The following is a 109,708-nucleotide window of genomic DNA, read 5'->3' on the forward strand; positions in this document are numbered from 1 at the left end:
GTGAAACACACAGAACATATTACTGTAGGACAAGTATTAAGTAAAAAATACATAAAAGAAACAGACATATATGATCTCATCCAAGGCTATTATTGTAGCATGGCCAGGTCCTGTTGTAGGTGAGTACTCAGGGTCTGGAAAGTATGGGGATGATTGCTGAGAATACAATGGAGATTAAAATGGCCAGGTCAAGTACATCATTAGTAGTAGTCGTGCATGTTACATAAAAAAAAATATGAGGGGTATTTTCGCCCGTATTGTGCATTGTTTGACTTAGACCTTTTTATATAATTTCTTTCATAGCACAGTTTTTATTATATCACTTTTTATAACATCATCCCTTTTTTAGGGCTCTACAGCAGTTATCACATAGTGTAATATTTCTTAATGCTTCTCATTTAAGGTTTAATTTAAGTGTTGTATTACAATACATGACTGAGTGATACATGCAGAGGATACAACGCTTTCAGTATTTTCAGCTTCCTTGTTTATGGTGAATTGGTTATAATTGATCAGGTATTTAAGGCTTATTTTGTATTCATAAATTTATCGTGTACCGATATGTATACATTTTAAAAGTATTTATTCATTGGCACTCAAATTGTCTCCATTTGTTTAAATGTTTACACCCGGCTGTGCATACGAGTACCTGCACTTGTTTGTTGAGAATTTCACCCCTGCCGGAGCCAATACATTTGGTTCAAAAGTCTAAACAGAAAAACAATGTATAGGGTCTGGAACTCCTGATTTATCAACAACACACAATGCCAAGAAAAATACACTTTATTATATGACTCATAGAATAAATGAAACATATAACACTGAAGAAATGTGAATTCACGACGCAGAATCAACTGTTGTTTGTACCAGGACATTTTTTTTGTGATTGAGGTATCTTGCCATTACATTTTGTGACCAGAAGCAGTTACACAGTTCTTATGGATAACACATAGATAACCTTTACATATATTCACTTTATAATTATAATACTAATTATAACAATAACACAAATCAAATATAACAAACTTCAACAACAAAAGACAAAATGCTATCTCCAAAAGAATGTAGCAGCAAAGAGAGCAGCTAATACACATTTAACAACATAAACAAAATCATGCTTTGAAAGAGAACGTCTCAACTTGTTCACTTTTACAATCTATTCTATAAGATTTGTAGTGTTTTTTATTTTTTATTTTAAGTATTGCATACATATGGAGAAAGGCATTGATGGATATTGTTAATTGTTACATTACTTGTCAGAAACAGCAAAAGTTGGTGTGAAAATACTGGATAGTTGTTTAAGCCACTTTAAGTACTGTATACACTTTAAATACACCCTTCCTCCCACAAACAAAAGCATCAACCCGTTCCCCTAGAAGTCTGCTTCCACACATTTCAGGATTTAAACAATCCAGATTGGAGCTCTCTTTGTGCTCCTCAGTACACACAACAATAGACTTGTTACATGTAAATTTGCCACAGATTTTGATAGAATCAATGTAAAAAATTCACCTTTACCTGCTGAAGTCAAATGCTCTCAATGAACTGTTACATCCAGGATAGGTTAATGTGTAATATCAATTGATTTTCACTAGACCACTGTACATTTACATATTACGTTTTGATTCATCAAACATTTCCAGAATGTTTTTCATGTTGCAGAACAGTTGATTCAGTTATGAGTTTAACCATCATACAATTCTGACATAACTAAGGTCTAAAAAGAGACTATACAATGAAACCAGCAAATAATCAAATAAGAGCTTTTAACACTTCCCAAACATTACATTCTGAAGCCCGTCTACCCCGGTCACAATCCCGTGTAGTGTGAAACCACATACCTGGGTCGTACCCGGGTTTACCCAAGTCTCAGTGACCCACCTCAGGATGTGGGTCGACACACTTTGACGTGGGTTGAGCAAGACAAAATGCATGGCCGTTCGTGAGCCGACGCAATAACAAACAGCCGCGCCTGCGTGAAGGTTTCACTTCCACAAGGAACATTTCTATTTAGGCTTATTTTTATTGCTTGAGACACACCATGAGCCTGATTTCAGCAGAGATTATGAAACATTTGCTGTATTCGACATATGAGCAGACAGTTCAATCCAGAGAAGCTTGGATGGAAGCGTCAGTAACAAGCTGCTTCCGGAGCATCGATATGCGCATTGTTTACTTGCATCTGTCACCCAGGTCAACCCTGCTTTATCAAAAGCAGTGTGAATTTGCGTAGCCGACCCACATGACACCAGGTCCTGACCCGGGTAGGTTCCAACCCGGGTAGAGCATGCCAGTGTGAAAGGGGCTTAAGATTGTTCAAGCATGCGCCGACTTAAAATGTATAATAAAGACACAGCAGCATAGATAGACAGATATTCAATAAGGCAGAACTTCTCCTTTTTATAATGCAAGTACTTGGAGCATATTTACTTGCCATCCCAGCTTCTTTGCAATTCTCATCAATTTTAACTATATTATCACATAACATATATGTCAAAGGTAGTACAATTGTATCTGTTATAGATAAATACCAGAATCTGGACAAAGTCTGAAATATTAAAGGATTATATATATATATATATATATATACACACACACACACACACACACAGATCAGAGAATCATTTAACAATACCGCTCAAACATTGGACTTAGCTTTTTATGCAACGATTAGCACAAAAGGAAGTAAAGAAAAAAAAAAAACATGAGATATGTACTGTTGGAATACTGTCAGATAGCGAATCTTAAAAGGAGTAACTTATTGTTGAAAAGTTATAGGACATTAAAAATGTACTGCTTTCAAGTGCAGACTATAGTCAAATCATTCAAGACAGGTCCACTGAATATCAGTGGTTCAACCCCTCCATCCCACATCCCTTAAAAGTGCTACCATAAGGATCTGGGTGTGGTGTTCTAGAAGAGTCAGAGAACCAAGGGCTATATTTATAAGACATTGACATGCTGGTGATTGCATACCAGTACTATGCATCGATCGCCATGCCGATGCTTTATGAATAGTGTCCCTATTACACACTTCTGACTTCCTCCACCTTGGCACGGTTTCATAGTCGCACTGCACTAATGTAAGATTTCTAATACAAAGTTTTTTTGCAACACTTGCTATCTTTTTGATGCTTCAGGCAGACATTACCTTACAATGCAGCATATTGGCACATGTTGGCTAGCTAATACATTAATACATTATTGCATGCTAGAGCTCAAGGTAACTGTTGCAGTATATATTTTACATATAATATAAATAGAAGATCAGAGAATCATTTAACAATACCGCTCAAACACTGGATTTAGTTTTTTATGCAACCATTAGCTTATGCCTTTAAAAAAATGCTTCAGCACAGAAGTAAAAAAAAAAAAAAAATCCATGATATATGTATTGTTGTAATACTGTCCGATAGCGAATCTTAAAAGGAGTAACTTATTGTTGAAAAGTTATAGGACATTAAAAACATACTGCTTTTGGGTTCTCGGTTATACAAATGCCTAGCGATTCCCCTACCCCCACCACCCCGATCCCCCTCCCCAATCACTGAAACAGACAGGATACCAGAGACCAAATAGGTGTACTTCAGTACAGACCACATTTCTAATGGCAACTTTCCCATGTGCTGTTTGTTTTTTGCATATTGTAGTTTCCTTAAGGCAGACATAGTAAAGTGTTTTCTTTAAAAATGCAAAGCTGTAATAAAGCAGAACAGCAAGTTTGCACCATTATACATACAAAAAATAACGACTAAACCCTATTCCAAGCAAGTTCCTTGTGTCTGGAGACGAACAGTAAGCCAGTAGAAGAGCTGGAATTAGGGAATCTGAAGATGATTTATTCTGGACCAGAGGTCTCTACCGACCAAAGGTTTATACACTGTTAAACAGGAAGCGTCATGCAGTGAGGTGTTCAGACACGGTTCCTTTGAATGGCTGTTGAAGTTGTTGATACGTTTGTCTACTACAATAAGTAATAATGATATCATTTCGTAAACTCTTGTTAAAGGGCTGTAATGAATGTCCTGATTCTACAGGGACAATTAAAAAAGGGAAATATATTAACCAAGGTAGCCCAAATTACACTGGCATTATCACCCCTGCTCTTCTTAGAATAATAGTGTGGGATCTTTATACTGTGGTTAATTTGTGCCGGATCGCATCGCACCAGATCCCAGATCCAGTATCTTTTTGTCTGCCAGGCAAGAATTGTACAATTTGCAAATGTATGAAAAAAAAAATGCTGCAAAAAAAATAACTCTATATGCATAACATGTACAATAAAAACATGCTCTCCTGTACTGTACTGTAATTATATATTTTACAATTCGACATTTATGAGGAAAGAAATGACTAGTTTTTTTTTAGTTTTTTTTTTTTTTATACACCCCAAGTTGAGAAACGCCAAAAAACTAGTGCTCTTAACAACAACAGTGTCCTGTTCATCAGATTAGTCGGCCCGCCACAGGTACTGTTCAAACCTGAAGACTACTTTAAAATATGACTAGGCAAAGACAGGCACGCAGCTACTGACACCAACAATAAGGCATGAAACCTACAAACAGATGAGAGCTTGAAGTATATATATCGTTGCTTCTGTAAATCAAGGTCAGTACATTAGGTCTATAAACAAAAATGCTGTCCCTCTTCCTTAATAATAAGATCTAGTACCATTTTGTTCACAAATTAACCCCTGGTAGTCCATAGACAAGACAGGAGCCTTTAATCTCCAAAAAAAAACCCATTTCATCAAGAATACTACAAGCTGTTTACAGTAGTGATTTCATCTTAACTCTCAATTGAGGTTTGTTCAGCTGTAATCCATCCCATCCTACCCACTAGCTTCCCCACCCCGTCCTCATCACCACATTGATCTCCCAGCCACCCTAATGCAGCACACTGTCATGTTCTACCTCTCCCCTTACTCTCCCAGGTACTCGAACCTCTCCTCCCACCCTCACCCCCTCCCCAGGTTACACCTGCACTGTCCTGGCTCCCCATAACAACAACAAAAAAAAAAAAAAATCACACCCTGAGATCTAATATCAAACTTACAAGAGAGTACTGCAATCCACAACCAAAAAACAATGGGGCTCTTTTTGAGACAACTGCAATATTACACTACTAAAAAAAAAATCGTTGCAATCGTTTTTCTACAAACCTCGAGCAAAAAAGTGCAGGAGCAAAAGGCTTGGTACTGGAAATTGCATTGTTTTTATTTTCCCCTTAAGAGGAATCTAACTACTATACTCATGCTCTTGTCTGTTTCAAAACTGAAAATTAAGACATTTTTGCGAGGTAACAAGTACGTACAGAATAATTGTTTGATATATATTTACATTTTTAAAAAATAATTTTAAGAATCATATGGCTCATTGACCTCCGAACGAGGGCCATTTCATTTAAAGATGAAGTGTCACATTTAAGGCTGGTTAAAAGACAAACCAAGTAGTTAACCCTAGTAAAACTTGTCTGTTTTATTTATTGGCTGCTGTTTAGTAAGCTTTAAGCTGGTGTTTTAATGAGTATCACGTGAGCCCCTGTGGAAGTTATTTTGACTGGAGCTGTGTTTGGTGAGTGCTCTCCAGTTACGAGCTGCATCATATTTTAGTTCAAATGTTGCAAACTCATGCATAACCTGTTTCCCCCCCACCCCCTGCCCTCAGTTCTCTGGGTACCGGCACTTTTGTTTCTATTTCAAGCACTGGTAAGGATAGTTATGTTTTATACACTAAAACTAAACTTCAGGTTGTCAACTGTGTCGAACAGAACCAAATCACAGAATTAGGGGAAAAATAATCTAAACACCAAAAAACAAGCACATTAGCTTTCTAATTCTATACAGCTAGAAGAAAAAAATGCTTCAGATGAAAATCAGCAGAAGTTTAAAAGTACATTCTGTTTTTTTTTTTTAAACCATCCTCCAACCCTTTTAAGATCTTATGTTTAATTACATATTTATTTGTATTCATTTTAAGTAACACTTGTGTGAATAGTGCCATAATCATGTTGCCTCTGATCTGGCAATGGGTGCTTACTGAACTATTCTCCATTTTCTGATACATAGAACCAAAATTCCAGTCCAAAATTCCAGTCCAGAATGATAAACAAGCTATTGTAGGAATCCTGCTTCAAAGGGTAGAGTGTTTTTTTTATTTTTTATTATTATTTTAGCCATCAAACCTTACGTCAATTGCAAGGAAACCAACGCTGCTGCACCACATCGCCCTCTACCGCCACACTACAGTCATCCGCCTGTGTGTCTCCTGCATGATGTTTTGGTTTAAAAGCATAAAAGTTAATAGCACGCTTGCATCTGTGGTTTTGAATCACTTAGGGCATAATGCTGTTCAACTGCTCTGGGGTCAGATATCCAGCTGGCATAGGAGTGCCCTTGGTGGGCAACGTTGAGGGATTCAAAAGCAGGCTCTGCTGGGAATCTACTGCTTGCACAGTGGTGTAGTCCGAGACTGGTGGAACTGAGCTGGCTGGGGCTTCACTCACAGTGTAGGGGCTCACTGTAACCTTTGGCTCGTTTCCATTAAGGGAAGGTGTGGCACTGATGTTTTTCGCATCCATCTCTGAGGTGTAGGCACTGTCCGTGGTCATGGCAAGTTGGCACTTTTGGGTTTTGGGGGAGCTGTGTGCTTCTGCGGTTTTCTCAATCTTGCTTTGCTGGCCGGGCGATAGCAGAACCCCCCCTGCTGGAGTGATGTTGCTCACCTGGGCATAGAAATCCAGGTTTACCCAACTCTGACTGCTCAGCTGGGACTGGATCTGGGGATGACTTCTGCTTGCTCCTTCAGCAGTGGCTCCAGGGTGGCTCCTGCCAGGTGGGCTGGGATCCGCGGTACTCGAATGGGCCGCCTTGCCCTCAGAGTCCAGGAGGCTTGCCTTCTCTTCTCTGGCTTCGGCCTGGCTTCGATCGAGCGTGTCAGAGTCAGGGAGTTCTGGCTCGTAACAGCTTGCGCGTCCCGAGTCGTCGTCCTTGATGTTCAGGCAGTTGCCATTCAGGTTCTCTGAGCCAAGCAGTTTGTGAGTGTCAGAGTGGTTGGACCTTCCATCTTGGTCGTCAATATCCAGCTCTATGAACTCCACCCACAGGTCATCGTTGTAGAGTTCAGGCTTAAAGGTGTGATGGCCGCTGAGAATAGAGTTCAATTCATCCAGTTTGCCTTTCTGTATATTTACAAAAATATTGAAAGAGGTTTTAATAGACAATTGTTGCAAATGAAATGCTTATATGCACTAGGTGTCTTGTGATATACTGAGTACATCTAACTCTTGGGCAGATGCTAATATACAAACAATCTAGCGGGATGGACACAAGGTCCACATCGTTGGCTGTGCCGCAGGTGAAATTCTTTCGGTCAAGATAAAAGACCAATTGCTGGTCTGCAAGGACAATGATCCAATGCTTTTTCAAAATATTTAGCATTAAAGATCTTAAACCAAGCATGGGAACAAAACAATCAAAGAGAATAAATTGCAGGTGAAGTTACAACTAGCAGGACGTAAAAATGGTCTAAATTAGCACTGCATTTTATTATGATTTATTATATATTAGTGTTCTGATTGTAACATTACCTTCAGCAGTTCTGGGTCAATTCCCATAATTTTTGGGACTGGTACAGGTGGCAGGAAATACACCATCAACCTTGGAACCAGAAATGTGGAAATTACTAGATGTCACTGAAGTCAAGGAAAAAGCCATACATGAAATATTCCTGAGGGTTGTATTACAGTTACAGAATGTGGATTGGCTGTCTTAAATTGATTGTTGATCTTCATAACTACAATCTGTCCGACTCAGGTACTGCAGTTTAACCATAAAAGGAAAGCAATGTGAAGATGCAGCAGAATTATTACACTGTGCCATGCCAGGAGCATGACATGCCTGGGCCTCAACATTCCTCAGTGCAGTACATTGTTTGTTACTAACTCTACATATAAGGAATACTTCATACACTGTAATGATATATACTGTATTGTGCCTCTGTTTATTTTCTGATTATGTGTTCTTAAATCATGCTTTATTACTGCTTCTGCACTCATGAACATTTGACCTGTCACCAGCATATTTGTCCTTTTTTAGGCAGTCACTTTTTTAAGGGGGATTACCTGTGCAAACCCCTTGTGGTCATTTTTTACACTGGCCTCCCTCGTTACAGGAATTCCACGTTGCTCAGGCTTTTTCAGAGACTGCCCCAAAGGTAAAATATACGGGGGACTTTATTAAACATGCCAAATATCCATCCGCTGTAGAAATAGTAATATATGTCACATGATAATCACCAAATGGGTAATTGGATGATGGCTCAATCCCTCTCAATAGGATATAGTTATCCATTACCAAGGGTAGAAACATTCTTTAAAGTGCAGTGTGAGTCCTGAATGAAATACATTTTATGAAACGTCATTGAACTTATTGAAAGAATTCAAAATCCTTGGCATAATACTGCAATGGATAATGTAGAGGGGTTTAGAGGGGATGTTTGATCTTAATTTGCAATAATGACAGAATTCAGGAAGAGGGTAATCAGCCTTGAGGTTAGCTCATGTTTGAAGTGGTCGAAAAACCTGAGGCTTTAAGTAAAGAACAAGTGGATAATTGTTGAATTGAACGATTGAAAATAATATTTACCTCTGTTGTTGGGAGAAAATAATTAACATCAGGACTATAATCACTCCCACTGCTCCGAAGATTAAGATCATTGTAAATGGAAACAGGGTTTCTGAAAAAAAAAAACAACAATGATATACCTATAAAGTGACTAATGCTGGTACATACACAAGCATGGACTACTCCACAAATAAAGAGCCAATTTGTCTCGGACAACGCAGCTTAATACAAGCTTGAGAAAAAGGCGCACAAGAGGACATGACGTGACTTGCCTCAAATGGATTTAAAACTGAAATATTTGACACAAAGACCCAGGCACAACTAATCTTTCTAAATATTCATAGGATTAGTCTCACCTTTGGTAGGCACCTTAGGAATGTACACATAAAGGTGGTCGCTGAATTCACTGAATTTTTCAGAAGCAGTCTGTTTGCACCGCACCCTGATTTCATACTCCATGCCAGTCTTCAGCCCATAAACAGACTGGTAGCGTGCTCTCTCAACTTCCAGCTGGGGATAGAAGAAATATTACAAAGATCAGGTTCATGCTTTTATTAAACAAAGACAGGTCATTCAGAGATGATTATACAACATTACTAAAACATGCACCATCGAGGTTCACTTTCCACTGTGGTTTTTTTTTTGTTGTATGTAGGAATACTAATGAAATCACGCTCAGCTGGAAACACAGCAGAGGGATTAATAACAGGAGCAGCAGCATTTAATCCTGTGCTTTTCAGATTATTAAAATGGACCACCTTGTGTTACTTTAACTCTTTCAAAACTAAGTGAGTTAACAGCAAGATAACTCCTGTAAGATAAAATTTAAATTAAAATTAGTAGACAAAAACATTGTCTACACATATTTATATGGTCTGCTGTTCTGAGTGTGACTATCTCACAGGTAATGCAATAGCAGTGTGTTGCTCTGAGTGGAGTTAGATTACAGGTAATGCAATAGTGGTGTTCTGTTCTGAGTGGAGTTAGATTACAGGTAATGCAATAGTGGTGTGTTGCTCTGAGTGGAGTTAGATTGCCTTGGTCTGCAGTGTTAAGTGTTAGGAGGCTGTGTGGTCCAGTGATTAAAGAACAGGGCTTGTAACCAGGAGGTCCCCAGTTCAATGGAATTTCAGGCTCACTGTGTGACCCTGAGCAAGTCACTTAACCTCCTTGTGCTCCGTCTTACGGGTGAGACGTTGTTGTAAGTGACTCCCTAGTCTCTGTAAGCTGCCTTGGATAAAGGCGTCTGCTAAATAAACAAATAATAATAATAATGAGGACAGTTTCAGGACTCAACCTTCTAGTGATTTATGAATTAAAAAGCTATGAAAGGAAAAACGCATTATTATGCATAGTTACAATGTACATAATACTGTAAATCCCTCTCGTCACATCAGCTCACCGGCTTCCAATCAGACATGTTGATAGCTCTGTACTGTGGCTCATAGACTAGACTTATCCAGCCTTTCTTGACATCTGCTGAAGGAGGGGGCTCCCATTGTATCAGGATATCAAAGTGTTGCCCCGTCTGGCTAATGTTCAATAACGTCCAGTTCAGACCAACAGGGGGGTCAGGGACCACTGAACAATACAAAAAGGTCAACAGTACATTTACCTCCTTTTTCAGATCTGCTTGGACACTACAAAAAAAGTACAAACTAAAATTTTAATTTTTAAATTTACACATTAAAACTACGCTCAATAACATCTAACACCCAAATAATAGATTCATACATGTTGCCAAAAAATTATTCAAAATGTATTATTAAACCTTCATCTACTATAACCTGGCAAGTCTGATCACCCCCAAAAGCAAAATTGTGATATACCTGCTTGAATCAATTGGACAGTGTTATTAAGGATTATGAACCGGTGATTGGCTGTTTGAAAGTGCAGCTTCAAGAGTTTTCTGGCTGAGCCAAACTTGTGATTTTATACCTGACAAATATGTATTTACCTATTTCGTCCACAGTGAAGCACATCTGATGATAAACAATGTCCTGGATTTGTGATCTTAGCTGGACACAGTATGGAATCCAAATAGATGTGTAGGTACTATTAAAATAACAGTGATTTTCACCAGCCGTGCTGTAGTCTGGGCACTCCCTCCAAACATCTCTACTGTTCAAATACAAACAAACAAACAAACAAACAAGAACATTCAGGATTTTTGAAACAGTTTGGGCAAAATGTAAAAATACAGAAACACACACAAACAAAGAGGTACACGTGTGTTTTATATATGTATCCATAGTTTGAGCTCCGACGTTCCTCATTTGAACGCTGACTTTCCTTATTTGCGTCAGTCATTCTTGTGGGGTGGAAGTGGACAATCCTATGGATGCGTTAGGTTGAGAGAGCTGTGGAACGATGGATACATCTACATTTTGCTAGTTAAAGGTATCGAATCTGTGATTATTTTAAGCAGATGCAACGTTAGAATTAGTATACTCAAACCAAGTGGCTGTACATCTTATTAATTTAAAGTAACCTCTTTCCTCCCTTGTTATCTGTCTTACGGCAAGAAAATACATCCGTTCTCAGATTTTACAAAAATATAAAAATGTACCGTACTATGATTCTCACAATAAAGTTCCAATGTTAAATTGGAACTTTATTGAGAGAATCATAGAATACAATTGTGTCAGAGGTCAATCTCATTGGTCAGCAACACATTTAGCACAAATACATTTATATAACCCTGCAAATTTTAAGTCACTCCGTCAAAAGGTTATTGGAGATACTGTGTTTTGACACTGGTGACGGCATCTACTGCAACAGAAAGGGCACACAGTACTGGGAAAGTGACATTTTAAAGGGGTTATGTTTGGATTCTCAAGAACGATCCAAGTGCATTCTTGACAAGCAGTGAATATGGAAGTATGCACCTGGTCAGCAATTCTTTAAATATTGTAATATTTAAATAAAATTAAAATGGAAACAACAAAATGTGGCGAAATCTGTTACTATTTTAATATTGACCAGAATTATTTTAAAATAGCCATTGGTTTTCACAAAAAAAAAACAACAACAAAAAAATCCCTTACTTTTTCTGAAAGAAGACACTCAGTGCACCAGGGCCTGTTAGATTCTGGTAATCCCCAGCACTCCACCAACAACTAAATGTCTCCTGTTCTGGGGAACGGCAGTCGACGAAGTAAGGACGCTTTGGCGGAACTAAAAAACAAAAAGAGACAGAGACAGGGACAGAGAGAGAGAGTCAGTAGAAAATAAAAGCCTAAGTGTGCAGAATATTAAGGAAACAATAGTTAGGAAAAAACAATCGCTGTCTAATTGTGGAACTGCAGTACTGCTGTGAACAAATCCTGAATGTAATTGTGAAATAATTTGATACCAGCACCCAAAATGTGAATTCACAAACACAACCCCAAAATAAATTACAAATAAATCCACACTGATCTTGTACTTGTTTTATTGGACAATGTACTCACATTAAAGTCGTTTTTTTTGTGTTTAATAGATTGTGCCAATGTTGAGTTAGTAATGCTGTGTTCACCAAGACTGTCTCATGAGCAGTTAGACTGGATATGAACAGGAATAGTTTTCATTAAGATTTCAAGTGCTTGTCAAACCTGACTAACATCCAACGTTCAATACCACAAACCCTGTAAAACGACCTTCACAATACTACACACTGGATAATATAAAACACCACAATTACATATTTCTTCTTTTTAATTGCTTTCATTTCTGTTGTGTAAGTAACAGAGACGCCACCACAGGCATTTATTTCTCAGTTATTAATTATTTGTCAAATAAGATGGCCGGCGTTCTCCTACTAAGACCTTGAATGTTGCTGCGAACAAAATGGTCTTGTTATTGTTTTTCATTTTTTATAACTGTATTTACTCAGAGTGAGGCTGCCTAGAAGATGTCATAAATCCAATTGGATTCAATTGTATAACCTTGAAGGGATAGAGCTAGTGTTCTAGTGGAACAGGGCCTGCTGGCAACAACTACAGTAGACGGGTGGGGCTGGAAATGCTGTGCAGAGGCCAAGAAATAAGAAAACATGATTACAAAAAGGACCAAGACTTTTACCATCCACATTTGTTACACAGAGTACAGTATATAATGAAAATTCAGCTTTTCACCACACAGTTACATTGTCTGCAGCGCCACATCCACCAAGACAGGTATAGTATATTTGTAGAGCACCCTATTGCCAGAATGTTTAGGCTAGGGTGCTTCCATGGGGACTTAAAAGCAAACATGCCATGTTAAATTGTATCTGAAAAAATAAAAATAAAAAAACACCTTACAGGTGATTGAGTGAAAATAAATAACTTATATAGATCTTAAATAGACTGTGAAATGTTACTTACCAATAAACTCTGTATTCAGTATTATTTTTGGTTTATACAACATAACACATTTTTCATCTTTATAAAGTCGGAAGTACCATACACTGCTTCCACTAATTACTTCTGCTAAATTAACAAGCTAAAACCTTATTTTTTTTAACATTTGCAGTTTCTATTAAAAACATACACATCTCACTTCGGCAAATTATGCTTCAGGCGATCCACACGTTTTAAACATGCATGATGCATGCACTTCTGACAGCTCGCTAAATAGGTTAATCTCTGAAACATTGCAATTGAATTGCCTTTATTAAAAACAACAAGCAAGAAAGTTAGTCTAACTGATCCAGCAGTTTCCATCTGTCTATACAATAAACAAACAAACATGGAGATGCAAGGTTTGCTGCTGCTAATTGAGGTACGGTGTTACAGGCTTGCCTGCTGTTAGAAATCAAAAGCAGTAACTGCAGATTGACACTCAGCTTCTCTGGTTTCACATCACTATGATAAGAGCCCCCAGTAGAGAGCAGTAGCTGTCAAGCACACAGTACTAATGTTTTTTTTTTTTTTTCTACTGGTCATGTTTATGGCTCACTCTTGCAGTGTAACATCACACGTGTACATAGTTAAAGTAACTGAAGCCACTGCAGAAGAAACTGCTTGTGCCACGGTTTCAAAAGTGCTGTCCTTCAGCCAAACATTGCAACACTTAAAGCAAAGCTGAAAGGAGTGAGTGACAGCAAGAGCCTGTTTTTTAATTTTTTTTATTTACAGAATTTATTAAGTTATTAAATCAATCAAGTATGTGTAATTTCCCATTAATTACTGTTATTAATGGCAAGGTTTAAGTTGGAATTGGAGTCACGTTTAGGGTAGGAAAACAAACCACTGCTCAATATGAAACGTTACCAGAAAAACAGATTACAAATCTTCATATACTGGAGACCAGGGGAGGCCAAAGTTACCCCTTCCACTCCTAGTCTTTGCTCCAACCCTGTTCTAAATTATTTAATTGAACCAATTAAACCTCCATCCTGATCCTGAAGTAGTTCATGATAGGGTTATGTGTAAAACCTGGAGTGGAACAACTCTCCAGGACAGTGACTGGACATTGTAGGTGCATGTAGGAACTCTTAATTCACATTCAAAGTTGTTAAAGTCTGGAAGAAAACTAAAGTACAACCTCACTTTGCAATCACCTCTGACTAGCCAGTACATCATTAACATGATTTTTGTAACACAATAAATGACAGGGTCTCACTGAATAAAGAGGAACACTGTTCAGTCCTTTGCAGGTTTATATGTAGTGCAAATCTTACACTCGCTCAAAAGCTGTTTGGCCCCTTTGTGTTTTCTGACGCATATCAGTGTCGCACAAGCTTCAGCGCACAATCCCTACTGATCACAACAGGGCAGCATTTATTTTATTCTTAAAAAAGTCTATTCTTAAAATTAAGTACCAGTTATTTTTATGTAAAGAAAAATGTTTGCATGCGATTATTTTTTACTGAATAGATCTGCTGTTCTATACTGGTGTGAAGCAGGATTATGCATTTTTATTAAGTGATATGTAATGTATGGGAAGTCTGTCTTGTGACTAAAAAAAAACATGCAGTTTCCATCAAGTCACACAAAAATAAGATGGCAATACATAATAAAAACGATGTAGTTGAGAGACAACACAAACAACGTAGAGTAAGTAAGAGTAGCAATCACTTCACATACTTCGTATTTCCTTTGGGAAGTCAGGTTTTCGTAGAAATGTTATTTTGATTTTTTGTTATGCTTACCCAATAATGCTAATTGAGCAAGTCTCAGTTTCTCAATAGTAGATGATCCAATATAGCTGAGAAACTACTCATTTATATCACCATTTTTTACTCTTTTTTTGGGATGGCTCCTTTTATTTTGGTCTGAACGGAAACTGGAATATACTGCTTTCTGATTGGATAAGTTGTTACAATAAATGTTAACTACAAAGTAAACTGTCCGTTGACTTTCTTTTCTGTTCATGTTTCAGTGGAGAAAGTCCATTCTATAATGTTGTTGTTTTCTCAGTTGGTTTTCAATGGCTTTGTGATTAGCACTGGGGTGCCAGTTCAGAAGCTGCTTTTTATATCAACCAAAGCCAGGGATTTCTCTAGACACAATGGTGCACAGCATACCTGTCTATGCCATGTGGGGCAGGCTGGCTATTTATACGTCCTGGTAAGAAAGACACCCTTCTGCCAGGCACCTGGAGAGCAGGTGGATCCTCACAGCAGCAAGAAGGCATTTAAAAGTAATACAGTATGTTGCAACATGGAAGTATGCAAAAAATGGACTCACCGATTAATTCTTTCTCTGGGGCTATCAGTCTTTTCTAGCACTTGGATCATTTTACCACCAGAGAGAACGGACTCAAGCTCCCTCGACTGTGGTGTTCACTTAGAATCGGACAAACGCTTTTGTTCTTGGACAACCAACAGCAGTGCAGTTTAACTATGCAAAAGGGCATGTATTTAAAAGAACTGTGGCACTTCATATTTTAACGGTAGTTTAGCTGCAGGAGACCTTTCTTGGGAGTGCAGATTCATTCTCAGTAATGTGCATCTGCAGTTGCAGAGCAGCGGCTGATTAACTCCACTCCACAGTGATTTGCTCCCTATGAAATCTGTTTCCTTTACTGCTAACATGAGCACACAGGAATCAATCTTTCCTGCTGTGCCTCAGCTCTTCTCAACAGAAAGAAACAGCAAGATCAATGACAGCATTCAAATCCACTTGTTTACTCTCGCTGAATCATTCAGCACATTTGCCTAACCAGAAGCAGAAGAGACAATGAAGCAGGAGATGACAGATGAAAAGTAAAGCTCCTGCAGAGCAATATAAAGCAACACTGACAGCATTCCTAGGTTACATTAATGTGACCCCCCACCCCCTTTGGAAACTAAAGCTGCTGCAGAATCATACAAATCAACACACACACACACACACACACACACACAATGCAACAAGGGCGTTTGCAGATACTGTATATGTACAGCTATGGCAAAAGTTTACCATCATCTAGAATTTTAGGATTGAGACATTCATTTAAAAAACAAAGAAACATAAAACAAAAACAACATGAACATAATTTAGATATTTTATTTAACATCATGTAATCAAGGAAACTATAAAGTGATCTCGCAAAAGTCTACCGGAAGCCATAATAGTAGTACAGTATTTCATGTTAGATTTTGAAATGTCACAGTTTTCAATTTGTCAGTTTTTCGTTTAAGTACATTGAAACCTACTAAGCGGTATGTAATTCAATATGTTAACGCAACATTATCCAGCAGGTTTCATTCGACGTTACGAAGCAAAAGGAGTTAATTCTATAGGGTGATGCAAAACATTTGGCCATAGCTGTATGCGCTCTGTAATACATGGCACAATAGAAAGGCTTCTTCAATAGCATTTATATCATTAGTGTTTTAAAAATAGAACAGCGGACAGCAGATACGGGCCTGGCTTTGCTAACCACAGCACCGCTGTAGGGGATTTGTATTTCGCAACACCTGGACATACTCAGCTGTCTGATCTATGGATCAGGTATCCAAGCCCGTAGACCACTGTTCAAGGCTGGGTCTTCCTTCAAGACATACACAATAGCAAGGGGTAATCCCTCCCCTAAAACAAGTTTTATATAGACCAGGACTTTCAACATCATGTTTAGATCCTCTATCATGACTTAATATCACTGCGTGAACCGATGAAAGCACTGGTACACTGAAGTAGATCCCTGTAAGCAATCTGCAGGGAAGACCAGCATTGAGTTTATAGGTTTAAAACTCAGTGTAGGAAACTCCAGACAAGAGCATGACTGTGTTCGGTGTGATTCTGGGCATCCAGGCAGTATAATCACCAGCTACACCAGTCCTACAATAGTTAAAGTTAACAAATCGGACCTAGTGTATATTTACAGTCATGATGAATGCATTTTGGCAAATCACAATAATTTCTTTATCATAGAGAAAATACCAGACGTGTGTTGCTTTTTAACTGCAAATATATTTTTTGTAAGTATCATTGTGTATGTTATCGAAATCTTTGTATTGTACACACAACTACAGAATAAATATAAATACAATTCATGTTTATTGTGTAGAATTATTGGTATGTGTACAGTAGCTCATACATGTTTTTTTTTTTTTTTTGAAAATGGACATAATGATACAAATGTGATACAGTACACTCAATTAAAAAAAAAAGATTTGATCAGATAGGTCAGATACAGACAGCAACTACTGAAGAATGGTCATGCTCAAAAAATGCTTAAAAACTGCCATATTAAATCTGTGTTTCAGATTTAAGTCCAACCGCCGTACAGACTTCACCTATTTAAAACAGAATAATTGATTATAATAGAATTGGGCTCCAAGATAAAAATGCTAACTTATTAAAACACTCACAAGTTGAATACAATTTAGTTCAGTATCCAAAAGAAAATGAAATATGTATAACTACATTAAGCAGAATCGGGCACACATTAATCTTAAAAGTTGAAAAGTCAACAAAGCAACAAAATTTGGCCAGTAATGGCCTCAGACAGGACTTGTACAAACAAACCCACCACTACCCAAATGTTTCAATTAAAAAAAAACAAAAAAACCATCAAGCTACAGTGCTTCTGCAATGGAAATTCAAACAGACCCATATGGCACTGTGCTACAGGTGAAAAGAGTATGTTTGCACAGTATCTGCCAAGAACATAAAAAATACTGCAGGTACTGGGTTACTTTGAAACGCTAAAGTGTTTGTCATATCGTACGTTTGCTTTTTGCTTAAAAAAGCAAATCGCAAAAACCTTTGAAGCCCTGATGTTTGTGTATTTTTCAAAGTGCAGCAGAGGGACCTGCTGTGGCTGTACCACAATTACCTCCAATGACAGAAATGAATGATAAGAGAAGCCTGCCTTTTGAACTATATTCCCATACCATTTGACTGCTATCAAACCATAAAAAGTTAGATGCTGGAAACATGTCACTTTATGTTAGGGATGTAATTCACAAACAGTACAAAACGTATGCCAATATGAAGGGCCAGGTTAACACACAGGGCTTTAGGGGCTGCAGACCTGGGCCTCGGATTTTGAGGGGCCCCCAAAAGTATATATAATTTAAAATACATTATATAAATTAAATAAAGTAGTGTGTGACTGTATGAATCTGAACAACATGGCTGTTTTACCAGGCCGTATATTCAGTTGGAGCAGCGACTGCCTGATCACATGACTGGACCTGCGATCAAGTCACATGACAGTTTTATCAGGGGTGCGTTCAATAAGCAGAGAGCTCACTCGTGGCGCCCCGTAACATATGATATGTTAGGAGCGAGCAGTTTAAGCGAGTTTTGCAATTTTTGTATACAGCTTTTTAAATGTAATTTCTAATAGTGTATTTGTGTACTAAAGTTACTGATACTTATTTGGGATACAAAACAACATGAGGAAACAACTGCTGCTGACGGATAAAAGTGTGAATTACTGGCAAGTCCTACCTTTTTAATTTAGAGAGATTGTAAGAGAACTGCATTCCCAATGGAACTGACCACATCTCCTAAAGTATACTGTTATCAGGCAAATATTAAATAACATGACCTGCTCACATTACACAATGCTCAATAATACCACACACAAAACGTTATCCCCCTACCGCTTCACCATCATAGCGTATTGATTCTGTCTGAAATTCCCCCAAGACAATGCATAAAAAAGCCAGGCAGTCACTGTTTAGTATTGCAGCAGAAATGACGGTTGATTAAAAAGAGCGTGGGTCAGAGGATTTGCAGAAGGCTCAGGATAAGCTTGGTTAAAAATGGTTACTTCTTCAGGGTAGATTTTTTGGCTGGAATGCAAAAGGTTTTTCAGAAAAACTTTGAATACCCCAACAAATCAACTAATTAACCCAGTTAAAATAATTTTCACTTAAATAGTAAAAAATAAAAAAATAAGACAGTCCGCTTTTTAATACTTGTAATTACACAGTACAGGTTACCACAGTAATTCACTAATTCCTTAAAACATTAATTTTTTTTAAACTTTAAAAAACTAAAGTAATTCCCCCCCATTCAGGAATCTATGCTGCTCGTGAATCCTGCATTCAATACATCCAGGTCAAAGGTGAAAGTAGCTTTAATTTCTTACCAGTACTGTTGTTGAGGCGTCGATTTATTTATTTATTTATTTTCAAATTAACGGAAGCCGTACCAACTCTGACGCCATTAAAATAACAGTATAAAATAAAACAATAATAGTTAAAAAATTAAACATCAAGTGTATCTATTGCAGATGATAATAACTCATTATTTGCTTTATATTGTCATCTCAAAAAATGTTAAATGTGCAAAAAGACAGATTTTAAAAAGAGATCAGCTTAATATTACCATTTAAACATGATAAACACATAATCAGAATAATTAAAATCCATATGATTGTTATATTTTGAATGGCGCTAACATAGCCCAAAACATTGGCCTATTCTGCTAGTATAATCTTGCCAAGCACACCGAGGCAGTTTTGTACTTTAAAAAAAGTTGATAAGTAACGGCAGCAAATGTTTTCCCAGTACACAGTACCAGGCCGTAACGGCTGACTTTCACTTCTGATCCAGGTGTGACGTCACAATAGACCACCTACCTACATTCGACTTGCCGTCTCCAGTGTGAACAGGGATCAGCGGCAACACAAACAGACACGCAAGGAGGCGGCATGTGCGCAACGTCTGCAGTGAATGTCCCTTGAGCAGCACGGCACAGCTAGTGGGGAGCGGCGAGGGGCGATACCGCTTGAAACAGCGTATGCGACGGAGGTTTCCAAAGTAAACCATGGCCCTACCAATACAGCCAAACTGGCCACAAATGAAGAACACACAACCTTCCCAGACATACGATGAACCTCGACTTTGTGGAATTTCCTATTGTTTGCAGATATGTGCTTCAATGGCAATAAAACCTGTGCTGTTTTAATTGTATTTCTAAAATGAGGCTTGAATTAACAAATCATGTAATGTAAGCGATAAATACCGGCCATCCCTACAGCCTGTGCAACTGTAGCACAGATGTTGTTTTTCCTCTCAGTGTCCTTGTAGTACCTGTTCTTTGGATCAAACAACTCTGGGAGATGTGAAGCTTCGATTATAAGTGGTTCATCCATGTTGATGGATATTCTGAAGTTTTCATCCAGATAGGACGTGTCATGCAATCCCAAATCACCCACCTGATTGGTTAGAGCGTGCCGCTGCGGGAAAATGTCAACGCCTGAGCTGCAAAATATCGCTCGCCTAGCCGTTCAACAATTCTGCAGCTGCGATACTTCCAAATACTTTTCTCAACACTTTGATCTGAGGCTCTATCTGGTCTGTTTCCCTCTGGATTAACCTGTCCCTTTTTACATCATCTGAAACCACTTTGTTTTGTAGAATCTTCTTGGGGGAAAAAAACAGACTGCATTGCAATTACTCATGACTCATGAGTGAACTCTTTTTCAGATTTTTCCCATTCATAAAGGCAGTTCTACATGACATCCTCAATCTAAAAGCATTAGTGTGCTGGTGAAGGCATAGTAAGGCATGCTGCACAGTAATGCTTCATAAATACTGGCTCCATATTTTAATTAAAACACTGATCTGTATTTGCTTGTTACCAGATTTACTTCAAACAGCTCAACACGAGCATCTAATACCAAGGATGCCGGGGTGGGGTAGATTTCTTAAAATGTGCAATATCATTGCCTAAGCTGTAATGAAACCGTAACTATGTGTTTTTAATCTTCTTTTAATATATACAGTGCTCCCCCTTTATAAGGTGGCCTGTTATACTGTTATAAGGCGGTACGGTCATGGCTCCCATTTTTTCTGGGTATTACTAAGAGCAGGGGATCACATACATAACATACTCTACATCATTTGATTCCACATCAGCTGGAATACTTGTAATGACACTGACCACACTAAAACAACACATTTGTAAGTACAGTACTCTCCAGCTAAGAACACCCCTTGAGAAGCAAGCAAAGTGTTCTTATAGCCAAAGTGTTCTCTGAGACGGAGTTAGCCACCAGACACAATATGAATCAATAAATTAATAAATACATAAGTATTACTGGTCACGACGCACATGCATCAACATATGAAATGAACTGAATAAGTAAAAGCAAAACAATAGGGAAGCGTATGTTAATAAACTATAATAATAATAATAAAGTAACAGACAAACTAACGTTAATAAAACTAAAGCAAAACAACACGGTCAAAAAGCTTAAATCACCATGTACTATGAAATTAGCAGCCGGGTGTGTTCTGGTCTCTCACGATGGCACAGGCAAAAATAATGGCCGTTACTGAGGGTTAACTTAATGTTAATGAATTAAATAAATGAACACAGCGCCCCTACACACGTTACAAAATGCAGCGGCAATATACAAGACATGCACATTATTTAACTGAATGGTGAAACAACTCACCAGAACGGGAAACGGGAACCCCACATTGTTTGGCGACTTGTGTCCGATTCAGGTTTTTTTTCAGGAGCTCGAACAATTTCTAACTTTGTGTAGCTAGAGAAACAGCGGCGCGTTCTAACCGTTTCTTTACATGCCATTTTGTAGCGATGAGGTGCGAAATCAGAATACAAAACCAGCCAATATAGGACGGTGGTTCTGGAAAGATTTAATAAACCCTGTCCCTCAAGACACTCTCACAATGACAAGTCACTTTTTTACAAACCACTACTAAGAAGAAACCAAGCATACTGTTATGCTATTGCGTCTCTGTACAATGAAAGCCTGAATGGAAACCTGCCATTACTGTAAACTTCACATGTTTCAAAAGCACTAAGTGGCATTTCAAAAAGTGCACAGATTTATCATTTATAACCCTTCACAAAGCAGTGTGTAACATGATAAGTGTAGAGCCCATTGACAGATTGCCAGGGCTTTGACATTATGAAGGAATTTTGTTCCCTCTGGTGCTTCACAATAGAGCCCACATGTGCAAGCTGCAGATAACATCGTTAGTAATTCAAAGTAAACATTTCCTTTGCCACTGCTGTAAAGGAAGATGCCCCCCAAACATATTAGCCGTGTGAAGAAAGTTTGCTTTTAAAATAAACTTCATTTTCACAGGTACTCCCATGAAATCACAGCTACTTTATTCATTCGGGTCCTTATTGAAAATGTGGACTCTTGTGCACTGATTCCATCTGTCTTCTGTCACAATCTACGAAGGCGAACACAATAACTGCCTTGGATTTCCACAGATCTTCAAACTAATACAATGATCTTCTGTCGGAATTAATCTCGGTCGGATATGGGAGACACACCATAGCCTGGATTAATGCAGTCTGATATTAGATTAGGAATATCTTCCTTGGTTGGTAATGTACTAAATCTCCAAAGAGTATTGGGACAGAGTTACATATTGGAGGGCAAGAGTTACTGAACACGGAAACAATTCAAGTCAAGTGTAAAGGACCAGCTGCTGGATAATTTTCGGTGATGATAACCGTGACAACAAGAACCATCATCTAGCACAGAGGTTTCCAAAATATGGCCAGTGAGTATAACCCAAGATACCCCAAATTAGGCTGCCAGATTGACCTATTCACTCATACCCAAACCATCAATCTGATACACAACAGCTAACCCTGCATCTCAGAAAACAAGCTCTTTATCACAGAACAACATCCTGGCTGTTCATGCTACCCAACAAATATCAAACATTTCCCATTTTGGGAATATCAACTGCTAAAGCAATTACATCGTTCAAAACGTCTCCAGATTTGTCAGCCCTATTGTAACAAAGCATATAAGATTACAGTGCAGTATAAGGATTCAGTGGGTTACTGTGTATCCTTTTTAATGGACGTACATATTTGCACACTACTGACCACGTGTTACTAAGAATGCAAGCATAATCGAGATTACTCCCGTGTCAATATTTCTGACCAGTGTGTCTTAGCCATCTCAATGGGTCTATTTTAACAAATCTAAAACAGTAGTGGATCTTAATTCTGATGCACTAAAATGTATGAACCTGTTTGAGTTGTGGTCCTCATTCCACTGTTTAGTTATTGTATGTAGTGATGTTACAAAGTGAATCAAAAAATCACTTCTAGTGGGAAAGACAACAGCAGGTATTTAGTGGCCACTGTTTAGATCACTGAACTCTGAACAATGCGAATGGTGCCTGTGGTACGTCACATTTCATTGTAAACTGTGTGAAGACTCCTTACAGCTGGATATGCCACTTTGATTGTTCTGGAGCAAGCAGAATACAACATGGAAAAGCTACAGTGGAAAGTAACTGTCCTCTCCAATAAATGTGCAGGATTGAATAAACCAGCTAATGTCTACAAGACTAGCCTGTGTAAAAATACAGTCCTGCTGTGTGAGCACTGAGAGGAAGAACGGTGGAAGCGAGAACAACTTGATTCTGTCATGAGTACTCCGTGTTTTATAACACCAGTGGACAAGCAGAAGCGTGCCTGTGACCCCCGCGGGGCTTGTACCGCCCGTGGCTGCACTGCATGGAAGAATAAGCTGCTGCTTTATTCTGGTTTACCATCATAGCTAAGCTTGCTAAACTGTTCATATATAAATGACGTTGAAAAACATCAACAGAGATAATAACTAGTGATTTTTATGCCTTCAAAACCAGTGGCTCTACACAAACCATCAATATAAAAAGTTTAGAATAACGTGTGTCTGGGCAAAGTGCCAAAAATAAACCCTGTCAACACTGCCTGTTATACAGCGGCTTGCATTCTATTTCCAAATGGCAAGTCTATTTTATACTGTGCTGCTGTGCACTGGCAGCCAAGAATCTCATATCTGGCCTTAATGGAGTGAATAAAAATAATTTCATAGATCTTAACTGTTGTACACTTCCAATGTGCAGTTTTACAAGAAGCAAAAGTTTCATCAAATATGCATTTTCATGACTGATTTGGTACTACAGAACATTCTCAGTTTTATTATTATTATTTCCAGGTAGTTTCAGTTCTCCAGGTGAAATATCAAGAACATATAGACAACCTGAAAGCAAGATTTGCAAACAAAAAGAGCCAGACAAACTTGCTTTAGCCAGAACACTGTAATTAAAGCAATAATAACTGGTCAAACCAGTCTGGCAACGCGTTCAGGTTTTTTTTTTCCTTCTACTCTCAAACAAGCATATTTACTAACACCTCTCCCAGCTATGGCCAAAAGCTTCGCATCCCCCTATAGAATGAACTAATTATGCTTCATAAAGTTGAATGAAACCTGCTGAATAATGTTACGTTAACATAATGAATTACATACCGCTTTGTAGTTTTCAACATTTCGAAATCTAACATGAAATACTGTACTACTATTATGGCTTCTGGTAGACTTTTGCGGTATCATTTTGTAGTTTCTTTGATTACATGATGTTAAATCAAAGGTCTAAATTATGTTCATATAGTTAAGTCTCAATCCTAGAATTCTATGCGATGCAAAACTTTTGTAGCTGACAAGAATACAGCTGGTTTACTGTAATATTCATTTTTAGGGGTTAGATTTGAAACCAAATGCCTGTTTTTTTGTATTTTTTTCCTTTGTTGCCTGGAATGCTCTAGATGGGTAATATCTCTGTATCCTCTTTACTTTCTGCAGTAAGCCTCTTTGAGACAGTAGCATAGGGTTAGGGTCTACATTCCTTGCGCCTCCAGAGGATGCATTGAGTTATGAATGCTTTAAACAAAGCCAGGTTATTGCTGTAAGTCAATGGACCTACCATGATGATGAGGTCAAAGTGATCAAGACCAAATATCCAATGTGGGAGAGAATAGCAAGAAACCTTCATGTTTCAATTCAGACAAATATATACAAATAAATCATATTTATTTAAAGTAGGCTGATATTTAAAACATGTTCGTTGGTCTTGAACGAGTTCCAACACATCGTTATTTTTGTATTTGCTTAACCAAGTGTAGCCGTGCCAACAGCTTTATTGTAGCGGTCTTGTTTTTTGAAGTTTTGAGGTTCACAGCATTCAGATGCTGGCTGCCGGTCAGGGGCAGGCCCAACAAGCTGACTGGAAATTGAAGGGTGACCCGAATGATAGGTGTCAGTAATTCAAATGTAATCCATGAGCTTTCACACAAATCCCTACTGGATTACTTTTGCAAGCATGTGGCGTTATTAGTTCATGACACATTCGACACACATACTTATTAAAAGTATGCAATCACAGACAGGATGGACTGTATCTGCCTGCTCCATGCTGACTGAAGCTATCTGCATGTTTCACTGAACCCCTGCTGCACCTGACACAGCCAGCACAGCACTGAGAAAACAAGCTGCACACAACCAATCAATGTACAGATAGTACAGTTCTTCATCTTGGACTAATTGATGTCAGGCTTGTGCTGATTGCAATGCAATGCCCTATTTCAGAATTGGAAGTGCATTTACCAGCTAAGTAAAATGTACAGTTGTTACTTTGCAACCAGCTTCTTGAAGACTCTGCAAGGTCCTTCTTGAGAACAAACTTTGATGCAGATTTCAATTCCAAGCGTCCCTGAAGGAATCAGGCAGGAATCATTGAGGAATGATCATGCATGCCTCCAGAATTGCAACACCTTGCAGACATCTTGTAGAATCAGTTTTGTCCTGGCTACTCATGTTAGCTCATACACAGAACTAACAGTGTTGTGGCAGGTATTTGAAATGAATTTATTTTTTCTTTTTCTGTCAATTTCAAATGAAACACAGCTATTTTACCCTCGGCTCCGTCACGCCACTTACCCACAAGTGTGTTTGTTGATTATACAGTGCAGACATTATCTAGATCCTTCTGGGAAATTGTAACCAGCAGGTTTCCTGCTGTACATACTTTGAAGAGATACACTATGAAGTTCAGCACCACATTGTCTACCAGTACGTATTTGATTTTAAGGAATCTAAGTGGTCCTCAGTCGAAAGCAAACCCTTTTTCTGTGTTTTGCTACGATATACACAGCCTTATGAACTCTTTTACCCACCAACCACATAGACGTGAAAGCCATCAGCTGAAAAGCTCTTTTGTGTTGACAGCTGACTGTGAAGACTATCACATTAACAGCCCATTGATGTTAACAGTCCAGTGGCCTGTTTAAAAGGTAGTGCATTATGAAGAAAGGGGGCGGAGCTTAATGTGCTCACTCGAATGCACTTTCACTGTGATGAAGCAGAAAAAAAAGGGGAAGAAGAACCCAGTGTAAGTATATACCAGTTAAGAGTCATTTTCTTTATATCCTTCATTACCAGTTGCTGTGCAGAGGTTATTTTGCACTCTAGTTCCTGGAGTCATGCCCTGACCATGGTCTTAAAGAGTAAAGAGCACAACAAGCATATTGTTTGGTCCTCCTCCTTCCCTGCCTCCACCTTGCAGCACGCCTTGTCTAGGGAGAAGGTGGCACAGGGTGCCACTTGTCCTGCCCCCTGGCATTAGTTATCATTCAATCAATATACATTACATCATAGTTCGGCCAGCGTACAGGGGCGGCTATCAAGCTCCAATGAGCAAGGCCATGGGCCAAATTATACTATGGGCCAGACCAAATCAAACCCCGATCTCTCTTGTGAAAGAGTGTTTATGCGATAATATCGCTAGTTTCCATATCGCATTTTCTTTATCCTGAAACCAAAACTAGCCATTTCCAATCCGTGAAAGGGGCGGAGAGAAGTTTTGAAGGAGTAGGAGGGACCACTGAAAGCAACATAAAAACAGCTGTTGACCAATCCCCAGCCGGTATTTGTGACCTTTTGAAGGGGCGGAAACAAGGCGGTAACATACGAAAAGGCAGGCAGCCAGGGTAGAAAAATAAAATAAAAGTCTGTGTTATACTACTGTTTATTTTGAATATCAGTGAATGAATGCTATTACATACAACTACTACTAGTAATAATAATAATAAAAATATGTTTATTATTAATAATAATAATAATAATAATAATAATAATAATAATAATCTGCTTGTATTTTTATTGTGTAAAATATGGAAAAATACGGATGCGAGTTTGAAAAAACACACACACGCACGCACGCACGCACGCACACACACGCACACACACTTGGCAATTACCTTGTTTCCACGATGTCTGCAGCATCGTGCTGCATTGTTCTGTCACTGTTATGAAAACGTGCCACATTGTTTTCATGATTTTTGTAAAAATCCATACCGTGCCCTGGCTGGTGCCCTGTTGTGCACAAGGCTGTGTAGGAGGCTATAACTGCACAAGAAAAAAGATTTTTTTTTTTTAAAAAGTTGATTTACAAAGAAACTGATAAAAAAAAAAAAAAAAAAAACCCCACTTGGGGTGAATAGAACATCCAAAACCCAACGTAACACTGTCGCCAGGATCAATACCGGCACATATTATACAATAAGAAGTCGAATGAAATGCTATCCAGTGCCGTGACAAAATAAAAAGTTGATTGCAGATTTTTAATTTTTTTTTTTAAAACGGACATTATTATTTTTATTATTATTTCTTCTGTCGAAAACCCAAAGCAAATTTAAAAACTTCATCTTGATGTTTCTGAGATTACAGTTAGGCTACCATTCTAGGTATTATGTAATTTTGTTATCTACACGGATTTATACGTTTCGAGGGGACCGCTTGGCATGCTGACACGGTACAGCCAAAATAAAAAGTGTGCTCCCTTGCACTGGAACAGTGGGCTTGTTCTTACATGCTGAGAATTTGGGCTTCACCTAATGTTTCTGTGTAGGCCTACATGTTGAAGTACTTTACGAGAGTAACCAAATGTTAAAAACTAAAAGTTAATATCTTTAAAGTGCTTAAAACATTTCTACGTTCTTTATTAGTATTCTAGTTTGTTTGCATTTGCTAGCTTCGACTTTGATCGAAGTTCAATGTAATGGAGCACTGTGCCTTTAAGAAATGAATAATTTGAATAGAAGTAGGTGACGTCACAGATGACGTGCGAGTATGTCCATGGACTTAAAAATAAAAAAAGTACCATAGTTGTAGCTTACTACAAAGATAATAAATAAAAGAAAATATATCTAAAAAGCTTTACCATCACTGAAAGAGACACTGCTCCACGCAAAGCTCTCTGTGAGTAGAAAAGAGTTTATTGTTTGTACGTATTAAAGAAAGGCAGCAAGTAGTAAACCAGGCTTTCTACATGGAAGAAGGTATTAGCTGGTGCTGATGTTTGTCTGCTGCACCAACAGGAAGTGTTTTCCTCAAAGCTAGCTATATCCTTTCATTACCTTGAAGGTGACACCCATTAAAACATAGACTGAATTCCGCAGACGTGCACGGATAGCATCATCATAAAAGAAAACTGTGTTACCTTTATCTTCACAGAGGTTCGAATGATCATGAATGACCAGGTACAGACTCTAAAATGTTTAAAGTTTGGAGAACTATTATTTAAATTTGAAACTATATCTGATTCAATTGATAATGTAAACACAGTAATAGCGTTTGGTCCGGTATCTTTTGCAGTATCAATAATCTACCAGTTATGTTTGCAAAGAAATATGGTTCCCCCTTATCAGCCTTGGTAGTCGGTGTGTTATTGATGTCAGTAAAGTCTGACTAAGGTCATTTGGCAGCAAACACTGGCACATACTTGAGTGCTTTATAACCGCATAGACCTGTTGCCCTGAACTATTCATTGGGAGGAACAGGGACGTGTTTTCAGTGTTGCCAGGGGGAAAAAATGTGATTATGCACGATATAATAACCAGAGCAAGAGAAAAGGTTCGTTCAATACCGTGCATACCAGAGGCTTGAAGGGAGGCAGTTAAAATTGTTAACAGTTCATGCCCCCCTCAAGTGGATGCATCGAAATAGGGAGAAAAACACTAGGGTGACCAGATGGTTTTTAGGCCTCCAGCCGTAACATTTTAGAATTGAGCACAGAGCTGGTGCAAGATTGGGATACGCTGATGGCCACTCTAGGGTTCACTGTTTGTTTCCCACAAGGTCACTCATGGATCTGAGCTGGGGGGGGATAATGTATGGTAAGGTTGTGGAAGGAAGCTACATAGGGATCAGAATAATATGTAGTTGGTATCCACTGATGTGACGGTGGTATTATGTGCTGAATGGAAAACTACATGTCCAGAGTGCAATTGGTGACATAAGCGCTGATGCGGTGGAGAATCGCTGTTCAGGTGCACTCAGTACATTAATTGGGACTGATTTAAAAGATGTGGAAAAAACACTTTAGAGTCTAGGTGGAGACCAAGATGGAGAGATAGACAAGATAGCAAGAGAGAGAGAGAGAGAGAAAGAGAGAGAGAGACAGACAGAGGGTAAGGAAAACAAAAGAAAAGAAAAAGAATGAAACTTGAAATCCTGTGCTGTTAAAATTCATTTGAAAAGAGTTTTTGTGAAGCCAGTAAGTGGCTTAGCTGCCCGGGATTGGGAAGTCACCTTGAACTTTAGTTACCACCGTGTGACGTGGTGCCCGCCCCCTTTTTTGTATTTGTATTATTATTATTATTATTATTATTATTATTATTATTATTATTATTATTATTATTATTATTATTATTATTATTATTATATTGTGTTTGTGTGTGGGCGGATGAAAGCATCCAACATTATTATTTATTATTTGAGTATAATGTGTAGTCTCCGTGGATGGGGTTAAATCCCCATCCCTATAGATCTCATGGGAATGTGGCTGGAGCCTTAATAAAGTAATTATTAGATTAATGGGTAATTAAGGCTCCAGCCACAGAGAATAAAAGGACCCACTCTGGGCTCATTAGGAGAGTGTCGAGGAGTAGAGAACAGGAGCAACTAGTAGAAACTAAACAAATGCTACAAGTGCTGGCTCAAAACCAGCACGACACTTGTTTTGCTGTTTTGTTTCATTATTGTTTGTTTGTTTGGCCAACGTGCCCTTTTGTTTGAGTTTTGTTTTGTTTACAACCTTTTGATTTATTTATTTAATAAAAGCACTGAACGCCATAGCGACTCAGTTTCGCCCGTAGTACTGTCTTGTTTTATGTTTTGAATGGTTTATTTTGCTTTCTGTTATTTGTCAAAAAGGAATAAGCGCACAGGTTTTGAACTCTTACCACGGTGTGCTGTGTCCAGAGAATGTCAGTGTGGAGAACACGAAACTGCACAAAGTTGTCAATGACAGGGACACTTTGTCACACGTTTAAAATCTCACTGAACATCTCAGCCAATCAGGTTCCAAGTAGAATGCTCATTATCTCAAAGATGCCCTCTAAAAACTAACAAGTAAATCAGCGACATGAATCGTAAGCAACCTAAAGCGATTCAAAATACTACCAAAAAACACATTTAAAAACCCTCCTCATACACAACACTAATATCCTCGGCAGTAGATTCTTGAAATGTATTTTTGTTTATGACTGTAAGTCGCCCTGGATAAGGGTATGTGCTAATAAATAATAATAATAACAATAATAATGAAAATAATAATAATAATAATAATAATAATAATAATAATAATAATAATAATAGATAACTGACCTTGTCTTTAAGGGCCCTTGCCTTCAGCTTGGGTCATTTAACTGTCGCCGTGGATAATTATCTAGCAGGTACTGTAATGATCACTTTGCAAAAACAAAAGCATTCCCAGCATAATATCTCTGGCATCTCTGGTTTTGTTATGAATGTATCTTCTGTTTTACTTTGCTACAAATTAGTAGCATTTCTCTAGAATTTCTCCTTTTTTGTACTCGTAGAACATCCTTTCCAACATGCAGTCAAATTGTAACCTGTGTTCCTGCTGTGCACGGAACAATTTGTAGCAATGCAGATTTCAGGAGTCACAATCACATTTCAAACCTGTCATGATTTTCTTTAAAACTGACATTATAAAGAGAGGACAGGAACTGAATTTAGCAAGCTTTACAAATTGTAAGGTTGTTTTGCGCTGACTCCCAGGGTCACTGAATTTCATGCAGGTCTTGATTCCTTGTCAGTTCCAGGACTAAAAGCTCCATGACCTGTGCTCTTATATAAAATTGACTGACCGCTTCCTTCAGTCACACTCCCTTGTTCATTTATGCAAGGTTTTGTATAGGGTCAAGGCAATTCAAAGGCCAATTTTTTCCAGGAGCTGAGGGTGAACAGTGCATATCCATTAGCGCTGTTATGCACTGATGACTGCAGTTTCAGCAAAACAAAACAAAAAAAGATTTAAAACAGTTTATATCTGATGGCCTCAGAACGTCTGTGCAATCCAATTCTTTTCAGGGCTGATCAAGATAGATATTTTTTTCCCAAGACTGCTTGCTACCCAAGCAGCTCAGTGGAGAAGGTGCAGGGTTTTATTGCAGCACTCGCCACACAGAAGGGTTTCTAGACTGTAAAAATCAAGTGAATATACAGCGCTCCCTTGTTCTGTCACGATTTGATCATTCACATTCTTGTATTTGTAAGGTATACAGTGAAATACTGAGGTAGCTCTGTATAAAGCCTCTCCTGTTTTTTTAATGATACAGGTACTTGTGCTCTAATGAGTGACGACTCAAAACACATTTCACGTCACACCTTCTTTGTTTCAGATTACCACCATAACCAATTAATTCACACTACAGTATATCTAGCCTTTTAGAGGCCTATTACCTGAATAACTCTTCACTATGCTCGATTCTACTACAGCACCAAATATAAAAGTGTTACTTACTACTAATTTAAAAACTTTCCCAACCCCTTGGCAGTTTTTATTTTAATTAGGCACGGAACATCAGTGATGTTGTTTGTGGAGACAGTGATGATCACAGCAAGCACATGTGAAACGCATCACCTTTTTAAGGCTTCCTGGGGGATACAGCCATGTTGCAATACAATTTTCTGTACATTGCGAGTTAAGTAAAGCACTTACGCAAGAGTAGACAGAAAATCTCCCTGTATTTTACCTTCAAGCTCAACTATAAAAGATCCTTGAACAATACTATGTCTATATAGAGGACACTTGAAATTGTATGGCAGACATTCAAGATCAGGTTTTACTGTGGCAAGGACAGCTTTGCCACGTTACTGAACAAACAGTTAATTTTTATTGTACTTTACCCAAAGTGATGCTTGACTTACGAGAATCATAAAATACATATGAGCAACCTGTTTCACGCCAATATCTTAAGAGAGCCAGGTCTCTTTCAGGCAAAAAGTCACATGATCACACAACACTGCAGCTACAAGGTTAAAGTCACTGGCACATTTCACCAAGGTGTTTATATAAGCTTTCAAATTTCAGATCGGGCCAGAGTCAAATCAAAGGATTTCACAAAGTGACTCATGTATTGTTTAAAGACATTCCCTAATGCCCATGCTCTGCTCTGCTCTGCTCTGTTCCCCTATATATGGTCTACATTTGTGAGCTAGGATCTTTGAAGCAAACACAGGATGACTGGACCTCACCTTGAATCAAGTCTGTGTGTAACGGAGATATCAAAAGAAGGTCCTTTTCACAAAATCACACTGCAGTCTCAGCAGCCGCTTGCTGAGTAGGCAGAATATGTACCTGAAGCTAACAATCAAAAGAAAACTGAGGGCAGTTGTCAGCAACTGTAGTAACTGAATATGGCTCTATTTAAAAAGTCCAAACGGTTAACTGTACAGTAGCTGCATTCCTGAGCGCACAGCTCTCACAAAGGCAGTTAACTTCATGCATTCCATGAGTTTCATATCTCAAACTTGTGTTTCTTATTACTGAATGGGAAACTTAACAAGCCCAGCCTACACAGAAACCACATTAACCTGACAAACTTCTGCTGTAATCACTGACCTGTTGCTTTTCAAAGAAAAAAAACTGCCTTCCAGCTCATTAATAGCATTAAAAACTAATAAAGACAAATCCCTTAATACTTTGTAATCAGTGGTGTTGCTATTTCAAAGTGTGGTTTCTTTGTTTCTAAAATAAGAACAAGCTGGCATAAAAACGCATTAAAAATGTCAGCAGTTCAGTCATCAATCAGACTTTACACTGAAAGTATTCCAATAACTGACCTGTTACCATTATTTTAATAACCAAATGCTTTCAGCGTATTAACAGCTAGACATTTTACCATAGAAACTTGAATTAACTTTGCACCACACACACACAGTTAGGTCTTACCTTAATTAAATGTGTTATTATTCAACTTAGATGTATGGTTTATGGTGAAATTGGGAAACGTGGTGGTCTCAGCTTTATTTGTCTGCATCGTAGAGCTTTGAGAGGGAAGCATGCCTGACTGTAGCATGTGCAATACTGCTATCCCTCGCATTCCAGGAGTACTAAACACCACACACAAGATATACTGCATGCAAATACACTATTAAAAAAATACTTTAACTTCACAAACTCACCCTCTGATGTAGTCAGATGCTCTCCCACAGACACAGACATAGCCCCGAATACCAAAGACAGAAAAACTAGCCTTGTAGCCATGATGCCAGCTCCTGCAATTGACAGACAGAAAAATGTTAACTTCACCAAGCATACTGTACACATACATGATTCACCCCATATATGAAACATGAAGTAAAGTTCATAACACAAAAAAACGAAACATTATTACACTGTATTATGGATTGTAATCTTTCTTTTAAAATGCTATTTATAAAATCCCAGTTTTGCAACAGAATTATTACAGCATTCAGTACCAAGGGTTTCTAAGGCTTGAGTAATTACCCTAAAAATTACCTACCTTCAAATTACCATTTTTTAAATGAGTTATACAGATAATTAGAACAGAACCATAAGCTTTTGCATAACAAATCAAAACAAAAAATTGATTTTAGTAAATGCATATCCCTTGCAAAAGATAATATAACATAGTGACCAGGAGCTCTATACTACATTCCTATTTATGTATATTAAAATGATCGTGTTTAATAATTTAATTTATGTATTATTAATTGATCCATGTAACTGAATGATGTTACTCTACATTTGTACATGTAGGGGCTCCTTTACCCAGATGAGATGTACCTTCAGTAAAACTGGAAAACCAGACTGGACATGACCCTTCATCAAGGAATATTCGTATGAATAAATCAGGACTTGAGCATGAATGGAAGATTAGGCTGCTGGTGCTTCATTGTAATTCAATAGGAAATATTTGATTCATGTGCTGGGTTAAAATATGTAGTCCTCTGGTCCTCATGATTATAAAACATGATTGCTGCTATAGTAGATCCCTTCCTGTACATAGGGGTTATTATCTTAATACAACGATGGCCAAACAATTTGCATCACCCTGTAGAATGAACTCATTTTGCTTCATAAAGTCGAATGAAATCTGATGAATAATGTTATGCTAACATATTGAATTACATACCGTTTTGTAGTTTTCCATATACTTCACGAAAAACTGATAAAAACCAGAAAATGTCTATAGGTATCTCAAAGTGAAAAATAAACTTACGCTATTCAAAAATATGTGTTTTGTATCGCTCTTTTTAATACCATATATTATGAGATTCCAAAACTATTTCATGTCTCACTTAAGTATTGGTTTGCTGATGGGCCACGTTTATTTTAAGCAGTTATTTATTTTATATATATAATTACAATGATTTCTCTCCAGTTGGCTACAGCAGATGCCAGACTGCCAGCCTTCTAATGTACTTCAAATTAAAAGGACACAGTGTACATTTCAATACCAGACTTCAAAAGAATATAAAACCCTGGTTCCAAGTATTACTAAACTGCAATAGACAATCACCATACCGATGGTATGCAAGCTATGAAACCCATAACATAAAGCCAAATAGATGATTAGACAAAATGCATGCAGGACACAGATTATATGAAGACCTCAAACAAATAATAATAAGAGCCTCTCTATACAGCACTATAATTATGATATTCTGGACTGGGAAAGCTGTAGAAGTTTCCTTTTGTCCCAGGATGGAAACTATCTTCTTACCATCAGATATAATCTTGACATCTGCCTGGACTCATACCACAGAGGATACAGCCAGGAAGCACATTGAAAGGACAGCCGGACTTCGCAAGCTCAACCTTAATAACTTGTGTTGAACAATACACTAACCGAGCTTCACAACTGGATAAGCAGGTCTTCTGTACTGTTAAACCAGAACCTCCACTATATCCCTCTAGCCCCCTACAGAGGAAAATCCTCTATACCGAACCAAGAGCCAAAACAGTGGACCGCATTATCCTGGAGAATTCCAGTTCAAGTTATTCTTTCAACTTGTAAGGGTGTCTACATATACCGACATACCACTCCTTTGCTTGTTTTATTTTGATACTAAAGGAATATGAACAACATTTACCTTCAGAACGAGTTGCTTTTTTTTGTTTTACTTTAGAGACAGAGGATACCATGGGTAGGCCATCATCTCTTGAGGATCTGAAGAGCAATATTGGATTTCTGTGAAGGCCCATTCATATGACACGAAAAAAAATGTAACATTTAGTTTTGATACGAACCATTCACACTGCCTGCGATGCGACGGGACGACACTGAAGCGAAATAGGTTTGATGTCTATTTTTGTGATTTTGTCATGCGGCAGCAAGGGCCAGTCAATCAGAGGAGAGCTACCTATCAATCACGCATGCCTGTCACTGGTGTGAAAGGTAGTGTCGCAGCTATAGTTTTAATCACAGGACAAATCACATCACGTCCAGTGTGAATAGGCCTTGACTGGGGAGTAACTGCCTCATATGGGATCATGTGCTGTCCTATTTAAATTTAGACCAGCTAGTCACTGATATGTAAATAGTTTAAACAATCAGACATTTTTATAAGTTTTCTCACATAAAAAAAACAAACAAAAAAAACCAACACCAGTTTCATGTCATATCTTGTCCTAAGCAGGAAAGGACACATTGTTATGGCACTGGTAATAGATGAAGACATTGTAAATAACAGGTGCAGTTCTCTCTCTTCCTCTCAAAACCCACTAATGAAAATAAAATGTATTATAACAGAAGCTTTAGAGAAAATATTTTCTGTGGTGTATTATAGTAAAGTATACTGGGCATAATAATATACAAGGGAGGGATTTTATAGATACTTTGAATACACTCATAAGCTGAAGGCACAACTTGTGTTGTAGTCACACAGTACAGTATATAGCGAGAAAACAATTTAGGATCCTTTAACATTTAGAAATCTAAACTGATATCCCTTTGAATTAGAGGTGTTTTAATTAAACACGTCTCGTGCAAGTGCTATTTGGTCAGGAATCAAATACCTAATATTACTGTATATAGGCAGTTCTAAAAGTCAGAGCCATTATTTCATGAACTGGACAGTACAGCAGCTTAACTACATTCTTCAAAGAGGGTCCATCCTCCAAGGCACATTCGTAACAGATTTGACAAAATAATATTAAATAATATCACAGTCACTGCCTCTGGCGTTGCAGGTCAGGAGCTGAAAATGCAAGCAACCCAGTACAAGTTGTTCCAGTCTAGCATACATTGCGAAAGTCGTGCGACACTGTTCAAATAAATAGCAGGAGTTGAGTTGTGGTTTGCTGCAGCCGAGGGTGTCTGAAGGATAACGTCTATGCATGCAAGGGTGCAAGAATCAAAATAACATTACTTTTGTTAAATGTAAACGTCATCTGTACAATGCATTCTGCTCCGTATATATATATATATAAAATGAAAGGCAGTTTAATCCCATCAGATCCCAACCTTCACTCCCAAAAAGCTTTTCATAATCATACAGTAGCCCCTCGCTAAACCGGACATGTTTGTCTGACATAAGGAGGTGTCGGGTTTAAAAACAATACAATAAAATCGCACACACATACATTTACAGTTCTCGATGTATTTTAAATATAAATCATTGCACTGAAATAACACTAATGTGTTTTGGGTAGGCTACACATTAAATTATGTAAAAATATAAATCTGCACAGTAGGCCTATACAGTATACAGTACAGTAGTAAAATCAAATGAATATCTAGCACACTTTTTTTGTACTTTAGCCTACTGGTAACACAAAATAAATCATGCTGCTGCATTGTATACATTGGTGTACAATGCGAATAAAAGATTATTTTAAATTGAAATTAAATGATTTTAGGGTTTTTCTTATTTTATTTTAATTATTATTTTAAACTTGGCCTACTTAGTAGCCTAGACAGTGTGGAGTAGTGGTTAGGGCTCTGGACTCTTGACCGGAGGGTCATGGGTTCAATCCCAGATAGGGGACACTGCTGCTGTACCTTTGAGCAAGGTACTTTACCTAGATTGCTCCAGTAAAAACCCAACTGTATAAACAGGTAATTGTATGTAAAAATAATGTGATATCTTGTAACAATTGTAAGTCGCCCTGGATAAGGGCATCTGCTAAAAAATAAATAATAATAATAATAATAATAATAATTAACACACAATAGATCCTGGTCCTATACAGATGCTCAGAATGAGCTGGAGGGGTTAGTGGCACATGTGTGCAGTCTATTGCTCCCAACATGCTGGGAAAACCAGAAATGTCACAGAAATTTGTTTTCAAGGCTTGTAAGGACACCCTGACTTTAGTGAAAATTAGGTACTTGGGTGTTAGCCTCAAAAATGCATTGAGCACAACTGGCAACGGATGAGAAAAAGCGGACTGGGAAATGCCAGCAACAATTGCGACTGTTTAAAATGTGCTTTCAAAAGTTCTTAACAAATTGATGCAATTGTAAGTGTCGCAATTGTCAGCAGCTTTAGTACATCCCATTATAATACTTGTGAACCCTAATTTGCACTATCTCTGCCCCATTTTTGCGAATTTATGCAGGAATGCCCATAATTCCATATTCATCTAAGGTTGAACCACAAAGAAAAACTGCTGCCACAAAGCATTCCCTAAAAAGTCGCTAACAGCATGTATAGCAGGGCAATTGCCCTGCACATGGGGAAATTAGTTGGTGTAAATTATATGTGGAAACGGGTTTGTTTTGTGTGTTTTTTGAAGTTGTTCATTTTGATTAAATTATTGTTTACAGACAGGCGCTCTGTTGAGACTTGCTGCCTGCTAGGTTTGGTTGACAGAAAGGGCAGCAAGTGATTGGGCGGGTCTCGAGTGCGTGTCCGTCAGCATAAAAACATCCGGTGGGGATCGTTCTGGGCGACTGCAACGCCATGCTACACAGAGGACCGCTGCATATACTCAGGAGGAGTGTGTCCGCTCTGCAGGAACTACAGCTACGCAACCCTTAAACTGCAACACAATGCTTGTGAAGGCAATGCCCAGCCAAGCCGTATGAAGAAGCAGGAGTTGTCATAAGAATACCAGCTCATAAGTAGGTTAGTTTAGGGGATATTGATCCCAAGTAATGTATAGCGAGGGTTACGTAGTGGAGCAGGTTCCTGGAGCGGGACGCCTTGTTCAGTAAGGCTAGCGCGCTCGCCCTGTGTGGCACCTTTTACTTGTAGTTTTTGTACAGTCTCCTGTATGTGTCCTCTGTGCGCTACCATCGTTGGTAGCGGCACATGACCCATTTGTTTACTTTTTGTGTGTGAATAAATCCTGCACGCCTGAGCGGTGTTTCAACTCCAACTCTCATGTCTCTCTGTCTTGCATATCAGCGGTTACCCACACGCATGACACGAGTGCCCGACTATTGCGACAGGGGCACCACTTTAGTACATCTTCTGCTTAGTTTGCTATTATGGGTATTATTATTATTCGTTTATTTGGCAGACACCTTTATCCAACTGGCCCTTACACATTGGTAAATCCTGTGTCCACTTGAAATCATACCCTTAAGAGTGCTGATTGACATAATAAGCAGTGGGGGGGTTGGAAACAGGGCACGCACGAGTGAGAAGGTCACACATTGATCATTGAGGGTTCTTTGTCATCTTGCTGACAAGTCTGCTGTGGCTTTGAAGAACTTTAGAACACATGTCCAGTTCAAGTGTTATTTACTTCACTGTGTCACTCCTCATTATGCTGGCTCTGGTTATACGCGCGCACGCACGCACGCACGCACGCACGCACGCACGCACACACCAAGTAGAGAGTTATAATGCACAGTATCCACAGATTAAACGTATTCCATTATCTTTTAATCAAAGTCCCACCTACTGTTTAGTATGTCTCCTGGTGATAATGACATGCTCTTCTACACTCGTATGGCTTGAAGAGAGGTTGACTTATTGCTCCAATTAGAAGGCAAATCCAGTAAAGCTGCTTCCACTCTCTGGGAGCAAAGTTTATTGTTCAAGTCTTTGCAGATCTTGATTGACAGTTTCATTTTTGTTTCTGGGATTTGCTTTTCTGCCATGAATATCTATTTCATACATCACTGATGTTCTGCTAAACGCCCAGGTGTAAGAATGCTTTCTAGCCTGCTCAGAACCTTCTCAGTTTTCCAATAATGAAGAAAAACTAGAATTAGCTAGCGCTAGCAGAGGGTTAAAAGATGGCCACTTTCGCCACTGGATTTGACTGTCATCTGTACCAGTACCAAAAACTGAAGGGAACTGACCCACAATTGCTCAAGGCAATTAAACTGTTGGATCATTTCAATAGTTCAGTATTTAAGATACTGTGTGAAGCAAAACAAATGTGAACCATTGTTTGATTTAATCAAGTCTAAAAATGTGTCTGAAGATACATTTGATACATTAGATATACAGTAGTAATGCAAGACTCTGACCAACTATTGTTTAAAACCTTCGACATGTGCAGTAGCCTATCAGTTCCCGGGAATCATTATAATCTCTTATTTTTGTTTACCCATGATAAGAAAAACAAACAACAACAAAACAAAAACTACAGTCTAAAAAAAAGAGAGTCTCGCCTGTGTACAATAACCCTGGCTTGTTTATACAGAAATTGGCAACCATCAATCCCTGGAGTAAGCAGAACCGTCAAAAACATGCACTGGGTTAAAGGTATACTCTTCCTGGTGCACACAGTAATTGGATACTCTAGTTGGATGCAACCATGCATAGCACTCTGGGATTAGATTTTCAACATGTAGTGCGATTCAATGCACTCCCCCCCCCCCCCCCCCCCCAATACAAAACGGCTGTAACCTGTAACTAAAGTGGATCCTACAATTTAAGACAACTGGCTGTTACAGATGGGGACGGGCATAATAAGGCAGCATTTTTTGGGGCGATTTGTTTTTAAATCAAGTCAGAAGTCTGTCCACTACCAGCCCAAAGAATAGATAATCGCTGCATATACTACATGAGGGTGGATTGTTATGTGTACTCTGGGGCCTCAATTTCCTGTTCAGTAAAGAGCCTCATCATGTGCTTCTATGGAAAAACAATGTAGCCTTCAATGGCTCTACCAATCAGATTCCAGTACTGTACAACGTAGACCACTGTGATCTATTTCTACAGTATGTAGAACTGCACCTCATACCAAAAGACCATGTGGTTCCCAAAATATAGTTTTTGACAGCCCAACCAATTAAATATCAGTAGTCTGAAAAAGTCAAGAACTTTATTAATCACCTGGTTTTGTAAATCACGCACAAGTACTAAGCCGGCAAAGCACAGTTTCACCATCCATAGAATATAAATCTTAAATATGCTTGTTGGACTGGTTACCAGCTTGCAGTACAGTTTGAAAAAGATCTCTCATTAGACAACATGGAGAAACTGTACTGTTCTGTCAACAACAGTCATTTAGGCCTATACACAATACATGCAATACATTTTAAGGAAACTACATTAAAATAAATGTATTTTTCTCTATACATTTTCTCAACAGTATGACATCAAAATCAACTCTTGCTGAAGACCAGCAATGGATTGCAATTGATTTGTAGCAGTCCCGTTGAAGACTGTGACAGCTCTATATTGGATAGGTGATTGTGCTCTTGCAGGTTCACAAAGCTTTCAGAACACGCCACTCCCTAGTTATGGAAAGAAAATGAAGTACAGTTTTATACACTCATGAGGAATATCCTTTTATAACTTCCCTTGACGCTGCACATCTCTAGAAGTAATTTGGTCATTCCTCATTTGTGGCATAGTTACTCACAGCATTTCATTTTGGACGCTTAACAGCTGTGCTCTGTCCAGAGGCAGACAAACCTGCCTATTTATCATTGCACTTGGGGTGGAGTGCTCAGTTTTGATTTCTGATTGGCTAAAAACTGGCTTCACAGCTTTTCCAGCAGAAAGATCTTCAAGGGAAACATTGCCTGGCAACATGGATGCTAATCAATAATAGGTAAACATGTTTCAGACCTCATCCTGCTGATTTACGCATAACACACCCTCTCCACATCCCATTCTGGCAGCTTTCACTGTTACAGAGCTCATGCAGATTTTGAAATTGTGCAGGTCAACCTGCGACTTTAACAACTCCTGAGTGGTTTAATTCCTGGATTTACCAAGCTGCTTGGGGGGGGGGGGGGGGGGGGTTACCAATTGAATTCAGGAGTGCAGAGAAAATGACGCTTCACGTTGACATGGTTTGAGATTTTGTGCTTCAAAAACAGGGTAAATTCATCACAAAGCGGTTTGTTTTTCCTTCTTTGTATCCTGTCTATTTGTATGGTTTCTTTAAAGCAAGTACTTATATGGATTGGCAGCAGGCGGTCACATGTAATGGATGCTCCAATCAGAGGCCTGAACAGAACTCTCAAATTCCAAAGCAGAGGGCGTCAGTTGAGACTTATATTGAACTTAAGCTCTGTAGAGTCGAGGAGCGGTATCATAATTTTAGCCGTGGTATAACCGTGTAATAGTTTAAACCTGTTATTTAAAGGCTCTATCGCCTGTCTGTACTGAACATGTGAATTAAGTGTATTAAATACGTTGCATTGAGAAACTGGGGCAGATACTAGTTGAAATGAGCACTGCAGTTTTGCAATGCAAGCACCCCAAACTGATCCCCATATACGAAATGCAAATCCTCCAATATTCTGACTGCTGTCCTGAATGGTATATTTTGCTTATGAGTAGAACAACAACATGTTCAGAAGCAGCTTTTGCAATAGCTGGATATCTAAAGCATTCCCACTGAAACAAAACAAAATAGCAAATTCAAGGGTGAATAATAAAACAAAAAGACATTTAAATACGACTAATGCTTGCACAAGGAACAATCTTTACATTTCAACAGGAAATATCAATCTTTACATTCCTGTGATGGAAGCCTTACCATAATAAAGTCTGCTTCCAGATGTAATATTATCTTATAATATTATCTTGTTATCCAATTCTAGTTCCCATCCACACTAATTAGCATGAGGATAACATCTGACATAATACAGTATAACTTTACTTGTTTCTTGTGATTCACAATACAGCCAGAGAAACCCAGAATAAATCTCCCCCTTGGAACAAGACATTAGAGCCAAACTTTACACATTATGTCTCAATATGTAATGTTAAGCTCTCAGAGGCACAGATACAGTTATAAATATGTCAACACAGAAATTATAAAACCTGTGGCTTCTGTTTATAAGGCATCCTTATTAGTTTTAACTCCTTAATGACCAAGCAGGTAGTGAGTACACTCCCTAAGAAGTGATTCATTGAAGTTGAGTTTATTTCTAGGCCAAGTCAGTGACTGAAGCCTGTTCAACTTTTATGTTTTGGGTTTAACCAGAATTGTATTTATATTATATATATATATATATATATATATATATATATATATATATATATATATATATATATATATATATATATATATATATATATATATATATATATATATATATATATATATATATATATATATATATATATATATATACACTCCTTTTGTTGGTGGCTGAGGGAAAGGGTTCAGCTTCCAGAAAGATAAACTCTAACCCCTGTTTTGAGACCGTACTACACTGTACAGTCGCACTGTTAAATGATATAATTTGATGACCCACATACCAGTCTATTCTACATTTGGATTCTGGTTAAGGTGTATGCTGTATAAATTAGGTTTTTACACTACAGTGATGCACAAAAGTGTGTTGGAGAGATACGGTCATCAAGACTTGCCTAGTTCAGATAATGGTCAGCCACAAACACCTTTCACAGGGAATCATGCTGTGAAAAACTGCATTGAGCAAAAAGAAACTGTATATTAAATAAATCTGACTGGTCCTTGTGGGAACTGATACATCTTGACTTTAACCACAAGAACATTAGCCTTAACATGATCTCAAAATAGTACTGACTAGCAGCTAACAAAACCAATGCTGAGAAATAAATCAGGCCAGCAATCTTATTTTAGTGTAAAAAAGATCCCTGGTGATTTTTTTGTGATCCCTAGACAAAATAAATACATTCTGACAAGCAATGTTAGCACACCTAATAATGAGAAGCTTGCTCTTGTAAAAGTATATTTTCATATTGAAAAAACATTACAGAAACTTTATTGGCATGTAAACATGAGTTAATTAGGACCTTTCAAACTTGATTGGTCTCAGACCATCTCTATGTTTTTTGAAGAGCCGGTCCGTAAGAAGTAAGTAAAAAAGTAAACACCTTTCATTTGAAAAAGTTGAAACATCACATGATGTATACCAAACCAACCCATGGGACCACCTGTTTATTGCAATGCAACTGAAAGCAGGAACTATATTTAAGTACTCTATAATGTTTGCCCTTTAACGTGACCTCCACAGATTTATGTCACAATAATTTGCTTGTAATTTGTTTTATATTTTTCGGTTGAATGGCTTTTGAGAACATAAAACCAAATTAAAAAAATAACAGTAATTAGAAAAATAAACTGACTGGTTCCCTTAAATAAGGGAATATATTTTGCATTTAGACTGAGAACAAAGTTGGTAAATCTTGGTGCTGAGATCTGAATAGTAGCAGTAAGAATTTACTTTGACTGGTCCCCCTGGCAACCAAGACAACTTTTTTTTGGAAAGTGACACTGAGGTCATTCTCTTTTTTTTTTTTTTTTTTTTTTTTTTTATAAATTTAGTCGTCGCCAATTATTTTACCCCGATTTTCACCCCAATTTAGCATGCCCAATTATTATCTGTATCCCCGGCTCACGGCTCACCGCTCACAACCCCCGCGGCGACTCGGGAAACGGAGGCTGGAACACGCGTCCTCCGAAACGTGCTCCTGCCAAGCCGTCATTTTTCGCACTGCAGATCCACAGCAATGCCACCAGACCTATAGTGCCGGAAGGACAACACAGATCTGGCGGCTCCGCTGCAGAGCCACAGGCGCCCTATCGGCCACAGGGGTCGCTGATGCGCGGTGAGCCGCGGATTCCCCTGCCGACCTAAGCCCTCCCTACCAATTGTGCGCCGCCCCCTAGGAACTCCCGGTCACGGTCAGCTGTGACTTAGCCTAGATTCGAACCTGCAATCTCCAGGCTATAGGGCACATCCTGCGCGGAGCGCCTTTACTGGATGCGCCACTCGGGAGCCCCCTCTGAGGTAATTCTCAACTCCTGTAGCGTTGCTTTCATGTTTCTATATAAATGATTATCTGGAGAACTACGGCAGTGATACTTAATCACCTAATTAGTGAGACAGTTGATTGGACACTGGATTAGGAGTGATTTCAGCTGTTGAAAGCTATAAAGAAAATCACAGAAAAAAAACAATATGCCACATCTGTCGAGAGCAGCGCCTTCGTGCAATCGGCATGTTGGAGGCTGGACTAGAGCAGCGTAATGGTGTGGCTCATCGTCTTGGGTGCTCACAGCCAGCAATTTCAAACCTGGCAAGATGGTATAACCAGAAACACTCTGTCAATGACAGGCCACAAACTGGGAGACCAAGAATCACAACACCTGGTCAACATCGACAGATCATTTTTCGATCACATCTAGTGAATTTTATCCAAATATAAGTGATACGTTTCTTTTGATACACAAATATACGTGAAAAGTTTATTTTATATATATATATATATATATATATATATATATATATATATATTTTTTTTTTTTTCACGGTAAATAAGAAGTTACTGGTTCTGTTTTCCACAAACGTGTACTTTGCATTTATTGTGCTTTTTAATTCCTACAGTACAGTAACTGTTCTTTACTACACTTTGCTCTGCTTTTACCACAGTAAAGTTTTATTAGAGTAACTTTGTTCCACCAACAGAACCTTATTCCCGTTTGTAATTATACAAAATATACTGTCATGCTGTAATCACAATAAATAAAATCAAATAATCATAGATGTGCTTTTCTGGTGGTTTAGACTTTGCACAGTAGTCAAACATTAACTTTCATTCTGTTGCTTTTCAGGTATGAAGCAGGATACTTTAAATCAAATCTCAGCATTTAGTGAACTTTAAATCAAATAAAATCACTCAGCATTTAGTGAAATGATACATGTGAAGGAGGCAAGCAACCCTGTAGCAAGTTTTAAGAACTTTGTTAAAAAATGGTTTAATAAACTAAATAAATAACCATTCAGTCTTACTTCAAAAGGCCACAAACACTCATGCATGGTACACTACAGTATGTGCCAAGTTTCAATGAGTCATGAGTCCAAACAAAGTACAAGAAACGCTTGAAATAATAAATGTGATCTTTGATCTGCCTGCAACAGTAATACGGTGCTCTTTAAATGTAACACTAGTATAGGGTAGCAGGTCTTACAGGTACTTAAAAAGGACTCTTGATCGGCAGGACCTGATAACTTTAACCTGTCAGCACAGAAACACAGAGGTGGTGAATAAGAAAGGGGACCACATTTAGATAATAAACCACGTGTTAATTGTTAAAATGTTAAATAGTGATAGAGAATTGTACGACAGACCTGTGACAGGTGCAGTAGTCAATCCCTGAATTCGCAGAGCACAGTCCACGCAGTATTGTTCATATAACTAACTCAGCGTAGGTATTTTAAAGGGGACATCACACGTTGGCAAGTCATTATGATCTATCTCCCCACCCGATCAAAAGACTGGGACTAAAGCAATGTTCATGCCCGGGTAACAGTGGTTACTAAAGCAAAAAATGATTTTGTTGGGCTCCAGTCAATTCAATTCCGGTTCATGCCCCACTGTCCTTATGACTACTTAACAGTGCCGATGCAAAGCAAAAGCCAAAGCAAAAGCCACTTGTTTGTCCGCAACACTTCTGATGGGATGTTACTGATGATCATTTGCTTTGCAAGCTGCATTTTATTAGATCTCACGTGTGTGATTGTGAAAAGGCTAATACAACCCTTGTCTGCTTCAAGACAGGCACGGGTTAAAAAATAAAAAAATATCAACTTCAACGCCCAGAAATGCCCCAGCTGCTGCATCTCTGCTTATTATTTATTCATTGAAAAGGCCCAATTCATGTTTAGACACAACATTGACTTTCATTTCCATAGCTTTTGTACCAGCTTCATTAGTTACAATACTTTTTTTTTTTTTTTTTTTAAATACACATTTCATAAAATAAAAACCACACAAAGCAGTCAGTGTCGTGCAAACCCAACTGACCCTTGCCATATCTCTGGCTTGTTATCACAATCTGATGCAACAAGGACTATTCACACGTTTTATCTTGCACTTTATTTAAAGATGTTATTTTAAGTGTTCTGTAAACTCACTCTAAGATTAGAGAGTGTGTTGAAACACAAGACAGACGCCAAACCCCTTTTAGAAAACAGACAATACAAACAAAAAAAAAAAGTAATTTACACTTTGTAATAAAAAGTTTTGAAATTCACACCTGTTGGGTTTTTTTTGTTGGTGTTTTTTTAGGTTTTCTTTCAAGTTTTCGACAAAATTCTGTTCACAGATTGTCATAAATACAAAGCAGCAACAATTATCTGGCTGACAATCAAAAACACTCAAGAGCTTTGCTGTTTTGATGTCACTGTTGCCGAAAGTCAAAAGAGACACTGTTTGGGAGGGAGAACACATGTTTTATTGTAGCATATGGTAAGTATATTGTAATTATTTTTTTATTTCTTAGCAGACGCCCTTATCCATGGCAATTTACAATTGTTACAAGATATCACACTATTTTTACATTCAATTACACATTTATACAGGTGGGTTTATACTGAAGCAATCTAGGTAAAGTACCTTGCCCAAGTGTCCCCACCTGGGATTGAACCCGCAACCCTCTGGTTAAGAGTTCAGAGCCCTAACCACTACCCCATACTGCTGCAATAACAACTGAAAGTTTACATGAGGGTATAGCACAACACAGAAAACAGGTGTACAAAATGTGGAACAGCATTCAATGGTGAGTAACAAGCATAATGTATTCTTTCCTTTTATCAGTAACTGCTAAATGGTCAAATGGCATAGTAATGGCAGCTGGCTATATTTTTAACCATTGCTTAAAATGTTTGATTAGACTGTTCATTATGATTTTTTTTTTTTAATCAGTTTATATAGCATTTCTATAAAAGGAAGGGCAGTACGGATAACTTTTCTGGTCAGAAGAGTAGTAAACTGTTTTTTAATTGCTATTTCGAACTTGTTTCTTGAAAGGAGATGAATGTTGGGGCAAAATACAGTAGCAAAAAAAAAATTGTATTTGTTATTGTTTTACTGTGATACGAATAGTGTTTCAACTTTATAAAATATACAGGACACTAAACATAAATAACTAGAGACAAATTCATAATCATACTGTTTTGTTTTTTCGAATTGTACAATGCAGTAAGACGTCAAATTAAATCAAGCCTCCAGGAGGATATTCAAACAAGCTACGATGTACTCTGTGTGGTTTTATATAGAAACGTAATAAATTATCAACAGGTTTTACAACAAACCAAGACTGAATGATTTACAGGCTCACTAAAACCAGTCAATTTGTGTTTTATTCCAGACTTTTCAACAACCTTGCAATTGTGCTAAGTACTCTTAATTGATAAGAAACGCAACGTTTGTATAGGAAGTATCTTAGAAGCATACTGCCTCTGGCACTCCCATGGGTTACGGAGGCAAAACTGTCACCCTGCTGGCCAGGGGACACCTGCAGGGCTGCACTACCTCTAGAGACCGGGAGCTCACTGACATCCGCTCTCGAGTTCCTGGGTGTAAAAGAGGAAGCTGGCTTGGTCGTGGGATCTGAGGACGCCCACTGAACCCTCAGGTCTCCTGAGCTGTGTGGGGATTTGCTACGGTGAGGGGAAAAAGTGACTGGACATTCCAAACTGGGGAGAAAAATCTGGGGTAAAAAAATTGGGCACACTAATAAAATTTAGAAAAGCATACTGCAGTTCCTTAATATAGACTACACTACTCTCCAAACAGTATTGTAAGACAGGGTGTGCAAATGAATTTGGTCTTTAAAAACACACCACATACAGTACATCGAGAGGAGAGTCCTGTTCAGAACTCTGAAGAAAGTTTTATTGGAACATTAGAGCACCTAAACTGAGTTTCTTTTACAGAGGTTCAAAGAAGGACTTAAAGAAGCCCTTATGCATCCAACATGTTAATCAAGGAACAGGGAGAGCTGTATATGTGGTGGTACTTGATCTACAGTACCTGCCCAGTGCCTCTTCATCAAAGCTTTTCACAAAAAGTACTTTTCTGCCTTTACATGTTAAATTCAATGATTCCTGGAGGAGTGTTTACTAGATTATTGGATACATTATGTTGTCTTTTTTGCCAACAAATCTGTTTCAGCTCTTCCATCCTATTTACACAAAAAATAAACAAAACTATTTTTAACCCATCACAGGACATAATGTTACAACACTGAGAAACAAACAACTGCAAAGTGCTGAAGAGACCTTGAGTCACAACACATATTGGTAAGACCTCTGTAAAGTTTGTTTTTGTACTGTTCTTCTACCAACGTAATGAGTTTATTAAAGGCTGTAGGTAATGATTTGAAAATATGCCCCAACAAATTAAATGATCTAAGAGATAGAGCGCTGAGAAATTCAAGATTCCAATCTTTAATATGCAGTGGAACTGGATTTTTAAATGTTATTCAATGTTTTAACTGCAACACATTTTTTTCTGAACTAATGTGCTATAAAATAAATATTGTTCCTGAACATACCGTTCTCCTCACAGATATTTTCACTTCCCAGTTTGCATACTATAACATGATATTTAAGTAAAATATAGATTTGCCTGACACTGTCATTTTGTTTCTTCTTCTAATTATTATTATTTGTATTATTATTAGTAGTAGTAATAGTATTAATAGACAGAATTTGTGTGTTTGAAACCCATTGTGTTTTTACCCATTTCCCATCCTCATCATCTTTATCCTGCTTGAATGGTGTTCTGATAATCTGGATGTGTCTCCCTCTCTCCCCTTCTGAAAGGAGTTTCACACCTCTGGATCAAAGAACTAAAAACAGGTTACAACTTGTATGAAGAACATACAATTTGAGAGTGACACAAGACTAAAAATACTGCCATTAAAGATGTATACAGACATTTCTTTTTAAATGTTTCAACCTGACCTCGCTCCTCCTTTTAATTAATCAGAGCACTTTGCTAAATACATTACCATGGGTCAATTGCAGTGTAGCAAATCTAGTCCACTTGATGCTCCCAACAGAGGGATTATGTGAGTTTGATCTGATTGCTTGGACTACTGTTGGTGCCACTGATACTAACAATTGCCACATACCAAGAGCTGATCAGCTCATTGGGATCATTAGTAAACTAGATCCAGTTTAGTACGAATTGCATCATACTAAACCAGACCTTTGTGGTCGCAAAAAAGATCCACATGAAGCTTGTCCCTGTGAAGTTAGAGACTAGTCTGCTTGTTCTGATTTGTCCCTTTCTCAATATTTGCTTGAAAATCTGGTAAATAGAAGTTACACACATGCAACTGTGTTCTGTATGTCCTTTATGTCTGTATTAGGGCAGCAGTGTGGAGTAGTGGTTAGGGCTCTGGACTCTTGACCGGAGGGTTGTGGGTGCAATCCCCAGTGGGGGACACTGCTGTTGTACCTTTGAGCAAGGTACTTTACCTAGATTGCTCCAGTAAAAAGCCAACTGTATAAATGGGTAATTGTATGTAAAATAATGTGATATATGTATAATGTGATATCTTGTAACAATTGTAAGTCGCCCTGGATAAGGGCGTCTGCTAATAAATAATAATAATTACACGAGTCAGGATCTAACATCACTCTTAAGTATATTTTATAATACAACCCTTATAGAAATGGACCTTGGAAACCTTCCATTATAACTGTACACTTTAAAAAGGTTTCCCATTGCTATTACTGCTCATTTAGTGTTTCTACTCAGTGATTACTCTGCTTACCACACCTACTTGTACATTATGATTAACAATACTGTAACTATGACATATTATACTTAGGGCTTTTGTTTTTCTGTGTTTATTAATTTCATTTTTCTGTGTTTATTTTGAGCTATTTTTGAGGTTGATGTAATACCCTGATTTTTTTTTTTTTTTTTTTTCTGGGCTTTCGCTTTTTATATACTGTATGAAATTATTTTTTCAGTTACTTCCCATAATTCTTAAGTGTTTTTTCCTGGCACAGTATGTATAGTAACTTGACTGTACTTGCACACTAGAACTTTCTTTCCTTTGCTGTCTTCCACAACTAAATTCTTATGGTCACGGGCATATTCTTCTGGGGTTTTTGTGTGTGTTTTTTTTTTTTTTTAGTCCACAATTTATAATCCAGTTTTAAATCCTGTCAGTGTGTACAATACTCCCTAACTGTAACGTAGCTTTAATTCCTGTGAGAAAGAACAATCCTCAATATCTAATTGCAATCTCCATTTTAAACCTTGCAAGCACGTACGATTCTCCCTGTCTGCTGACTCTCTTATAAAAATGTAGGAATTTGCTGGCACTCAGTAGTTTGGGTGGGTTTAAAGTATTCAGAACGAATCCATCCTGGATATAAGCCAGGAAGGAGGGACACTGCATAACTAACTGCATGGGGAAAGGGGGAAAGTCAATGTGAACCGAGTCACCATTTCCAGTGTTTTTCCGGTATTCATTGGATATACACCGATTTCATTTTATTTTTATTTATTGTTTGTATTGGGGGTGTTTTATCTGTGTTTACCTGTTAAAACCGAAAATCAGAAGCCCTACATTATACTGTTCTATGATGTTTATTTATTTTTTACTTTTATTTTCGATCCTTGTGTTTTTCTTGGTTGAATGTGGGGGGGGGGGGGGGGGTTGTTTCACGTTGGCTCTCTTTTATAACACTATACTGTGTGAGTCTACAGATAAAGACTCTATTTTCTATTTTCGCCTTGTTAAAATGAGAGGCTAAAGCCAGCCCTGATGCACAGAAATCAAGCAGGCTGTAAAGCATTAACATGGATGCAGAGGACAATGGTGGGGTGTAGATCAATGCAATGTGTTTGATGGCAGATTCCACTTACATTTTAAAACGACAGATCATATTAGTCCTGTCGATGTTAAAAAGCAGAGTTATATTTAAAATGATTCTTCAAATTGTCTAAGATCCTGGTTTATATTTCTACCTACAGTATATACTGGTCTGTGGATTGGCTCCCATCATCAGATCAGTTAAACTAACTAACTTCAAGGCATCTGTCAATGCAGCTTCCCACTGAGAACAGCGCTCAGAATTCTAGATAGTCATGTGTAGCAGGGTAGCGTTGCGGTCAAGGCTGGTCAGTGGCAGGAAAGCAAACCCAGAGACAGAAGCTGCAGTTTAATTCAACACGAATAAACAAAGGCACAGGGGCCAAAATAAAAAGTTAAAAGGCTGGGCACTCACCTACACTACAACATTCAACAGCACAGTTAAAAACTCACCCCCAACAAAGGATTTTGCTTCCTTTACATACCTGTGGCCATTCCCCATATCACTCAATTACCTAATTATGGAATGGCCACATCTGTGATTCACTTTTCCCCCTCACCGTAGCAAATCCCCACATAGCTCAGGAGACCTGAGGGTTCAGTGGGCCTCCCCCATCTCTGCCACACCTTGTCCGACAACCTGTTTTTTAACTTGACATGCTTTTTACATAGCAATCCAGAAAGGAAAACAAATATTAACTGAGGCGGCCTGAGTCGACATACAGCACAAACACTGTGCACTATCACCCTGAGCAGAAATCATCAAGTACATGTAGATAAATGATCCAGAACAGATGTCTAAAACAGAGAGTTTAAAATGAGTTTAATAAGACACACCTGAGCTTTTTATATATCCACAGGGGCTAATCAAGCACACATTAAAACCTGCAGTGGGTGAAACTGCTATACCATAGGAGTCTATGCTAACTGGACCCTGGTGTATTTCACACCTCCAAACCAAGCAGACAATGCTCAAGGCAGAGCAGGGCAGCGTCTGTGAGCTAGCTTGCTGAGTAATGCTTTTGGTTTAGCTGAGGTATTTGGGGAGGGAAACTGATAAAATTGGGATTAAGCAAAGTCACAGAGAGATTTTTTTCTTGCTCTTAGAAAACTATGTTTCTTCAGCGCAAAATCCAAACGACTTTACAACAGTAATAATTCAAATATTGCTCACCATCAGTAGGTGATATAACCATTACAACTTGTAGTAAGGGTGGACAGGCTTGGTTTTCGTGGTACGAGTTCTGTTACAAAAAATCTGATCGACACACAGCTTGTCTTTTTGTATTTACTGAGGCAGTCTCTCTCTAGTCTTTTTTGTTGCGGGCACGGTTTTGTTTTGGGATTCCCACCCAGAGAAAGAAGGTGCATTTGTGACAAAACCAACTTCTTCACAGGCCTGGATGCATACAAACGATCACTTTCAGGAAAACATTTTTCAAAATACAAACCAATATTTCCCCTTTTTCTGTTTTTTTTTTACCAACATTTATTTTTCTGGGCATAAACCAACCAAATCTAAAATAAAGTATAAATAATATTACAGCATTATGTTAATAACGTGTTGTGGCATAAAAGACTAAAGCCAAAGTCATTGTGGTTTTGAGTAATTGTGGGTTGATTCATAACTTTCTAAATATTTCACTATATGACTGTTTGCCAAAAAAAAACCAGTGAAGCCAGCTTATAAACCAAAAAATTAAATACAAGTTGGATCAAGTTTTCTAATTAACCTGAATATTAGAACCGAAGTAAAATTCCGCAGCATTTGTTCCCACTCCAGCCATTTCCCGCTGGGTTATATCTCAATAGCAATAAAACAAAAAAGGTTGTCTTAATAAAAACAATAAAAATACAACAATACAAAAAATCATGACCATCTGAATGATACGATAGTGAGATCCTAAGGATGCCAGATTCTGATGTACGCTGGTCTGAGTTGATGTAGAAATCCTGAAAACTGTTTCAGAAAAAAAAAATATATACAATTGCAAACTTTTTTAAAATGTAACAAGTGATTCTGCTTTGCACTGTCCGTAGAGTGCAGACCACCACCAGAAAAACACATTCAAGCGACTCCCACTGTGCACAAGAACTGACGTGTACTATCAAATTACACCGAAAACAAAACAAAAATAAATACAATCTTACTGCAATAAACGTGATTTGGAAACACATGCACCATACAACATTTGTCTTACCTTTTTTTTCACAAGAGTTGTCTTATCCAAAAAATTCTATGCAATAATCTTTCGCTACGGGACAAACAGGGATACTATAACCCCTGAACATAAAGCCCCCCTTACGAGGCGGCGACCGAAAAATATGTTTTATTTCCAACCTAAATGTCATTTGCAAAGAATATTCATTACAGCTGAGATACAAACGAACCTTCGGCAGCTTTCATAGTTCTTGAATCTGGCAGTTGCAATGTATTTTAGCCAGCTTTCACAGCTTGAACTGAAAAATACATACTCAACAAATTCCTCTATGCTTTTCACTCTGCGTGTGTTTCACAGTAAGAAAATTCGAGGCGCTCTCTCTCTGTCGAAAGACACACTGCACCGCATGAAAGAAAGAAAATCTTACACGGACAAAGTGGGCGTGTAGCATACGTGTTGGGGAGAGCGTCGGTGGCACCGTCTTTTATTTCGCATGTCCAGTTAACCTACGGGCGGATAACTTGTTGTTGTCGCTGTGCCCAGCGTATACATTAAAAAACTTAGAGCCGCATTATAACTAAAAAAGTGAGATTTCACAGATCCACTCACAAAATCTGCATTTTGTTCCTCTGAAGCTCAGCTTTCTGATTTAACTCTGGGCTTGCAGCACCACAGTGTTTGTCCAGACCAGTGTTTCTTTTCTAAAAGCACACGTTATGTATAAATTATTTTTATTGTACATACTGGCGAACATTGGCACTATCCTTCATATAGCACTTTGAGATTTATATGGGCTGCATTAATCTACAAGTTGTTAACAAATCATGAAACACGTCTACAGCTTTTTTTAATGACGTGAGAGTATAGGGTCTGATTTTCAGAAGGGGCATTTTAATAGAGAAAATAGAGTTCACTGCGAGTTGTTTTGGCACCTCGTCTTTATTTTCAACACGGGCAGGTTACTTTCTCTTACTCGCAAATGATTTTCCGTTTCATTAACAAGCCAATTAGTTACATTTAGTCTTCATTTTAACTGGAAAACAACGAAGTAGCGCATATGTCGTCACTCAACAGTGGGGGGAAAAAAGGAAAAAACACATTCTTAGCCACCCAAGTTGAGCTTTTGCTCGATGATATTTTAGCACATAAAACTGTTATTTTTGGCAAAAGGTCCGGAGACACTGCTCAATTTAAAATACGGAATGATATGACCGAAAAAATAATCACAACCTCTTCCATAAAAAGATCAAATACTGTAAAGTCGTCCCAGATCGATTCTGGGCCCTAAGCGCGGAACAGCAGTTGTGATGCTGTCCCTAGTCTTTGTAAATCACATTAGTTAAAATAATAATAATAATAATAATAATAATAATAATAATAATAATAATAATAATAATAATAATCAGGCGCGTAGCGTCCATTGAGGTTATATACAGTACTGTGCAAAAGTTTTAGGCAGGTGTTTAAAAATGCTGTAAAGTAAGAATGCTTTCAAAAATAGACATGTTAATAGATTATATTTATCAATTAACTAAATGCAAAGTGAGTGAACAGAAGAAAAATCTAAATCAAATCCATATTTGGTGTGACCACCCTTTGCCTTCAAAACAGCATCAATTCTTCTAGGTACACTTGCACAAAGTCAGGGATTTTGTAGGCACATAGTCAGGTGTATGATTAAACAATTATACCAAACAGGTGCTAATGATCATCAATTCAATATGTAGGTTGAAACACAATCATTAACTGAAACAGAAACAGCTGTGTAAGAGGAATAAAACTGGGTGAGGAACAGCCAAACTCAGCTAACAAGGTGAGGTTGCTGAAGACAGTTTACTGTCAAAAGTCATACACCATGGCAAGACTGAGCACAGCAACAAGACACAAGGTATTTATACTGCATCAGCAAGGTCTCTCCCAGGCAGAAATTTCAAGGCAGACAGGGGTTTCCAGATGTGCTGTCCAAGCTCTTTTGAAGAAGCACAAAGAAACGGGCAACGTTGAGGACCATAGACGCAGTGGTCGGCCAAGGAAACTTACTGCAGCAGATGAAAGACACATCATGCTTACTTCCCTTCGCAATCGGAAGATGTCCAGCAGTGCCATCAGCTCAGAATTGGCAGAAAACAGTGGGACCCTGGTACACCCATCTACTGTCCGGAGAAGTCTGGTCAGAAGTGGCCTTCATGGAAGACTTGCGGCCAAAAAGCCATACCTCTGACGTGGAAACAAGGCCAAGCGACTCAATTATGCACGAAAACACAGAAACTGGGGTGCAGAAAAATGGCAGCAGGTGCTCTGGACTGATGAGTCAAAATTTGAAATATTTGGCTGTAGCAGAAGGCAGTTTGTTTGCCGAAGGGCTGGAGAGCGGTACACGAATGAGTGTCTGCAGGCAACAGTGAAGCATGGTGGAGGTTCCTTGCAAGTTTGGGGCTGCATTTCTGCAAATGGAGTTGGGGATTTGGTCAGAATTAATGGCTTCCTCAATGCTGAGAAGTACAGGCAGATACTTATCCATCATGCAATACCATCAAGGAGGCATCTGATTGGCCCCAAATTTATTCTGCAGCATGACAACGACCCCAAACATACAGTGAAAGTCATTAAGAACTATCTTCAGTGTAAAGAAGAACAAGGAGTCCTGGAAGTGATGGTATGGCCCCCACAGAGCCCTGATCTCAACATCATCGAGTCTGTCTGGGATTACATGAAGAGAGAGAAGCAACTGAGGCTGCCTAAATCCACAGAAGAACTGTGGTTAGTTCTCCAAGATGTTTGGGCCAACCTACCTGCCGAGTTCCTTCAAAAACTGTGTGCAAGTGTACCTAGAAGAATTGATGCTGTTTTGAAGGCAAAGGGTGGTCACACCAAATATTGAATTGATGTAGATTTTTCTTCTGTTCACTCACTTTGCATTTTGTTAATTGATAAATATAAACTATTAACATGTCTATTTTTGAAAGCATTCTTACTTTACAGCATTTTTTCACACCTGCCTAAAACTTTTGCACAGTACTGTATATATATACAGTGCCTTGCGAAAGTATTCGGCCCCCTTGAACTTTGCGACCTTTTGCCACATTTCAGGCTTCAAACATAAAGATATGAAACTGTAATTTTTTGTGAAGAATCAACAACAAGTGGGACACAATCATGAAGTGGAACGAAATTTATTGGATATTTCAAACCTTTTTAACAAATAAAAAACTGAAAAATTGGGCGTGCAAAATTATTCAGCCCCCTTAAGTTAATACTTTGTAGCTCCACCTTTTGCTGCGATTACAGCTGTAAGTCGCTTGGGGTATGTCTCTATCAGTTTTGCACATCGAGAGACTGAAATTTTTGCCCATTCCTCCTTGCAAAACAGCTCGAGCTCAGTGAGGTTGGATGGAGAGCATTTGTGAACAGCAGTTTTCAGTTCTTTCCACAGATTCTCGATTGGATTCAGGTCTGGACTTTGACTTGGCCATTCTAACACCTGGATATGTTTATTTGTGAACCATTCCATTGTAGATTTTGCTTTATGTTTTGGATCATTGTCTTGTTGGAAGACAAATCTCCGTCCCAGTCTCAGGTCTTTTGCAGACTCCATCAGGTTTTCTTCCAGAATGGTCCTGTATTTGGCTCCATCCATCTTCCCATCAATTTTAACCATCTTCCCTGTCCCTGCTGAAGAAAAGCAGGCCCAAACCATGATGCTGCCACCACCATGTTTGACAGTGGGGATGGTGTGTTCAGGGTGATGAGCTGTGTTGCTTTTACGCCAAACATAACGTTTTGCATTGTTGCCAAAAAGTTCGATTTTGGTTTCATCTGACCAGAGCACCTTCTTCCACATGTTTGGTGTGTCTCCCAGGTGGCTTGTGGCAAACTGTAAACGACACTTTTTATGGATATCTTTAAGAAATGGCTTTCTTCTTGCCACTCTTCCATAAAGGCCAGATTTGTGCAGTATACGACTGATTGTTGTCCTATGGACAGAGTCTCCCACCTCAGCTGTAGATCTCTGCAGTTCATCCAGAGTGATCATGGGCCTCTTGGCTGCATCTCTGATCAGTCTTCTCCTTGTATGAGCTGAAAGTTTAGAGGGACGGCCAGGTCTTGGTAGATTTGCAGTGGTCTGATACTCCTTCCATTTCAATATTATCGCTTACACAGTGCTCCTTGGGATGTTTAAAGCTTGGGAAATCTTTTTGTATCCAAATCCGGCTTTAAACTTCTCCACAACAGTATCTCGGACCTGCCTGGTGTGTTCCTTGTTCTTCATGATGCTCTCTGCGCTTTAAACGGACCTCTGAGACTATCACAGTGCAGGTGCATTTATACGGAGACTTGATTACACACAGGTGGATTCTATTTATCATCATTCGTCATTTAGGTCAACATTGGATCATTCAGAGATCCTCACTGAACTTCTGGAGAGAGTTTGCTGCACTGAAAGTAAAGGGGCTGAATAATTTTGCACGCCCAATTTTTCAGTTTTTTATTTGTTAAAAAAGTTTGAAATATCCAATAAATTTCGTTCCACTTCATGATTGTGTCCCACTTGTTGTTGATTCTTCACAAAAAATTACAGTTTCATATCTTTATGTTTGAAGCCTGAAATGTGGCAAAAGGTCGCAAAGTTCAAGGGGGCCGAATACTTTCGCAAGGCACTGTATATGTGTATATATATATATATATATATATATATATATATATATATATATATATATATATACACATTACTGTGATCTCGAGCTGTACAGACACTGCGGTATGTCAAATTCGCGCCACAAAGACGTTTCTCATTAGTCAGTTTCCCAAGTTACTCTGTACTCTGGTTTACAGTGCAGCACTAACATGAAAGGGACAAAAAAACAACCAATTACACATTTCTTTCTAAAGAAGCCAACTCTTGGTAAGAATCAATGTTAAGTGAATTTATCACTTATATTGTTGTTTTTGTCCTGTGCAATGTGATGTTTAGCTGCAATACGTTTTGATATTTTTTTTTTTCCATGTAGAATGTTTTAACGCCAGCACAGCAAAAAGCCAAGTACCTGTTTTTATGATGACATTAAATATGTAGCTTAACCGGGATAGCTGGCTGTATGGTTTTTTTCCTCGTCACTTTAACTGGACAGTCAGCTCGTCCAGGTGTCAGCCTACCTGCCATAGCATAGGGTTTTTATTAGCATAGTGGCTGTGTATTTGAATCTATAGCGACCTGGCCTGTGCGCTAGGCAGCACCTCTGCGACCTGTTTCCCCCGCCTGAAGTACTGTACTACTTCCTATCGTCGATTTATACTGACAAAAGAATATTAAAATTGAGTGAGAAACTGTGTAAACGTTCAAAGGAGATCTAGCGTTCAGAGGTTGGGACGTCACATTATTATTATTATTATTATTATTATTATTATTATTATTATTATTATTATTATTATTATTATTGGTGAATACCTTGTCAAAGTACTATAGAGTCATACAAATATTGTACACGAACAGCACCAGTCAGTGTCAGCACCAGTCCCAGCAGTGTCAGCACCAGTCCCAGCAGTGTCAGCACCAGTCCCAGTGTCAGCACCAGTAACAGTGTCAGCACCAGTCCCAGTGTCAGCACCAGTCCCAGTGTCAGCACTAGTAACAGTGTCAGCACCAGTCCCAGTGTCAGCACCAGTCACAGTGTCAGCACCAATCACAGTGTCAGCACCAGTAACAGTGTCAGCACCAGTCCCAGTGTCAGCAGTGTCAGCACCAGTTACAGTGTCATCACCAGTCAGTGTCAGCACCAGTGTCAGCAGGGTCAGCACCAGTCCCAGCAGGGTCAGCACCAGTCCTACCAGTCAACAGCAGTTACCGGTCCCAGCAGTGTAAGGTAACTTAAGTAGCAGTGAACCAAATGCAAGTCAATAAAGGTATGAACCCATCTATCTTTGAAATAATATGGCTCATCAAATTGTAACATTAACATCATCATCCAAGGGACTTAATATTGCTTTGCAGTTTGCATGAACAGTCTCCAGGCTTTATAAGATGATAACTTTTACCTTTGTAACATGAACAGGATCTGCAAGAGGTTTGTTCAACAACTTTTTTTTTTTTACCTCAGTAAAAATCTAATCCTAGCTACGCACCTGATAATAATAATAATAATAATAATAATAATAATAATAATAATAATAATAATAATAATACAGCGTGCCTATAGAAATTGATTTCAATATCACAATCTATTCTCTGATGCAATATTAATATTCATATAATTTACATGCAATATCTGAATGTTTATGTATGTTTGTGAAAAATCATAATAAAAATGTTAAACATTAATATGCGTTCGTTACATATGTTTTCGAATGGTCATATCTTAATTATGTATTATATATTTTCTAAAATTAGCCAGCCTCCACTTATAAGCCCCTGTTTGAATCTCTGAACAAGGCACAGTTCTCCACGAAAAATGAGTCGTGGCATGAGCCAGGGTAATTAGCTACATCCATGATAATACATTGAGCATCACATAAAACTTCCACAGTTAAAGAATGATGATGTTTTTACTCCTTGAATATGGGGATATTGCAACATGTGTTTGATTCTATTTTGTTCCTCAACTGGAAAAAGTACATATTCCCTTGACCTGTAGAAAAGTCTATCTGTGCCATCTGTCAGTATCTTTGACATAGAAGACTGTCTGGATGGCACCCACATGAAAATGAAGGGCTGCTGTAACCTTTACAGGTACAGGTGTGACTGCGGGTTGTTTGTGATTCTAAATCAGACTTATGCAGATCACACAGCTATATCCAATCTGTTTAGAGTTACATCTAGAAATGTCTGACAGGGACGAAATATTCTGGGTTTAGGGTTGGGTTGTTTTTTCTTCCTCCCTTCCCTCTCGTGCTGCAATTGAAGAATTGGAAGTGCTTCGATATCATTCATTGTCGATACAGCTCAGTAGCCCTGTCAGCGGTAGCAGTTTAAATAAATAAGACACGTGTCTGAATTAGCGAGTGTATTTTGTTGTATAAAGTGGGCACATCAGTGTTTTGCACCTTTTGAAAATAAGGCGTTATTTACAAAATAGAACTAATTACAGACTTCAATTGCTTAACAAGCTGAAATGCCATTGCACAACTGACTTATAGTATAGGCCTTTCGAAAATACAGTTTGCCACCTATCAGGTGTTGCAAAGGTGTTTTGCGACCTGTTTTTCACTTTGCCCCTTCTGAAAATCAGACTGAAAGTGTTCACTTTAGTGAGCCATTCATTCATTCTGAACGTTCATTTTCAAGCGCTGTTGCAGAATATTGGGGTTCTAAATGAAAAGCATTGTCACACAACACATACGGTATTGCAAAACTTCTGCGATGCAACTTTCCAATGTCCATGCTTCCTTGTTGCTAACTGGCATAGTTTAAAAGCCTACACACAAAGTAAGACAACATTCTCTACCTGGAACATCACCCTTCAGTGCAACAGCTTGAGCAAAAGAAGAGGGGAGACGTGTTTCTCATTGGAATAGCCCCAGCTGTAGTCTGTTACACCTCCTGGATTTTCTCTTAGTTGTTAGGTTTGTATGCATGTTCCTTGTTTCTCCTGAGGTTCACTATCTGTTGTTAAATTCTGGTTAAGCCATTATGCTCTTTTCCTATTCACATACATCTTGACTAACAATGGAGAAAGAGCTGTTGATACCTTACTGGACCAGTTTGCAGAAGACTGCATAGACACAGATACTGGACAGAAAAATATTTTTTTGTTGAATCAAGGCTGGGTGTCAACACTTGTCTTGTCTGCCTTGAATGTATTGCAGCAGTGTGGAGTAGTGGTTAGGGCTCTGGACTCTTGACCAGAGGGTTGTGGGTTCAATCCCCAGTGGGGGATACTGCTGTTGTACCCTTGAGCAAGGTACTTTACCTAGATTGCTCCAGTAAAAACCCAACTGTATAAATGGGTAATTGTATGTAAAAATAATGTGATATCTGTATAATGTGAAATAATGTATAATGTGATATCTTGTAACAATTGTAAGTTGCCCTGGATAAGGGCGTCTGCTAAGAAATAAATAAATAAAATAAATAAATAAATTGCCGTTCCTAAAGAATACAATTTCCGTTGTTAGTATGAGATAAACCATGCAAAATACAAAGACTTGCTGGGAGAATTGAGAGCTAAAAAAATAGAAAATCTCAGAATGTAGTTATTAGGACAGCAAGGTGTTTTTGAACATAAACACAAGGAATTTGAATCTGCTATGATAGCAGGTTTCAAAGTCGCTCAGCTCATTGCATCTCTGTATGACAGAACCACTGGCTCTGACATTTTTAATGCATTTAAAATAGCAGTAGAACAATTCCGTTTGCCCTGGGATAAGCTGGTGGGGGCACTGCCGATGGTGCACCAGCTATGACAGGTGCGAGTACAGGGTTCACTGGATGTGTAAAGAAGCAGATTGGTGAAGAGCTGAGCTGCTGAAGCAGTACCATTGCATAATACACCAGGAGGCCTTATGTGCTCAATATTTGAAATTTAAAGAGGTCATGGACTTTGTTGTGTCGACATTGACAATTAACTACATTCATGCATGTTCTTTAAATCATCATGAATTTCAGTCATTTGTGGAAAATATAAGTATATAAGTGCCATTTATGATGAAGTTGTGTATCACATGGATGGCAGATGGCTTTTTAATGGCAACATCTTAAAGTGGTTCTTTGTGCTGAGAAATGAAATAAAAACATTTCTGCAAAAGAAGGGATGGGACACCTCCATTATGGAAGACAGAGACTAGATTGCTGATCTTGCTTTTTTACATGATATTACAGGTTATCTTAATGACTTATGCATGAAGTTACAAAGCAATCAGCATCCTATTTCTGATGTGTTTGAGGTTGTTTGTGCTTTTTGAAATTAAGTTAAAGCTGTTCACAAACCAGCTTGAGAAAGGGCAGCTGACACACTTTGAAGCATGTCAAGCCTTTCCACAGGACACAACATACAAATGGAATCGCCATGTAAGTGTACTGAAACAACTGCAGGAAGTGTTTGGCAGCAGATTTGAGCAGTTCAAGAGTGAGCAAGCCTTGCTTAAACTCTTTTCAGACCCTTTCTCTGCTGATGCTGAAAGTGTCCCTGACGAACTCCAAATGGGGGTCAGTGTCAATGTGCTGAAGAACAAGCATAGGGAAGTGCCACTGTTGGAATTCTATCAATCTTTGGATCATGATCAGTTTCCCAATCTCTGAAGAGAAGCTTTAAAGTTGGTCTTTTTGTTTGGCAGTTCCAATTAATTAATTTAGGGTACAGTTGGAAGAAAAACCAGGAGGGACACTGGCCCTCCAGGACCAGGATTGGACACCCTGGCTTATACCACTTCACTGGAGCCCAACATCCAAAAACTGGTGTCCCAGAAACGCTGCAACATTCCCCACTGAAATGTTTACCAATCAGAGAGGGTGAGTATTGTGTTTAGCTACCAGGGTTTAAAACAAATGCATATGGCAGTGGTACTCAACTCTGGCCCTCAAGATCCATTCCAGTCCTGGTCTTTATTCAAAGCAGGTCCTAAATGAGTTAATTGCCTCTTAACAGCTTCAATTAACTACATTAGAACATGCTTGGAGTAAAAACCTGGACTGGATTGGAGTCAAGAGTTGAGGGCAAGAGTTGAGTACCACTGGCATATGGTATGCAATACATGGGAATAATTTAAAATGTCTTGGTAATATTCTTTACCTCATGAATTTCGGCCCTTGGTGGCTTGGCTTTCTCTGTATCTGGCCCCTCACAAAATATAGTTGTGCACTCCTGCTCTAATTCCTCCTTATATCTGAAACCTCTCTAATTATACCCAGCTGACTTAAAAAAAAAAAAAAGATTTGGTGGCTTTGACATAACATAAAAGTGAAGTCTTAATTTAAACAGCTGTCCCACCTAAAGTACACTAACAAGCCAGTGTCTTAAATATGATCTAAAGTTACACCAGATGGCGTGTGTTAACATGTATTTGTCCTGATAGTTTCAATAGCGAAAAACCTGTTACAAATTATCTCAATTTATCTTGTCCAGTCAATCAAAGTTCTTCAGCAAGATAAGATCCAATTTGTCTTCTGGTCCAAAACACACATCTTTAACACATGCTTTATTCTTCTTGTTGGCATTCAAACAGTGACACAAACTAATTTCCCATTCATGGTACAAACTGAATTTCAAGCACTAAATGGACTGAAGTGTGTAAAGCAGTTCATGGATTAAGACTTTAAACAAGAAATTACGTGTTTTTTGACTGAGGATCAATGCTGTGTTTATTTCATGAATTAATGATGCAAGAAAGGTCCTCCATTAAAGGTCTTTGCTAAACAATGTCTCCCCTACTACCTTGATTGGAAGTTTGAGTTAATTTGAACTGATGCATCGTTGATTGATTTTTGAGTGTCTCGGGTTCATAGAAAATCAGCTGCCATTGACATTCTTGGGTTCTTATGAAGTTTCCAGGAATAAGCAGAATGATACAAATACATGTCACATTTCGTGCCTGCTTTGAAGAATGTGAAAGACAAAAGGTAGTACTGTTCAGGAGATTTTACAAACAGGAAGACTACAGCAATTACCTGAGGCTACAAATCAAATCTGCCAGTATGCAGCAACACGGTACACAATATCTGTTTTCACACAAGGAACATGAAAGGGTTATCAGTAAGAAATACAGCAGACTAAGGAGGTATTTCTTCTATTCACTAGGCGCAGTGTGTTGCAGGGGGACTGGTTAATGGTTGCACCTGGTGGACCTTTTGTACTTGGAGTTTAGTTGCTATCTGTGAAAAAAATGTAATGTCATAAAACAAAAAAAAATCTAATTATTTTTTAAGCTATTTGCTCATAAAGCAACAAACCATAGGAGATGGCGCCGTCAGCATTAATGTTTTTATAATAAATGTTAAATAAAATATGCAAATAAAACTAAGTAAATACAGTAAATTATAATGGGCTTTTAATTGCTTTGTGTTTTCCCCGCAAAAAGAGCCTGCCTGTTCAAATTGAGAATGCTCATCTGATATTGTGCATTTATTTGAGAAACAATTTTTTTTATTTACTGCTTCTACCCACAATTATCTGCAGGGGCTTTTCTCATCTTTCAAACCCTATTGCCAGAACATCAGGAACTCCTACAAGACAAGGGCTTTCTATTCGGCATGGTCTATAATACAATTGATAAGGGCTGCATCCTACCACAAGTCAATGAAGCAAGCCAGGTCTTCCACTGCAGTGTACCACTGCACAATGGTCTAACTATGGTGGATCTAAATACTGGTGCCATAAAATGTATAAGCCTGATCTTTCACTGTATCTTTATTGTATGTTGTAATTTTAAAACCATGTGTCTTTTTGCTGCCTTAGATTTGAATTATTACTTGATTGATTTCAGAGTGTACCAATTTGATCTACCTGTTATGTTTTCTACATGCATTTGCAATACAAATTTAACGTCCATTGCACTGTATGAACAAAGACTTGTAGAAACAACAGTGACATTGGTTATAGGTCTTTGTCATGTTGCTAAGCACACCTGATTGGGGGGCTGGCAGGGCCAAGTTTGCCCAGTGACTATGAAGATTCCATCATTACCTCAGGGGTCAGATAGTTTTTAAATCGTACATTCTGCAGTTTTTGTCCAGACAATACATTTGTTCTTGCAGCGAGTACATGTGTTAGAAAAAGCTCTCTGACAGAGTTTCATAGCACACTGTGGAGTCTATTCAATTGATTTAAAAAGCTGAGAATCTGTATTCCTCCACTGAGATAATTACACATTGAACTAGGGTTATGCAAATCAAACATCAATGCATGTGAGTCTCTGTAGTGCATTTCTGTCTGTAAAAAATGTCAAATGCCAGAGAGGGTCATACTTAGTGATTTAAAGGACAGGGTATTTAAATTCAGCAATGTTTCGTTCAATTGAATACACTCCAGTGATCTCCAGTCTCAAGACTGTGCTTGAAATCTGTTGTTCCAAATCTGTTGGTATTGTATATTTTGTTTAAGTAACCTTCACTAATACAATCGAAAAATCTTCAAGAAATATACTCATATGACCAAGCACACTTGACCGTACAGATAGCTGTGCTGCCACTTAGATGAAACATTGATAACATTGGAACAACAGAACTCAGAATGGCATAAAAAAATGATTAAAAACATCATAAAAAGTTAAAAGATGAATAAAACAAAACTATAAAAATGACATGTGAAGTAAGACTAGCAAAGAATAAAAATATTGGCCCAACTAGGGGCCCAGTAATAAAGCTCCAGATACCTGATAAGGTTATCACATTTAACCATTAGGAAACGATTCATTTTGTTTCTGTAAATAGTAAAACACCCACCTTCTCATCAACTTGCTGTCCTGTGTTCTGATGTAGTCAACATCATGTTGTTAGAGACATGTTCTGTTGCCCTAATTCTCTCGGGGAAAGAGCTTCATGAATGTTATTATTCTGCATTTATGTATGTGCCAAGGTGGGTGAGTGTGTGTGGCTGGGTTTGTTTGTACTGTATGTCAGCATGGTAACAGAAGACTTTCACAATGTACCTTCAAGTGAGCCAGACAATACATTTAACAGCCAGTGGTAGTAGAAATCGTGAGGGTGAATGAAAATGCAAAGTTTGCAATAAATTAACAGCCATAACTGATTGCTCTCTATTTGATTACCTTAATGGCGTAGCTCACATTTAAGTTTTGTAGCATAATTACAATTTGCACCTTTTTGAAATGAAATACTTATTTCGAAGTAACTACAAAAGCTTTTTTTCTTTCTAAAGGGAAAACAAATAATTAATTAGTTTCAGACTTAAGCAGTACTTGCTAGTTTTATAATATTAAAATGAATGTATTCCTTTAAAATCTCCTACAGTACACTCACCAGTAGCCCCACAGAGATGAACTTTTGGAGAGTATATACTTGCTCCACTTAGTCCCTCTCTTGCACAATAAGCCCTGTTAGCTCAAATAAGTGTAACTCCAACACATTCTGGAAGAGGTAAAGCTGCAAACCTCTTACAGAAGTGCTAACTAAGGCTTGAAAATCCTCCTCCAGAGATGCACATTGTTTAATCAGTTTTTGATTGCCATGGCCTTTATCTTGCAAATCTCAAGTAAACACCCATTAAAAATGTTTGTGTTTGTTTTGTGAGCAGAAATGATTGTTGATTATTACCTGTCCTATATTGGATTGGGGAATTGCTGCTTGCACCTCTACTCCTCTCCCCTTTCTTCTGTTGAAGATCTTTTGGCTCTTGTGTTTTATACATCAATTTGGAATGTGCAGATATAACAGAAACAGAGCTACTGTTTCATGGCAAATAAACACCACATTTTACAACCAACACAACCAATCATTCCACAGCATGGCTCAGTTCAAGATTCCTGACACTTTAATAATTTGGAACATGCTATGACTTAAAATAAAGAATGTTGTATTTCTTTAAAACAAAGTCATTATTTGCTGTGACTTCCTTTTACATTCTATCTGTGGTATAGTGATTGTGCTGGTGGTTTTTTTTCAGACAGCTGAAAAGCAATGTTACATAAATATATACCACGCTCCACTGAGTAATTTCCTTAACCTGTCTGATTTAGTTGTGTTTGGCAAACTGTATGTTTATTTACTCAAAAATGTGTGGCTGTAAGTGGTCTAAATATGTTTATACCTGTGTGAATCATCAAAGTGAAAAGTACAGGTGATGGTTCAACTTTGTTACTCTTTAGTATTCTTAGATCAAGGTGGGTAAGATTTTTATACAGCCATGGAACACCAGGCAACAGTTTTGTGACAGCTGTTAAAAGAGCTATAAATATGACATTTTCAAGTGTCTCCCATTTATTTGATGTTGATTGACCTTGTCACATAAAGGCATTTTTTTTTAATTTCCCCTGGAACTAATTTAAGATTGCAACCTTTGTTAGCGTACCTTATTCTGACACGATGTCAAACAAAAAGATTGTAAAACCAAGCAAGTAACTGCTAGTAACGTCTGTAAGCGTGATTGCATTAATCAAACCGACCAAAATGCATCAGCCCTGGACGCTTATTATGTAAAAGAACAGTCTCTGCCAAGGCACTTATATCAATGAATTATAGTAATGAAGTAACATTCTCTGCTTGTGAAATAATAGGGTTTTAAATAGTCTGCCTCGGAGATGAAATACTGTATAATATATTCATTCTAGTCTGTCTTCTGTGTGCTAGCTAGAACTTTGATTAAATCAGAGCCATCGCATGAATCATTTCCGCAGCATATTGGAGATTTTAAAAATCACATTATAGATGCAGGTTATTCAGAACCTCCAATAAGATGGTAAAAACCCAACTCTGGAAACAATTGGAATATGACCAAAATAAATCTGAATGAGAAGCTGTAAGTGTTAGTACATTATAAACTGAATACATTACAATTGCTTCACGATAACCAATGACATTACAGCGTCCGGTAAGGATGTGTCCCTCCACTCAGGCCCCCATGGAGATTGCAGACTGTCCAGTGGCAATGCTAGTTGTTGCCTTGTGTTTCATTGACTGAATGTAGAACTTTCAATCTGTGATAGGGGACCTGGAATTACCGAGTTAGTATCTTACATATCTTAGGCAGCCTTATACAAGTCTACTGTACTAGCTTGTTCCAGGTCTATTATTTCCCAGTAATGGATCTGGTATTGACTTGTAATAGACATGGAATTGGCCAACAGGATACTCTTGAGCTAAATATGGATCATTGAGCTAGTTTTATTCAGAAATAAATGCTGGACAAACAGCAATTTTTAATACAGTATTTAGCAAGACTAAACAAGTGAAAATGTTTGAACATGTAACATACCATTTTTGGCTGTTTCACCCAAAAAACAGACTGCATGCGTCCGGATAGGTAAGAGGACATCCAGGAGAGGTGGGTTCCAGAGATTCCAGCATACTTCTGAAGGTAGTCAAGAAGAATGCCATGATCTATGGTGTCAAAAGCGGCTGTTAGGTCAAGGAGGACAAGCACAGAGGGAGCACCAGCATCAGCAATGAGCAGGAGATCATTCTCAATCCGGAGCAGTGCAGTTTCGGCACTGTGATGCGGCCGGAAACCAGACTGTAGAGATTCAAGCAGATTACTATCCGTGAGATGTTTCATCAGCTGACTGGCTTATAATCAATTATAGAAAATAGACTCCCCTCCAAAAAATCGTACTGGACCTGCAAAGTCCGTTTTTAAAAGAGTTTGTAAATGTTCTGTTTGCATATTAAAGAAACCTGTGGTGAAAGATTAAATATTTCCTCTAAACAAAATCATTGTTTGCAATGTATTTTTTTTTTTTTAATTTCCGTTTGGCAAAAAGAGGAATACGCTGTACAGTCTTTAATTAACTCCTATTTATTAAAGGATTTTTATTTTAACAAATTGTAATCAAGGTCTCTGAAGCACTCTCAAGTTGTTGGATTCACCGTTAATTAAATACACCCTGCGTTTTTGAAGCTAAAATATGCTTTCATTAAATGTAAAGAGTGCACAGAAGGCTTAAGCTGCATATGTAAAACATGTTGCAAAGTCGCCAAGAAATTCGTTTCACTATAGAAAATAACATGCAGCTTTAAAATACGTTGCTGAAATAAATGTAAACTGAACTGAGCTGATGTTAATGGAATTGCAATTCACATAATGGTACAGTCATTTTAATGTAGCAGGATGGAGGCTCCTATTGTTAAACAACATTGTGGAAAATGGTCTGTTTTACTTAGTTAAAGGATTGAAACACATACACCATTTTTTTCTGTTGTTGAGAGACAGGATTTTAGGTCATTATCTGTACTTAAAACATTCAAGCGTACAGGCTCATTTATTATGCCTGTAAGGATGTTCTTACCCAGATTTAGTAGTCATCAGTGTTTTAGTGTTAACAGGATATTTTTTCTGGTACAGGTACAATATGTCATAGGCATATGCTGTGTGGCAGTAGAGAAGGTAATGTCTCTTCCAGATCTCATTGAGTACAATTCATTTGAGTGATACTTACATCCATGCCCATTGCATTTAAACGCGTTATCAGTCCGTCAAATACGATATTTAAATTGCACATGTCCTTAACTTAGCTTGTTTGAATTTGTATAGGTACTGCACTTGTGGAACAAAATCCTTTGTACGTACTTGAAGAGGACAGTAATCTATTCAGGAATACCTAAATATTCAGTGGGGTAAATTTGGCAAATGCCACCCCACCTTTGGTTTGTTTTTGAAGCTGGTAGGCTTTATTTCTTAAACTTGGTAACAGATGCACCGGAGCTGGGTGCCATCCAGTGACCACTACTCCCCAATCAATTGAACTGCTGGACAAGAGAGCTGGGCTCCTTTGCCTAACAATTGCATCACTTCAACTGCAGAAGTCAGTATAGACACTCACACTCTTCACAACCACCCTGACATGTTACAATATCTCTTTAAGTAAGAAACTGGTTCATTTTAAGATTATCCAGCTTAGTATTCATCAATACAAGAACTACTCAATACATTATATTAGCTAATGCTAGATTAAACAACATGTAACAAGGAACAAAACACCTTCAGAAAACTGAATGTTTGGCACAACCCCAATGCTGTTACTCCATTTGGTTGTTCCTTTCTTATTGAAAAATTACTTTTATTTTGAAAAAAACTTAATGGTAGCCCTAGTGTCACATTTAATAAAGAAAAGAAAACTAAGCTGTAAATAAAAGTTTGCCACACAAATGGTGAACGTCCCACTACAGGACCCTACTACACTACGCAAACCCTCTCTACACTGTTTGGGATCAACATCCTCTAAAATGATCTACTTCTGGGCTCCTGGAATCCCGACATTCTCACGGCAACTCCTGCCTCTTCAAACAGCCTTTTTAAACAGCCTCGAATGGGCAATGACTTCAGGGTTTCGTGTAGTTAATCCTGCAGAGCAGACACTCTCTCCTCCTTGATGCCAACAAAATTCCCCTCTGTATAGCATTGCAGTGCAGTCGCCTTGAGCTGTGGCACAAACATTTTTTGAGCTCCATGCAGCCTCCCTGGGCATGCCTACCAGCCAATCCAGACCTCCCGATCAGCTCTGCGCAGCCTCCCCGAGCACGCTTCCAGCCAATACAGACCTCTCGATCAGCTCAGCTCCGGTAGAGCCTAACTGCTCAATTGGTTTCCCAGCAATGCATCTCTTGTTACGCATCCCAGCTGCACACATTTGCACAGGAGCCAGCGACAGAGCTCTCCCTGTCACAGGACAATACAGCAAATGTACTGTATTTCATTCATAACACATTGAGCTGTTAATACACACCCCTTTACACACACACACAACTCTTATTATAGAATAAAAATACAAATATGGTTAAACTTGGAAGGTCCCTATTTAACAACAATAGATTTAGACAACATAGAGAAATACTAATGACTTAAATTAAATCACAGGAAGCTCTGTTGCTGGTTGAATGTGATTTACAAATGCCTGAACTCAGAGCTTGAGATCACAGATTGAAATTGCTCTAGCAATCTCTCCATAAAGCAATCTGCAATAAAGACTGTTTCTCTTGTAAATCAAAATTGTGTCAGCTCCAGACTGCTTATTGAACAACTCCGTCTGCAGTGGCCTCAAACGGATGTTCAGTTCATCACATCCTTGGAATTGCAGCACCATGTGAACTGCATTAAACCAGCAAGGCCAGTTCATTCGGAAGGGGGCCATACCTGCAGATCTTGCTGAAAGTCCATCCAGTGCAACTTCATGCTCACTGTTCTATGTTTCCCAATTACAGTCATACTTATTCTTTCAAGTAAGACTGCCTCAGATCTGTCTTGACCTGTGTCTACAGGTACTACCCATCTGCTTTGCTAATCATTTTGCTTTTGTTTTTTAACATTTGTTTTCATATTGCAGATGCAAACTGTGGACGGTTTTGTATTTAAATTATTTTACAACATGTAGGAGGAATGTATAATAGCACAAATTAAGAGTGGGCTGGATGAAGTCGTCCTTAGCTGCTTAATGCAATAGATATTGAGCAATACACAACGGGAAGCCTCTGCTATCAAATCAAATGGAAACATGCTTCATAGAAACTGAAGGAGAGAACCGCTTTGTATGTTTAGGAAACCTGTTAAAAACTACACTTTCAGCTAAATAATAATGAAGAGAAATGGCTACCCAAGCGTAATACCAAGTGCAGCCTTCGTCATGTTGCAAAACCTTTGAAATGTCTTGACCACTGAATGTGAGAAACCTTAACAGAGCTAAAGTAGGCCCCATTGAAGCTGAGCTGACACCACTAGAAAACAATGCAGATCCCACTGGTGGAAATCAAGAGCTTACGTTGGGAAAGTTCCAGAACACCATCTTGTAGTTTTAATAAGTCTGTTATGTTCCCTATACAACCATATGCAAAAAAATGCTGATTCCTGTTTATACCTACTGTATATGGTTGATGAGGAGTCAAGCCTGCGTCAGTCTGGTAGTAAGTCTGCACCCTGTCTGGGGCACCTTGGCCTCTGTCTGAAGAGTAAATCTTCTGCTGATTAGAAAGTTTATTATTACCATGGGGACTGAGGCTAGTAACTCAAGCCCATAACTGCTGCAAGCTACCGTACCTGCTGACACTGTCACCGGGCGTAAGCATTAAAAGTATAACCCTTAAATTGATGATGCCACACAGCTCAGCACAGCACGCCAGTGAGATTACACAGCGTACCTTTATAAGCCTCGATACACTGCAGCGTCTACCTATCCAAGCTTTATAGTAAATCCACTTAACAACGACCATATTACAGTTTCACTACAGGCTACATGTTCTTGAGGGTTTTGTGTAAAATATGGGTAACAACGTTAGGAGATGTAAACTTGCCTAGACATAAACCCAAACTAAAATCATCCCACTGAAGAAGAATGATTTATTTTTCTAACAGGTGATTTGATAAAAAAGGCACCTTAGATAAATTGAGGGTAAACTGTACAAGTACTATATGATATGTAAGGACCTTCAACAGTTTTAATGAAATGAGAGAGGGACGCTACTGTATATTCATATTGAAGCATTCAACACTGACACACTTAATAGAGCTACACTTTGCATCTTTAGCTGTTTATTCCTACTGTTACCTTTAAAATATGTGTAATGGGCTCTCCAATAGATAACCCGAGTGGAGTGGAGTAAAGTCTAATGGCAAGCATGCAATTTCAAACAGGCAGTTCCAAGTGGATACTGCGAAAATAATCAATGAATGAGGGAAGAGGGACAAAGCCACCTATTGTTTATGCCTTTAGTTATTTACAAAGAACCATCATGCTTTCTGTGCATCCCATAGAAAGCATGATGGTATAAAGCAAAATATGTTTTCCTTGGAACTGCGAATAAGGGTTTAGAACCGAGAAGTTATTTTCTTTTGTTCAGCCCACATCCATTAATACCTTAAAATGCAATTCTTGAAGGAGTAGCTGTGTTTAATTAATCAAAAGAGATTTTGAAAGCAATCCTATAATTACTAATACGTTACAGCTTTGTCGGCCAGTTGACCTTGTACTGTGTGTTAGTGAAGATGTGGAATCTTATTTTTTATTATTATTATTATTATTATTATTATTATTATTATTATTATTATTATTATTATTATTTATGTATTTATTTATTTGTAATAATTTTGGTTCATCTTAAGCTTTGTTTTCTTTTCTCTAGAGGAAATTAGTTCCTTAAAAATAAAATATTCTGCTTTGTGTGACTTCACCTTTCAGAACAGCACAACTGATAGCAAACTATATCAGTTTGGATTGGAATTTAAATGTGGATTTCTTCTACAGGAAGTTTAAAAAGAGGTCCAAAGTGAACCTTTATAAAAGAAAATAATTGCTAGTCAATATGTGCAAGAGAAAAGGGTGGATCTCACAAATAATATCAATGGATTGACCTTAATTAAGGTTAAAATAGGATGAATATTATAGTCATCATGTTTCTTTTTACAAAGTGAATTGGAGATGGGCTTTGACAAGTTTAAATAGTCTGAGCCTAAACCAGAGGCACAGTTTGTTTTATACAAAATAATGCTGTTTCACTTCAAACATGTCTCTTAACAGCTGGCAAAATACCCAAAGCAAAAGAAGCCAAGCACAATAACAAATATATCCAAAATATACAATGCTTTCGAAATACGTTTATAAAAAATATTTTGTTTTTAATTTTTTTTTTTTTTACTGTTGCACAAGCTCCTGGGATAGCTTCTGTTTTTTTTGTTGTTTGTTTATTTGTTTGTTTTTAAAATCCTAATCCTAAAATCATTTTTACTTGGAGAGGAATAAAAAAAAAAAAATAATAATTCTTACTGCTTTAAAAAACAAGAAGGACATAAAAAGCATATTCCAAACCCTGACACAAACATTCTGCTGTGTGGTTAAAGCCAAGGACGGCTTTCAGAAGCTTACAGCAAAAATCAAACTGCATCCTAAAGCGTACCTAAAGGCATGAGCCGGACCCCTTTCTGATCCTGGAGCCTTTTTCACTGGACGACAAATCTACGGCCACACCATAGCAAACACCAGGCCTAACCCATTTCTACCATTGTCTCATATATCAAAGCACACAGTCTGCCTACTCATACTGAAATCTGTTTATATTGTCTAATCTAAAAAAATGAGATAAAGATTATAATCACATGCTTTGTTTTTATATCATAGGGGGTATCAATGGATCAACAATGGGATTTGAAAGCTAATATTTAACTCGGGGGGGGGGGGGGGGTGGCTGCGAGGGACAGTTGGTTTAATTACAATGTACAAATACTTCCCATGTATATAGTGGCAGTTGTATATAATAGCGCTTGGTACTGTATACACTTGAAATGATTGCAGTAAGCCAGCATGGCAGCCAGCACATATTTAACTTACAGCATGTAGATCAGTAGATGTGATTAATGATTCTTTTATGTCCACTAAGAGAATAGTATTCACTTATGTCTACTGGCTGAATTTTAACAAGATTTACTGTACATCAGTTTCCTATGTGGTGACATTTACCATGTGGCAACAAGTAAATGCAAACTAATGCATGATCAAAGAATGCTAATATACTGTATAATCTTCCAAATTAAATAGTAGATTTAAATCTCATTCGTAATTTTTACATGTGTTATTATTTTTGCAATCATTCAGAGTGGTTCGTTTTACAATTACTCAATATACAGTTTGTCTGTATTTTTTCATAAGTCCTTGGGACACTTTTACCCAGGTGAATTTTAATGTTACTGCCTTTGATATATTTGTAGGGGTGTGTAAAAACACATCTCTATTTTATTTGTACCTTGAATCTAATAGATTTTTTTTTTTGTGGAGTTATCTGTCAGTTTCTACCTTGAAATGAATTATTATTATTTATTTCTTAGCAGACGCCCTTATCCAGGGCGACTTACAATTGTTACAAGAGATCTCATTATTTTTACGTACAATTGCCCATTTACACAGTTGGGTTTTTACTGGCGTAATCTAGGTAAAGTACCTTGCTCAAGGGTACAACAGCAATGACCCCACCAGGGGGGTCATTGCTGTTGTACCCTCTGGTCAAGAGTCCAGAGCCCTAACCACTACTCCACACTGCTGCCCCATAATGATTGAGTGTTCAGATTTATGGATGTACAACGATGTAATTCCTGGAAGTGTCTGGAAGGTGAGCCTAGTTGGCTCCAGCCAGAAAGGGAATTAAGTTTCCTGGGGATCATCATATTCAGGGACAACAGCAACTGGCAGCCTCCTCTCAGCATAGTTTCCTAAGATCCTCTTCAACTGAGTTTGCAGCTTTTGTTTTCAGTGGAATCTCATACCATTCAATTATAATTCTGAGGTAAAACGTATAAGAAACTGTTAGACTGACAAGTGCTCTTGCTAGTGCCTTCTTCAGAGTGCTGAAGTCTACTAAAGGCGGCACTGGCCAAAGTGACCAAGTTTCTTCAATGGAATCCAAGCTTATCAAAAGTTTAATGTTCATAAACCTTACAGATCCCCTGACCCACCCACCCTACTCCTGATAAAAATGTTTCAAGACATACAATTTACAAAATTAGCCATGACAATCCATAACAAATGTTTGCTAGATGCAGAATAAATAAAGTAAAATACAAATGAAAGCGGAAAATGAACAGAATCATTTTCTCATCATTCTATTTTTGTCCTTCAAAAGTTTCCCAAATATGTCGAACTGCATTAAAACTTTACCCTTCTGACCCCTAATTTCGGACCACTCCCTAAGAAGAGAAACGTGTATGGTAAACTGGAAGAAAGGTGAAGGTCTCAACAAGCAATCACCTCAAGACTGGAGTCAAGTATTGATGTTAGAAGAAATAATTACAACTGTAAATCAGCTTTGCAGAAAATCAATACTTAAGAGACTTTCACATATCTGAACAAAAGATTTACTGCATTAGCTTCTGAAATAAAAATGATTCGCTCTTAATGTGTAAATATTTTTGCACGATTTATGTAAGTACACAATTGGGAAAAGGGTTAGGGTTAGTTAGATTTATTGTTAGGGTTATGTCATACAAAAAAGATTTACACATTAAGTACATTGTAACTATGCATAATAACATTGTAATTATGTGTAAGCACACATGTATTTACTAAGTAACTACCATGTAAAAACACAGTAATTAGAGACTCAATGTAAAGCATTAGAAACAAATATCTACTCAGAATGATTTCAAACAGCATAAAACGTAACAGTAAAGCTAAAACAAAAACAATTACCGGTAGTTACAATTCTATTTTACGTTATGAGCCCTTTAAGGGGTATTTTTAGTTTGTCGAAATCTTGTTGAAATACTTCTGATCCCAATTTGGCACTGCCTGCTACTTACATAACTGTCCAGAATCTGTTACCTCAAGCGGTGAAGGAGAGTTCAGAGTTGAAATCAAACAGAGTGCCAGTGGTGTGGAGATGGCTGGGAAGGGCAGGGGGTGTTTCTGTAAGCATGTCGTTTCAGATTGGTCAAACTAAAAATGGAACCATGCAATACTGTCCCATTGGCCATGCTGCTTTAGTGACCCTGACACTTGTACAGGATAACACACATTCCAATATTCAGCAAAACAGACATGAAGTAAAAGCTGAGCACTGCAGCATTTAAGTCAAAGGTATAATTTGCTATACATGAAAACCAAATTGCTGCTGCAGAAATCTACACACACAGTATTTGTTTCCACTGAGTTCCTAGGGCAAGAGATAGCACTTTACCATTGTTGCAAACATCATCCAACAAAGAAAACCAACACCTAAGATTGACACTAGAGACACAAAAACATTAGCAGCTAATAACATAACATCCAGGTAGTTTATTACTCCTTGTATTAGATGTTAGAACAGGAACGTTACGGCTTGAAACTCCACTTTCTTATGTTGTTGCATGATGGACGGTTACCACTTCAATATCAGACACTGTATCAGCATTAATAACATCTTCACAGGCCTCATATTGTTATACAGACTGAAATGCCACTTAAACGGAGAGATAACAAACCCTTTCTAAAAGTGTATCATCAACCTATGGGTAACTCCATTTTCACTAATTCTTACTTTCTATCTTGTGGCTTAATTAGTTTGTCAGACACACAAGGTATTCTTCAGTTCATCAGCACTGAAAGAGAGCAGCAGGGGCGAGTAAAGAAATGAGATTCACAGTAGGGGTGCTTACTTATATAATGGTGTCTGTTATTTATCTTTCTTTTTTCAGATTTTTCTGATTGTGTGCTTTGCTCAAAAAAGCTCATGAGGCTTTACTCTTGTTCAGCTTTTCAAAAGCTATTTTTTTTTTCTGGAGTGGTTCATGGTAATTAATACAGACAGAAACACAGCAGAGAAGCACACATAATATATCATTGTAGGATTAGTAATAAGAAAAAAACAAAACAAACAAAAACAGCAGGGATAGATGTTCTAATCCAGAGCTATCAATGCAGCATGGCCAGGTGCTGTTGTAGGCGAGTACCCAGGGTCTGGAAAGTATGGGGATGATTTCAGAGAATACAATGGAGATTGAAATGGTCCGGTCAAGTACATCATTTTTTTGAATAGTAGTGCCTGTTACATGAAACATGTCAGCCCATATTGTGCATTGTTTGACTAAGACCTTTTTGTATATTTTTTTTTATAGCATGTTTATTTGTAATAATATCACCTCTTTTTTAGGATATCTTGAAACAAGACTCCCTGTCTACAGCAGTTACTGCATGGTGTAATATGTATAAATACTTAAGGTTTATTTAAGGTTTACCTTAAGTGTTACAGTACATGACTGAGTGATACATGCAGAGGTACAAAGCTTTCAGTATTTTCAGATTCCTTGTTTATGGCGAATTGGTTATAATATATAAATCTATACAGTAATGATGTTTTCAAACAGGGAGACTGCAGTAGTGTTTTTTTCAAACAGGGAGACTGCAGTAGTGATGTTTTCAAACAAGGAGACTGCAGTAGTGATGTTTTCAAACGGTGAGACTGCAATAGTGGTTTTTTCAAACGGGGAGACTGCAGTAGTGGTGTTTTCAAACAGGGAGACTGCAGTAGTGATGTTTTCAAACAGGGAGACTGCAGTAGTGATGTTTTCAAACAAGGAGACTGCAGTAGTGATGTTTTCAAACGGGGAGACTGCAATAGTGGTTTTTTCAAACGGGGAGACTGCAGTAGTGATGTTTTCAAACAGGGAGACTGCAGTAGTGGTTTTTTCAAACAGGGAGACTGCAGTAGTGATGTTTTCAAACAGGGAGACTGCAGTAGTGGTGTTTTCAAACAGGGAGACTGCAGTAGTGATGTTTTCAAACAAGGAGACTGCAGTAGTGATGTTTTCAAACGGGGAGACTGCAATAGTGGTTTTTTCAAACGGGGAGACTGCAGTAGTGATGTTTTCAAACAGGGAGACTGCAGTCGTGATGTTTTCAAACAGGGAGACTGCAGTAGTGGTTTTTTCAAACAGGGAGACTGCAATAGTGGTTTTTTCAAACAGGGAGACTGCAGTAGTGATGTTTTCAAACAGGGAGACTGCAGTAGTGGTTTTTTCAAACAGGGAGACTGCAGCAGTGATGTTTTCAAACAGGGAGACTGTAGTAGTGATGTTTTCAAACAGGGAGACTGCAGTAGTGGTTTTTTCAAACAGGGAGACTGCAGTAGTGATGTTTTCAAACAGGGAGACTGTAGTAGTGATGTTTTCAAACAGAGAGACTGCAGTAGTGGTGTTTTCTCTGCATAGAGATGCTTATATGGAAATTAACTGTTTGAATTTCTTAATTCAGTGTGTTCAATATTTTAGACCACACCAAAATGTGTTTGATTTCCGAAATCAGGATGCAGGTTTTAAAAGACCAAAGTCAAATACTGTATTCAAATTATTATTATTATTTATTTCTTAGCAGACGCCCTTATCCAGGGCGACTTACAATTGTTACAAGATATCACATTATTTTTTACATACAATTACATTATTTTTTACACATTATTTTTACATTGTAAATTGATTACATTATGTCTTTTGCTGTAGAAAGTTGCGATAATAGAAATAAATAAATTGAGGCTTTAAAAGGGAATCCGCACTGAAGGACATTTTACGTGGGTTATCTCCTCAATCTGCTTAGACAAGTTTTGATGGTTATTTTTCATTCACAACCCTTCTGTTTTTTTGTTCTCCTGCCTGTTTGCTCAGCCTGGCTTACTAATGCTTGTTTCAGCATGTGAACCTCTCAGACACAGTAATGCGTTGGCTAGACTGAAACAAAAGGAATAAAGGAAACAGCATGCAACCCAACATAAACCAGCGCGCAAAGGTGGAAACAGATTCAAAAACAGGAAATTAAGGGTTGGGGTTTAGAAAGAGATATGACATGACCTTCTAAGTTGGACTTTTCAGTCAACTTAGAGATACTTGGTACTAATAGTCTTCTGGCAGAACCTTTATATAGACTGGCTCATGAAAAAAACCCTGATATTTATAAAGTATACTCCCTAATAAACTGGCCATGTCTGAGGTTCAAGATGCATGAAGCATCTAGTCAGCTGTGGGACACATTTGAGAACAATTCGTACAAGTTGTGAAAAAATTGTTGTGTTACACACAGTAGTAGTATTAAAAATAAAGACTGGAAATAATGGAAAAAATGACTCGTCTTCATAAATGTGTTATTTTCAAAAAAAACATGAACTGTGCCTGGTGAGTGTTATTCACATTAGTGTCAATCACATTATCCAAAAATGAAAATTGACTGTCTCAAAACTAACAATACATTTAATACATCATACCCCTCTATCTCAGTGCTTTCCCGCATAAATAACCATTCATATAAAACAAAGCTCATGGAATTTGATCAGGCCAACTGTGGAAAAGGGAATCTGATTGCAAGATGTTTTCACAAGGGAAGCTTTTAAGAACTATTAAGGGAGGGGGCACCAGGGTATATTGCTTGTAATATCTAAAACGTGTGCCACATATTGTGCAATCCTTGAGAAAAGCCAGCTACCTAATGCAATGCATGCTCTGTCTGTGAAAGTATATCTCTCTCTGAGCACAGAACAACAAACAATACCCAACATGCCATCTAATGCTGTCTACAGCATAAACGTGAAGTGTTGCAATTTATTTATTTTGATTTCGTTTCAAGTTTTGTTTCTTTCACATCATAGTTTCTTTCTAAATGAACGACAGTAACCTGTTAACTGGTAGTCATGGAATGGTGCTGCTTTAGGTCCTTAATGAATAGAAAATGGAAAGAGACAGGTGTGAGTTTTCTGAAAGTCTTTTTGTGTACAGGGTGACCCATAAGTCAAGCATCACTGGCAATACCATATCAAGCTGATTAGGATGATTTCTGTTAAATCGGAGAGCCGTCCCTGCTGACTATCTGCCCCACATATCAAAATGATCTGAATGTGTTCCTCTTTGCTTAAAGACATTCCACACGTGAAAGAACTAGACAACCCTTATTATAATCATGCCTGTGATGCTTGGTTTATGGGACACCTTATATTTATATATTATACACACACATACAATTGCATCAACGGTAGAACAGAAATAGCCAATAGGTTGACACATTTAAACACTATTAAACAAGAAAATGATACAAACATCAGTTAAAAACATATAATGAACAATAACTTTCACAAAGGGCGATGGGTGAAATACAGTCGAGGTGTTTATTTACGTCTATACAGCGCTTATGGGTAAGATGACTCCCACATAATACAAATAAATACCTCATCTGAATTTCAAATGTATAAGTGCATTCCAACAGTAAACATATATCTCATTCTTACAAGCAACATACTGTGGACACACATGGTCTCAGGTGATGCTGTACATCCCTCCCATCTACTTATCTAAAAACAAGTTAATGAACTCATGAACCGTGAAGACACAATTAATATTCTGAGGCCCCCCTTGATACAGGAGTTATCAGTCCCGTACGTAAACTATTTTTGCCAACTCCCCCAAGATAACATATTGCCATAGTGGATCTCATAACCAGCCTAATAATGCCGAATTTTTGGTAAATGTATCATTTTAAGAATCAATTGCATTCATACCAGGTGGGTCCTGCCATGTACCCATGGACTCTCCCAGAAAGCCCATATCCAACTGTACACCTGGAGACACCTGTGGACCATGTACTCACTGCTGATCCATACTGGCATTCAAGTCGTATGTGCGCCCATCAAGATGCCATCTAGCCCGGCATGGGCACCTGGGCTCAAAGCAACACCATTGTTTTTTCTTCTTAAAATCCTCTCAATGTACACACTTCAAAAAAAAAAACGTGCTGCCTCCATCCTGCCAATGATGCCAACATGTAACACTGCCTAGGTTGCACAGAGTTCAATTATACTTTAAATTAAATTAATTGTATTCAGTTTCTTTATTAAAAATATATAAAACATTGCAGCTTAATGATCATATTGGAAAGGTTTCTAAGTTGCAAAAACAGTAAATATGAGACTTAGAACAATATTAAAGATAACTGCTTGAGAACCATTTCAATGTTCAGGGAGCATTTTACTCACCAGTAGCTGCATAGCTTTGAACATACAAATCCCCCCCCCCCCCCCCCCCACCAAAAAAAGCTTTTCTTAATGTTATTCTGTTTGACACTCATATGTGCTACAGTAAGGTGGAAATGCAACACGTGATTTTAGGAACCAGTTCAAATGTTCTGCGTAAATAAGGTTGTCCTTCAATAGCATTGGCACAGGTTTAATGGCAACTTGAAAGGGCAAAGTTTTGTGAATTCTATTTGCGTGCTTAACTCTATTAAAGACTGTAGGGTTACAATCTTAATTAATCTTAATAATCTTACACTCGTTACACAGTTGTCCTCAAACACAGCCTAAATAGTGTACAATAATATGCTTAGGGTATACACAACTGAAAGGTCTGTTGTGATCGATCTCTAATAGTAGAAGAAACAAGTAGAAATGATTCCTATTACACATCTGGACTGGGCTCTGAATTCTTCCAAAAACTGCATCCAACAGTTCTGAACTGTGCGCCAAATTTCCATTAATATAATTTTCCATGTGTTATGAAAACATGAAGCAAGTTGCTGAAAGTCAAGATTGAAAAAAAAAAAGAAGAAAATGAAGAAGCTGTGCTGAAATCCAATCCAATTACAACTGTGTTTGAACTGAGACAATACAAGTAAGTGCTATAAACTACACAGCTATCGATCACCAAATAGAACACAAAGCCTGTGCGGACATTTATGTAACACATTTTTTTTTTAATGTGCCATGCATTAAAGTAATACTGCTGCATTAAATATTGCTTGTGTCTATCTTAATGATGTACACCACAATAGAGCTCCAAACCCCTTAAACCTGATCTAGATGGTTGTTTTAATGATGTTACTATGGGGATTAATAAATCAGCCTTTGAAGTATCTGAATGAATATAGATTTCAATAGCAGTGGTGTTTAAGGTTTGCCACTGTTAATATTCTTCTGGGACCAGACAGCCAGTGTCACAGTTAATTGTTCTGAAGTCTTTTCCGCCCGAGGTGATGAGAGTAGCTCACGATACTCCTTTTTCAGGACACCTTGTTCGTGAAAAGACTTTGGAATGGATATTGGCCTGGTTCTATTCTCCCAGGATTTATGGTGAGGTGCAGAAATATGCGGATTGTGTCCAGAATGTGCGCAGGTCGCTCCGAAGACAGTTTGCCTGCTCCGCTGGTCCCAGCGCTCCTTACTAAAACCCCATTTGAGAGAACTGGGATGGATATTGTAGGCCTGCTAGAAGGCGCCGGCCCGGAACATTGTTTTATCTTAGTTGCAGTAGATAAAACCCTCAGCAGTTAAGGATACTACAGTTGAAACCCAACCAAAGGATATATTACCCCCCACACTGACTATTATTAAACACGTTCACGGCTATACTAGAGCCTTACATCAACGCGAGCACTCCTCGAGATGGCGGTGCCCAGAGCTACACCAGCTCGCATTTATTCAAAACATGAAATGCATTTAAAAAATATTAACAAGCGCTTTCACTTCACTTCCTTAACTAAAAGAAAGTCTGAGCTTTAAAATAAACTTTAGCAACACCTTGCGTCCTCGTAAATCAGATGTGCACCTATTCATTAGCAAACACAAAATAGTTACAGTGGTAGTCTCAGAACTAACTCTTACCATATCATAGCAATTTGCTATTATTTTACATTTACAATGTTTATCACAAACAAACAGTATTAAAAAGACAGTCTTTAGGATAATGTCCTTCTGTTATACAATGATGTACAACCATAGTGATGGAGTGTGTTTCTCTTTTGCTTTCACTCCGTCACACTTACCTTTGCTTTACCATGCTTTCACTATGCCTTCTTACACTGTTATGCTTTTACTATAGGACACTTTTCTAAAGGAGGCCTTTAAAAATTAACTGCTAGTCAGATGTAAAATGGCGAGAGGCAAATATTCACTGAGTTTAAAATGGAGAAGATCTGTATCCAAGATGGAAACAGCACAATTAAGAAGCACAGTGTCATGTTTTTCAGAATACACACAAACACTCCACTAGACAGGTCTACACCCATGTGATTTACTTAATGTAATATTGCCATGCTACTGTTGCTTGTTAGCCGATCAGGTCCTTTAGAGTACATGTGCAATCAATGAAATTAGTTCAAGTTTCTGTGTCAAAGAAAATCAGACAGCCTGTCTGCTCCAGACTCTAACCATGACAACTCTAGCATAAAATCTAATCATTTGCACAAAACATCTTTGGCCATTTTTTTAATTTAATTTCAACTTCGATATATATATATATATATATATATATATATATATATATATTGTAAACAACTAGCCCTCTCTGCGGTTCGTTGCCCCTTTAAAACACCGACCCAACACACAGAAATGGATTTTTAAGCGCTGGTGTGCTACTTTTAATAAACACAATACAAAATAAACAACTAACTCTGTACGAGCACTAACACACAGGGACACCCTGACTACAAGTGGGACAGCTAGGCCGTTGCCCCACCAAACAATAAACAAAAAACACACAGTTTTAATACAGCACACTTTGTACCTCACGACTGCCAGGAAGCAGAGTACTCCTTTCTGCCTCCTTCTTCTCAGCAGCCCAGAGAAGACTGACTGCTCTCCTTATAAACCCTGCACCTGGCTCTAATTTACAATTATAGCCAGGTGCAGGTGATAATTAACAATAAAACAATTAACAGAAAAACAATTAAACAATAAGCAAATTAACAAAATGTGCATACGCATATGTTTTCTGCAGGGAGGATATTAACCCCCTCCCTGCTGTGTTACAATATATATATATATATATATATATATATATATATATATATATATATATATATATATATATATATAAATAGCCAGCGGCCAGCAGTTAGGTTAAATGCGGTTATCTTTACTGCAGTTGTTCAGCCTGCATCTTAGACAGATAATGTTATTTGCATAGCACAAAATGTTCCAGAGCTCCATTAAAAGGGACAGAGATTTATGAGATTGGCCTGGAGCCCTGATAATCGAAAGCAAAGAAAGATGACAACAGCCAGCCAGTGAAGCAATCACCCGGTGGACTGGACTTTAACCGTCTCCAGGCACATTGCTAGATCAATCGCTCAGTCACGTCCAGTGAATTACAACTTGAATTGTATATTCTCCAGTATAAAAGGTGCAGCACGTCACCCACAGGTGAAGCCCAGTTATGCACCAGGGAACGTGATACTTCTCAATCACACCTAACTCCCAAAGACCGATGCTGAGAACAGTGGGCTGCCTTGTCTAGTTAACCTTTCTGATTTTCCAGTAGAAATCCCAGTAGTCTAAGCAGTATATGCGTGATTTAGAAATATTTCTGCTGGTCTCATTTACTGTCTCTCAGTAGGTGGGGCCAGCAAATTGAAGGGTCTATTTGTCACATGACTTGGATGGCATGAAGTAGTCTTGGCAAATTAAAAGCAAACTCAGAGCTAGGTAAAATCAGTGTCCCTTGGTGGTGTGGTGCGTATACAAATACACAAAGTCACCTTATTTGGTGCTAAGTTTTACTGTGTATCCTTAATAACACAACACAAGGTACCCCACAGTCCCGTTCACCGCCACACACAACAAAGTTCCCTCCTGGCAGGAAGGAAATGTCCGCCTCCTGCTGCTGACTCACCCAGGTTCTAGTGCCCTGTTCCCTGGTAGGCTCGTCGTGGCACTGTTCTCTGCTCCATCCAGAAGAGTTCTACTCCCAGCGTCCACGCTCTCCTACTTCCTGGAATCCTGGGTTAAAGCACACAACTGGTGTAACAACACAGCACAGCACAGCACAACACAGCACAGCAGATCCTTCCAGGCAGGTTTCTCTCCAAGCACAACTCCCCCGCTGATCAACACAGTTCCCTTTTATGCTCCAAGCCACACCCCCGTCAATCCTCCATGACTAATCGCTAGCTGATTGTGTCCATGGAAAAACACTGACTTTGCCAAATGTGCAACTCCAAACACCTGTGTGATTGTCCTTCCCAAGATGGTCACCGCAAGCCAACTCTATACTTAAGGTATGTCCCATCTTGGTGAGGACCCGCGGGTCAATTGCTGTAGTGTCACACCCGTCAGGAGGCCAGGTTTTACCCCACCTTCTTACTTTCACCCTACTAAAATCACAGACAGAGAAAATGTTGATAACTACATTTTGGAGCAACAGAACTCAGAACCACAGATTGTATTCATCATAACACAAACAGTAGTAGACATGTAAAGAATCAATTCACATCACATTAACATTTTTACAGATGATATTCATACCCAGATACATTTATGTGCACTGTCTCGCTGGTTCTCAGCATCTCTATGGACTGTTTTCTACCTACCGCATATGATTGTGTTACTCAGCACTTTCGTCCATATGGACACTGGGAACCAGTGAATACACTGACAACTGTTTTTTAGGGGAATCAGCCAAAGTCCTAATTACTGTGGCTGCACCAAACCAAGGGAAGCACGAAGGCAGCGTCATCCTTAACCACTATCCAGGGTCATGCCATGATTCATTCATACTGCAGCAGAGCAAATTCTTCTGGCTAAGGATCTAGAGAGCTCTGAGACACTTAGCTTCTTGATATCATTCTGTTGCAGTAAGAACAATTCTTTAATAGTTTTGTCTTTTTTTGTTTTTTAGAGCTTATTGCAATGGTAATGCTAAGCTATGGTAAGTCCCACTTACATAATGAACATTATACTGTTTGAAAATAACCCCCAAAAGCATTGTTAAAGCAAAGTAAATGTTTGTTAAAGGGAGGGCCCATATAGCAAAGCGCAAAGAACTACAGTATGGTAAAGCGCAGGAGAATCATATTTAAACAGTGATAAAGTGTGGAAAACGCATGGAAAAACAAGGTGACGTGCTTTTTCAATGCAGTCACCTGAAAGTGGGTATCAGCAACATAAACTTTCGAAACAGTTCTTTGAAAACTGTAACTTCTCCCCACATATATCCAAACAAGGAAAGAAGAGTATAATACTTTGACAACCAGGATGTGATGACTGTGACAGAAATTGATATACAAAGAAGATCTAAACAATAAGAAGACATTAGTTATGATAACTATGATAGTTCATACCGACACCAAGCTGGTCTTTAAGAAATGTGTTGTTTCTGGGAAAGGGAAAGGGTTAGAGTTCACATGACAGGACAACAAAGATTAGTCCTTAATGATCCTATATGTTCAGAAGATCACTGCGCTGCAATTACACTGCCGTGTCTGTAGAATAGAGGGAGGCAATAATTATAGCTGAGGCCCGATTCAAATAATCATTCAGCCCACTGCATAAAGTAGAATTGCAAATGTATTTTTTATAACAAACTTGTTATAAAAAAGTGAACCAAAAATAAAATAGGTCAGATGTACCAATGTTATAAAAATCATCACACATGCGTGTGTATTTACTAGGTGATGACAAAATGTAAATATGAGAGCATTCAGGAACAAGAGCAAAATTCAGGGACTAGGATAGGCCAATCAGCCGTGAAGTGCCGTTACTATGGAAATGACTGCTATCCAGTGTCCCAGAAAGGCTGGTAAAAATGGTCTCTTGCTACACAAAAATAGAATATAAAATGTATACGAAATGTGACGTTCCTCGTCTTATCTAGCTGGTCGTGTGGTGTAAGTATGTTAACACTTAATTTATTTGTGATTATTAGCAGATGGATAGACAGTACTGAAAGCTGTTTTTATTATTTTTTTTAAATTGATTTTATGACATGTCTGTGATAGTATTTTTTTTAACAAATGGTTTCAATTATTTTTTAAATGTTGAAACTTTGAAAGAATAATTAGAAGCCAGTCTTAGCTGGACAGTGAGAGAGAGAGAGAGAGCCATTTAAAATTATAGGCTAGATTCTCATTGCCTTTAATCCAGATTGTCATTAGCACATTATTTTCCAAAAGCAAGAAACACCAATTACAATTACAAAACGAATATGCAAGAAATTACGAGCTCCAACATAAACGTTTGGCAAAATGCAATGCAAATAAATAGCTTTGCGTATATATTCCTAGATTTCCTATTTCGGTAGCAATTTACAGTGCCTCTAATGACTGTATATTTACATAGTAGTGTGACAGTCTGGCTCGCAGTGGTGACGTCACGGACCAGGAAGTAGAAACCAAAACAATGGATGGGCGGTAGAAGCTGAGTGCACTCAGCGTATTTATTAATAAACAAAACCAAAAGATTTAACAAAACACCAAACAAAAGGGCACGAGGGCCAAACGAATAAATAAACAAGTAAGTGTCGTGCTGGATAATCCAGCACGTTTTAGCAATTGTTTTTAAATCTCTCTCTCTCTCTCCCTCTCTCTCTCTCTCTCCCTCTCTCTCTCTCTCTCTCTCTCTCTCTCTCTCTCTCTCTCTCTCTCTCTCTCTCTCTCCGCTCCCCGTACTCTCCTCTGTACACTCCACCTCGAGTGCAGAGAGCCGCAGGTTTATATACTCTGGCCGAGGGATTAACTAGTTCTTAATTATCTTATTACTCCTCGGCCAGAGTCTGCACGCGTTTGGTAAGGATGCATGACTGTCAGCTAGTTAAATAATCAGTAGCTGATCAGCCATGCATCCTCACTGGGTTTTTAAATATAATAATAAAAGACACAGCGCTTTTATCCGCACCGCAAACAAAAATACAAATAATAATACATAGGGGCGGGACACTCCGCCACAAGTAGTTACTTAGTAAATGCATGTGTACATACACATACTTACAATGTTATTATGCTTAGTTACAATGTACTTAATGTGTAAATATTTTTGCACAATGTGTTTATGACTATAATTATTATTATTTTGTGTTATTATTAAATTCTTAACAGACACCCTTATCCAGGGCGATTTACAATTGTTACAAGATATCACATTATTTTTACATACAATTACATTATTTTTACATACAATTACCCATTTATACAGTTGGGTTTTTACTGGAGCAATCTAGGTAAAGTATCTTGCTCAAGGGTACAGCAGCAGCGTCCCCCACCTGGGATTGAACCCACGACCCTCCGGTCAAGAGTCCAGAGCCCTAACCACTACTCCACACTGCTGCCCCTGCGTGGTGGCCCACATTGCTGCCCTAGCATGGCTGCAAGAGGAGACCTCAGTGACTGAAAGAGGGGTGATTGTTGGGGTGTGTTTGTCAGGAGCTTCAGCGACCAAGACAGCTCAAATTGCTGATGTTTCACGAGCAACAGTGTCTAAGGTGATGTCAGCATGGAACTCTGAGGGAAAGACATCATCAGCAAAGGGCAACAGTGGGCGGAAGCGCATAAGGGCGTCTGCTAAGAAATAAATAAATAAAAATAAAAATAAATACTCCAGGATCGTGAAATCTGTGCATTAATTCGAAGTGCAAGGCAAAACAGGAGAGCAACTGCAGATCAATTAACTGCAAATTTCAACCTGGGGCGCGAGCAGCCAGTTTCATCAAAAACGGTCCACCGAGAACTCCACAGAGTGGGATACCATAGTGGCCCAACGCCCTATTAAGTGACTTTACATTGGTGTGTCCATTTTTCGTCCACTACCTGTAAGTCCACAATTCTATCAGAATAGAGTTAGGGTTAGGTTTAGGTTTACGCATTAAGTACATTGTAACTATGTATATAATAACATTGTAATTATGTAAATAACTATTATGTAAATACACAGTCATTGGAGATACAATGTAAAGTGGTACCCTTATTTCTTATATATTTCTTGCAATTATTGCACAGCCATATATATTTAAAATGTACTGTATATGCTAATATAATACATTTTATTTCCATATAGGTTATTTTTGTTTAGCATGAAAAGAGTAGAAAAATAAGTAAAAATAAGCAGAAGCATTTCTTATACACTAAGATAAAATATGAAATGCTTCACTGGCTACTTTCCATCATTTCACTGCAAATCTACCTGAAGCTCAGAGCTTCAACCGGCATTATCAGAGAACTGTATTTAATATGTCTAACTAAGGGTTTTAATGTCAGATGTACTTATTCAGTTTCATTCACTGCTCTACTTTTACAGTCAAATCAGCTACTACGTTGACGAGATAATTACCACCTTATGTGAAATACTGTATTGAAAATTGACAACAAAAAAAAATCCTACTTTAGAAACAATATCTTGTAATAATAAGATAGACGGTACCTTTTAACAACTAGAGAGCTTTTCTATGAATAATACTAAAAAAAAACCAGGAATTCCATAAAGGTCTGTCATCAAAATAATAATAATAAAAAAAATCTCTTGATTAGTCTAGTAAAGTGTTCATATCATGCAGGTTAAGCAATGACATTGCATGGTAAAGTGTTCATATCGTGCCAGGTTAAGCAATGACATTGCAGGGTGTAGTGTTCATATTGTGCAGGTTAAGCAATGGCATTGCAGGGTATAGTGTTCATATCGTGCAGGTTAAGCAATGACTTTGCAGGGTATAGTGTTCATATCGTGCAGGTTAAGCAATGGCATTGCAGGGTATAGTGATGATCACAGAAGCCTGTTCTTTAACCCATTTAAATTGGGTTCATCCAGGTAAAATAAAAGACTATTATAGCAAATCGTTTTCATAATGTAATGACCAGTAAACCAAAGTTACCAGTAGAAGTGGCTCATGTATCATTCTCTTTTTTCAAAAGGGAAAATGAACTGTGACGTTGCTGGGCAAGAACTTTGAGACATAATGATGTGTTTTTTTCCTATTTCCTGTGCACTCTGAGAGAGCTGTACTTATTACTTTACCTGAATGAACCTGCTTGCAGCAAATGGGGAGGACCATCAAAGGAATCATGCTCTTTTTCAGTGTGGTTTCCAGAACAGTGTTGGGAATGTCACAGAGCTAGTGCAAATGGACAATGACACAGAATGACATTTAGTGTGTTTGAAAACAAACACTGATGGTACTTATGTTTTTAATGCCATGGCAACTACACTCACTTATATCTATGTAAATCTATTAATGTGACTGTGATGTCATTTACGACATAGTTATGATATTGAGTCTATTTATCTATTGTCTTCTGTATTGTACATTATCTAATTCTATTTCTATTAAAACTACAAATTGACATTCATGTTATGTCTGTCTTTTTGTGTTGTACTGTATTATTTTATATAATCTTGTACCTATCTCTCCTACATATTTTATTTTGTTACAGTTTTAGCAAAGTATACCATAAACAAGGTTGCTAGTTTTGCATTACGAATTTCTTATGACTGAATATCTATTTTCCCTATATTGTATAACAGTAGATTTACCCATATAAATCGATAAAAATAAAATAATAAAAAGCACAAAGTTCAGTCATGGCTGCAGTGCTTCAGTAAACAGAACACCCTTCATTGGTTTGAGGTGCTCTTTGTGATCAGCAGCTCAAGCTTTAAGCAATTTCAGAAATGAATAATGAACTTACCACAGTAAATGAACAGCCTCCCATTCCACACACACACAGCCTGCAATGCAAGTAGCAGAACAGTATGCTTGAAATAGAAATGGTGATATTACTAGGTAAGGGCTCTGTCAAGTGCACCATGCAAAGGAAGCCTCATTAACACAGCGTTTGCTCATCTCATGTCCATTTTATTTTAGGCTGTTGTTTGAAGATGTGCTCAGAATATTAAAGGCATGCATACCACAGAGCATCCATATGTGACTGACCATAAAGACATGTTATATAGAGGGTTATTGTGAATACATTTGTAAACCATTAGTCCAGTGATGGTTATTATTGACAATATTATTATTAGTACAGTAGTAATAACAGTAGTAGTAGTAATAAACGTTTACATCTGTATAAATTCCAGGAGTTTACAGCTTTATTATTGCTAGTTGCTGCGCGACCCCTGTAAGATAATAAAACTGTGTGCCACCTGTAGTTAATAAACACCCTCACTTAGTTTGTATCAGATCAGCTGTACAAACTAACCGGCAAAACTAACTTTTGTCATTTTCCAACCAAAAATGTGATTTCTTCAATGAAAACTTAAAATGTATAAACAAACACAACTACAGATCTATACAAGTTTGAAAATTACAATTTTCATTAGAAGATTCGACAGGTTCTAATACTTTGTCCAACATGATTTATTTTCATATTCAGAAAACTAAGTGTACAGTATACTGTTCCAGTAGTTGGGGTCTGTTGTTTATGTCCTTCTTGTCTCTCTGGCTCGTCTTCAGGGAGTTCAGCTTCTAGGAAAGTATGAGTAGTTGATTCTAGTAATCCCAGCTAACAAGCTAAAGGAATCACAGAACTATTAAGTGAATTAAAAAAAATAAAATAAAAAAATAAACACTAAATTGATGTTGTTCTTTAAACCAATGCAGACATTCAAGTAGGATTTAAGCATAGATAGATGCTGATCACTGCAACAAAGAAAGGTTAATTAAGCCCCTCTCCACCGTAATCAATTATTCAGCACACATAAATGCTGTTTTAACATTTTCATCAGTGGAAACTTGCAAACTAAAATCTGAAAACTGCACAAAACCATGTTTCCAAGGGTGCACAGTATCACAAGGAGGCGTATGTACATGCGCTCAGTGATGAGTTAATTTGCGATTTTATAACATATCTGAGCGGCATACATTTCTCACACTTGGTTGTGGTTTATGTAGACACTACAATGTGAAGTAATCATGTAAAAAGTCACTATCTACCCTAAGTGCCATTCTTTTGTAAACAGTACTCATATGCTGTAAAGAGTGCTCAGATTTTTATAAGCACGGTGATCGTAATGGGATGGATAGGTCTGCACTTTAGTATTACTTTTTTTAATTTCTTGCCTGTGTAACTTTTAAAGATTTAAATCTTTTAAGGCAGTAATCAATTGTCATGGTCTATTCCATTCCATTCCCTTTAGCGTAGTTATGTATAGCAATAGCGGAAGGAGTTAATGTAGGGATGGTGTAAAAACAGGAACGAGACGAAACGGTGCAAACCACATTTTAATTAATAAAATACTAATGGTATTAAAAAAAAACAGCGGAGAAAGTGATACGCATTTGAGAACAGTGATGATAAGCTATTAATAATTAATCGGTTCTCATTAAAAAAAAAACTTCTCAAAGTGTGTGTAACCGTTCCGGGTCTGGAAGATACCGGTACTTCGAATTACAATGCAATTTAAAAAGAATAGTCACGCTGTCCATTAATTTAGTCAAAGTTTAATCTGGTATTATCATACTTAAAAACACGACAGAAAAGCAAATGTTGCATATCTGAGATAAAGCACCTCAGTAGTGTTTTAAGTAATAATTCCCTCAATATAATCACACATCTATATGCCATAACACTGGCCACTGACTGCAACTGCTATTTCTTGTGGTAAGACGCAAGAGGTATGCTGCTCTGTGCATAGCAGAGTGGCGTTGCCTGTTGCCAGAGTCTGCAGCACGAACAGCATATTTACGATTTTCATGCTAAATTTTGTTTAAAATATATTTCTAGCTAAACGCTTGTCCCACGCCTACGTACTACTTAGGAAGCACTTGTCCTACCAATTTTACGAATTGTTGCGGAACAAGCATTAAAATCGAACCCAGTGTTTGTTGTAGACTAGATAATAACTGATTTGGTAAATATTTTTAAAAGTTTACATAAAGATCTGAAACTATAATAATTGAAAAAGATGTACGTATTTCCCTGTGTCTGGGGACTTTTGATGTATCTATTTACTGTAGAGTTTAGCAATTTGCTAGTTTGCTAAACCTATTTGAGGTATTCTAGTGTAGTACAGCGATGGCAGCATGTGCCATTTCTCCTAGACTTTTTTTTCTACAAAGTCTTGTGAAATAATGTTTTTATGAGTATGATAAAGCGCTACTATTAATTAAGTAATATTAATTCACCAAATAATTGAGTGCACCACAGGACCCCCACAACAACACAATAATTACTGTGTGGACTGGACGAGCTGATAAAGCCTACTTGAAATGTCTCTCTTAATGGCCGCAATACACTGTAATCGCCTGGTCTTGTCAGCTGGAAAAGAGTGGTCATGGAGCTCAGGATTTTTATAACTACTGTTGGTGCAGCCTGGCACTTGGCACTTGGCAATTCATCAGGGTAAACCATCTTTGTTTACTTTTTATCCCTCCTAGCCTCACTTTGGGGAATTGGAATGTGACGCATGCATAATGTTTAAAATAAACAAACTGCAGGAGATGAATACAAATATGGAACTTAATTCAATCAGATGAACAGAAAACCAATTAATGTCTGTTGAGACAGAATGTTGAGTACAGAATGTAGGCTATTACCATTTGTCTGAGCAATAGGCAACTAAAACACTTCATCAGACTAGGGATTTCCATGGCAACTGTTTGCAAACGTTGAGTGTTAATATGTTTTTGAAGTATTGTATTGTTCCATGCACTATGCAAAAAACTATATTTTGTGTTAATTGCCTGACAATAACAAAAATAAAAAGCAGCCAATACAAATTAGTAGCCTACAGTAATACGTCTGTTATTATTTTCATTAAACTATGTGAAACATGAGCACATAAGGGGGCATTTACAAACATTTTGCTCCAAATTAGAAATTAAAAACAAAGCACACTATACCTAAAATGTTGGTCTCTGGCTCAAGACACTCTTCAATGTTTTTTTTTTTCTTTCTGCATTCGAATAAAAGACGTCAGTGACACTTTGAAGCTAATGGCCTAGCAAATGCTCCCCCACTGTGCACAGAACTGGTTTACAGATTCATGCTGGGTATACAGCGGTGTCTGTGCCGGTTTCTCATGGGTTGCAATCATAACAATCATTTCAGTGACGTCCATCCCCTGTCATGGCTGTATATTCGAAATTAGAGTCATCAGTAAGTTGTAAAAGCAGTCACTTTCAACTATATCCACTGTATGCACATGTTAAAACAGGCACATGGACGCCTGTGTTAAAGGAAAATTGATACATTGTGTCGAACACATAATGTTTGTTTCTTGCCAATAACTTTCTGTGATTAACTCTAATACAGACAACACTGACTGACGAACCATGTATGTTAAATAAGGTCTAGAGCATGAAATGTTGCTTTCTCCATTTCACAGGTATCTGTTCGGATCTTTAGCCTCCAGTTTTAAGTTTTGTTTGGATGTGGAAAGCACTGACTGGCTTTGCAAATCTTTGTAAATCTCTCTTTCAAGGTTCACAATTCGTTCAAACAGATGGCCTCTCCTTCTTATTCTGATTTTTTCGCAAAATGGTTCCCAAAGGGTTTAGTCTGTTTTCTGCGTGCATTAACAATATAGCTCAGAGCACATGCAGTTCTTCTGTTGTTCTTTATTACTTAATTAACTCTGATTATAAATTGACTTTAATTGTGCCCCTCTGGTGTAAAACATACCCCTTGGCTTCTGGCATTGCACTGCACTGATCCACCAATGGAGGTGCTAATGATGAACTGCAGTACCAAGCTTTGAGATTCGATCCCAATAGGCAATACAAGTGTATAGTGCTTAAAAGAGCAGAGCTGCATAGTCACCTGTGTTACATCTGTATGATGTTTGCAATCATTCTGAATGTTCCCGTGTTCACTTGCTCTAATGTTGAGATTGTGATCATTTTTTTCTGCTCACTGACTGGCACACACTGTTTTGCCATGTGTCTTTTAATCCTAATTGCGACCTTTCGACTTTTAGCACCACAGGCTCCTCTTGCTTCTATACCATTCCTCAAATCAGACGGAACCAACCGAGCAGAAAGGATTGAAAGAGACATGGCAAAAATGACACAGGCTTGCAAGCAAGAGGGCAGTCTGTTAGACAGGGCAATGGAGAAAAATAATAATGAACAGATCAAGCAAATCATTAGTAGAAGGGCAAATATAGACATAAAAAAAAACTAAAAATGTGCTAGACTACCTTCATGGTCAATGAACTATAATTAAAGATATTGTTTGTTTGTTTGTTTGTTTTTACTACTTTGAAGTATTTTCCAAAATTAAATCTGAATGCATTATGAAAAATGTATTATCTTGCTTTAAAAAATATATTTTGGACAGATGTTTTACAGCAGGACCCTGTCTTCGATGTACTGTATGTGAAACAGCAGACAATAAGCCAAGATGTGTGTTTATAGTTAGAGCAGTGTGTACTGTTCCTCCACTACTGATCCTCGTCCAGCAAAGTTTTAAACACATTATTAATGCATGGCATGGCTAAAGTTCATCGACCGCTCAAAGCACTGCAGACAAATCGGTATAAAGTGCAGTCCACACGCACAGCTAAGGACAACAGTGTTGCATCACCATTTTAGGATTGAGACAAATATAAAATATATATAGATCTTTTATTTAACATCATGTAATCAAAGAAGCTACAAAATGATAGTAGTACAGTATTTCAGATTCAATTTTATTTTTGTTCGTTTTTCATTAAGTATATGGAAATCTACAAAGCGGTATGTAATTCAATATGTTAACATAACATTATTCAGCAGGTTTCATTTGACTTTGTAAAGCAAAATTAGTTAATTGTATAGGGTGATGGAAAACATTTGGCCAGAGCTGTACTTTGCCACTGTAATACTGATGATTCAAAACTGTAGTAACTTGTTCTAGCCCTAATGAGCTTCAACACTGCATTAACTATACCCTTTATTGTTGTTTGTTTCAAAATGTAATTTCTAATAGACTTTCTTTAGATGGTTGTAATTAACAAACTAGCTGCCTACAATCTGCTACATATATCTCAAATGTTAACACATGTTAAAAAAAACATATATTTTCATTTTAAAAAATGATACCTGGTACTACACTAGGTTAAATACCATTCTCAGTTTGCTTGCATTACTTTCAGGAAGTCTGTTTCACTTTCTGGGTCATGTCAGTGTCTTAGAGGTCAAAGCCTGCAACTGGCTACAAAGCATGTTGGTCAATAGGGGAAGCAGCCAGTTGGTTAATAACATGAAACATGAAGACGTTGAAGCGGTTGTTTGGGACAACTTCACACTCCAGAGTAAATGACCAAGTGTCAAGTGGAGTTCTGATTGGTGAAAGGAAAGCATAGGAGAATGTATTAGCCCTATCAAAATGTAGGAAATAGCAAAATAATGATTTTGGATTGATGCCATTTGAATCAGATTTTATAGGCACTCTCGCTCTTTGACCTATTTTGAAGCGGGGAAAATACCTTTTTTTCTGAAAGGATTTGAACAAATGTAAGCGTATGTTTAGTAAGAACAGCCTAGTAGCAGGAGGGATGCATTTTTGTTCAGAGTGTCCTGCTAGCTGTACAGTATAGTGTTAACATGATGATTCCTCTGAATATCCTCCCTGAATAACACAGGGGGACGTTATTTGTGTTTAAACCTAAATTCAACAGCTCAGCTTGGGGAATTACTTTCCTCATGTCATGTTTCACATCTGGTCATTTCAAACAGCGTGGCTCATCACTGCATTTGTATGACTGCACGGCAGATTCTAAAAACGAGGTCTGTGAAAAAAAAGTTATTCTCTCTGCGGAGCTGAATTCGGTAAAGTTAGATCATTCCCCATTGTTGGGCCACTGCATGGCAAAGTAATTACACAGCAGGAGTGTTCTAAAATATTTATACAATTTTCTATAACGTTTTTCTCACTGGGTTTATTCTTTGCATGGTTACACTAGAACCTCTCTCATTGCAAGTAAGTGGGTTCTTAAAGGAAGTCTTTATTCCTGGTTACCACAAGCAGTGGTGGGTGTTGTCTGAGATGCATCTTTGTTTGTGAGATAACGTTAACACATTCAATATATTGACATATTTGTTTTTGGGATAATGGCCCCTATTCACAAATCATTTAGCCCTGTGTTTGTAAGATGTTTTGGTAAAATGAAAAACAAACTGCAAATTCTACAAAAACTATATACTATAAGAACTCCTAAATTAAAACTCACTGTTAAGCACCATTCACAATTTTAATATAGAGTTTTTTAAAGAAAATACACCTCGCATTTACTTTCTGAGGATTGGGAGGCAGCTGTGAAATGTCTAATTAAAATGTCATAGCTTCATTTTTTTCACATCTAAAGATTATTATGAAGACCATTCTGGAACTGTGCCATCCCTCGCCACACATTTACAAATGCTTCGTAAGACAATAGCTGCACTCAGGAAGACACATTTAAAATATTGTATTACTTTTGCTTTCAATTACCTGGTCCCTTGTCTCCCTCAGACCCATTTAAAGGCTCTCAGACTAGGACTATTTCGTTTTGTAAATGGCATGAAAAAGGAAAGATGGGCAGTAAACGAAAGAGCAAAATCTCTTCAACAGAAATACTGCACGTAAAAATAAACTATATCCTGTATGTGATGTTTATGCTGAAGGCAGAGGCAAGCACAGGGGATAGTAAAAAAGCAGAAACACAGGCTAACATCTGTACTCCCATGTTCTTTCTCAGTCTCACTTGATGGCTGAAGGGCTTGATGAAGAATAGATAGAGGACTCCATTATAATACCAGTGTTTTACCACCAGTACCTAGTGGAACCATAAGCAGACCACAGTACTATTGTCAGTAGAACACATACTGCACTGTGACCCCACGGTACCACACTAATACTGGTGTAGTACTGTAGTAATGCAACATATTACAGTGTGTATTGGGTTATTCCATTGGGATTGCATTGATAGGTACTCATATGAAAATGTTAATACTGTGGTATTACTAGTTCGTACTGCTACCATTGGCCGTTGGTACAGACCCATTGCATTGACACAGTAGTGCCACTGCACTGACATTGAAGTTCAATTGGTAAATGTGGAAAGTAAATAAGAACTTAAAACATTTGTGGACCAGGCTTCATTCAAGCATCACCTGTTCTGGAAACCTTTTATAGATTTATGCAAAATGAAAATGTCAGGTCAATGATGGGAAATAAAAGGAACATAATTGGCTGCTGTCGTTGCCTGAGCAGATTTCATCTCACTTAACAGCCAAACGAGTGAGCAGCAGCACGAGCATTTCAAGGCTGTGAGAAAAGAGAGAAAAAGTCAGGCTCAGAGTTGTTACAGCCAAATATAAACTACATCTGCAGGAAGGAGAAATAAGTGCTGTTCATCTAAAAAAACAAGCACAACACATATCCAGATTGCTGTTCCTGACAATGGCGCACATATCCAGATTGCTGTTCCTGATAAAGGCGCACATATCCAGATTGCTGTTCCTGATAAAGGCGCACATATCCAGATTGCTGTTCCTGATAAAGGCACACATATCCAGATTGCTGTTCCTGATAAAGGCACACATATCCAGATTGCTGTTCCTGATAAAGACACAAATATCCAGATTGCTGTTCCTGATAAAGGCACACATATCCAGATTGCTGTTCCTGATAAAGGCGCACATATCCAGATTGCTGTTCCTGATAAAGACACACATATCCAGATTGCTGTTCCTGATAAAGGCGCACATATCCAGATTGCTGTTCCTGATAAAGGCGCACATATCCAGTTTGCTGTTCCTGATAAAGGCGCACATATCCAGATTGCTGTTCCTGATAAAGGCACACATATCCAGATTGCTGTTCCTGATAAAGGTGCACATATCCAGATTGCTGTTCCTGATAAAGGCGCACATATCCAGATTGCTGTTCTTGACAAAGGCTCACATAATTGTGTGTAAATAGCAGCCCTGACAGCTCACCAGAGAGATAGCACCTGACTATATGAAATGCAAATATTAGCATTTATTAGAAAAAAATATATATTTCAAAGTAACCTTACATCATCCAGCGATTTATTGTTTTTTCCACCAGTGTTGTTTTTCACCCCTCAGTTTAAGACACATAGGGCAACTCTTAAGGAAGTTTGTACAATGTGTTCTTTCATACAGTACATCAAGGGAAGTCATTATAGTAAATATTTCTACTTACTTTTTAGTTAACAATAGCATATGATTTTAATATTACAAATGCATTATATTATTCTAAGGGTGTGCCTTATATTTAATATTCCCTGGGATTACATTTCATTAAGGTGCTGCTATCCTTATTGCTGTTTTTAAAAAAGAACAACAAAATAAACTACTTGGTAAAAAGAAAAAAATGGCAACTTTGTCTTCCATGTTTTTTTTAATCCAGGAACCCCTAGCAGCAAATCTAATTTGTTGAACACCATGTTGTGCTTTCTCTATTACAAAAATACAAAGCAACTTTTTCTAGCAAAACACGATCTTGGGGGGGGGGGGGGGGGGGGGGGGGGAGAGATCTGCATGTATATCCCTTTCTGTATCTTTCATACACTTTTAAATAATAACAAAAAAAACTGTAGTTATCAACAGGGGATTATAATGCCTGAAGCCAAAGGCACAAAATCACAAACATTTACATACTGTATCAACATAAGTGATTGCTGCTGTGTCAAAGTGTGGGCAGCAGTGTGGAGTAGTGGTTAGGGCTCTGGACTCTTGACCGGAGGGTTGTGGGTTCAATCCCCAGTGGGGGACACTGCTGTTGTACCCTTGAGCAAGGTACTTTACCTAGATTGCTCCAGTAAAAAAAAACAACTGTATAAATGGGTAATTGTATGTAAAAATAATGTGAAATAATGTATAATGTGATATCTGTATAATGTGAAATAATGTATAATGTGATATCTTGTAACAATTGTAAGTCGCCCTGGATAAGGGCGTCTGCTAAGAAATAAATAAATAAATAAATATTAGAGTTCAGTCCTGTGACTGTAACTGTATCCTCCACTTTCCAAGTACGAAGTGCTTTATATTACACTTTAAAACGCTTGGCACACGGGTGGAGTAATAGCACCCTCTGCTGGTACAACAGACATCTAACCATCGTCCACACATGAGAATAATTTATCAGCCACTGTTCAATATATCCAGGTCTGACTTGAAATACTGCAGTTGTTGCATGTTCTGTTCCAGTAGCACGGTCATATCTTAGAGAAAACAAAATATATACACAGCACAGTCGCATTATTTACCTGTGCCTAATAGTAAGCCACTAATTCCACAAGGTGCTGGAAGATGTCTTGAAAGATATAAATAAATAATACTGTAAAGACATAAATATTTGTGAGCCTTTTATTATGATTTTTTTTTGCATATGAAAAAAAACGCAAACATTTTTGGCATGAATATCATATTAATATATCACTGTGACAGGATACACCCTGCCTCGGTGTGTATTTTGAGGTTATATTTTAAATGTATTGTTTAGTGTTTAAAAACGCAATGCTTTATTGTTACATTATGGATGGGGTTAAAATTCCCCTTCCGTGCTAAACTCGTGCAGAATGTGGCCGTCTCCAGATGATTCATGTATTACTATTCTGGAGATGATCGCATGTATAAAAACCTGCAGCTCTGGCTGAACACGGTTGTTTGTTCAGAGACCTTTTGTTTTGGAGTGTTTTGTTTGTTCCCTCCTTTTATTTAATTAATAAACGTGCGCATCAGCGCTTCCATACCCCAGTCCCGTGTGTGTCTCTTCTGACATCACCTACAAACCTATCCATGACAATCACACAACAGGTTCAGAGGAGGTAAGCAGAGGATTGTGCCAACGCATGTGCCGTTCATGTTTATCCCAAATATGCACAATCAGATTTAAATCATTCCCGCACACGGTGTACCAAGACAACATGCCCCACACCAGGGCAAAGACAAATCCAATCTGGTTAGACGTGTGCTATTAAGAGTGGCTAGGCCATGTATATACTGAATGAAAATGAACTTATAAAACTACCTTACACAGAGACACACAGCTTTCAGTCGATCATCAGAGACAGTATCATGCTTAAGTGTGACAGACATCTGGATGCAGGCTGGACATAGGATTGAAGACTTTCAATATACATGTGTCAGTGCTTTATGTTTTAATAACACTTTGGTTTCATTGCACTCGCTCTTGAGGACCGTATTCACTTCATTACAGTGTGACTGGAGAATTGTCATGCTGGTAATTACTGTAAGTGTTTCTCAGCTCCATCCATGGGTAAAGATGGCATTCTGAAGAGCTCTAGGCAAATGAATTACCTCTGTATGGATCATTAAACCTTGACCAAAGTGGCATCCTAATTTGGGTAAATGGCAGAGATATTCCACTTGCTTATACCGTTCAAAATTGTATAGAGACTACAACAGTACCTAGCACATACATTCAATAGCCAGATATTTTGTTCCTAAGAATTTTATTTAATATAGTTATATCACCCCCAATATATAAATATATAACATATTTTCCACTTGAAACTTGAAAAAATACATTATTTAACCTTTTTTTATGAGGAAAACTACACTATCTGTATTACATAACAAATTATACACAGTTATAGTAAATTACACTATAATTCTAAATAATTGAAAAGATCACAATTCTGAATGCTATGGGCCACCTGTATTTTTTTCCTCCTCTTTTGTGTCCCCCCCCCCCCCCCCCCACCAGAGGGCGTTGCAGGTAGAATAGATATTAGATAAACCTAATGGTGCAATGTAGCCCCTGTTGTGACCAGAGAATATAGAATTTCCATTGGCTTGTCATGATTCTGGGTGACCCGGGCAAACCTTTGCTTATACTAAATAAACTATATACAAATTGAACTGTTAAACAAGATATACTTTGTGTTCCTCTTAAGAAGCCTTCATTGCTTTTATACATTTATTCCAGATTCCTCCAAAATCCATTCAATTCCATTTAAAAGTCCATTTAGCGTTTCTGCTTCAGCGTCCTGAACCTACAATCAAATAATTAAAAATAATCAAACAAGCAATAGTTTTCACACTTTCACCTGAATCTTTACCCAGCATTAGCTACCATTAAATAAAAGTAGAATGTGGTTGGCTTCACATAATAGTTGATGCACAGACTACAGAACAGTTTACTTACCAACCAAGGTCTGGTCAATCGATTTAAGTGCAGCTCGTGTGCCATATAAATGCATGGTATTCTCCGGGTTCCTGCCCTTGAAACACATGACAACACCAACACAGGGCGGTTTGAAGAGCCCAAGTCAGAGGCAGTCATTGCCTGGATCTGTGCAAATTCCTCTTCACGTTCATGACCTGGATATACAGCACACATGTTAACACCATTGCTTTTTTTCTTTACATAGAACTGCTCACCTTATTTTTAGAACAGACCTACAAAGGGAATGTGTGCTCTTCAATGTAAACTGAACGGTTCTCTACAAAACACAGCACCTAGATATTGCATGCATTATCCAAATGTAACCTTTTCAAATGCTTTGAAGTGTCTCAGGCCAGTAGTGAGCTATGCAAAATACATATTTACTGTATTAAAGTACACTACCCCAAACAACTAAGGGATATGCAGAGATGAGTATATTACACATTACTAAATACCATGTTTGGCATTATTATGTAACTTCTGGTCTTGATTATTGCAATTCTTTGTTGGTATACCTGTCACTAAACTCAGAAGGCTTGTCCAGAACGCAGCTGCCAGACTGCTTTCTCACACTTGTCGTTCTCAACACATTACTCCAGTGCTTAGGTCCTGGAATGTGTTACATATTGAGCTATTTTGTTTTTAACTTTGTACAGCGCTTTGGAATGCCATGGCGTGGAGGGCGCTATATAAAAATAAATCTGTATTGTATTTGTATTATTCAATACTGTGTTGTTGAGTGCCTGTATACACATGTTGAATATAGATATTCAACATGTGTCTACAGGAAAGTGTATATTGCTTCAGTGTTAGGAGCATTATACATGTGTTTTATAAAAACCTGAAAAGCACAGGGAATATTTATACAGGGGTTTGGATCTTACTCCTGTCAGTTTCAGCATTAGCCACGTAAATGAACCCATCCACCACCCTGCAGACTTCCTGGACCTGCGGGATGATCCTGTGTCTCGCTGTGGGGCACTCTGCTGCACCCTCACCCTCCTGCAGGAACATTTTATTTGGGGCGTTGTTCTGTTCCACCCGAGCCCTCTCTCTTTCCTTACTGGCAGAGATAAAGTACATTTCTGTTAACTACTAAGTAACATTCACACTTGCCATTTCAATACAAAAAAACAAAAAGACTTTTAATGTCGAGCAACATAAACAACACATCAGAAACATACATATCCCCCATCATGACTCTAAAAGCACAGTCAGACCCTTTAGTGTATTAAAAAGAAGATCACCATGACCTACCTCCATACTCCATCACATCGGGATCAGCTGGTTGGTTAATGACAGGAAAGATGCCATTGAAGGGGTGGGACAGTTTTACCCTCCAGGTGAAATGGCCAAGCAAGTGTAACATTAAGTGAAAGCATGGCTGGCCAATGGAGCTCTCTAACCAGGTGCTGTATCACATATCGTGTCAACTGTATCATATCAAGTGTTTCTTCCCATATCGGACATTTGAGCCCTATTTATATTGCTATTATTTTGTTAGCTATGGTCCCTTTAATGATCACAAGCATCTTATAAAAGATCACAAGCATCTTATAAAATGATTCCAATTATACATTTTTTAAATTGGTAAATGTTGTAAGATTAATGTTACTTACCTGGTAGTTGAGTACAGTGTTAAAATATTAAATCTCTGCTGGTTATTTAACATGAAACTAATTCCTGACCCAATGCCTGAAAAAAGAGAAGGAGGCAAAATTGTGTACTGTTAAAAAAAATAAATAAATAAATAAAAATAATAGCGAATAAAAGTTATATATAAATGTTTTGGCATGGAGTGATATTTTTGACTAGCAAAAAACAAAACAAAAAAAACACAGATTGATGTCTTCAAATAAAATCAAACACCTGGAACAAGTACTGAAAAATAAACTCTTTTGGATAGAATGTGAGAATGCTAAACACAAAATACAAGCACAGGGCTAGATTCTCCTCCAAAATGTCATTAGCATGAACATTTCACAAAGTAACAACACACCCAATAAAATAACCCCCTAAGGCACACAAAGAATTGGGCGGTTGTTCAAATGGTTTCTTCTTAAAATACATTTGAGAGTGACTCAAGTATCACAAGGAAACAATTTGGAGGACCAGATTCAACCAGCCAGTAAATCTTAAACCCTGTTTCGTGCACCTCATTGCCAAAATAAGAAAGTCAGCATCATTTTATTTGTGGGATACATTTGCCCCTTGTACCTTAAAGGGTGAATCAACTCAGACATTTGTTGCTGGAGCTTGTGAGTAATCTTTAGTTGTTTCTTTTTCGTTTTAGAATTGTAAATGGTGTTTTATCCCCATCAGACAAAAATCACGTTAATGACGAATTGGAGTAAATAACTTTGAAAATCTAGCCCTCAGTGTTTTCCTGCATGTATAGGGCAATCTGATAATGCATGTAAAAACTGCCACTGGCCTTTGCTTTTAAATACCTAAACCATTTTTAAATGTCATGCATACCATTGATTTGCCTCTGTGGAAAGCCTGCAACAGGTATCACATCTGGTGAATGCATCATTTTCCTCACCAAGGAAACCTCCAGCTGTTCCAAGCCAGGCCCAAACATAGCCAACCGGGGCTCTGTGTTTATCACCAAGGAATGTAAGAAAGAAGTAACAGCAGCATAGCCTCGCCTGCAAGGTTTCAAGCGTCTTCTGCACCCAGGGCAACTCTTTAAATATCTAAAAGAACAACAATAATAACCAGATTCAGTTCCAATATATTTATCACTATTTCATTATATGCTATACCCTTTAATCTTAATACTCTCCTAATAAGGCAGGCCTGTACTACAAATGCATTACACCGTGTAACAATTATTATTTTTTTTGTTCCTGGGTAGTAAGCGTTATTTCCTAATTGCTTATGCCTCAAAAGTATAGAAAATGGCTATTATTCCCCACAAACTTTGCTTTTGTGAAGAGGACAGTGATATTTTGAAATTTACCTATTTCAAGTGAGAAAATGGGCAAATTTGTGTCTTTTCATTCACATAAAGTCAGAAAAAAACAACATATGAATCCAAATTAACATGTATTTATACTAAAGTAATACAAAAATGACTACAAAAGATTTAGAAGTGAGTAGTTTTTCGAGATTTACGATTATACTGTAAATCACTTTCACGAATCAGCCCCCAAATGTAGTCTCCCATCATGTTCTCGTTATACTGTCCTTGGTAGCGGCGTTCAAAGTCCAGTATATCCTGGTGGAAGCGCTCGCCTTGCTCCTCCGAGTACGCTCCCATGTTCTCCTTGAATTTATCAAGATGAGCATCAAGGATATGGACTTTGAGGGACATCCTACAGCCCTTGTGCCGTAGTTCTTCACCAGAGTCTCAACCAGCTCCACATAGTTTTCGGCCTTGTGATTGCCCAGGAAGCCCCGAACCACTGCGACAAAGCTGTTCCAAGCCGCTTTCTCCTTACTAGTGAGCTTCTTGGGGAACTCATTGCACTCCAGGAACTTCTTTATCTGTGGTCCGACGAAGACACCGGCTTTGACCTTTGCCTCAGACAGCTTAGGGAATTCATATGTTGTTTTTTTCTGACTTAATGTGAACGAAGACACAAATTCGCCCGTTTTCTCATTGGAAATAGGTAACTTTCAAAATATCACTGTCCTGGTCACAAAAGCAAAGTTTGTGAGGAATAATAGCCATTTTCTATACTTTTGAGGCATAAGCAATTAGGAAATAACACTTACTACCCAGGAACAAAAATTGTGTTACATAGTGTTATAAAGGGTGGTTCAAAAGTGGGTCACAGATTACTACATGGAATACATATGCACCCTGTAGCTATGAGACTTGGCAGGCAGTTGACCTTGCATCATATGGGGGTGCCGTTGACACTGAGCGCCAATAGACATAAAGTAAATCACGTTTGATGTGGAAAAGGGTTCTATGCATGCCAAAGAAGAGCTGTGCAACCCCCACACAGTGAAAGCCTGTCTGCAGCTATGTGCCCATTCTACTCATGGTCCTTGATAAATACTTTGATGCAAGGGGTTGAGAAAGCCCATTTGTCTACTATAGCTGGACAGACCCAAATGTGTTGCTTTAATACCTACTCTGTCATGTAGTCATGCATTGTGTCGTCGTCTAATTCAGCTAATGGTTGGCTTATTTTCTCCACGTCTGGCATTGAGTTATGGTCGATGAAAGACCAAGTGGGGAGGTCCCTTAGTAGAAAATATCTCCACAACACAGGGTCACGGACAACAGTGTGCCAGTATTGACAAGTGCTCCCCAACCGACACAGATCATGAGGGGAGAGGAATGACATGATATAAAACTGCATATCCACCTGCAACAACAGTGAACAGATGTCAGCATACTCAGATAAGGACTCAGTACCACATCTACAGAAACAACAATGAATGAGCTACCAGAAATCATTCTCTTTACACGATTTAATTAGATAACAATGTTTTAAAAGCATATGTGGAATTACAATACCGATATTAAAACATGTTATTGACACTTGTTTTTTTTTTTATCCTGTTAGTTTTTCCATTACACCCTGTTTTAATATCAGTAACACTAACAATAATAATATGAATAATACTTACAGGTAAACTTTCTAAAATGTTACCCCCGGTGGCTGTTTCCCCGATGTGAGTTTCTTGCAGTTCCGGATTTTCCCTGTCATTTCTCGAGCTTTGTAAATACCTGTCTCTGAAGTGTCTTAAACTCTTTATAACTGCCGACTCCAAACGACTCCATTCACTCTCATCAGCCATCAGTACTCGACTGGTTATTATATTAATAATAAATACAAGTCACATAGAAAATAGATTCCACACGCAAAAAAACAAACAAAAAAAAAAAACAGAACAAAACAGGTACACCGGTGCAGTAAGCACAGACCACCTGCGACACCTACAGTGATTTTAATCAAACTAAGTTATGGCAGATATAAACAGCCTGAGGTTGATCAAATTAGAAAAACATATCGCGCTTCACAGAAAAGCACAACAAAGCTGTCTGCGTTGTATTTTAAAATATAAGGATAAGAAACCGCAATGGTCCAGTGGATACAATTCCTGAAACTGTCAGGTTTCAAAATCAGCGTTAACAAGTTCCACGTAGCCGCAGTTACAGAAAATAAGGAAATGAATGATGTGCATTGTGGGAACTCGGATTCGCTCATGATCATGACACAACACACACACGATGGTGATTCTATGCCAAATCTACTGATGGTCGTCATCTGCCAGGATGTGACATAAGAACATAAGAACATAAGAACATAAGAAAGTTTACAAACGAGAGGAGGCCATTCAGCCCATCTTGCTCGTTTGGTTGTTAGTAGCTTATTGATCCCAGAATCTCATCAAGCAGCTTCTTGAAGGATCCCAGGGTGTCAGCTTCAACAACATTACTGGGGAGTTGGTTCCAGACCCTCACAATTCTCTGTGTAAAAAAATGCCTCCTATTTTCTGTTCTGAATGCCCCTTTATCTAATCACCATTTATGACCCCTGGTTCTTTTTTCTTTTTTCAAGTCAAAGAAGTCCCCCGTGTTGACATTGTCTATACCTTTTAGGATTTTGAATGTTTGAATCAGATCGCCGCGTAGTCTTTGTTCAAGACTGAATAGATTCAATTCTTTTAGCCTGTCTGCATACGACATGCCTTTTAAACCTGGGATAATTCTGGTTGCTCTTCAGTAACATACGTTACTGAAAAATATAAAATAGTTTTGTGAACTAGTTTTTTTTTTTTTACAATTGTGAAACTCGTGTAAAAATATTTTAAAAGTTTCAGAAATGTTTTATGTTTCTTGTAATTAATACATTTTATGTTGTTTTCAGTAATAAATAAGTAGTTTCAGGTCTCCATGTGCCGTTTTAATTTCTTTAAGAAAATGTATTTACATTGATAGTTGAGGTGATACAAATAGTTTTAAAAATTGACCAAAAAAAGAATCATGTCCTCATTTAATTTGACCGTTCTTCTTTAAAAAAAATATATAAATAAGCTGCCTAGAGGCATGATAAATCTCGTTTTAATTTGGTGACCCCTTGTTTTTATTTCTGTTTAAATATATGATAGAAGTAGTATATTTTAGTTTAAGAAAAAAATAGATTCAATGGAGTGCTCATATTAAAGATTAATGCTAGCTGTTGCGTATGCGTGATATCTATATAAGGTATTAGACTTTATCACTGCTATTAGTTTAATGAAAGAAAAACAACACATTGATAAAAAAAAAACATATGTTTTTCCTTCAGGGCCTGAATTACTGAGAGGCTGGGGGTGGGGTCGATCCCTTTAAGTTTCTCCAAATAGTTTTATTTCCACGTTTCCTTTTTACATGTTTAAAGCTGACAAGTATCACTTAAAATAGAATGTAACCTGTTAAAAACATGTTAATTGTATGATGACATTTCCTGCCTTGTCTGTGCAGTTTTTCAGTACCAACCAATGATATGTTTTTCCTCCTGACAATCTTAAAACTTATCTGCACATTTTACATGGGCTAATGCTTATGCTAATATTAAGGAAGATGAAATAGTAAGCGCAGGCCTGTCTGCAATGTGGTGCTGTGAGCACATGTGTAGTGACAGAAGCTGCTGGGTTCAGCAGCACTGTGCAGGACCAAGATACTTGCTTTGTTTGTGGTTGCTTGCAGTCTCTCCCACAGTATTTTGATGCCATTTTGGTGACAGCATTAGCATCACCATTACGAAGGCTGTTAGTTCATTCTGACAAGCAGGCTTCCCTCAGTCTCGTGTGAGTACTGACTGAGTGGTTTTGCCAGTGGCTTGTACAGGTGGGCATCCCGGTACATTGCTACCCACGGTAACTGTGAACCGGTGGATCCATACTGTATGGTACCGAGGTCACCGACCCGCTCCGTTCCCAACCCAGTACCGTACCGGGACCGAGGAGCGGGACCGAGCACGGCAGATGTTCTTCCTGCCTGGGGTCAGAGCACACCAAGGAGGCACTGGTGAACCGTAGTTTCTGCGAGTTTTGTGCACATTTCTCTAATCGCACGCTGGAGAAAAGTCTCTCCCGCAGCTCTACAGAGCGCTGTGCATCCTTACACCTGCACAGCACTCTTCCACATCACCCTCTGTTAGTGAGGTGGCTGCGTCCTCACCCCATGGATCTGTGCCAAGAGAGACCGGACAACGCACCCGGGAAAGAAGCCCATGCAGGGAACCGTCTTCACGGTCTTCCTCATCTTCATCTGCTTCTCCTTCTCCTCCCCCGATTAGCATCTGCATTCACTTTCAATATGATATTAGATCAAACATTGCCAAAGTGAAAATAAAAACCCTAGAGCTTCTCCTTAGCTTGGAAGTTGGAAGTTATTCACAAGATTTCCATACTGTCCCAGTTTAAGGACTTCAAAATCTGGTCACCTTAGGTGTAGGGCCAGAAAGTGGTATATCATCAGAATGTGGTACCTGTACCAAAACTGGACCCGTGTAATGTCAGAAAGTGGTACGCTGTAAGATTTTGGTACAGGTGCAATCAATTGCTATAGTCATA

At 38.1% G+C, this 109,708-nt stretch overlaps 2 protein-coding genes across 4 annotated transcripts; both read right to left on the reverse strand.

Annotated features, from left to right (window-relative positions):
* Positions 1 to 765: 765 nt before the first annotated feature.
* LOC131697958 (growth hormone receptor-like) lies at positions 766 to 76,168 on the reverse strand. 3 transcript variants are annotated; one of them, XM_058990092.1, is made up of 9 exons: positions 76,150 to 76,168; positions 33,293 to 33,385; positions 11,671 to 11,800; positions 10,581 to 10,744; positions 10,026 to 10,204; positions 8,980 to 9,133; positions 8,645 to 8,735; positions 7,588 to 7,657; positions 766 to 7,179 (listed from the first exon to the last, which is right to left on the reverse strand). In XM_058990092.1, the coding sequence occupies exons 2-9, from the start codon at positions 33,372 to 33,374 to the stop codon at positions 6,334 to 6,336; spliced, it is 1,716 nt and encodes a 571-aa protein (XP_058846075.1). In that variant the 5' UTR covers positions 33,375 to 33,385; positions 76,150 to 76,168; the 3' UTR covers positions 766 to 6,333. The 3 variants fall into 3 exon arrangements, with proteins under 3 accessions (XP_058846075.1, XP_058846065.1, XP_058846072.1); XM_058990082.1 differs by lacking the exon at positions 76,150 to 76,168 and adding an exon at positions 53,505 to 53,744; XM_058990089.1 differs by lacking the exon at positions 76,150 to 76,168 and adding an exon at positions 53,315 to 53,743.
* Positions 76,169 to 100,376: 24,208 nt separating this feature from the next.
* On the reverse strand, positions 100,377 to 107,340 carry LOC117403938 (F-box only protein 4). The gene is made up of 7 exons (XM_034006440.3): positions 106,775 to 107,340; positions 106,274 to 106,509; positions 104,663 to 104,883; positions 103,804 to 103,879; positions 103,069 to 103,247; positions 102,164 to 102,339; positions 100,377 to 102,011 (listed from the first exon to the last, which is right to left on the reverse strand). Exons 1-7 carry the CDS (start codon positions 106,943 to 106,945, stop codon positions 101,928 to 101,930), a joined length of 1,143 nt encoding a protein of 380 aa, XP_033862331.3. The 5' UTR covers positions 106,946 to 107,340; the 3' UTR covers positions 100,377 to 101,927.
* Between the last annotated feature and the right edge of the window lie 2,368 nt (positions 107,341 to 109,708).

The sequence above is a fragment of the Acipenser ruthenus genome, chromosome 2, assembly GCF_902713425.1.
Source record: "Acipenser ruthenus chromosome 2, fAciRut3.2 maternal haplotype, whole genome shotgun sequence".
NCBI lineage: Eukaryota > Metazoa > Chordata > Actinopteri > Acipenseriformes > Acipenseridae > Acipenser > Acipenser ruthenus.

Coding starts and splice junctions, on each gene's coding strand:
- LOC131697958 (XM_058990082.1), bottom strand. Junction 10,745..11,670: donor AGTGTCTTCTTTCAGAAAAA/GTAAGGGATTTT, acceptor GTATTTGAACAG/TAGAGATGTTTGGAGGGAGT. Junction 9,134..10,025: donor ACATGTCTGATTGGAAGCCG/GTGAGCTGATGT, acceptor TTCTATCCCCAG/CTGGAAGTTGAGAGAGCACG.
- LOC117403938 (XM_034006440.3), bottom strand. CDS start 106,945: ATGGCTGATGAGAGTGAATGGAGTCGTTTGGAGTCGGCAGTTATAAAG. Junction 103,248..103,803: donor ACACTGTACTCAACTACCAG/GTAAGTAACATT, acceptor TATCTCTGCCAG/TAAGGAAAGAGAGAGGGCTC. Junction 102,340..103,068: donor TAATGCTGAAACTGACAGGA/GTAAGATCCAAA, acceptor CTGTATATCCAG/GTCATGAACGTGAAGAGGAA.